The sequence below is a fragment of the Paroedura picta genome, chromosome 16, assembly GCF_049243985.1.
Source record: "Paroedura picta isolate Pp20150507F chromosome 16, Ppicta_v3.0, whole genome shotgun sequence".
NCBI classification, from domain to species: domain Eukaryota; kingdom Metazoa; phylum Chordata; class Lepidosauria; order Squamata; family Gekkonidae; genus Paroedura; species Paroedura picta.
Window position 1 is genome coordinate 29,301,764 of NC_135384.1, and position 114,949 is coordinate 29,416,712.

General features: G+C 53.1%; 5 protein-coding genes and 2 long non-coding RNA genes across 14 annotated transcripts; 3 read left to right on the top strand and 4 right to left on the bottom strand.

The window, feature by feature from the left end:
- Window positions 1-2,508: 2,508 nt before the first annotated feature.
- On the bottom strand, window positions 2,509-5,277 carry HEXIM1 (HEXIM P-TEFb complex subunit 1). Of its 2 annotated transcripts, none has more exons than XM_077313642.1 (2): window positions 5,117-5,277; window positions 2,509-4,201 (listed from the first exon to the last, which is right to left on the bottom strand). In XM_077313642.1, the coding sequence occupies exon 2, from the start codon at window positions 3,779-3,781 to the stop codon at window positions 2,705-2,707; it is 1,077 nt and encodes a 358-aa protein (XP_077169757.1). In that variant the 5' UTR covers window positions 3,782-4,201; window positions 5,117-5,277; the 3' UTR covers window positions 2,509-2,704. The 2 variants fall into 2 exon arrangements, with proteins under 2 accessions (XP_077169757.1, XP_077169756.1); XM_077313641.1 differs by lacking the exon at window positions 5,117-5,277 and adding an exon at window positions 4,740-4,857.
- Window positions 5,278-5,495: 218 nt separating this feature from the next.
- On the top strand, window positions 5,496-6,936 carry LOC143825570 (uncharacterized). Its single transcript, XR_013226963.1, has 2 exons — window positions 5,496-5,622; window positions 6,746-6,936. It is a non-coding gene; the product is annotated as an uncharacterized LOC143825570 (long non-coding RNA).
- ACBD4 (acyl-CoA binding domain containing 4) lies at window positions 6,847-22,623 on the bottom strand. 4 transcript variants are annotated; one of them, XR_013226962.1, is made up of 12 exons: window positions 22,519-22,623; window positions 20,168-20,258; window positions 19,575-19,698; window positions 19,144-19,228; window positions 18,302-18,422; window positions 17,883-17,939; window positions 14,206-14,306; window positions 13,896-14,028; window positions 11,832-12,019; window positions 10,109-10,159; window positions 7,624-9,410; window positions 6,847-7,529 (listed from the first exon to the last, which is right to left on the bottom strand). XR_013226962.1 is itself a non-coding variant. In XM_077313643.1 (11 exons), the coding sequence occupies exons 2-11, from the start codon at window positions 20,235-20,237 to the stop codon at window positions 9,300-9,302; spliced, it is 1,041 nt and encodes a 346-aa protein (XP_077169758.1). In that variant the 5' UTR covers window positions 20,238-20,258; window positions 22,519-22,623; the 3' UTR covers window positions 6,847-9,299. The 4 variants fall into 4 exon arrangements, 3 of the variants coding, with proteins under 3 accessions (XP_077169758.1, XP_077169760.1, XP_077169759.1); XM_077313643.1 differs by having other exon boundaries at window positions 6,847-9,410; XM_077313645.1 differs by lacking the exon at window positions 17,883-17,939 and having other exon boundaries at window positions 6,847-9,410.
- Window positions 22,624-25,673: 3,050 nt separating this feature from the next.
- PLCD3 (phospholipase C delta 3) lies at window positions 25,674-57,952 on the top strand. 2 transcript variants are annotated; one of them, XM_077315821.1, is made up of 16 exons: window positions 25,674-26,007; window positions 42,115-42,276; window positions 44,388-44,616; window positions 45,235-45,364; window positions 45,748-45,973; window positions 46,696-46,897; window positions 47,061-47,205; window positions 47,517-47,669; window positions 47,967-48,086; window positions 49,285-49,320; window positions 50,181-50,340; window positions 50,802-50,918; window positions 51,455-51,633; window positions 52,564-52,699; window positions 53,349-53,498; window positions 54,017-57,952. In XM_077315821.1, the coding sequence occupies exons 1-16, from the start codon at window positions 25,872-25,874 to the stop codon at window positions 54,109-54,111; spliced, it is 2,376 nt and encodes a 791-aa protein (XP_077171936.1). In that variant the 5' UTR covers window positions 25,674-25,871; the 3' UTR covers window positions 54,112-57,952. The 2 variants fall into 2 exon arrangements, with proteins under 2 accessions (XP_077171936.1, XP_077171937.1); XM_077315822.1 differs by lacking the exon at window positions 25,674-26,007 and adding an exon at window positions 34,313-34,465.
- Window positions 57,953-60,332: 2,380 nt separating this feature from the next.
- On the bottom strand, window positions 60,333-77,472 carry NMT1 (N-myristoyltransferase 1). The gene is made up of 12 exons (XM_077315823.1): window positions 77,295-77,472; window positions 70,115-70,226; window positions 69,253-69,418; window positions 68,379-68,497; window positions 67,224-67,315; window positions 65,912-66,028; window positions 64,968-65,138; window positions 64,082-64,190; window positions 63,046-63,216; window positions 61,666-61,833; window positions 61,366-61,503; window positions 60,333-60,731 (listed from the first exon to the last, which is right to left on the bottom strand). The coding sequence occupies exons 1-12, from the start codon at window positions 77,399-77,401 to the stop codon at window positions 60,711-60,713; spliced, it is 1,491 nt and encodes a 496-aa protein (XP_077171938.1). The 5' UTR covers window positions 77,402-77,472; the 3' UTR covers window positions 60,333-60,710.
- Window positions 77,473-77,512: 40 nt separating this feature from the next.
- On the top strand, window positions 77,513-82,232 carry DCAKD (dephospho-CoA kinase domain containing). Of its 3 annotated transcripts, none has more exons than XM_077315825.1 (5): window positions 77,513-77,647; window positions 79,436-79,553; window positions 79,977-80,180; window positions 80,910-80,997; window positions 81,450-82,232. In XM_077315825.1, the coding sequence occupies exons 2-5, from the start codon at window positions 79,442-79,444 to the stop codon at window positions 81,733-81,735; spliced, it is 690 nt and encodes a 229-aa protein (XP_077171940.1). In that variant the 5' UTR covers window positions 77,513-77,647; window positions 79,436-79,441; the 3' UTR covers window positions 81,736-82,232. The 3 variants fall into 3 exon arrangements, with proteins under 3 accessions (XP_077171940.1, XP_077171942.1, XP_077171941.1); XM_077315827.1 differs by lacking the exon at window positions 77,513-77,647 and adding an exon at window positions 78,028-78,178; XM_077315826.1 differs by lacking the exon at window positions 77,513-77,647 and adding an exon at window positions 79,062-79,084.
- A 24,261-nt stretch (window positions 82,233-106,493) lies between these two features.
- On the bottom strand, window positions 106,494-112,941 carry LOC143825770 (uncharacterized). The gene is made up of 2 exons (XR_013226984.1): window positions 112,895-112,941; window positions 106,494-107,393 (listed from the first exon to the last, which is right to left on the bottom strand). It is a non-coding gene; the product is annotated as an uncharacterized LOC143825770 (long non-coding RNA).
- Window positions 112,942-114,949: the final 2,008 nt, after the last annotated feature.

Below are 114,949 nucleotides of genomic sequence, written 5' to 3' on the forward strand. Positions count from 1 at the left end.
CACCGGTAGAAATGTCCTAGAATCCTCGCTCTCGGGGGGTCGAGGAACCAGCCTTGTGTCTCCTACTGGCTGATTTCCATGCCTGGGCATCAGGAGAGCCCTGCAGACTATCTTCCTCCTTTTCTCACTCCACGCAGAGCACCCCTCTCTGCTTTCGTTTTCAGAGCTAACCACAGCATGTTTTGGCCTCCGCCAGGGTGCTCTTGCTGGCCACGGCCTGCGCCAAAGGCTTGTCTGCCAGTCCTCTTCAAAGCTGTGGTTTGGAGTTGACAGTGGCTAGCCAAAGCACTGGCCCAGGCATAACACGGCCGTAGGGTAGAGAGGAGAGAAACCCACAAGCCAGGGGGAGGAAGGGGGCCCGAGCCCCCACTGATTTCCCAGCTAAGGGACCAGAGTGCAGGGGACGTCTCTTCCGCCTTCATGCCCTTCGACACCCAGAAGGTGGAGCAAAATTTGAGTCCAGGGGCACCTTTAAGACCGGCGAACATTTATTCAGGACACAGGGTTTCGTGTGCAAGGACTTTGCTTCAGGTATGTGACTAAGTGTGCATGCACATGAAAGCTTATACCTCAGGTAAAACTTTGCAGCTCTGGTCTCAGATTTTGTTCTGCTGTTTCAGACCAACGTGGCCACCCACCTGGATCTAGCATCACCAGGAGGCAGGTTCTTTTGCTTGATGGAGAGCTTGGCTTACCATTTTTAAAGGTAGCTCATAGCAAGCCCCTTCCCCTCCCCAAGTTATTCAAAATATGCTAAACGGGGGGGATCATTTTCTACCTGTAGGCTTCTTTATTTAGGAAAGGAGTGTTTGCAAAAAGGAGCCCAAGGGTGCCTCTTGAAACACAGACATTGAGAAAAACCAGCTGAGGGTGTCAGTCGTTATCAGGGGCTTTACTACTGGAATTCCTCTCTCAAATTAAGTGCACATTACAGTTGTCAGAATTCCCACCCACAACTCTCTAGGCATGTAGTTATCGTGAACAGAAAGCAAAGAGAGAGAGACCTGAACCCAGTACACAGGTTGCGTGGCCATGACCGTTTATGCACTGGAGGTTTCATGCTGGGTTACATGCTGGAATTTTAGTCGTGACAGGTGGCCCCACCTCTTCCTGCACTCACACAGGGGAGCATTTGGCCCAGTGCACCTCATCTGCCTCCTATTTTTGCTCCTGCACAAGAACTGGGGCAGTAAAGTGCCCAGTGCATAAACGGTCCATTAGAAGACATCCAAGCGATTCAGGTGGCTCGAGCAAGTAAGCCAAGTTACGCATGCACATGCAGATAAACTGCAACCATTCGCAACAGGGGTCATCCTAGCCTTATCTCTCAATAAAGCCCTTCCTATTATTGAATGTTAAGCAAAACCTGTCTTATCAGAGCACTGCCCCTGGGTTAAGATCCTGCTTCCAGTCTCTGGGGTTATCAGCACAGAAGAAGGAAACTTTCCCTCTCCAAAACCAGGCTTTGATATCCCAATCAAAAAGGAGGCAGCTACTGGGCAATGGGCCCCAGCCCATACATTTTTCATATCTTATGGGTAATTTCAGGATGTTATCATATAATGCAGGGGTAGTCAACCTGTGGTCCTCCAGATGTCCATGGACTACAAGTCCCATGAGCCCCTGCCAGCATTTGCTGGCAAGGGCTCATGGGAATTGTAGTCCATGAACATCTGGAGGACCACAGGTTGACTACCCCTGCTGTAAAGGATCGTGGCAGGCCATTTGCTGGCAGGGTCTCATGGGAATTGTAGTCCATGGACATCTGGAGGACCACAGGTTGACTACCCCAGATATAATGCACAGCCAATGCTTTACATGGGATAGAACTTTAGCTACATCTAACATCCTCTCCTTTGCCACGGATATCGGTCGAGAGAATCAAATGGCAACAGTGGCCTGCTCTGCAGGGCTGTTGTGAGAGCAAAGTCAGCAAAAGAGCAGCGTTTGCTTTCACGGGCGCATGCAGGAAATGTTTGCTAAGGCGCACGGTGAAATGATAGGGAGGCCACAAGCAGCAATAATAAGGGAGGGATTTTCCATATTAGGAGCCCAAAACAATGGAAGCGCATGACCCCTTTTGTTTCCCATTTAAAAAGGAAAAAGACAGAATTACTAAGATACCTGGAAAAATCATTCATAATACTCTCCGGCAGAAGAGAATATTTTGAATTATTTTTCGAGAAACCACACCAGAATCGTTGCACATCCTCAAATTTATTAGCACTCTCAGCAGGAATCTGAATATCGTTTCCAGAATGTGACTGATATTTTGACCAACCCCCCCCCCCTCCCACTCCCCTCCCCTCCCCAACCCCACCACCAATAGCCTCCGGTTTAGAAGAAACATAAAATGCAAGTTTGAACAAGTCAGACTGGCTGAAAACCCTTCCATGAACAACCAAACGGCCTCTTTAGGAAGTAAAAGCTGGGCCCTGCTTGAAAGACTCCCTGATTACACATCATTAAAAAAAAAAACACACACAAAAGCACACACTATGTTATAGCTAGATATTCCAAAAACAATACAAGGTTTTGATTTTATTCTGATTAAAGTCACCAAAAACAAACAAACAAAAAAAAAAGCGTCCATTTTTTTTATATATATGTACAGACCCGCAATCGGGATCTTGAATTCTCGTCTTGGGAAAGCCACCCCCCCACCCCCCCCTCCCCATAGACCTCCCCACATCCTTCTGGAGCCTCACTCTCCCACCTCGGAAAGGGGCTTCTCCTGCGGCCTGCCGAGTTCATTCTCTTTCAAGAGTTTCTGGTTCTCGGCTCTCAGCCGGTCCAGCTCTTCCTGCAGCTGCCGGACCCGGCCGTCCTCCGTCGAGTCCCCCCCCAATTTCTTGGTCTCCATCCGCAGCCGGTTGTTCTCCTCCTCCATCCTGGAGAGGCATTTCTCCAGCTCCAGGTACTCCTTGATCAGCTCTTGCTTGCTCATGTTCTGCAGGCTCTCCACGTGGTACCTCTCGTAGGTCTCCGAGAAGTCCTTCTGCAGGAACTCGCTGCCGTCCCCGCCCATCCCGTCGCTGCCGCCGTCCTCCTCCTCCACGAAGTCCTCCTCGCTGGTGTCGTCCGACTTGGTGGCCGCCCTCTTCGGGTAGAGGCCCGTCTTCAGGTCCGGCTCCTCCTGGTCGTGATCCTCCATCAGGAACTGGGTGGTGTTGTAGGGGGCCACCGGCTGCCCCTTGGCAAACATCTCGGCCCGCAGCCTGGAGGCCCGCTGGCTCTGCTTCTCGTCGAACTTCTTCTTCTCCTCCCAGCTCAGCTTGTAGTAAGGCTTCCAGTGCCTCTTCTTCTTGGAGGGACGCCTCCGGTGCTTCTTTTTGCCAAACTGCCGCTCCTCGTCCCCTCCGGGCTGGGGCCTGCACCTCTGGCCCCCCGGCCCACAATACCCTGGACACTGTGGGTTCTCCATGGGCTCTGGATGCCCACCGTCTCCTGCCTCCTGCGTCTCAGCAGCCATGTTATGGTTCTGGCTGCCGCATTCCAGGGCATCAGGGGTTTGGCCCCCCACGATTGGAGGAGAAACTGCTGCCCCTTCCCTATCTGGGCAACCATCCTCGCCCCTCCCTGGGCTGCCCCCCTGCTGCTGCGTGGGCTCACCTGGCTGCCACCTGCTGGCCAGGTGCTCTTCTCTCCGGAGCTGCTCCGGATTGCTTGGAGGGGACTCCGGAAACGGCCCCCCTCCGCCACCTGCATGCCTGCAAGGGGCAAAGGGGGCCGTCTTGCCATTGGGTTGCTGCCGGCTGGCAGAGAGGATGGCGTCAGCCATGGCCGACTCCTTTGGCAACTGCCTCTCTCGAAGAGCAGCGGGTGGCTGGCTGGCTGACTTCCGTCCAAGGGGACAGCTCCCTCGGCTCCTTCCTGGGGGCGGGGACCAGAGATCGCCTTTCACCTGGGGAGTCCTGCCACTGCCAGCCTCACCCAGTGCAAACCCGGGTGTCCGATGCCACCGGTCACTGGCCTTTGCTGGCAACCCCCGGGCAGTCCAGTCCTGGCTCTCTAGCTGCGGAACGAGGCCTCACGGTCACCTGTGCAGAGCATCATCGCAGAAGCCAGAAGGCGACAGCCGTCTCTCGGCCCCCAGCACCGGGCAGCATTGGAAGGACCGGCTCTTTTCGGTGGGGGGGGGTCTCCGCTCCTCCTCTTCCTCCTCTCCTCCGCTATGTCAGCAGCAGCCACGTTTGCACATCTGGAAATCCAAAGAGGGGATAAAAAGAACCGATGTTTGAGGCGGGCCACAAAGTCAAGGCAACGGCGGGTCTCTATGCCCCTCCCATCTCCTCCACCCCCCCCAAAAAAAAACCCCACTAAAGGAAGTTTGCAAAGGAAAAGGATGTGCCGTCTCAAGGAGGCTGAATGCAAGAGTGAAGTGGCGAGCATCTCCTGGGAAGCGGCATATAAATGTCATTAATTAATTAATTGTTAAAGTTGTCCTTGATCAGTACTGCGAGGGTTAATGCCCCGAGGAATCAGACCGAAGTTCGACAAGGAGGACGGGCAGGGGGTCGGGGAATTAAATCAATCTCCCCCGGATCGAGCCCCGAGCGTTTACACGGAGCAAGAAACTAGGTGCCAATCCCGCTGCAGGCACGAAGGGGTTAACGGCGCTGGCCCGGCCGGCCCTCGGGCGCGAAGGGGTTAACTGGTCCAGGCACGCCCAGCGCGCATGCCCCGCCCCCTCGCGAACCTGGCCCCGCCCCCTCCCTCCGCGCTCCTTCCCCCCTCACCGCAGCGCCGCCAGTGCTCGACTGCTGCTCCCCGCTCGCCACCGCGCCTTATATAAACGAGCCAGCCCCCACCTGCCACCGCGCAGGCGCCTCTCGTCCCCCTCGCCCCGAGGCTTCTCGGGACTTGTGGTCTCCTGCTCCGATCGATTGCCCGGCTCGCTCCCGACGAAGCGACTACAACTCCCAGAACCGCGCTCGGGACGCGCGTCTCAGCCAATCGCCTCTCGGACGGGGCGGGCGTTAAAACGAAGAGCCCCGCGATAGGCGCGCTAAACGAGTGAGGCGTGAATGGCTAGACCGGACGTCTTTCACCCGTCGCTTCACCAATGAGGGGAACGGAGCGGGAGGCGGCGGAGGAGGCGGGAACTGGAACGTACCATCTGTGGGCGCGGGAGAAAAACTCCGTCGGTGGCGGGCGACGCCACAGACCCCCATCCAGGGCACCGGGAGGCGAAGGCCCATCGCCGCCCGCGCTCTTCCTCCCCCGCGGCGCGGATCCTGGCGAGCGGAACGGCGCTCTCCCTGCGAGCCGAAAATGGTCGCGCCCGAAAGTAGTCCCGACGAGAGACGGCAGATTAAGCGCACATTTCCAGCGCGGCGGGCCCATTCAGGGCCGGCCTCCTCCACAGTGGGCCGCGGCCGTGGCGGCGGCGCGGGTGTCACCGGGCGGCGGAAGGGATCTGGCGGGCGGGGTGGGAAGGAAGCCCCTGGCGGCGGAAGGACACCGCCCCATGGCGGGGAGTGAGGCGACCGCGTCGGCCTCCTGGCGGCGACCGATCCGCGTGGAAGGCGTTGTAAACAAACCGAAGGCTGGAAGTAGTCCCGCCTTAAAGGGACCGCGTCCTCCCAGCCCGCCGCCCGCGCGGGGAAGGGGCAGAGCGGGGTGAGCCCGGCAAGGGGTGCAGGGGGAGGGGGCGGCATAAGGGGAGAGGGGCCCTTTGCAAGGGAGGAGGGGGCTGGTTAGCCGAGGGGTGGGAGAGGGGCTTTTTGCAAGCCAAAAGACACGTGCACACGCATGCACACGTGCACGCTTCCTGCTTTCCTGCTGCTCAAACCGGGGCCCAGCATTGCAGCCGAGCAGCAGGCCAGTGTAGCATTCGCCTGCGGAACTCCCCGCTGCAGGATGACAGGGGGAGGCGAGGCGCCCCTTTTTAGGACAGAGCAGCTTAGACGGGGGTGGGTGGGGGAGCAAAGGGGATGGGGGAAACCTGGGTATCCTCTTGGAATCCTGCAGGCCTGAAAAGGCTCAGCGAAAGACAAGGAGGGCTGCCCAAGGCACGTCCAGGAGAACCTCCATGTGCAGAGGCAGCAGGCTGCTGGAAGCCAACAGGGGTGCAGGTTGGGAAATTCCTGGAGATTTGGGGTGGGGGAGAGAGGATCAGGCAGGATTTGAGGCAGGGAGGGACTTCAGTGGGGTATGATGCAAAGGATTCCCCCCCCCCTCCAGCAGCCCTTTCCTCCAAGGGGACGGATCTCTTCACTCTGGAGATGAGCCATAATTCCTGGGGATCCCCAGGCCCCACCTGGAGGCTGGCAACCCTAAATGTCAGTGGCAGGGGGAAAGGCTGTGGCCTCGATGATGTGTTGGAGGACATGAGAACAGGACGCTGGACCAGGAGTCCGATGTTTAGCAGCAGGCGAAATTCTCCGTGCCCTTTGCACATGCAGAGAGACCCTCCTCCGAGGCCATCCCACACCTGGCAGTTGCTCAGAGGAAGGCTGAGTCTGCCTGGTAACAATTCCCCACTGGGATGCCCCGGCTGTTACAAGCGTCGGGCTATTCCCAGTGTGGCAACCGAGTGTTTATGGGGTGGCATTTTGTGTGCTTTCCCCAACTGTTGTTGCCCTCCATTTCTTCACCACCACCGGAGGGCTTTTAAAGCACCTCGAGCTGCTGTAGCGCTACAATGCTATAGCAACATAGCAACGGCCTTCCGCTGAGGTGCGAGAGGGCAGCTGAAGGGTGTTGGTTGGAGGTTTTGATTGATGCTTCTTTTTTTGCCCAGGTGTGCTCTGACCTGTTTTGACTGGCATCTTTCAGGAAGAGGCGGGGCCAAGGAGGTATGGGCAGGATTGGCACCAAACGGAAGAAAACCCAGAAAGTGGACAATTGTAAATACATATTTATTTCTGTTGTAATACTAATTGGTGTGTGTTTTTTCCCCCCTCAAGGATATTAAAGAAAAGCTAAAATCCATTCGGGTCATTTGAAATTTTTTTTTGAAATTTACAAAGGTACTAAAGGAATTAATTTGAGGTATGTCACATATGGGGGGGGATGTGTAAGATTTAAAAGAAAATGACGTTGATGGAATATGTACTTTTAGTGCTTGTTGTTTGGAACGTCACTGACAAAGAATTTAAAAGCGAGAATATGACATCCGGGACCTCACTTTGATGTTCCAATATAGTTTTGAGTTCGCCTTACATAAAAATAAAGAGAAAGGGAATATTCCGACTATTGGACTCTGTTGTACAGCAGATAGTTCGGACTTGTTTCTTCTTTCTTAGCTTCCAATTTATGGCCACCCCAGCAAGGGGCTCTCAAGGCCAGTGAAAAGCAGAGGGGGTTGGCCTTGGCCTTCCCTTGGGGGTCTCCCAGACAGCTAGAAACACCCCCCCCGCAAGCAATTATCCAAGTTGTGCAACAAGCATCCAAACCCAACTTTCCTTATTCGTATATAATCTAAGCACCACTTACTGGCGGCACTGTATTCAGTCTCTCAGTAGTAATGGGGGTGCCAGCTAACTTATGATGACCCTGTAAGTGGGGGAGGCCAATGTGTGGCTCTCCAGGTGTCATGGACTACAATGCCCATGAGCCCCTGCTGGCAGGGGCTCATGGGCATTGTAGTCCATGACACCTGGAGAGCCACACGTTGGCCTCCCCTGAGTTCTCAAGGCAAGAGACATGCAGGGGTGGCTGGTGTTGCTTGCCTCTGCCTCACAACCCCACACTTCCTTTAGGGTCTCCCATCCAAGTACCAGCCAGGATTGACCCTGCTCAGCTTCCACGGTCAGGCTTATCCAGGCCATCCTGAACAGGGGTGGGAGAATGCAGTGGACGAGACAAAGCAGTTTTATTTATTCATTGCAGGGGGTGGGGATGAGGGCTGAGGGCGGGCGGTCCTGCTGCATATTTTACGTGCTGGTAATGCAGGTGAGCTTGATTCCTTACAACTGCACAGCCCCTCCCATTTCACCTGGGCTGTTCCAAGGCAAAGCCTCAGCTAGGCCTCAGAGCCAGCGTGGTATAGTGGTTAAGCAGTGGTGGACTCTAATCTGGAGAGCTGGGTTTGATTCCTCACTCCTCCACATACAGCCTGCTGGGTGACTTTGCGCCAGTCCCAGTTCTCCTAGAGCCTGCTGGGTGACCTTGAGCCAGAAAGTTCTCTCAGAGCATGGTTTACCTTCAGCCATTCAGTGATGATTCTTGTGTTGTGGCTGCAGCAACTTTTTAAACAAAAAATCTATATGTAGTTCAGTAGTGGCTAGATATTTGGGGGGGGGGATTTGACAGTCTTAGTTCAGCAGTGGAAGGGGCTGCCTGAGGAGGTGGGGAGCTCCCCCTCACTGGCGGTCTTCAAGCAGCGGCTGGAGAGATCCTTCTGGATGCTTGAGGCTGATTCTGCATTGAGCAGGGGGTTGGGCTATGAGATTTGAGGCAATGATTCTGTGTTGAGGGAAGGAGGTCTCTGCCTTTGCTTCGCCCCCCTACCAGCGTGTAGCTGGTTATGAAAGGACAGCCAAGCGGCATACGAGGGCCGGACGGTGCCAGGGAGGGATTCTTTTTGCCACTTTCCCCAAGACCCCAGAAGCCTTCAAGGAACGAGTCGAGCTTAGGAGAAGGAAGAGAGGCGGCTGTTTTCTTTGTAAGCATCCTGCTGTCCCCCCCCCCCCCGAGGCAGGCTGGTAAAGATTTTAAGACCTTTTTTAAAAAATAAGGGGGGTCGCCACGATGCCACCAGTGACGGTAACACCCTCCCTTAAAAGCGCATGATTAAAGGCACACGTGGACGGAAATAACCTCACTCCACAACCGTAAGAATCCGCAAGGAGGACAGACGTGTGGCACAACTGGGCCTAGACCAACTCCAAGTTGGGTTGCCAGATTCCGCACCCACCCACCCACCCACCCACCCCTGTCACCGAGAAGAAACGGGGAACTGCTTCCGGATCAACTGCTGAGAAAATGAGGAGTAAGTTGAAGATGTGGGAAAAGCCCAAACCAAAGTGGTTTGCCCTGCAGTCTTGTGAGGGTGCTACATTTCTGGCAACGTACATCTGTCCAGAGATTGTCGAGAGAAGCCCTCATTGCACCCCGCGTAATACTGACGGAAGACGTTCCCTGCTTCCGTACCCCCAGCCAGATTTCGGGACGTCTCTCCCCGCCCTAAAATTGCAGTCGAAAAAGCCCGGCTGATGTCCTGGCGGGACGCTTCCAAGGTGACGCTTCCAAGCCGGCTGATCTTTGCTGCTGATGCTGTGGGCTTTTAATTGCAGCTCCCCACCCCCACCCCCCCCCCAAAAAAAGAAAAGAAACCAAGAGCAGGCGGCAGTTCACCTCTTCCAGCTCTGAAGACGCCAGAGAAGCCACTGGATGACGAGAGGCCAGACCAGCAGGAAGAAGAAGGTGGGAGGCGTCAGGTGTGCTGGCGGATGGGGCGGGTCCTGGGGGAGCAAGAGACGCAAGGAGTGTGGGGTCAGAAAACAGGCCCGGGCAGGAGGCGGGGGTGTCGGAAGGGGCGGCGGGGCTCCCCCTGCTGCGTCAGGCGCTGAGGACAGGCCGTCTCCGCAGCCGGAACACCTCACAGCTTGCTTGTTCTCTCAGTTTTCCTGCCAGGACTTTCTCCTTCAAGCTTCCCTGCCATCCGCAAAAAGCCCCACACTCGCCCGGGGAGAGGACACATTGGTCCCAGTCCGGGGTTGGCAAGCAGGGAAGGCGGAAGGGCTTTTTGGAAATGCTCAGAGGCACCCTTGTTTGTTTGGAGTTTGGATTGTTACTCCCCTCTCTTTGCGGGGCGGAAGTCTAGCCTTCAGCATCGGTTCCAAAGCTAAGCTGCGGGTTAAATTGCGAACGCTGCTGCGTCCTCTCCACCAGGCCCTGCAGCCGACCCCTCCTGCTGTCCAGGGCCCCGGTGGTCCCGATGTGGGGGCTCCCTCTGAAGGCCAGCCATTGCCTCCCACGTGAAAATGGCCTTGGACAAAGTTAGCCCCTCAGTCCCTCCGAGTCCGTCTCATCTGCTAAGACCAGCAGTGACTCCCCTGGGTGTCAGCCAGAGGCTTTCCTCGTCCCTTGCTGCCTGGTACTTCCCCCAAGACTTTCTGCCTGCCAAGCGGAGGCTCTGCCGGTCAGCTACAGCCCCTACCTTTTCCACCTGCAGTTCCCCGCTCCGGCCGTTCGCCTTGGACGACTGGCCCTGAAAGTCAGCACAAAAGCACTCTGACAAAAGTCTCTCGTGACTTCGCTGCTCTTTCCGTACGGGTGGCCAAAATGGGGGGGGGGAAGGGATGCCAGTCTCCCAGGGGCCCCCCACGGAGCTGGGCATGTCAGGCAATGGGACTTGTACCCTATTTGGGGAGGGTCCCCACAATACAGCTCTGTCTTCAGCTGCTTTTCATCCAATGTGGCCATTCCAATCTCTGCTCGGTGTGTTTCTGGGGCCACAACAGGAAGCAAACATTTAGAAAGGAATGTGAAGACTCCTTCCTAGGGCTGTTGTGTACCACGTGGCACAACTCCTTAGACTGGGCGTTGCTCTTGTGCCCAGCAGGGAACTGGAAGACAGTCAAACAGAGGGACCCCGTAGAGTTGAGCTGGGAGAAACCCAGGGGACACTCCACTCGGACCCAACCAGCCCTAGGTACAACTGGCCCGCACTGCAGGGGTTGTTTGGCTTCGCTTGCTCCTGGCTGCCGGCGGGCTTCCAAGGCCTTCCTTGGTATCTTTCAAGGGGTCAATCCCCTCTACTCTGTGGTTCCTTCTCAGGGGTTGTCCTCCCTTAAAATAGGGGCTTCCTGAGCCTTTCAGAAGCTGCAGGCACCTTTGGAGTTCTGACACGAGGGGGTGGGCACATCCCAAACCCGCCTGGCATCAAAACGGCCGCCACAGCAGGCAGAGCCAGCCAGGAGAGGGCCTCTGCAAACATTTGGTGAAGATTCTGCTGCCCAAGCAATGTTTTCAAAAATCCGCAGAGCCAATCACAACCCTTGTTGGGCATAAGGCCCACCCGGCCATATCCACCTTCTAAAAAAACTCCGTGGGCATCAGGAAAGGTGTTGGGAGATGCCCTGGCGCCCACGGGCACCGTGATGGGGAGGGACCCTTGCATTAAAAATAGTAAGTCTGATCGATGAACAGAAGGCCTTGTGACCAAGAAGAGATTTCAGCGTTTTGTGTTTGGTTGTAATGTTGCTCAGGTCTGCCTGTCTTACAGTCCTTTAAGCAAGACATCGGCTTTCCGTCTTTTCTCCCCCTTTTGCCAAATTCTGCCCCACCCCAGGGGTACGTGCCTGGCTGTGCCCAAGGCTGGCTCCCCTAGGGGTGTCCCCATGACTTTTAGACAAAGCACGTATGTATAATACAGAGTTTTAACTGCAGCAGATATGTAGGGGGCATGCCAAGTGGGGCTTTACTGAAGCAGTAAGAGGCACAATTTATAATATATGCAAACAGAAAGCAAGTGGAAGAAGAGCGGGCGTCTGGTTTGTGTTTCTGGTGTTACCCCACTTTCCACTACCCTAAGGCAGGGGTATTCAACCTGTGGTCTTCCGGATGTCCATGGACTACAATTCCCACGAGCCCCTGCCAGCAGACGCTGGCAGGGGCTCGTGGGAATTGTAGTCCATGGACATCCGGAGGACCACAGGTTGACTACCCCTGCCCTAAGGTCTCTGCCACCCGCCTTCCCCACAACAGACACCCGGAGAGGCAGGTGGAGCTGAGAGAGCCCTGGGAACTGTGACTAGCCCAAGGTCAGCCAGCTGGCGGCATGTGGAGGAGTTTGACAGCTGGCAAGTGATAAGCAAATGCAGAAAACAAAGGGAGCTCCGCCTCCCCCCTGCCCCCGGCCCCAGCCTTGAACGACATACTTGCGAAGCGGCCAAGGTCTCCAGGTAGCTGAGTCTTCTCCGCACTTCCTTCAGGTCTGCCTCCAAGGATCGGATGGTGCTGCGCATGTGCGCATCCACCTCCCGCCAGATGGAGGCTCTTGCCGCGGTCTCTTCTGTGGCTGTGCGGCTGCTGCCCAGGTCCTCCTCAGCAGGGTCGGTTTGCGGACCTACAAAACAGCACAGAGCCAGCACAGGGTGGCCGTTAAAGTGATGGACCAGGACCTGGGAAAGGCAGGTTCGAATCCCCAGTGGTGCCAAGGAACCTGGCTGCGTGACTGTGAGACAGCCTAGCCTAGCTCCCGGGGTGGCTGCAAAAACCTGCAAAAGGAAAATCCCAAGCCAGGTGCAAAGGCACTTAAAAACCCAGAACAACAATATAATTATTACAAAATATTGTAAACCAGTAAGTTCTCGTAAAAATAGGAAATGTAAACAAAATATTGAATAGGGATAGTCTAAAGGAAAAATTAAAGTCCCAAAATTCATAACAAGTTTCCAGTGCTAACGTATGTTTGACGCAACTTATAAGCTACAGCACAATATTTAGAAGCAGAAAAATTGTTTTTTATATGCCACTTTTCTCTACCTGAAGGAGTCTCAAAGGGGCTTCCAATCGCCTTCCTTTTCCTCTCCCCACAACAGACACCCTGTGAGGTGGGTGAGGCTGAGAGAGCCTTGATATTCCTGCTCCGTCAGAACAGTTTTATCAGCGCTGTGGCCAGCCCAAGGTCACCCAGCTGGCTGCATGTGGGGGAGCGAGGGATCAAACCTGGCTCGCCAGATTAGAAGCTACACCTAAGCACTACACCAAGCTACCTTGTTCAGAGAAATCAGTGATTCCCCCTAAGAGGAGCATTTCGATTTCTCCTTCCTCTGATGCTCCAGGAGACCAAAGCTAAAAGGGGGCAGTGCTCTTACTGTCATGTACCAAACAGAGCGGGCACCTAAAGGAAACATGTCCAAGGGCCTCTCACCCCTTGACCCACCTCTGCCTGTTCTCTTGGCCTTTGGAATCCTTTTGAATCAGCCCTCTATCATGGCAGACCACTGTGATTTCCTGATCTCAAAAGAAAGGTCCCTGAGGGGCAACGGGGTGGGGGGCAGTGGGAGAGCAGCTGAGAGACTGTGGGACACATGGATGGACGGGAGGCGAGAGGAACGGCCTGACGCTTCACCGGGTTCGTTATTCATTAACCTCTCCCAAGGCCAGGAAGTTCTGAACAGGTCAGAAGACGAGTCCAACAGAACAGGGCGTTCCTGCTGATAATGGCTGGCAGGGGGCAGAGAGAGGACAGACAGCCGTTCACCGACCGAGGGTGCCCTGCGGGTCCAGCCCAGCTCCGAGGGGGCCGGAACACCCTGCAGGCTGCCTCCAGCAGAGGCCCTACAGGCAGCCAAGGAGCCAGCAGAAACCAGCAAGAGTCCAGGAGCGCCTGAAACACTAACCCGACATGTGGCAGGGGAGGAGCTGGCATATGTTGCAGTTCCCGTCTCTGAAGGAATGAGCTTTGACTTGGGAAATCTCTTCCCCTGCCAGCCACGACTGTTGTTAGGGCTGAAGGCGCTGCTGGACTCTGGCTGTCTCCTCCTCCCTGGTACATTTATTTCCTTCGCTATGTTTTCCCCACGGAATGAGACACAAACAAAGGGGTTTTAACAGCCTTTCTCAACTTTTTCCCCACGGAGAAATCCCTCAAACGGTCTTCAGGCTTCACCCATTCAGGAAACCTTTCCAGGCCCGTCAAGAAACCCCAGAGTTTGACAAGACCCTGGCTGGGAAAGCCAGCCCGATCAACGGGGAAGGAGAGATCAAACATCAGGGCAGATCTGACTTTGGACAGAGCGTTGGCAACATGGCTCTAGCCTCCCATGCTTATTTCAGAAACCGACTGAATGAATGGCCCCTAGCCCAGCTTCTGCCTGTCAATGAAATGTGCCCTTCCCTGGCCAATCCAGCGTGCTGCATAGCCAAAGACCTGCCTCTCCCCCCACCAGGTCCTTTTTCGGAGACAAGGTTAATTCAGATCTGGGTTAGGAACCTACCGCTTCCGTGCAGCTCTTCTCCTCTGGCTGTGAGTGGCCCACGCATGGGAGGTTGATGCTCTCTGGTCTCTCCTGTTTGAATCTTGTGAGGACCGTTCACGGGGGAGCCTTCCTCGGCTGACAGTCTCCTGACCTGTGAGAGAAGAGAGGGTGCATAAACTTAGCCAGTACACGGAAACAGCTGCAAGGATTTTATATGCACTGAGGTGAAGGGAATGCCACCAGATCTTATGGACTGGTCAAACAAGATGGCTGAAGGGGAAGAGTTGGCTTTTGTAGAGAGCGGAACCCTTTGTCCCAACCCGATCACCTGATCCAGCTCCACGTGCTCCAGACTGTCGCAGAACACCTCACTCTCCGAATCGCTGGTTCCTTGCGGGCCCTTGACGCCTTCCTCCGCGGGGCCTGGTCCTGCAACAGAAGGCAAATCGGCTCAGAGGAGAGAGAAGGTGGAGAGGATTAGGACGGCTGCGTGGGCACCAACCACTGTATCGAGGGACACCTGGAAGCTCAAACTGCAGGCGTGCCCTCCTGCTTCGGGAGTCCCTACGTCTAATCCCGAATATTCGATCCACAATGCAAAGGAGGGCCAAGAAACCCAAGGCGTGTACAGTGATCTCTGAGTCCAACATGCATGCTGAAACGGAACGAAAGAGAAGTCCCTCACGCGATAACACTCCAGATCCTTCCCACGCGGTCATGGGCACGGCCTCCCGGAGTGGGCGCGGCAGGTGTGGCCCATCAGTCACGGATCACACATTTCGGCGTGGCTTTCTATAGGGGCATGAACCAAACCGAGAAGCAAAGTTGGTCACAGATTTCACCCTGTTCAGGGCTGCCGTCACGAACATCCATGAGCTTTTATAGCCGTTTGTGGTGGCTCATGATTTGAGCAGAAAACTGGGGTCTGCTCCCCTCCAAAGCCAGCAACCCAGCCAGGTGGCCTTTTCGTTTCGGGATTTCTTGTACAATCCCTTTAAACTGGGACTCCCCAAGAAAACCCGAAACAGCTGAGTGGGGAGGAGCAGGCCGTCTTCTGTCATTCTTTTATTTATTTATTTTGGCTTTCTGCAAACTCTGTTTTAAAGGACCGCAGTCCCTGTCAACAGGCTTTATTATTATTATTATTATTACTACTACTACTACTACTATTACTATTATTTAATTTATATCCCGTCTCCCCCCGGAGGCTCGAGGCGGGTCACATAAAAACCAATCCCCTAAAACAATAAAAGCTTTGCGGGGCGATGAACCATGAACCAGATTGATTTGCAAACAAAGATTGATTCAGGTTGTGGTTTGGCAGTGAACATTTTTCTGGTTCATGCACATCCCTACTTTCTGCAAGCCTGGCTTGCAATATCTTGGTGTCTTGATCCAGACTGAGCAAAACCCAAGAGGGGACCGTGGCTTAGTGGTAGAACTTCTGCTTGGCATGTAGACGATCCCCTCTGGCAAATGATCTCTCCCTGAGATCTGCTGCTGGATCACAGCAGACAAGACTGGCCTGGAGGGACCGAAGCCAGGATCTGATTCAGGATGAGGCAACTTCAAGTGTCCCAGAAGAGCCAAGAGCCAAACTGCATGGGCTTGGGAAGGATCACAGCAGTGTTGCAAGGATCTTGTGTTGCACTCAATTAAGCTTGTCCCTTGAGCCAGCAGACAAGCAGGGGAACCGGTTGGGATTAAAATTTATGCAGAGTTATCAAATGTGAGGAGGAAAGGAAGGGAGGAAAGAGTCAGTCAAAACCATCAAGGCGTCAGGGGGCTTCTGGTTAAGAAGAGGGGAATGCTGTAAATCAAAACGGGTTGCAAAACTGGCTTCCCCTCAGGAACCCCCTGGATAGCCCTGTCTGAGGCAAGCCCCATCCCCTCCCGCCTGGTCCTTCTACTGGAGATGCCTGGGATTGAACCGGGGACCTTCTGAACGCGAAGCAGAAGCTCTTCCTCTGAGCCTCCGTGGGGATGTTTTCTATTCTTTCGTGGCTGTAGGCCGCCCTCCGAGGGCACGCCTGGGTGACTGTTTCTGCCCTGCCTCCTTGACCCCGTTCCCCCAGATAAGCCTGCAGTGACCCTGACTTGGTAATGGTTGACTGGCCTAATCAGCTGGCACAACAGAAGCACAGCCTGGAAGGGGGAAAGGTTTGCCCTGCAAATCACTCAGAGACGCAGCAGGCAGCCTCCGGGTCCTTTTTAATCTCTCTCTCTCTTTGGGCACCTCAAGCAGCGTCACAGCAGGAGGGGGAATGCCGTTTTGTCCTCTGGACCGCACCGCAAGGGGGCTGTGGGCTGGGCCTGCTTGCCCCATTGAAAGCAAATCCGAGAATCACAGAGTTGGAAGGGACCCCCCCCCCCAGGGTCATGAATGGAATGGATCGCAAAGCGAAGGAAGCAAGCCCACTCCGCGGGAGCCAAGGACAACGGGGCAGCTCTCTGGCACGCCTGCCGGAACCGGCTAAGTGGGGCTGCCTGTGGGTCCGGCCCGTGGACAGGAGAGCTGCGCCGTGCGCTTGCTTGCGCTCTGTCATTTCGCCTCAAGCCGAGGGCAGGGAACAGAGACGCCGAAGAGCCACGCCCCTCCCAATATCTTATCGGGATCATTTGGCACGGCACCCACCACGAACTTTGCAGCATGATCAGCATGCCAAGGGAGGAAGGACTGAAGTGCAAGGGGGACGGGGGAGCAAGCAGGACTGGCAGGGGCAGGGCAAGGACTGGGGCACGCTTAGAAAGGGTTAAAGGGCAGGACACGGCAGTCCAGGCCTGAGGAAGCAGCTGCCCCACCTGGCACAGGGGGAAGAACTGGTTTTTATATCCTGGTTTTCTCTACCCAAAGGACTCTCAAAGTGGTTCACAATCTCCTTCCTTTCCTCTCCCCACAACAGGCACCTTGTGCAGTAGGTGAGGCTGAGAGAGCTCTGAGAGAACTGGGTTTGGCCCAAGGTCACCGAGTGGGTCTCATGTGTCTCAAGTGCCTTCCTTTCCTCCCAACAGACACCCTAGGAGGGAGGTGAGGCTGAGTGAGAGAAACTGCTCTGTGAGAACAGCTTGGCCAGGACTGTGACTAGCCCAAGGTCACCCAGCTGGCTGCATGTGGGGGAGCGGGGAATCATACCCAGATTAGAAGCTGTCACTCTTAACCATTACATCAAGCTTTCCATTTGCACCTGAACCCCAAGAAGAAGAAAGAGAGTAAAATCTCCTTCTTGAGAAATGATTCCAGGGTGCTCTGGTGGAAAACTTGGGTGCATTGAAATTCTGGAATGAAGCAGAGGGGGTGAGGCTACAGCGTGTTCTGCAGGCCATTCAACCTGCCGTTCTGCCCCTCCTCCCAGAGACAGCCAGGCACAAGCCCGGGTTGGCAGGGAAGCCACACAAACACAGCAGCTATTGAACCGCCAGCCTCGTCTTTGCTTCCAGCTTTCTCTCTTGACACTCCCTGTTTGGAGTGGGGAAAAGGAGCTGCCAAAATCTCAGACAAGTCCAAGTAGGTCAAGGCCTGGTGACTGTGGGTTTTCTGGGCTGTGCGGTCAGGGTCTGGTAATTTTAGTCCCTGGCGTTTCAGCAGTAACCATAGCTGGCACCTTCAGAGGTAGGACATGGCACGATGAGAATCTCTCTGTGCCAAAGTGTGGAGTGTATAAACAGTTGCTGGGTATTTTTGTTACTTCTCAATGTTTGTGTGTATAACACATCACATTTGTGTCTTATCTGAATGTCTCCCAGGGGCTGGACCAGAACTAAGAAGCTCCTTTCCTGTGTCTCATTAGGAAGCATTTTTCCTGTGAAAAACACTTCCCAATTGACTTGCTAATGAACAGGGGGAACGTTCCTCATGGACTTGCTAATGAACTCCACCCAGGCACAGGAAAGGAGCTTCGTAGTTCCAGTCCGTCCCCTGAGACACTCCCAGAGAAGACAGGAACGTGATACGTTACAGACACAACCCCCCCTACAAGAAATAAATAAAATGCGAGAGATTCCTACCTTGCCATGTCCCACCTCTGAAGATGCCAGCCTCAGTTAACGGTGAACTGTCAGGGACTAAATAAATAAAATGACCAGACCACATTGGCCACACAGCCCGGGAAACCCACAACAGCCAGGTCAAGATCGCTCCACTCCAAGCAAATACCTTCAGGAAGGCATTCGGGATGAGGCCAGCCTCAAATCATGGAGCAGGGGGGGTGTTTATGATTGATCGACCCCCGGCCTGGATAGCCCAGCCAAGCCCGATCTGATCAAACCTTGGAAGCTAAGCAGGGTCGATCCTGGCTGGGATTTGGATGGGAGACCTCCACGCATTTGGGGGGGCAGCGAGAAATCTGGTTGGGTCCAGCCCACGGTGCTCCCATACCTTGCTGGCCAAACCCTCCCTGGATTCCCTTCCCTGCCAAGAGGCATACCTGATTTCTTCTTGAAGAAGGACTCTGGGGGACGGGGCATGTCATCGATCAGCTCGTAGAGGGGTCTGAAGTAGTCAAACATGTCCTCCGACGCCTCCTCCAACGGCACAGTGTCAATGACCTGCCAGAAAACCCCAGAAGGGATTTCAGGGGGCACAAGGCCAAGCCAGGGGGGGCAAAGAAAGATCTGGGACTAGCGGATGTTGCAGCATTGTTGAAGCATGGAGGCACCGGGACGAGGGATGCCAGACTCCCCCCACCCCAGTTGGGGTGGGGGTCCCCCACTTTCAGGCTGCAACTCTCCCAATTAGCCACACACAAAGGGAAGAATGCCCCAAATTAACCTGACATGCCTACATAACCCAGAAGTACTGTAGGCATGTCAAGGAGAGATACTATGGTTTCTGGGTAGAAGCTACTTCTATGAGAATTTGCTCCTAGTTCTATGGGAAGGTGGGCAAACTTTTAACAAGTCTTTTCACCCCTAATTTTGGATCTCTCTACAATATTTCAGTTACATATCCTGTCACACTGGTATATTCAAGGAGGTAGGAACTCAAAAGTTGAGCTGAACAATAAAAATAATGTAAAACTTGTTAATTATTTATTATAGTGCACAGTTAAAAAAAGCCGTTGGGTTTTGTTCCTTAACATTCAAGGAGGTAGCCATGTTTCGGAGGGTGAACCATGGCTTGTGGGGTCCCTCTTGGCCACTTCTCCTTCTCCTCATGTGGACACCAATGAAGCAGGACTCTGCCTACCTGCAGCCCCTCTTCCAGTGTCTATGGCAACCCAGCCAGGCAGCCCCACAAACTTTAAAGAGGGTGAGGACCATTTCCTACCTTCTGGGCCGACTTCTTCATCTCCTGGATGTAGGCCACCATAGCTTCCTTTTTGGTCATCTTCCCAAGTCTCTTCCACGCGTCCCTGCCAAAACCCCAAATGACAGCAAACTGGAATATGCAAAATCTGTAGTGTGCATGATTCAGCAGCATAAAAAAGAGTGTCCTGCAGGGGGCGGTGGAGGAGATGTGAATTTAGCATAGTTAGAATAGGAACTTGCTGGAATTTTTTCAAAAACTCTCCTCTTGTGTCCTCATTGGCTCGTTGCAAGACTTCCTGCTCCTCTGAGCATGCTTCCTCCTTGCTTGCCTACAGAACCAATAGACAGGACTGACTGGAGGCAACAGTTAGAACAGTTAGTTAGGTCTCTCTTTGCTGGAGGCAAAGCTACCCCCAAGTGCTGCAAGAAGTCTGTACCGGCCCTCCTTACCATTTATACCTGCCGATGGGGTCCCAAAACCCAGGCCGAGAAATCTGGCACTGACCCACAGTCGCTTGCTTGTAGTAGCTGTAGAAACGGAGCATTTCCTCGTAGGACGGACGATACGCCCCGCCTGCATGGAGGGGAACAAGCAGTCAGCAACACAGTAAATGGGGGATTGGGGGGGAGGGATTGTTGGAAATTCCTAGCTGCCAACAGCAAAGGACTTTAAATGCCTGGCCGATTCTGCAGACGGACTTATTTCCAATCTTAGTAGAATTGGAGAGCCAGTTTTTTAATGCTTCTGTTCTAAAAAGCAAAAGTTGAGCCTGGAGAAGAGGAGATTGAGAGGAGACATGATGGCTCTCTTTAAGTATTTGCTGGCCTGCATGGCCCCTTCCCACTCTGGGATTCTAGGAGTCTAGTTCAGCAGTGGAAGGGGCTGCCTGAGGAGGTGGGGAGCTCCCCCTCACTGGCCGTCTTCAAGCTGCGCCTGGACAGATCCTCACCCTGGATGCTTCAGGCTGATCCTGCACTGAGCAGGGGGCTGGACTAGATGGCCCCTTCCAACTTCATGATTCTGTCCCAGTGTGGATTCTTACCATTTCTGGGGAGGCCTTGGATGACACGGACGGCTGCTTCAAACTGCTTCTGGTAATCCGGCTCCTCCATCCCCAGGGGTCCCCTTCAAGACTGGGAAGGGAAGGAAAACTGCTGTTGTGAAGGGCAGAATCCAGCAAGAGAATTCCAACTTTACATGAGATGCCGCTGGGGGGAAGGAGAGAGGCCGTCCAAAATGTTCTGCCAGCAGCTCCCTTTCCTCCCTAGAGCGCTTCCAGCTAGGCCAACACCCTGTCCCATGGATATGCTCTCTCTCGATCTCTCTTCATCCACTCCAAACTGGCAACACTGGTCTAGTTAAACTGGTTTTCAGTATAGATTCCAGTGGGTGCAGAACAGCAGAACAAAATGTGTGTCCATAATATCTGGTCCTTACATATTACTTGGAACAATCATGAAGATATCACAAAGGTCGATGTGATCCTATAACATAAATCCAGGAACCCCCCTGGCATCAGCTTCTGAAACAAACTAGATCTAAACATCTAGATGTGAGTTCATTTCCTCGCGATTATTCTTCCTGTATCCCTTAGAAGTTGTCTTCCAAGAGTTCACCAGAATCATGACGCCGTAACAGACCCCACACGACCGAATGGGATTTAAAATCTAAGGAAGATACGGGAAGAACCACTGGGGGGGAAGGTCAGCCAGGAAATGGGCTCGCGTCTAGATGTTGGTCACCATCCCTTGCAGAAGCTGTCTTGCAGGATCGCCTGGCTTGGCCCTCCCCAAATTTATGCTCTAGGATCACATGGGCCTTTGTGAAATCTTCGCAATCGTTCTAATTAATACAGAAGGGCCAGATGTGACTGTGCCCTTAGTATACAAACCCCGTAGGCGTTGTACACAGTGACAGTTTGTCTTTGGTTTCTTGACGCTGTGATCCAGGTTGGTTGGTTTGTTGTGCAAGTTAACGAGGCGCATGCTAATGACCCGCCTGGCCTGTGCTCCTAATGAGATGCAACCCTCTCTCCCAGCATTTATCGTATCCTCTGCCCCCAGCCCTCTGCTGCAAGGCACTTTTCTCACTGTTTGGGCCGGACTCTCAGGGGCAGAATAAAATACTCATGCTGTCGGCCCTTGTTAGAGAGAGAATGTATCCCAACAGACGCTTTCGGAGTCGGAGGTTGCTTGGTCAGCTGTAAGCATCCAGTGAGAGCCAGGGGTGTGTGTGTGTGTAAATGTTAAGAATGTTGGACTAGGATCAGCGAGACCCGGGTTCGAATCTCCATTCGGGCCATGGAAGCTGGCTGGTTGATCTCGGGCCAGTCGCATTCTCTTAGCCGAACCCACCTTACAGGGTTGTTGTGAGGGTAAAAGGGAGAAGGATGACTTCAGGGCCACTTCAAGACTCCCTTGGGGAGAAAGGCATGGTGCAAAGGCATTAAGGAATTAAATTAACAGGAGGCTATGCCCATCAGGCTCTTTCAGCGTCCCCTATGTGGAGGGAGTCGATTAGTAGCAAGATTAGTTTTGGACGGCCTTTCTCCATAATCCTTCCCTGCTTTTCTGTAGGGCACGTAAATTGACGGACACTTCAGTGCACCTCATGAAGCCAGAAACAAGCAGTTGCCCTGGAATCAACGTGGATCAAAGTCGGGATCCAGCAGCACCTTTAAAACCAACCAAGTGTCCTTCAACCAGGTCTATAAGCTCCCGTGTGCCTGTGAACTTCCCTATGGAGAGGTGTGCCTGCGCATGAAGGGAATCCCCAGAATGTAACTCTCTGGTGCCCCTGGACTCAGGCCTCCCTCTGCTCCTTCAGACCGCCCACCTGCACCTGCCTCCAGGCTATGAGCGCCCCGATTCCTCCTGACCCCTGTTTGATTCCGTGGGGCAGGTGAGGCTAAAGGAAAGGGGCTGAGCCAGAGGCGTCCACGGGGCAGGATCTGGACCCTGATCCGAGTCAGACGCTCTAATCGCTGCAGCGTCCTCTTCCACCAGCGCAACCCCGGGGGCCTGATCCTGGCTGCCCGGCTGCACACAGGGAGGGGGGGCTTCCCCTCCACACCTGCCGGGCGACCCCCAAGCCCCCTGCGTGCCGCCCCTCTTTGCACGCGCCGCGTCCCTTCCTCGCGGGCCCACTTGCCCGTGCCTGGACGGCCGGAGCGCTGCCAGCCTTCCCCGGGGCTCTCTCCCCTGCCAGCCTGTCGCCCGCCGAGCCTGCCAACCGGTGCGACCTTCGCCCCCCGCTCAGCGGTCCCTTCCTCGGTCTGGAGGCTCGGCCGGGGAGCCCACCGGCTCTGCACCAGGACCACCCGCGCAGGCGCCCCTTCCCCGCCGTGCACGAGCTCCTCTCCGGCTGCAGCTGCGCCGAAGCCCCCCGACTCACCCGCCGCCTCCAACGCCGCCGAGCTGTTCAGGGATCGCTCCCGGGGGCTGCTTCGCTTTTGACCTTCCTCGGCCAGCCCCGGCGGCCCCGGTCCGGGGAAGCGCGTCGCAGCCAATCGCCGGCCGGCTTCGGGCGCCCCGCCCCGCTCCTCGCCCAATCAACGCCCGCCGGCCAACTTTATTCAAATAAGCCCCGTTTGGGTTTCCAAAGCGTCAGCGGCGCTTCGGTCCGCGTTGGCTCGCCAGCGCCATCTTCAGGAGAAGGAGTGGAGTGCGGGGCGGTCGCTTTTAACAAGCTCCTCCTTCGGATCCACTTCTCCTTCCATCCGCCCTCTTTAGCTAATGCGGACAGGATGCCTCCCTATCGACGGAGGACCAGCTCACAGGTGTTGCCTGCCGGGTGTTCTGCCATCTATGCCAGGTGTGACACACCTTACCTGATGATGCCTAGAATCATAGAGTTGGAAGGGACCTCCTGGGTCATCTAGTCCAACCCCCTGCACTGTGCAGGACACTCACACCCCTCTCGCTCATCCACTGCCATCTGGCACCCCCTTGAGCCTTCACAGAATCAGCCTCTCCGTCAGAGGGCTCTCCAGCCTCTGTTTAAAAATCCCCAAAGATGGAGAGCCCACCACCTCCCGAGGAAGCCTGTTCCACTGAGGAAGACTGTCAGGAACTTCGTCCTGAGTGATCCCTGCAACAGTCACCTCTGGATTAGACTGGCTCAGAAACCTTCTGACAAGAGCCCCAGGTAGGGCACATGCAACACCTGCGCTCTCAGCTCCACTGACTCCAGATTGGGGACCGAATCAGCTTCAAGGTTTTGGTTCTGATATTCAAGCCCCTAAATCAGGGGTAGTCAAACTGCGGCCCTCCAGATGTCCATGGACTATAATTCCCATTCGCTGGCAGGGGGCTCTTGGGAATTGTAGTCCATGGACATCTGGAGGGCCGCAGTTTGACTACCCCTGCCCTAAATGGTCTGGGACCCCTGTCTCTTCGGGACTCCCTCCAGCCCCCTCCCCAAGATCTTTAAGCTCAGGCAGTTTATATCTGCTGAGGGTCCCCGGCTCCAGAGAGATAAAACCAGCCTTGACTAGGCCCAGGGCTTTTTTGGTTGTGGCCCCGACCTGGCGGAACGCTCTGCTTGAGGAGATCTGGGCCCTCCAGGCTCTCAAGGAATTCCGGAGGGGCTGCAGAAGGGAGCAGTTCCACCAGGCCTATGGTCGAGGCCAGGCAGGGTCACCAAGAAATGGTCCCCACTGGAAACGCCTCCTGGAAACATCCATGGATAGAAGCCCCTCCCTGTCCCCTCCATGGGGGGCCGATTAGTCCCCGCCTGGGATGTTAAATAGGAGGTGGTTATATTTAGACTGGCGTTTTATAGCTCTATTTATAGTTATACAGTTTTATTATTAGTGGCATGATTTTAAAATGTGGTAACCCCAAGCTGGCAGGGATGGGGCGGCATAGAAATAGGATATTTATGCATGCATGGAAGCATTCACACTATTTGCCACTCTTCAATATTTATTATTATTATATTTATATTTATATACCGCCCTTCCCGAAGGCTCAGAACTGTGAGAATAGAACTGTGAGAAATGAAATGTTTCATGCAATAAAAACTCTTCCCATAGGGAATTTTGAAGATGAAAAACAATTTCAGCCTGGGCTGTAGACAAATCTTCCCTAATAAATCTCTCAGGTCCCTTCTCAACCCTTGAATGAAACTCCGCATAACCTGTTTTGACCTCTAGATGGGGCTGTTCTCCTGGACTGGAAACTCCCTGTGCAAAAATATATATACACCTTATACATTCTTACTCCTAGAACTAAGTCCAGCAGCATATTTAAGACCAACAAAGTTTTATTCAAGATACAAGCTTTTGTGGGCATGCCCATTTCCCCAGATATCTGAAGACATGTGCTTGCACACGAAAGCTTCTGTCTTGACTTTGTTCCTGCTGCTTCAGACCAACAGGCCTTAAGTTTCGTGTGAGGAATGGTTTCCCTACATGGGCCGATTTTATTTTAGGGTCACTGAGGGGGTCACAGGTAGCCTACGAGGCATTGAGGGATGCCAGCCTCCAGGAGGGAGCTGGGGACCCCCTGGAATTACAGCTCGCTGCCAGGCAACAGAGATCAGTTCCCCTGGAGAAAAGGGATGCTCTGCGGGGCAGACTCTGCCACCCGGCGCCCTACCAAGGTCTCTGACCCCGCATCTCCAGGAGGTTCTTAACCTGGGTTTGGCATCCTTTTCCCGCCCCCTCCCATGCCGGTGGATGGGGGTGGGGTGGGGGGATGACAATCCTATAGGCAGAGATTGGTGTTATTCTGTTCATGACTACAATGTATGTATGTATGTATGTATGTATGTATGTATGTATGTATGTATGTATGTATGTATGGAACTATGTGGCCATCAGCTACTATGTGGGAGTGGCAGGATACAAATGGAATAAATGCATATAGGTAAAATAAAGGTATGCATGGATATTTAAAGCACACTCCAAGAGCCAGTTTGGTGTAGTGGTTAGGAGTGCGGACTTCTAACCTGGCATGCCAGGTTCGATTCTGCACTCCCCCACATGCAACCAGCTGAGTTGACCTTGGGCTCGCCATGGCACTGATAAAGCTGTACTGCCCAAGCAGTGATATCAGGGCTCTCTCAGCCTCACCCACCCCACAGGGTGTCTGTTGTGGGGAGAGGAAAGGGAAGGCGACTGTAAGCCGCTTTGAGCCTCCTTCGGGTAGGGAAAAGCGGCATATAAGAACCAACTCTTCTTCTTCTTCTTCTACATCAACTTCCTTTGACTTGCCCTTCCCGGCTCAATAATATCCTGGGAAGAAGCTCCCACCTGCATTCACACTGTCGCATTTAGATTCAGGTGTCCGTGCGGGGGGGGGGGGCAGGTTGATCTGAGTCAGTAGAGCAAACTCTCCCCCCAAGTTCAATCCTGGCTCGCAACCGCTGTGTGCATGCCCACTTCTTTGGGACCAGCAACTTCTGTGCCGGGTGGAAGATTTCGTGTGCTCCAGGGCGAGTCCGGACCGCCCCCGTTGGATGCCAGGCCTGCCCCCTCCTCCAGGTCCCCGCCTGGCCGCAGGGTTGCCACCCCCCCGGGGGGAGGGGGCGGCTGGAGCGCAGGCGCCAGGGCTGCGCTTCCCGGGAGAGGCGGGGGGAGTCGGCGGCCAGGAGCGCGCCCCGGTCCCTCCCCAAAGCGGGCTGGCCGCCTGGAGGGCGGGGACGACTTGGAGCGGCGGCTCGGGCCGGCCTGGCTGCAATCGGAGCGCCTCGCCAAGCAGCAGAGCCCGGCACAGGAGGGGCAGCCCGGCTCCGGCCCAGCCATGATTTGCGCCCGGGGCAAGAAGAAGAAGACGACCCGCCCGGAGAGCCCCCCGGCCCAACCGCCCCAGCAGTCCCGAGCGCAGGCGGGCGGGGGGCTGGCCAAGCTGTCGGCGCAGCGCACCTTCAAGAAGCTGGGTGAGTCCACGACCCCCCCCCCGCCCCCGCCTGGCCCGAGGGGGAAAGAGAGGGAGGGTCCCGGGGGGAGGGGGGAGCCCTGCGCAGGGACGCGCGAAGTTCCACTCGGGCTCCTCCAAGAGCCACGGACTTGCAGTGTGGCCCGGGGCGGCTTCCCCAGAGAGCGACATCGGAGTGCCAAGAGCCACGGGGCTGGCTCCTGGGGAGAGCGCGCGAAATCGGACTCCTGCAGGGGCGCCGCGAAGACCCACGGAGTGTTATTTTTGGGGGGGGGGTGGAAGCTGTCCTGTGGACGCCCCCTCCTGCAGGCACAGGCAACCCAGAGCTTATCCCTTGAACGAGGTCTTCAAGGCCCCCCTGGGCTCAAGCTGGCTCCTGGGCCTTCCGACCCCCGCGATGCCCCTCCCGGATCTGTGTTCGAGGGGACAGGTGCCGCTTCGGGACCTCTTGGGCTCCCCGGGATGGCCCTTCAGCCTGAGGCGCAAGCTCCGGTCCCGACGCCCTTTCAGAGGCTCGCAGGAGTTCTGTACCGGATTGAAATGCCAGCATCATTTCCCGGTGCTCTTAGTGAGCCGGGCTGAGCCCTCCGGACACCTGGTGCTCTGTTTGGAAAGGCTGCCGGAAAGCATAGAATTGGGAAGGAGGGCGGCTGAGTTTCCTCGCCTCGGCTCTTGGGCTGGTTTAGAATTGCTAAGTGGAAAGGGAGGAAAGGGGGTGGCCTTTTCTGGGCAGGACAGTCCAGCGTGGGAGATGGAGGTTCATTTGTGCAGCAAGAATTGGAAGTCTTCTGGGCAGAGGTGTAGTTTATCAGGCAGAGAGGCCAGGGACCTGCAGGGACTTGGGCAGATGCATTCAGGAGAGCCGCCGTGTCCAAAAGCGCTTGAGCAACCTTGGAGTCCAGGCGGCTGCCTTGGTGTGCACACTCACTTCATCAGATATTTCAGCAAGTGTGCTTGCATCCCAGCGCTTATACCTTAAATAAAACGTGGTTGGTCTTCCCAGTGCCCCTGGACTCAAGCCTTGTCTTGCTACTTCAGCCCAACGCAGCCACCTGCCTGATTCCCTCCCAAGCGTCTTCTTGTTTCTCTTTGAGCACGGTTCTTTGGGGAAGGCGCCGTAGCCCCAACGCAGCCGGGGCCTGTGGGGTGAAATGGGCCCGGTCCTTTCGAGGCGGGCTGCGACCCACAAGAACTGTGCGGAAGAGAGAGGAGGGGGCGAATGCTACAGCAACAAGATGGGAGTCTGCCAACACAACAATGCTAGAGGCAGGAAAAATCTCGCTTGCTGCATAACAACTTTCATCGGTTGCGGTCTGGGCAAAAGATATATATATTTTGCTAGTCACAAAAGGCTTACAGTTAACAATACTAATACAAAACTGGATTCCTAATATAATATTACAATATGTGAAGCAAAGTCGATTTCGTGTGAATCAAGAAATACAGGAGCACGTTCGGTTTTCTATAAAACAAAACTAGCAATTTACGTGAACTGCTCCTCGTGCTGGCAAAATCAAGAATGAGGCGAACCCTAAATTCTAGCACTTGTTACTTATAAGGTTTTGTGACTAGGAAAGTATGCTCAGGCCACGACTGGCGGCAGCTGCGTGGCAGAAACGACCGTCTTGTGCGTTGCTGCAAGCAGACGACGACTAAGAGAAAGACGGGGAAGCGAGTTTGTTTATTGCGTCTAAACTTGGCCCGTTTCAGACACAGTTTTCCTCTGCTGCGTCTGCCAGAGAGCCAGCCTGCGCGAGGCTTTCTTGAATGAGGGCCAAGAAAAATAAATCAGAAGAACTTCCTTCTTCCAGCGCCGGAAGCCCAGCGCAGGATAAGGGGGCGGAAGGGGCATCAAGCCAGGCGAGAATACGTGTCCGGACAATCAGAATAGGCAACCTCTCCGAAGGGAAGGGTGACAAGACGCAATTTCCAAAAGCCTTCCTGCTTCAAAACACATTTCATTTGATCGATCTGTTGAGAGAGAGAGCTTTGGCCCTAACAGTGCCTTGAAGATATATACCTCTTTCTTTTGTTGACTTATATATCTCCTCTGCTGTTAGAAACGACCACAGATAAAATATCCCTGTTCTGGTATTCACAATCAGTTTGCATATCATTGGGGTTTCCTGATACTTTCCCCCCGGGACTTGAAAGTTGGGTGCTAGCTCCTGGGACAGGTCCAAGACCTCAAAGCTGACAGAGTTGGGATGCCAACCTCCAGGTCAGACCCGGGGATCCCCCAGAATTACAGCTCCATTCCAGACTGCAGAGGCCAGTTCCCCTGGAGAAAATGAATGCTTGGGGGCCCCCCCAGGCTCCAACCTCAAATCTGCTGGAGTTTCCCAACCTGGATCCAGCAACTGTGCCCCCCATACCCCACCAGCGGCCAGGTGACCCTAGAAGAATGTGATAAAGAATGACTGGATCCTGGCAAGATCTTTGCATGCAGAGAAAAGTCTGTGTGTGTGTGTTTGGGGGGGGGATGACCCCAGCCAGCAAAGCCTTCACTGTGACAGCCCCCAGGTCCCAGAGCTCTCCCTGGTAAAGTGGACTGTGGCAGTCTTTTGACACCAGTTAGAAAAACATCTGTTCATCCACACACTAAGCTGACGTAGGGGGCCGGGAGGGGCTGTGTTTCCTCTGTGTAGCCACTGACACTGGTTTTCTGCCTTGACTGGTCTTTCGATTGCTTTCCTCATCATGAGCTGCCTTGAAGAGTTGCAGGGCCTGCTTGGCTAAGGCCCAGTCTGCAGCAGCAAGGCCAACAGGTGTAGGGTGGCCCTTTGGGTGAACTGCCCGCCACCCACTCCTGCTGTGTCCTGGGTCCCCTGTGGGGCCCAAATTTCTCCACCTGCTTTTTTAACATCCCCATCGGCTCCGCCTTACAGGAGGACAGCGTCTTGGGAAGTTTTCAAACTTCTTCACAAACAGTTGACAGCGTTCTATAAATGCGGCTGCTCTTACAAAGCCACGACCGCTTTGATTAATGACGCGAGGTGGACGGAAAGGAATATAAAATGCAGCAATTTCAAGCCCCCCCCCCCATGTCCTCATTCCACAGCCCTGGCTGCTTTCCCAGAGAGACTGGTCCTTACCGTGACCCCCTCCTCCCCGAATCCAATCAAGATGACAAGCAATCATTAACCGGTCCAGAAATCCCTTCCTGCGTTTTGGGGACTGGGATGAAATGGGAAGGAGGAGGGATTGTTGAGTATTTGGAGGACTGAGCCTTTTAATGCCGCTCGGATTAAAAGCAGCCTAGAACTGCGTTGGGGAGCCGACAAGCAGACAGAGCTGGCCCTAGTTGGGTAGGGCTTGAGCTGCCGTTCTCCCACAAGGGGCAACGTGTGGGGTATTCTTCCTAGTGTGGGTAGATTTCCCCTTGCAGACGCACCCACACACACTGTTTATTTTGATTTGCGTACCTGCGGCGTCCCTGGAGCAGCTTTCTTTCTGGGTGGTCCCAATGTGCAGCCCCGGCTAATCCGAAGGCCCTGATTGCGGACTTGGAGGCATTTGGGGGTTTCATCCAGTGGGAAATCTTCTCCCCCCCACCCCACTGTGAGCTGGCTGTTTCAGGGCTTGGTACGGTACACCCCATGGAACTAGGGTTGCCAGCCTCCAGATGGGGCCTGGAGATCTCCCACTATTCGTTTTGTCTCCAGACAATGAAAGATCAGTCCCTCTGGATAAGATGGCTGCTTTGGAAGGGGGGTAAGGTCTCTCCCCTCCACTGCCTCCCACCCCAAGACCCAAGCGCTGCACTCTTACAATTTGTTTTGCAGCCTGTTCATTCCACCAACAACTGAGGCGGGGGGGGGGGAAGTGTAGGGTGTGCTTTTTTTCACCAGCCCATGGATATTTCCCCGTCCTTGCATTATATTTCTCCAGACTTTCGCACCAATGCCCTTCCAATCATCTTGTTAAAACACGTTCACTGGAATTTGTGCAGCCCAAAGGCCTGTCGTGTCTCATGACTGCAAAATAAATGGGCCTCGGCAGAAATGAGAATGGCCGTTCTTTGAAGCCAGCAGTAGCAGCAGCAGAGGGATTCCAGCGTCTCTGAAGAACTGCAGGCACCCGAAAGCTGATACCATGGGTTAAACCTCCTTAGTCTTTAAAGAGAGGCAGCTTCATGTAGTGGATAGGAGTGTGGACTTCTAATCTGGCATGCTGGGTTCGATTCTGCACTCCCCCACATGCAGCCAGCTGGGTGACCTTGGGCTCACCACAACACTGATAAAATGCTCTGACCGGGCAGTGATATCAGCGCTCTCTCAGCCTCACCCACCCCACAGGGTGTCTGTTGTGGGGAGAGGAAAGGGAAGGCGACTGTAAGCCACTTTGAGACTCCTTCGGGCAGTGAAATGTACAGCATAAAGTCCAACACTTATTCTCCCCTCCTGGATCTGTCTTTAAAGGAATGAATGAGCTCGTGGCTGGAAAAACAGACTTGACGATATAATTCCGCTTGCAGGTCTGGCATATCCCAGGTGAGAGTCCCTGTTTTGCCAGGGGCAGAAATCCTCTCAAAATAGCCCCAGGCCTTCCAGAGATGGTGCGCGGGCTATAATTAAGCCAGATCAATGTGCACAGTCAACATGAGGACCGTCTGGGAACGGAGACGCTGTGCCCTGAGCGGGAAGAAAGTTGGATTCAGCCCCCTGCTTAGCCCGGAGGTCTCCTGGGCAAATCACTGACGCTCAGCCCTGCCAGCTGCTCGGACTCTGATGGAGGGGAGAGGCCAGAAGTCTCTCAAATGCGGGTTTCTTTCATTCATTTCTCTCCCTAGCGGGGAGACCCAAAGCAGCTCACCCCGTTGCTGCCTGCTTCTCCATTTTATCCTCCCAGCAGACCTGTGAGGTGAGGGCCAAGGTCACTCCGCAACTTCACCTCCCTGAGGGCTGTAGCATTTCTGGAATCGCTCCCTGGCGGGACCTGCAGGATCGATGACCTTTGCCTAATTTCAAGGCTGAGGGAAGTTTGCGTTCCTCCTCGTGTCCCAAGTTGGAGACGAGAAAGCAGTTTGGGCCGAGAGCAAAAAGCACGGTCCGGGCGATACGGTTGTTCCCGGAAGCCAATGCTCACCTCTTTTCTCTCCGCGCAACTGGCTCATGCTCATGGATGCGCAAACCTGTTGGACCAGCACGGACCGCGTGACAAGGTCACTGGGGGGACCAAGCCCCATTGAAGAATCTTCCCCACCTGGTTCTCTCTCTTCCAGAGTCATTCATGGTATCGTTGTTGTTGTGGCTGGGTGTGTGTGTGTGTTTTGGCCGGCTTGCCAGCCACACCCGCCTCTGGAACATGCCATGCCTTGGCCGGGTTCTTCATTGCACACAACGCACAAAAGGCTCCCTGCTAACTATTCAGCGCAACAGAGGGCTTGCCAGAGGGGAGTGGCACGGAGCATCATCTCCCTGGGACACCACCATGCATTTCTTTCAATGTCTTTCTTGCAATATTCTTTCATATCTTTCAATGCAGTTCTTTTCTATTCGCTTTATATCCTGATCCTTTCTCCCCAATGGGGGAACCCCCCCCACCCCAAAGCAGCTTATATCTGTTCTGTGTTCTCTTATCAACAACCCTGCAGGGTAGGAGGACAAAGTTCGAGTCCAGTGGCACTTTTATGACCAACAATGTTGATAATTCTGGGCTGGAGCATTCGTATGCCTGCACACAAAAACTTATACCCAGCGTTAACCTTTGCCATGTGCTGGCAGGCACGCATGGGCACTGTCATCTGTGAACATCTGGAGAGTCACAGTTTGGCCCCCTTGTGATCTAGACTGGCCCTTCGACCCTTCCACCACACTGGCTCTCTCCTGGGCGACTAGTGTGGTCAGAGGCCCAGCTGAAGCCGTCGTTTTTGACACGGAAGGCCCCAGCCCTGAGGGCACGGAATGCCAGAGACTCATTGATTCCCACATAAGGTTTGCCAGAGAGGCCCTGTCGCATCGCCCGTGACGGGTGGGTGGTCCTGGCTTGGTCTGCAGGAGGAGAGGACCCTTCTCAAATGGCCACCCCCTCCCTCGGGAAGCTCATCTTCCCACTTACCTCATGTTGGGAGCAGGTGGAGGTGGACTTTCCTGCCCCTCCAGGCAGTACGCCGCACGTGACGGGTGAGTTAACTGGTCTGGAGTTGCCTGTGTCCAGCGGCCTGAGTTAACGTGGTCATCCATAGAATAATCATGGAAGGGACCTCCAAGGTCATCTAGTCCAACCCCCTGCACAATGCAGGAAGCTCACAACTACCTACCCACCATCACAGTGATCCAAACTCCATGCCCAGAATCCACCCCCAGAAACCCTGGCCTGGGGGAAATTTGCCTTCTGACCCCAAGGTGGCACAGGGCATTTCCCTGGGGTCATAAGAGCCAAGCACTGACCCACCCACTCCCAATCTGCCTAAGGACACCGACCGTCTCAGTCACCGGTGGAGCTTGGAGCTGCACGCATTGGCCGGCCTGTTTGCCGCACTTCTAAGAACCAACTCTTATAAGAACCAACTCTTCTTCTTCTTCTTCTCTGGCAGCTGACATTTCAAGCAGGAACAAGATCCTCCCCAGGGGAACAGGGGCCACCCTGGACACCGACCGCGTTACCAACAGAACAGGCCTGAACTTGTCCGCTCTCCCGTGCTCTCAGCCGGGGACCGTGTTTTTCCCAGGGCAGTGAGTTGCTAACCCTCCTGGGAATACGCTGTCAGTCTGTCGTCAGGGACGCCGGAGGTGCGATACCTCTCACCTTGGACCTTCTTTTTGCCGAGAAACACACAGCGGGGTTTCCCAGGACCCAGGGGAGGGAGCGGAAATACTGACGGGGTGAGAATGTGGCCTGGCCTATGACAATCGAGATGAACACATTGCAGGACCAGAACCAGCTATAACAGATTGCAGAATTGTTTACGCCCCTGTTGAAAATGGAGGGTGGGGGGAATTCTGTACAACTGTGCGTATCTGTATACAGACTTCCAAGGAAGATTGGCAGGATCAGACTGCGTTAGGTCTGAGCTTGTTGGCATTCCTGCGTACTCACGGAGAGGCGTTACGGGTGATCAACAGATAAGATGCTCTTGTATGGTTCTTAAGCACTTTGGGCTGATAATAAGTGGTTTATAGTTTTCTAGATACAGTTTTATCCCTCACCTTTGCGGTTCTCTCCTGTTGTGTTAAGAACCTCTTGTGGCGCAGAGTGGTAAGGCAGCCGTCTAAAAGCTCTGCCCATGAGGCTGGGAGTTCGATCCCAGCAGCCGGCTCAAGGTTGACTCAGCCTTCCATCCTTCCGAGGTCGGTAAAATGAGTACCCAGCTTGCTGAGGGGTAAACGGTAATGACTGGGGAAGGCACTGGCAAACCACCCCGTATTGAGTCTGCCATGAAAACGGTAGAGGGCGTCACCTCAAGGGTCAGACACGACCTGGTGCTTGCACAGGGGATACCTTTACCTTACCTGTTGTGTCAGTCGGGTGCCGTGTTTTTCCCAGGGCAGGTAATTGCCAAACCTTCCTAGGAATACGTTGCCAGTCTGTTGCAAGAGACGCTTGAGACTCAAACAGGCAAGAACTGAATTGCGCAGGACATTTCTTTAGAACGGCTTCCGCAACGAGGGCTTTGTGAAGCCCTGGGGTTCCTTGAAGGTCCTGGAAGAGTTTCTCGAATAGGTGGGAGTCAATTACTCATTTCTTTGTGAAAAACTGGTATGCATTTATCGGGCGATAAGACCATGCGTGGAGGATCCCTCGTGGCCACCGTCTCTGCGTTTTGTGGGTCCTCAGAGTCACAGTTGCTACCGGGGATCTTACCGAGGGCCCTATTGAGATGTGAAAGCGGGGCATGCGAAGGCAGAAGGACATATTCTGAGATGGAAGTTTATGGATTAGAAAGAAGTGCTGGGAGCTACTGAGGAAAGTGGGGACCCTGAAAACGAGAGACAATCCAGACCTCGTTTTGGCTCTCATCATCTCCGAATCATGAGGAAGGACTGAACTTGTAGCCGGCCCCATCAGCCTTCCCCCCCCCCCCCCCGAAGGCTGGCCTCCCTAGCCTGGAGAGACCAGCGTTTGGGCTTTTGTACACAGTCCTTTCCAAGTCGTCTGGCCCTTGTAGATCTTTTTGAACGAATGGATCAGCCGTTCTCGCGCTCTTCGCTCTGCACAGCCAAAGGAAGGCAGTTAGATAATACAGGAATTGCAGAATCAGGAACTGGCCAGACCCGCAAAAGGCCTGCAAAGCCACCTGCGTGTTCATGCACAGGCTGGATTTGCTAACGTTGCACAATCCCGGCAAAAAATTTCTTGCAAAAACAGCACTCGGTCCTGGCACTGGGAGGAAGGCCGCGGACGGGATCGGGCCGCTTGAGCGGCCTCGCTGGGGGAATGAGCGCGGCTTCTCTCCGCCCCCCACCTGCCCGGGCAGCCCTGCCCCTAGATGGCCAGCATGTCAGCCGCCTTGCAAGGTGAGTGGCAGTCTGCCTGGGCTGGAGGAAGCATTAGGGGGCGGCTTGTGAGTTCAGAGCATTTGGGCATTTGTGTGTCTGTCCGTCCGTCCGTCCAGCTGGGTCCTGGCCTCCTGCCCCAAAGTGGGCACCCCCACTGCCCCACTGCATCTGGGGCTCTAGCCTCTTTGGGAAGGGATTCTGTCCGAAGGAAGAGCCGTCCTGGCTCAAAGTGCTTCCAGAGGGGCTGCTGTTGAAGGCGCACAGACCAAAATGTCCTTGGAGTGCTGCTGTGGATTTCTCCCGCAGTTTCCGTCTTGGGATCAGTGCAATAGGATTCTGGCGTGCCTTTGACGGTTCAGTCCTTGATCATGCCGAGTATCAGCTGCCGCGTCTGAGGCTGGCGGTCCTCCAGCCCCCAGGAAGGAAGGGGGACCCAGTGGCAGGGGAAGGGCGAGAGGGGCAGGCCGGGTCTCTTTTGGCTGCAGGTGGGAGGCCTGAGGGGCAAATTGGGGGGGTGGTTGGGGCATCCGACCGCAGCTCGACAATTAGTGCTTCTTGGCGTGGGTTTTGGCCCCCTGGAGCAACTGGGGCGGGAGACCGCCCTGCAGATTTCAAATCAACACAGGGAGTGAGGCAACCTACGAATTCTTCTCCTGCCGGGCGGGGCAGTTTGGAAAACGGGTTGCTGCTGTTTTCTGAGCTGGAAGGGAAGTGGCATTTTTGCTGTGAGCAAAGCGGGCTGGAAACGTTCTGAAAGGGGGGCCGTGGTCAGAGGCGAGCCTGTGCTCTGGCTGCCCCGGTATTTCTTCTCCCTGGCACGGATTCACGTGTTTTAATCGCGGCCTTTATCGAGAAAACAGCTCTCGTTCGACGTGGGTTTCTGATATTCCTTCTCTGGCCTCCGCCCCCACGCCATCCCTGAAAAGGATGAGGGCAGGCCAAGGTTTTCCCCTGTAATCTGAGAGTTTATTTACTTCCCTTTGGTTCAACGCAACTTCTCCGTACTTTGACGGCAGGGCACTGGGAAGGAACGTGGGTCTCTGCAACAGCTTGTCGGAAAATATTCCGGCTTGTGAGATTTGGAACATGATCGTAGTGGACAATCCGAAAACAAACCGAACGCACGATGCTATTTTGAACGCTAGCCTTTGTAGGAAGTGTTGACCTGGAACATGGGAGCCCCGGGTTCAAATCCCCAGCAGCAGAACCTTGTGGGTTACTCTAGGCCAGGGGTAGCCAAACTGCGGCCCTCCAGATGTCCATGGACTACAATTCCCATGAGCCCCTGCCAGAGAATGCTCTAGGCCCTTCAGACATTCTTAGCCAAGCCACCTCACAAGGTTGTTCTGCAGACGAAACGGAGATCAGAATGCCGAAAGCCACTTTGGACCTCCATTAGGGAGAAAGGCAGGAGTGACAGTGAAGCAGAAGAAGAAGACCTGGGTTTTATACCCTGCTTTTCACTTCCTGAGGGAATCCCAAAGCAGGTTACAAACCCCTTCCCTTCCTCTTCCTGCAACAGAAACCTGTGAGGTAGGTGAGGCTGAGAATGCTTCCGAGAGAACTTGGACCGTCCAAAGAATACCCGAGAATCAAACCCAGTTCTCCAGATCAGAGGATGCCGCTCTTAACCACGACCCCAATGGAAATGAATAAAATTCATTTTATGTTCCAGTCTGAGGGCCGCAGGTACAAGAAGTGGATGAGGGAACCTAGGCACTGTGGCGATGCACAGTCAGTACGTGCAAAACAGACGTGTACAAGCAATTCTGGTCCTGCAAAATGCTCCACTCTTTGTCGGCCCTGCTTCTTTCCCACTAAGCTGCTGGCAGCCCAGCCAGACTGCGAGCCTCTGGTAAAGGCCTGTTTCCTTTCTGGGGGCGGGGCCTTAACGGAGCCAGAGGTAAGTCCTGGGGCCTGCTTGGCATCATGGTGCCCTTCCACCTTTCAAGAGCCCCAAGGCTACCTTGAATTCCAGCCTCTAACGGGGCACACGCTTCTAACACACGACCGACCACGGCTGTGTGACCCCCCACTTCCCTCCGTCTCGCTAAATGAAATGACGAGGGTGTCACAAGGTGGGGCAGAATCTGCTTCTTTAGAAAAGTCTCTTGAGTGCAGAGGAGTTGGCCCGTCTCTGGTTTTCTTGATGTTTGGCATTTTAAGTGGCCTCGGGCGTAGGAAAGGCGGGGAGATGTCATTTCTAGGAAAAAGGAAAAAAGAAGGAAACCTGACCAGCCTTACGGAGGCTTCTGTGTTGATGTGCAGACTTGAAATCCTGGATCTAGAACCGTGCTGGGTCAGACCAGGGAGGGCCCATCTAGTCCACCTTCTGAGGAACAAGAAGCCAACCCCCCCCCCCCCCCCCGGTGTCCTCCTTGGTTCCTCTAAACCAGCCTTTGAAAGACCACTCAACTTTGTAGCTGGTGACTAATTTCCAAAGTTGCTGGTGGTGTGCAGTTCTGGAGCAATGAGATTTCCTCTTCCAGCGCTTCCCACGGAGGTCTGGGGAAGAAGTGAAAACATCCCTTGACATCCCTCTCTGGAAGTGGGACTTATCGGCCGTTGCAGCAGCCACAGGATCTGTCCCGCCCTTCCCAGCGCCCTGTGGGATTGACAGCTGGCTCAGGCGGGGCGGTTTTTGGGCTGGCTGGCACAGGTGAGCTCTTGCATTGCAGGGATGCCAAACATTCCTTCTGCCAAGAGACGGTTCCTTCCCTCGTTAACCCTGGAATGGCCTCAAGCCCCAAATAACAGAACCACAGCCAATGGGATACAACAACGGTGCGCCTGGGCCCCCTTCTTGCCCTTCAACCTTTTGAGGAATGACCTTGCCCTGACCCAATGCCCCAAAGCTGGCCACAGGTCGAACCTTGCCTTGCCGCTTGAGTTCCTGGACTTCTTGCGCTGAACTCTGAGAAGTCGAGCATTGTGGTTTTGGGAAGAGCAGGGGAGCCTCTTAAACAGCACGTAAGAGGCAACAAGCAACATTTTGCTGGCCTTAAAGGTGCCCTGAGACTCACGCTCTGTTCTGGGCTCACGAGGGGTCAGGTGTGGGCGTTCCATTAGAGGCTGGGATTCAAGGTAGCTTGAAAGGTGGGAGGGCGCCATGAGGTCATGCATGACCCAGGACTTACCCTGGGGGAAAGTTAGCCCCCCCCTGCCCCCCAGAAGGCCAATGCGCTTACGGAGAGGCTCGCAGAAGAAGGCCTTGGCTGGGCCGACGAAGAGCCGAGCGTCTCTCAGGACTAGACTCGCTTTTACGCTGAAGGGGCAGGAGAGTTATGTAAGGGCGATGGGGTTAAATATAGAATCCCGGGGAGACTCTTACGCCAAGCAGGCAGGTCTGGGAGTGTGTGTGTGTGTGTGTGTGTGTGTGTGTGTTGCAGAGTGACAGACGTACCTTCGCCTTTGCACAAGCCCGTCTGACTCGCTTTGTGGAGTGATTCAGAACCGTCACGGCCTCTGCCGGCTTGCTGGGATGCTTTTCTAGGCGGTTATAGGGCAGCTGCAGCAGCTATTGCCCCTGGAGCTGCAGGAAATGGAAGGAAAGGTGTCTCCCCCCCCTCCCTCCAGCAACGGCAGATCCAGAGCTGCCCTCTTTCCCAACAGTGAAGGGCACAGGAAACACAGCCGGAAGAAACGCAGCACTTTAGATCTTCTCTGGAAATTCCATCTGGTGCCTGGCAAGCCCCCCCCCCCCCAAAGCGTTCCAGCAGTTTCCCGGGTTCCCGGCCTGGTGCTGGGGGAGAGTTTCACCAGGACCACCACAAATCCAGCCTGAACTCCCTAGAAGTTTAAAAGTCTAAACTGAGGATATCGTGCTTCCATCACTCTATGAGAAGACCAGAGTCACCGGAAAAGAGAATCGTGCTAGGAAAAGCGGAAGGCAGGAGGAAAAGAGGAAAACCCAGGAAGAGATGGGCTGGCTCCATCTGGGAAGCCACAAGGACCACCCCCCACCCCCCCATTGCAGGAGCCGGGACGGGCTGTTACTGAGCACAGGATGTTTTGGAGGATGCTCGCTCATAGGCAAAGACAATAATGCTAGGAAAAGACAACCACACTAGCAGAAGCGGAAGGCAGCAGGTAAGGAGGAAGACCCAACAAGCCACCCCACGGCTGCCAATGCCCCCTTGACACTCTCAGAGGTAGCAGCTCTGAATTACAAACCTGCCCCACACCTCGAACTCGGTCCTTGGCCAATCCGCCTACACAACAGAGGCGGACTGAGGCAAGGACACTGTGCGTGTGTGTGTGTGTGGGGGGGACTTGTGGTGCAGACTCTGCCTGCTCTGAGCTGTGCAGAAAGTTCTCTCTGTACAGAAGGTTCCCCCCCCCCCTCCAAGGTTCTGCGCCTGGCCAAAGTCTTCCCGGCCTCCCATTAAACACTTCTGTGCAGCCCGCAGCTGACCCCTCCTGATCCTGGCACGTCCTCCTTGACCTTTTAAAGCCCAGCTGGCTGTAAACAAAAATGCTCACAGATGTTCCGGGCAGGAGGGAGACGCAGGGCGGTGAAGCACAGAGGGCGGGCGCAGGACGAAACGCTGGAGTCGGCCAAGTTCAGAACCGCCGCGGAGTTCTCTCGAAAGTATTTGTGCCGAGCCTTAGGGTGCTTCTTTCTAGCAAGAAAACATCAGCTCCGGGCCCTTGGCTGGTGGTCAGACGCAAGAAGGAACACAAAAGGAAAGCATGCTGTCCTTGGCTCCTCTTTTTCGGAGCATCTGGAAAACCGCAAACCCCACAGGCTGGCTGGTTGGGTCTGTCAGGCAGCGGGGGCCGGGGGAGCGGCATCCGAAGCCGGGGGCGTCCCTGAGGTTTGCACCAGCGCTGGCATGCCTCCCTCCTCCCTCTGCCCCGTGGCTTCTCAGGCTGTCTTTCAAATCCAGGAAACGGTTTTAGTTGCTGGCCCTCCGCTGCTGACTCACGGCTCCTCCGCGGCTGGGCCGGGCAAGCACCCAACCTGTGCCTGAGCCGCCAAAGGAAAAAGTGAGCCTCTGGGCTCCCCCGCCTGCACTTGAGGGTCTTTCCCCCCTGCTGGGGGCGAGGGAGAGGGACAGCGAGGGCTCAGGGACCCTCGGCTGACCCTTTGGCCCGTTCCCTCTGCACTTCGGGATGTTTGGAGATACCTTTCTGAAAAATTGGGAGTGGGCTGGTGGATGCAAGCTTGTCGCTGTTTGCTGTTTCACACGCTGGAGTGACCGAGCTCTGCCATTACTTCGTTGTAGGGCAATTAGCCTTTATGTATTTATTTAACTAGGGGCCTCTTGTGGCGCAGAGTGGTAAGGCAGCCGTCTGACAGCTTTGCCCATGAGGCTGGGAGTTCAATCCCAGCAGCCAGCTCAAGGTTGACTCAGCCTTCCATCCTTCCGAGGTGGGTAAAATGAGTACCCAGCTTGCTGGGGGGGTAAACGGTAATGACTGGGGAAGGCACTGGCAAACCACCCCGTATTGAGTCTGCCATGAAAACGCTGGAGGGCGTCACCCCAAGGGTCAGACATGACTCGGTGCTTGCACAGGAGGGGATACCTTTACCTTTACCTTATTTATTTAACTTCATTTATACCTGGTCTTACTCCCCACTGGGGACCCAGAACAGCTACTCCTGTTCTCCTTTATCCTCACTACAACCCTGCGAGGTGGGTTAGAATGAGAGAGAGGGAGGGAGGGAGGCACCTGGCAAGCTTCCTGTTAAATCCGTGGGCTCAGAGGTGGACACGGACCCTGGATTCAGCCCTGGGTGGCAGGGAAGGCTGGCAGGAACGGCCCCCGCAGGAGCACTTCACAGCCTGCCCAAAGAACTGGGTTTCCGAGCGGTGCTCCCCGGGCTTGGGTTTTAAGGCACGGGGGAGAGTGAAGTGCAGGAGGCTGTGAGAGGCGGTTTGGGACACGCTGAAGACTAGAAGCTCAGCAGGATGGAGAGACAGAAGTCTCCCAAGGCCGGCCAGGTGGCGCAATCCTGACACCCAATCGCCACCCAGAAAATCAGATTACAGGCTGCTTCCAAAAAGGGCTGAAGTCACCGCGATAAATATAACTGCAAATTTTGAAGGCGCACCGCACTGACGGAGCCGTTCTGGGCTGAGTGTACATCTGCACGGTGCCATTAGTCTGTGGTTTGGCTCCTCTGCACCTGCTGCCCACGTCTCTACATCTGCATAACAAAACATTTCGAAGCCCTTTCCTATTTGTCAAGGATCGTCACAGCAGGGTCTCTGGAACTTGTCCCTGTCTTTCTGCTCATCAACACAACCTTCCTTTCTGCATAAAACTTTTCAGGGGTTAATTTGAGCATTCGCACCCTCATTCCCGTCAGTCCCCCGGCTCAATTGCAATTTGTATTCTAATAGGGGTACCTGTTGTTTTTTCCTTCTCAAAAGTGTGACATCTAGGACAGAGCACTTCTGAGCATGCAGAGAGTGCCCTTTTGCTCTGACAAAATTGCTTAAAAAAAAAAAAAAGAAACAGGGTCAGCAAAGGGCAGAGCTTCTGCTAGGCGGGCAGAAGGTCCCGGGTTCAATCCCCGGCAGCAACTCCAGTCAAAAGGACCAGGCAGGAGGGGATGGGAAAGCCCTTGGCCTGAGACCCTGGCTCAGTGGCAGAGCCTCTGCTTGGCACGCAGGAGGTGCCCGGTTCAATCTCTGGCATCCCAACTTCAAAAGGTCCAGGCAGGTGGTGACAGGTGCTTTCCTGCAAGTGTCTGCGTTTTCCTGGACAGGCAGGAGTCCTGCATTATTAGCAAAGCAGACCAGCCCGTCTCATACCGACCACAGTGGGGCCATGCCTTTGTTTCCTGCTCTCGGAAGAGTGGGGCGAGGCCTCCCAGAGAAGGGCGGAAGCCGAAAAGGAAACACAAACTTCGGCACGGTCGCCCACGGTGACTAATCCAAAGTGCAAACGGCCACCCTTGATGTGGTCTTTTGTGACTGTCAGAGGGGATTAAGTCCTGGGCGGCTTTCCCGCCCCTTTGCTGGGCAGCCCGCCAGCCCGTCGGGGATTAATCTGTGGCATTTGTCCCGTGTCCTTTCTCTTTCGGGTGGCCCAGATAGCGGGCGCCGGCCTGCAGCCTTACGATGAAGCATGTTATTCATGCCAAAGCTTTCCCCAAGTTTCCTGCTGTCAACAGAGGCCAGAATCCCATGGTTTCTCGAGTTTCTTGGTTGCCCTCATGGGCGCTGCACAGATCTACGAAGGCCTGACGGGTGTTTGTGTCTGGTTTGGTGGACTGCAAACCGTGCAGGTTTATGCAGGATTCGAGAGCCACCAAACCAAATGCAAACTCCCTCTGGGCCTCCTGTGCCAGCTGCCCAGAGGATCCAAACATGTCTCCCTTGGTGGGGGTTTCTGACCTTGAAAGCTGAATGGATTCATTCGCGTGCCATTACAGAATCCAAGTGGAAATTCTGCAAAAGGGGTCTACAGTAATCTTAGTCTGGAGAGGGGGCAGCATATTTGCCGGGAATGGCATTTTAGGCATAGTGAGAGCCCCTGTGGTTCACGTTAGCATTTCAGGCGTTCCGGGTGATTTCACACGTTCCGCAGCATTGAAGAGAGGGCTCTCCAGAATGAAGCGCTGGTGGCCGGAATGTCTCCTTGCAATGTTCATTCAAGCTATGCGTGGACTGCGTGATGCTCAGATCTCACCCTTTACCCCCTTCCCCTTGCAGGCCTGACCGATGACGAAGACATCAAGGTGCTCCTGAAAGGGTCCCTTCTCTGGAAGATCAAGGGCCGCCAGCGGCAGAAGCAGCGGCTTCACCGCCTTCAGGACGACGGGATGACCATCTGGTTCGAGACCCGCTACAAAAGGGCTCACTCCAAACACGTCTGTAAGTCTCTCTGGAGAAACAAGCTTCTTCCGGTCCCGGTCCCCATTGGGGAGAAAGGCCGATAAATGCGATAAACAAGTCCACCCTTCCTAATGGGAGCACTCCTCAGAAATAGCCCCTCTGCCTCCCTTCCTCCCTAAGGGGCTTGGAAGATGGTAGGGGGGGGGGTCACAGTCTATCCCTTTGAGGCTCACTAAAGCTGGGGTGGGGGAGGGGATCGGTGCTGTTTGGATTCAGGTTTTCCTGATTTTACCAGTTCCTGATTTGGTTGACCAAGCTGACTTCGTTCAGTTCGGGCAAATCAAACCCAGCTCTCCCGATCAGAGCTGCCCCTCTTCACTGTCCCCAGCCCCGCCAGCTTGGCTTTTCTCGTCTGGGATTTAAGCGATTGGTCCCCAAACTGGCCTTATTGGCCAGCCCCCCTCTGCCAGTCCCTCGCCTCGGCCCCAAAGGCCACTTTGTTTGGGGTCAGCCAGGCGTGAAAGTTAGGAAGGGGAAAAGAAAAGGAACTTTCCCAAGCGGTTGAACTAAAATCTCTCATTGTGGTCGAACTAGGGCACCGTGCAAAGGTTTAAACGAGATGAAATCCCATAAAATCCGGCAGCATCTGGCAAGATGCCAGAAGAAGAGCGCTGGCGCTTGGTCAGTGGGTGCGGTATTTCGGAACGCGGGGGAGATGGGAGCGCCCACGGGCAGGGACTGCTTCTGAGAAGGGTTGCCAGCTTCCAGGCGGCACCTGGAGATCTTCCGGTATTAATATTGACATCCAGATGACCAAGATCAGTTCCCAGGTAGAGCACTGCTGATGTGGAGGGTGGAGCATCATGAGCTCCTGAAGTCCTTCCGGAGATCCCCCCTCCCCATTTCCAGGTGCTTCCCAATCCTAAGATGGCAACTGAAGCCTTGTTTCCCTTTGCTGGCACCGTAGCGTTCTATGACAAACCCTGGCCTTGCATAGCTGGCTCAGGCCCTATTGGACAGTGCCCATATCCTCCTAGATAACGAGACTCACAATCCTGCTCTTGCCGTCTGTCACGTCCTTCCTCCAAATTGCTCGGGATTGCACCCATGATCTCTCCTGTTTAGCCAATACGATGATGCTGTGAGGGGGGCAAGGCTGAAAAGTCCATGGTAGAGTAATATTTGAAACCCAAGTCTTAGGTTTTCAGCGGTGTGAGCAGGCAGGAGTAGATCTGTGCACCCGCCCTACACTCTTCGACCGGGCCTTTCTTGGTTTTGCTTTTTTGCTGCGTTCAACACCCAGCAGCGATGAGCCCACCCCTTTCTGCTGTCCAAAACCCAATGAAAGATCCTTTTCTGCTGCCCGACATGCGAACTACTCCTGCCCTACAGCTCCCCTTCCAAGGGCTGAACAAGCAAAGTGCTTCCACCGAGCGCAAACAAAGTCCTTCACGCGCTGGGGCCTTTGCAAATTCCTCCTCCACACCCTGTCCCAAAACAAGAGAGGTGTTGTTCACACTGCATTCTGGCCAAGGTAGGGCCAAGGAACCCCACAGATAAAAAATGTCCGGGGAAAACAAAGCCACGCCCTGCCCTGGGAGTCTTGAGTAAGACTCAACCTCAAGGGCTTAGAAGTTGATTTGGGGGTCACGGGAGGACGAGAACTTCCTCGTTCATGCAAGCCAGGCTGTGAGGCGTGGAGAGGGTGTGTAACAAAGCAGCAGTGACCCGGGAAAGCTCCAAGTTCAAGTCTTGCCCCTGGTGTGAGTTCATGGAGCAGAGTAAGCGACACCACCTGGCTAAAGTGAGGTACAGATTAATCGGAGGATGTCTGGGGGAGGGGCTATAACATGGCCAAGCCTCATAACGGGGGTCCCCTTTTCAGGCTCTTGCCCACCACAGTTCAGCTCTCATTGGAGTGTCTGTACAATTAGGAGCCGCACTGTAAGCAGAAGTTCAGCCGGTGCAGCTTGGGTTTGTGGTTTGTTGCAAGATGGATCCTCCTGTGTAATTTTGCATCCTCGAATGCCAAGTCTTAACACATCTGCTTTTCTTCGATTCTGGCTTTTAAAATTTCTCATTGGTTCTACTAGCCAAATCCTATCGTATTGTTCACTGAATTACTTATTTACTTGCCTCTTCTTTTGCAGTCTCCATCTTCCACATCGAAAGCGTGCGCGAAGGCTACCAGTCGGAGGGGCTGCGGAAGTACGGCGGTTCTTTCCCAGAGGCCCAGTGCTTCACGATCGTTTTCCGAGGCAAGCGGAAAAACCTGGACCTCGCGGCCCAGACGGTGGAGGAGGCTCAGCGCTGGGTGAGAGGCCTCACCAAACTCATGGCCAGAGCGGAAGCCATGAGCCAGCGGGAAAAGCTGGAGCAATATCCTTTCTCTCGAGGGCAGCGGAAGCGGTCCCGAGGAAGTGTGCGGAATTAGTGCCATGCGCCCATTTCCCTGACCCTCCCAGGGTAGTTGGGCTCAGTTGCATGCTGGGAGTTGCCAGTAGGCTTGTGCGCGCCTTGGCCGCTTCGGCAGCCAGTCAGATCCCAAAGTCAGGCAAGCCTAGTTGCCGGCGGAAACTTAGCTCAACAAATGTGTGCTTGGAGGATTGAAATTGGACCGGAAGGGTGCAGGGAGGGGGGCCAGGCCCTTCTCCTCTGTGCTACAGAGGGCTGCACAAGCAAGGGGGGGTGGGGAGCTGAGTGTGCCGGTGGGCTGTTTCCCCCAATGGGTGAAAAACAGGCCCCGGATCATCCTCGTCGCTCTCCTCAGCACCCTCTCCGTTTTGCCACTTAGCAGATTTGAACGGGCTTCCTTTTGGCCAGTGTCTGTGGTGGTCTGCCCCATTTGCCCGTTGAGGGCGCTTTGTGAGATTGTGCAATCCTTGCTCAGTCATGACAACCGTTGCTCACTATCTCACTCCCTGGAACGAAAGGTTTCCCTCGGGGGGGGCTGGCTGTTTCCCGGCCCCTTTGCTCTTTCCTTACATCGGCTTTGACTTGGATCCATGACATCCTGCAGCGTGCGGACAAGAACAAGGACAACAAGATGAGCTTCAAGGAGATCAAAAACATGCTGCGCATGATCAACATCGACATGAATGACATCTACGCCTACAAGCTCTTCAAGGTAAGCCCTTCCGTTCCGCCTGGAACGAAGCCACCACCTCGTCTCCATCGTTGGTCCTGCTTGGCTTCAGCTACATCCCTCCCGTTAAAGCTCGGGTGGATCTGGCGGAGAGAGCTCCGACTAGGAAAGCCAGCCTCCTGGAAATCCAGCTCATCTCCAGACCCCGGAGATCAGCTCCCCTGGAGACAAGGGCTCCTTTGGAAGCGATTGTCCCCTGTGGAGCACCGTCTTCACCTCAAACCCTCCACTGTTCACAGATGGCGGTCTGTCATTTAACTGAACCTGAAGCCCCCTCCTCCCAAAGAGAGGACCCCCCAACCCAGGGCAGCTGGAGTCTCCATCCAGGGCTCCTTCCTCCTTCCCTTCCTTCCTTCCTTCCCCAGGAGTGTGACAAGTCAAACAACGACCGACTGGAGGAGCACGAGATCGAGGAGTTCTGCACGCGTCTGATGGCGCGTCCCGAGCTGGAGGCCATCTTCCTCAGCTACTCGGGGGAGGACTGCGTGCTGTCTGCCGAGGAGCTGCGGGAGTTCCTACGCGACCAGGGCGAGGAGGCCAGCTTGCAGCGGGCAAGAGAGATCATCCAGTCGTACGAGCTGAACGAGAAAGGTACAGGCCGGCCGGCCCAGGCTGGGCAGGCATTCCAGATCAGACGCCGTCTGGCAGGCGGGTCTCACTGGTGGCACATGGAACATTAGTCCCGGGAGCGATGGAAACTCCGCTCTCCTTGCGGCTGCGGGATGCCTGGCTCAGCAGAGCCAACCATTTGGGGGTAGGAGAGTCAGCCGGCGAGGTTTTCCTAACTCCTGCTGTTTCCCCGAGTCCCCCGCGAACCCAAAGAGCTGTGAAATTATTTCAGAATTATTTCCTTCAGGCTTTAAAACCACAGGTCAGCAAATCCTCTCCCCCCTTTCATTTAAGAAGTCAATCAGAGGCTTCCAATGATTAACAAAATTCGTCGTTGGCTTTTCTGCAACCCAGACCTAAGTTGAGCCACCTCTGCAGTTCCCAACATCCTCCACAGTCGGAATCTGGGCTGTTTTCCAGTTCTGAGCCTGCTCAGATTCCCAGGTTGTTGGTCTTCAAGGTGCCCCAGGACTCAAACTTTGTTAGAGAGACGCTATAACTTTGCCTCGATGATGTGGGATTTGGGAGGGTGGGGGACCAACGGGCCATTGGTGCCGCCTCACTCGCTCACTCACCCAGGAGTGGTGCTCATGCGCTGGACTCTCTGAGCCCTCCTCCGGGGGCAGCTGCCCGGTGCTGCCCGGCAGAACAGAGGAGTCGGGGGACTCCCGGTTCCTTCCACTCACGATCGACCCGTCCCACAGCCAAGCTCCACAACCTCATGATGCTGGACGGATTCACGATGTACCTGCTCTCCTCCGCCGGGAGCATCCTCAACCAAGCCCACACGGGGATCTACCAAGACATGACGCAGCCCCTGTGCCACTACTTCATCTCCAGCTCCCACAACACCTACCTGACGGACAACCAGATAGGGGGAGCCAGCAGCACCGAGGCCTACATCCGGTACGGGGGGGGGGGGGGTCGCCACGCTGGCCTGAACGAGGTCCCACCCCAGGGGCACTTGGGCAGCTGCTTTCTTAGGGGGCCCCTGGTGAGCTGTAGGGCTGAGAGGGGCCCTTCCAGCCCCTGACTTTCCCTCCTGCCTCCCTCTCTCTCCCCCCGGCAGGGCCTTGATGAAAGGGTGCCGCTGCGTGGAGCTGGACTGCTGGGAGGGGTCCAACGGGGAGCCTGTCATCTACCACGGCCACACCCTCACCTCCAAGATCCTCTTCCGGGATGCCATCGAGAGCATTCGGGACTACGCTTTCAAGGTAGGCTGGAACGGGGCTCTCAAGGGCCCTCGTAGGCATTGGCAACCAACTGCAACGTTTCGCAAGGAGTTTCCAGCCAACGCTGGCAGGGGCTGATGGGAATTGTAGTCCATTGACATCTGGAGGGCCGCAGTTCGACTACCCTGATGTTTTATGAACAATAAAGCTGGATTCTTTTGTTCGGTTTCGACGCCCCGCCAGAGTCTTCTTCGCTTAGCTTCAGACCAATGTGGCTGCCCCCCAAATCTATTATCAGGAGCTGGCATCAGGGGACAGTCGCCGCCTGCCGACCTCCCCCTTGTGTCTTCCAGCACTCCCCCTACCCGCTGATCCTCTCGCTGGAAAACCACTGCGGATTGGAGCAGCAGTCCACCATGGCGCAGTACATGAAGACCATCTTGGGGGACATGCTGCTCACTCAGCCGCTGGACGGAGACTCGCCCAAGCAGCTCCCCTCCCCGGAGGTAAAGCCGCTTAGCCGCTCTTCCCCGCTGCTCTCCAAGAGCTATTGAGCATCGCGTTGTGCTAAGCGCTGTGCGGAATTTAGCTGCGGCAAGGGGGAATCTGGGAAGGGGGTGCACCTCGAGAAGGTGGCTTGCTCTGGGATTTTGAGGGCCCTCAAAGCAAGCCCACGAGTCCTCCCTGACCGTTTCGGGTGATCCGTGCGAAGATGTCAAGCTGGCACTCCTGACTCTCCTCCTGCGTTTCACGGATCCTTGAAATCCCGTTTTGCAGACTTTTCTTCTCCTCTGCCCCCGCAGCAGTTAAAGTGGAAGATCTTGGTGAAAGGGAAGAAGCTTCCAGAGGACAAGGGCGACTCCGAGAAAGGAAGTTTCACCTCCAGCCCTGAAGAGGAGACCGAGGAGGATGAAGACGAGAGGGTGAGAACAAACCTGACCCCAAGCAGAGAACCCTTCCTTGGCAGAGTGCTTTAACAGCGTTTCCAAAACGACTGAGCACAGTCAGGGCGGAATGTTTTTCCCCCTGAATCAAAACAGGAGACAACCCGGCTCACATAACAAAAACTGTTTTCCTTTAGAAAGAATAATTTGTGTCCCGTGAGCCTTTCGGCTCGGGCTGTTCCTCTTGGCTGGGAGCAAACACGGACAGATCAGTGGCTCATGCAGAGACGCTCCAAGCGGGTCCAGCAAGGGGGGTGTCTCTGAGCCAACTGAGCATACTAGTCAAGGACTAGACAGAACTGCTTGCCTGGCCTGGGAGGGTGACTGATTGGAAGGCGGCACGGCCAGAACCAGGAATCATGCTGAGACAGAGCGGGCAGCCTCCTCGGCAAATGAGCAGTGTGAGACCACGGACGCCTTTAGGCACTTAATCACCAGATTAGTTTTGCATGGGGGCAGCCTGCAGTTCTCTCTTGGGATTTGGGGTGAACGATTGAGACCAATCCAAAACTTGACATTTTCTAGGCTTCTGCTCCTTGCGGGTGAGAACAGCTGAGGGGGCTTTGCCTGGAGGGGGCTGGGGAGATTGGCTTCCCTCTCGAGAGATCAGCTTTTGCCAAACAAGCCGTTGCTTCGTTGCCAAGAACACTGTCGATTCAGCAATTTACTTCACTCAGGGACTACATGTGATCCCTGGATCAAAATCAAGACCGGGGGCCATGTTTGTTTTGGGGGGGGGGTCTGTCCTGCAAGGGCCGCTGTTCCGCTTCTGGACCCCCAGCCTGGGAAAGAGGCTAGAGTCCTCAGCCGGGACTTGAGAGAGCCAGGTTGAAATCCCTACACCCTTTGGCGACCTCACCGTCTCTCTCTCCCAGCCTGACCTACCTCACAGGGATGCTGTGTAGGTACAATTGGGGGGTGGGGAGCCATGTACACCACCCGGAGCTCCTTGCGAGGGGCATCAGAGAAAAAGGCGAGAGGATCTAAAGCCCCTAGAATTCTTTGGGGAAGCTTTAATGGTGAAACGGGTTTTATCTGTAACCCGCCACAAGACAGCTTGCTGAGAGCAGCGGGATAGAAATTTAATTATAAATAATAATAAAATACTGCAGAACAGAAACATCTCCAGGAAAACGCATCTCAGTCTTTTTGTCTTTCTCTCCTTTTGTCTTTCCAGTCCACAAACTCTCTGCAAGAGATCAAACCACTACAGGTGAGTGCCCCTCGCTTGGGTGTGCCAGGGAAGGAGGGAATATAATAGACAACTTTGTCCGCCTCCAAGTACTTTGGTCGCCCCAGTTAGAGACACGGATCCTCTCCTGCCTTACCTGGCTGGCGTCAGTTCAAGCCGAGGACCAGAGAGTGCCAGGCCCTTCCTGAGCTGGGAGCAAACCCAGTCCCTGGGAGATCCCCTGCTTTCTACTCCCCATGAAAAGTGGCAGGGAACAGAAAGCAGGGGTTTAAACCTGAAATAGCTCACTCACTTATATGAACTGCATTGGTTTGTGAAGCAGCGTACGGGATCATGGTTCAACCACAAATCACAAAAATGTCGTTTGTACTGCTCCGTGGTAAGGACGTCTGGGTGTCCTTTCCACCCTGAAAGCTGGTCTCGTCTGTCCAGTAACGGCAGAAAAAGCTCGCTAGCTCCTCTCCGTGGCAGGCGTGCGACAGTGCGGTCAGTCCCATGTGGAGCTGCACAGAAGCAATGAGGATGAACTGCAGGAACTTGGGTTAACGTCTCTCCTTGGCCATGTAGCTCATTGGGGGATGCCGGGCAAGTCACGCTCCACGAGCCTAGCCTACCTCGTAGGGTTGTGAGGATAAAACGGGGGAGAGCAGGGCCCGGCGTACTGTTCTGATTGGCTTGAAAGAGAGTAGGAAAATACTCCGGTGATAGAGTTAAGAGTGCTGCAGTGGTAGTCAGAAAGAAAAGCAAAGCGTTGGCTGCGGTCTAATTGACAACGGCTTCTGGGACTGGTCGCCTGGAGGCTGCCCCAGGTGAGCGGGTATCGACAGGCTTGCGTTTGCCAGGCCCCGGAAAAGGAGATCGTTAGCTCTCTGCCTCCACAGGCCAAGGATGCCACGCAGATTTCGCGGGAGCTCTCCGATGTGGTCGTCTACTGCCGGTCTGTCCCCTTCCAGAGCATGGCCCGGGCCGTGCATCACCAGCTGCCCACGGAAATGTGCTCATTCAGCGAGCGGAAAGCCAGGAAGCTGAGCAAGGAGTCAGGTACACCTGGCCTCTCGGAGGGACGGTCTCTTGCGGGCAGGTGTGTTCTCTGCGTGGCACTTGCTGGTCTTTAGACAGACTAAATTAAATGCAGAACGGAGGCTTGAAGGTGCCACTGGACTCTACATTTGTTCAGGTATATTTATAGTATATACCAGGGATGGCCAAACTGGCTCTCCAGGTGTCCATGGACTACAATTCCCATAAGCCCCTGCCAGCAAATCTGAGGCAGGGACCCCTGTGCCTAAGGGCCTTCGGCCGTGTCCTGTATTTATAAGATCTTGAGGGGGAAACCTCAACGCTGGGATTTTAACCTCAGGGCGAGGTGGACAGTAGGGCCCAGGTGTGCTCCCTTGCAGTGGGAGGCGATTTCAAGCAGGGAACTGGAATTGCCATCCCTGCCAGGGGAATTTCCTTTCCTCCCTGTTGGCGGGAAGCTGCCAACCTGCCCTCTCTTTCAGGAACCCTCCTGGTGCGCTACAACACCCAGCACCTCAGCCGGATCTACCCCCTGGGGCTCAAGATGAACTCCTCCAATTATAACCCGCAGGAAATGTGGAACTCTGGCTGCCAGCTAGGTAAGCGGGGGGGGGGGGGGACGGGACGCCCTTGAGACTTCAGGGGAGAGTCTTGAAGGATCAGACTGCAGGGGAGGAGGCAGCCCTCAGGACGCCCTGCAGACGACTCTTCTTTGGACGAAACCCCCAAGGAGTTTTCAGCCCCCTCGGCTTTATGGTAACGTCAGGCACCAGAGCCTGTCTCCGCAGAGGCAGGAAGCCGAGGCTGGCTCACCACTCACACCGGCGCCTCCATTCTTCTTCCCGTTCCGGTTTCTCTCCCCTCCTCCCGTGGGGAACTGGAAAGGACCCTTCTCCCAGCCTCCTCAGCCCCACAAAACCGGCTGCCTCAGCGCTGCAGGCAGAGTGGCAGAAGGTTTTGTCCTCTTCCTTTTGTTTCTGATGCGCCCTCTTGCTCGCGCATGGGAGCACCACCGGCGAGCGTGCTTCTTGAGAGTTTGACGGAGGCCTGACAGGCAGGGACGTTCGCAGGGCCTCCTCTCAGGTTTTCCGACTTTCTTGGGCAACCGTCTCCTCTTCCTGTGCGCTCTTTGCAGTGGCGCTGAATTTCCAGACGCCGGGGGCAGAGATGGACCTCAATGACGGGCGTTTCCTGGTGAACGGCCGCTGTGGCTACGTCCTGAAACCCGCCTGGCTACGCCACAGCCAGACCAACTTCGACCCCGAGTCCCCCCGGCGTGGGGCTGGCCAGCGCCCCACCGCCCTTACGATCAAGGTACGGCGAGTGGGGAATGTTTTTGGGTCCCTGCACATGTACAAGCGAAGCACATGGGTGAAGGTGGCAGAGCCCGCAGAGAGAGGGCCGGCTAGACCTGGCAAACCGCAAGCGAAGGTTTCTCGAAGCCTGAACGTTTCCGGGGTTTCTCAACGATGAGGAAGTCGAGGAAGGCTGTCTCAGGGTGTCTGCCGTGGGAAGAGGAAGGGAAAAGGGTTTCGTCAGCTGCTCTGAGGCTACCTTGGGTAAGAAAAAGCTGAGCATAGAGGCCAGGTCTGCTTCTAATTTGCTGCTCACCCTCGACATGGCTGAGAGCTGAGTGCCAGCGCGGTGTCGTGGCTAAGAACAGCAGCCTTGTAATTTGGAGAACTGGGTCTGATTTCCCACTCCTTCCCATGCAGCCAGCTGGGCGACCTTGGGACAGGCCCTGAGCTATCTCAGCCTCACCCACCTCAAAGGGTGGCAATTGTAAGCTGCTTTGAGACTCCTTTGGGTAGTAAAAAGCGCGGCACAAAAAAAAACAGCCCTCCTTTTCCTTTATGGATGGACTGCCCCCAGGTCATCCAGCTGGCTGCATACAGAGGAACGGGGAATCAAACCTGGTTCTCCAGGTTAGCATCCGCTGCTCTTAACCACCACATCGTGCTAGTTCTCAAGCCAAATGTCTCCTGTTCACGTCATTTGCACAGGAAGCAGAAATCCAGCATTTCTTGCTGCAGAATCGTACCCCTCCTTAGCCACGGAATACACACAGCCCAGGCCGACATTCATTTGGAATATGGGAGAGTAAAACGATTCGTAGAGACTTTCTTAGGAGGCAAGCTGCCTGTGAAGAGCTGCGGACCGTTCTCCCCGCCCCGGGGATTGGCGGGAGGGAGCCCAGGCCAGCCCCTCCCCTGCTCTGAAGTCTCCCGTCCCCACCTGCTCCAGGTGATCACAGCCCAGCAGCTCCCCAAGTTGAACGAGGAGAAGAACTCTTCCATCGTGGATCCCTTTGTGCGCATCGAGATCCACGGCGTTCCTGTGGACTGTTGCAAGAAGCAGACGGAGTATCGGCTGAACAACGGTAAGGGGTAGCTCTGGACGCCCAGGGAGGCTGGAAGCCATGCGGGATCAGGCCAGGGGCCCACCCAGTGCAGCCATCGGTCATCACAGAGGGGCCAGAACTCCAGAAGCCCTCCCATGGTTTCCCCCCCCCAAAGAAAGCCCTTTTCTCGAGTCAGGGGGAGCTACACCCCTTCTGGCCAATGCTGTGACAGTTCAGGGCCCTGCCTTGTTTCCGGATAGGATCAGTGGCGGTCGCTGGCTAAGCTCACTGCGTTGAGAACTTTTACACAAAAGATCGTAAAGCGTAGCCAAACAGGGTGAGCGTTCGGATCGAAATGGAAGGGGCAGGTCTTCTCCATTTCCCCACTTGGAGGGGGAGGCAGCGGTTTAAATGAGAAGCCATGCAGGGGGAGAAAGGGGGAAATATCTCCTGCCCCCAGGGCTCAAATAGATCTGGGCCCTTCCTAGCTGCTCCCGCCCCCCCCCCCCCACGCAGATGCATTTGAGCACACAGCTTCAAGGTGCCCCTGGACTCCTTTCAAGGGCCGGAGATGCATGAAGTCAAGGTGCTTAGCTGAGCTTCCCGAGAATCTAATTTTTTCCGTCCAAGCCCAGGGAAGACGTCCCCTCATTCCAGCCTCTGCCCCTGTGGTTTTTCTCCCCTGCAGGGTTTAATCCGTGCTGGAACGAAATGCTGACCTTCCACGTCCGGGTCCCAGAACTGGCCCTGGTGCGCTTCGTTGTGGAGGATTACGACACCACCTCCTCCAATGACTTCGTGGGACAATTCACTTTGCCGCTAACCAGCATCAAGGAAGGTGGGTGCCTCCATTTCCAGGTGGTGGCTGGGGGGGGGGGGCTCCACAGTGACAACCTCTCTCCCCCCCCCCCAGGCAAAGACAGGCATCAGCTCAACACCAAAAGCTAGAGTGATTTGTGCCACGGCCTCCTTCTCTGTCCTGTCTCTAGCGTTTGCAAAACCCCTTGCAGGATTTCATGCCGGTCACTGCACTGACCCAGTTGGAAAGCTGGTCTGTCCTACAGCAATGCCTGTAAGCAGGGGTGGCCAAAACTGTGGCTCTCCAGCAGGCAGGGGCTCATGGGAATTGTAGTCCATGGACATCTGGAGAGCCGCAGTTTGGCCACCCTTGCAGGTGGCTCAGGATGCAAACAGCAAGGCCAGTCCTGTCCTTTGGAACTTTTCGGTCTGAGCTGCGCCAGGCATTGGGGGGAGTTGGGGGGCTGGCAGCGTGTGGGCACTGCAGGGCCCGAAGGAGCTGCCTGCCTCCCCTCCCCAGCCTGATGGGACTGCCTTCCGCCTCTCCCTCCTGCCCAGGGTACCGCCACATCCACCTGCTCTCCAAAGACGGCACCTCCCTGTCTCCCGCCACGCTTTTTGTGCACGTGAAATGCAAGAAGTTGTCAAAATGAGTGAAGACGAGGCAACGGACATCCCGGCCGTGGTAGAAGGACAGCTGAGCAGCTGCGCTAGGAACTCGGGAGCCCTCCTCCCTCCTGCCAAGCCACGTGGGCTCCTGGGCCACGGAGGAGAAACGATGCGGGGAAGGCGTGGAAGTCAACCCTTGCTGGAAGGTCCTGGCTCCGTCTTGGCTCAGGGTCAGGGAGCTGAAGAAACCGGGGGTGCTGCAGAGTTTGAAAGCAGAAATCCTGTCCCTAACCTGGGGTGCTGGGTGTCATCTCGCCTCCTCCCCCAGGGTAGATTGGACTAGCCATCGGGGGTGGAGCTCCCAAGAGTCCCCCAACATCTGGCAAGTAGCAAGTTAGTGAAACGATTGAGTAAGCCGTCTTGCAGGAACCGGGGAATGGGACGGCCCAGAGAACGGCCAGCCTGGACTGTGGAGAGGGCACGGACCTTTGGGCAGGCGTGTCCTGCGTGGTTCGGCGTGTGCCGCTGCAGGCAGCCACGCTGGCCTGGCTTTTAGCTGAGATCACCAAGGGCAGGATGCCTCGGGGAGACGTGGGGGGGGGGGGAAGAAAACAGCATTTGTGCTTCTGCCTCACAAAGAGACCGCTTAAGAATCCCGTCGATGGACTGCGGTCCTGGCAGCAGGTGCTTTTAAAGCTTTTGCTAGTGCCGGGCAGAGGTATAGTACAGGCCAGTGACAGCCACGCATTTGATGTGAGCAGCCCTAGGTGACCCCCCCCCCACACACACAAACACAAATTCAACAGGTGATAGACCCTACCTGTGAGGCTGAGTTAGATTCAAGCCCAGGTTCGCCTATCCTGGCTTTCCAAGAGAGTGCCCTTGGTGTGGTGTTTGTGGTGCCCCCTAAGCTGAAGACGTGGGTTCTCTTCCCCTCCTCTCCTTCCCATGCAGCCAGCTTGGAGACCTTGGGCCAGGCATAGTTCTCTTAGAGCTGTCCTCACAGAGCAGTTCTCTCTGGGGTCTCTCAGCCCTGCCTTTCTCACAGGGTGGCTGCTGTGGGGAAAGGAAGGGAATGGTGGTTGTAAGCCACTTTTGGGTAGGGAGAAGTGGGGCATAAAAAGACAGCTCTTCTTTTTTGGGGAGCCTGACCTTCTGTCAAGAGAGACAGTAGAAAAAGACGCAGTGGAGCCATGCAGACTGTAATCGGCTTGATTAGATCAGAAGGGGCAGAAAACCAGCATCTGCCGTGAGCTGAAAACCTCATTTCCCTATTCCTTGCTTGGGACTTGTGAATTAACCGGAGTCCAGCAGTCTCCTGCTGGAATTCCCCTTGGCAAGGCCCCTGAACGAGGAACGCAGTGCGGAATCCCATCAGAAGCCCCGGGGGTGGAAGGCATCTCCCTGCAGCTTCAGGACTCCTCTGACGGAGAGCAAAAGCGCCTTGCCCGTTTCTACTTACGCCGTTTTGACTGTGGCCCCCCTCCCTCCCTCCCAAAAAAGACCTAATTGTGAAAAAGTACAAACTGAACCACTTTCTCCTGAAAAGCAGCACAATATCTAGAATTGTTTCAGGAAAAACACCCACTATAGCTGCATCACCGATTTAGTAGAAAGAAGCAGGAGTCCAGGGAAGTGGGGTGGGGTGGCCGTTAAGAGCAGCGGCCTCAACCTAAGAGCCAGGCTTGGTCCCCCGCTCCTCCTCCTCCGCAGCCAGCCAGCTGGGGGATCTTGGGCCAGTCCCAGGTCTCTTGCAGCTGTTCTCACAGAGCTCTCCCAGCCCCAGCTACCTCACAAGGTGTTGGTTGTGGGACAGGAAGGGAAGGCGGTTCGGAAGAGAGGTATAAAAACCAGCTTGACTATGAAGAATTGTGGCCGGGGATGATCTTTTGCGAGCCGCAGCTCTCTTCTCCCACTCCCACAAAGGCCCATCCCCTGCCCCCAATTTTGCCAGCCTCGAAGGGGCTGCTGGACTCCTACCCGTTCCTACTGCTACAGACGGACCCGCGACCCGCCTTGATCTGTCTCGCTGCTTTCGGTGCATTACACGCCCCGATGGGAGGGGGCAAAATCAGAGTCACCACAGAGGTCAAACAGACTCGCCAGCCTCCCTTTATAAAATTAGACTGTATTTTTAGCAGCTCTTCATTGCTGCTCCCGAAGGCAGTTTCATCATGCAAGGATAGCACTTCCTTCTGGGCGGAGAAGAGGCAGAGGCCTGTTTTGCCAGAGGAAGCTCCGTAGTTTGTGGCTTTGGGGCAGGGTCGAGCAGTTTGCTTCTGGAAGGCCGTCTGCGTTGGGGTCCCAGCCTCCGGGTTCAAACAGGGCTGCTTCCCCCCCTGGCGTACTGGAAAAGCTGTATTTTAAAACTCCTTAAACGCCTCCTCTTTCAATGTTTTGGCTGCTTGCTCACAAAACCTTTAACAAAACTCTGTTGGCCCGAAAAGTGCCCCGGGACTCAAACGCCATTCTGCAGACCGACACGGCCACCCAACCAAATCTGGCTGTCTAAAAACGCACTCAGGAAAGCATAAAGGAGCCATTTTGCTAAATTTTGCCCCCTCACCAGTTGGAACAACCCTCCTTCCCAGTCTGCTAAGTCCTAGCACAGCTTGGAAGGGGGGACCACCCCAAAACGCAGGGACAGGGGAGGGGGTCCTGCCATCTCACAGGGCCTGGGAGCCGGTGGTGAAAAGCAACACAAAAGAAGTTGGGAGCTGCCCTAAAAAGCACCGCCACAAATAGTGCTTCTGATATAACTTTTAAATATACATACATATATATATATATATATATATATATATGAATCATGCCGTGTCCGAAATAAGGATTTGCTTGTGAAATCTGAGCGCTTGTGGGGGCCACGCCTGGTGTTGCCATGGGGAAGAGCAAGCAAAAATGCTCAGCACTCCCCTTTATTTTCACGCCGAGGAGTTCAGCATTCAGGCTGCAGGACAACGGGCAGGCCCGGGGGTATCTCAGCGTACGAAATCTGCTTGCTTCCTGCAGACCCTGGAAATGCAGCTCTTGTCTCCCACCAGGCTCAAGAGAAGAGACAGGGAGGAAGGGGACGTGCGTGTCCTGTGACCAAGGCTTTTGCCCCCAGAAATGCCACGGTCAGAGCAAGGATCCCTAAGCATTCTGAGCCTCAGACCAACTTTGAAATTCTGACCCAGCACGGGTGGCGAACCGCAAAAGGGCTGTTTTGGGAGGTGGAGCCATGGCTCCCCCTCAGATGCAAACTGCCAGGCAAAATCTGTCTCCCACAGCCTCCGAAGAAGTACAGGCTTGTGCATGCCTCAGACTTAGCAAACAGCACACTTGGAGCTCTGCTTTTGGGGGGGGGGGGAGGCTGTCAAGCTGCAGCCGACTTATAGCGACCCTCGAGGGCAGGGATGGCCAAAGTGCCTGTCCCGATGTCCATGGACTCCAATTCCCATGAGCCCCTGCCACTGCGGGGTTTTCAGAACAAGCAATCCTCAAAGGCTCTTCAGGGTTTTCGCCTCCCACCCAAGCAGCAGATCCAGCAGGGATGGGTTTCAGAGGTTTGCGTGCTGGGAAGCCCTGAGGCCCCGTCCTTTCTGTAGAAACGTCTAGCGTTGGGCAAATCCCTTGCAGCTTTGAGCCCCATGCAGGTCGCGCCAATCCAACTGTGAAGGAAGCAGAGTTTCCAGCTCAAGCCTTGACACAGGCCCCAGGCACGGCAAGAGTTGCTTGCGGGGATAATTTCGGCCACCGATCCACCCTTCCGTTCTGATTTTACAAGGGGTAAGAACTGTGGAGCCCCCAGGCTGGCTTCTAGGATCTTGTTTTGTGACCTCGACAGGAAAGCATCCCGATATTTATAAATGTATTGAACAAGCTACAATAAAACTTTGATTTTGACACGCTTGCAAGCGCCACGGCAGGCCTGACGCCAGCAAGGGTCCACGGAAGGTGCAGAGCCAAGTTGCCACAGACCGTCGAAGGGGGGTCCAACTTCCACCCAAAGGTCTGCGAGCCGGGTTCGGAAAGGCACAATCTGTATTTCATAGTTAACGTTGTCGCGATGAACACACCAGCAGAAGTTCCTGATTTCGGGAGGAGCGTGACGGCAGTGAGGCACCAGAGCCTTCACTAGATTATTCTTTCAGACGCTGAATCTCCCCGGAATGCCCCAGTGGAATTTGATGTCCTTATGTTAGACACAGCCCATGCCCGGGGGAGAGCCAGTTTCCTTGCACAAACCCAGGCCTCCACGCTACAGCACTTCTAGCAGTCGCAAGGGGACTGGCGTGGTTCTTGTGGCCGAGAGATCGGAGGACTGTCTGGTAGCCAGCCAAGGGGCGTTGGGAGGTCGTTGCCCATGGCCAGCCTCCACCTCATGACCCCCGGTGTTCCTTGGGGGAACTGCCGCCCAAATCCTTGGAGGTCTCCCATCCAAATACTACTCAGGGTTGGCCCTGCTTGGCTTCTGAGGGCTGATGGGCCTGGACTATCCTGGCCAAGGATCTTACAGCAGAGGAAAGTCACAGAGGATCCAGCCCCTGGAGCTCAGAAGTCAATTTCTTGCAAGTGGCAGCCCCCGTCCATCTGGCCTTTCAAAAGGGATTTATCACAATACGTCTTGAGCTCCTACGCTATAACAGGGCCCCACGTAGCACCCACCAAGCGTTTACACGAGTTGGGAGGGGCTGCTAAAGATCCAAGCAGCGGGGCAGCTTAGAACTGCTTTTGGGCGGCACCAGTGTGTTTTCGTTCTCTCCCATCTCTTTGCACTGGCGTATTTCTCAAATCACCCCCTTCCTCCGTGTGTTTGGCTGACCGCCTGCCCTGCTTAGCTGGGACAGCCAGGCCTCTGACCAAAGCCAAAGGTCAAGAGGAAGCCGCCTAAATTTAGCACATCCGGGGGCAGCAGCAGGTCACCCCGCCTGACCCTCTTCTGCTACTGCTATGGCCTGAGAAAGGGAGGGGGGGTCAAGTGGAATATTGCCCATCATATTCTGCTTTGTACAATGAAGATGCATGCATGGTTCCCTCCAGATTAAATGACAGATTCGGCTCGAGCAAACCTACCTTCTGGCTTGATCATTATAGGACTTGATGACAAACAAGTCAAGTTCAATATGACTGGAACGACAGGCTCGCTCTCCCCCCCCCCCCCCCATCAGCTGCATGGCCTTCATGGCACCAGGGCTGGCATCTCTGGGGGTACACTTACATTTTCATCTACCTGGGGCGCTAGTACAATCATTTATATAGCCACAATTATTTCCAGGTTGCTAACGGAACAGAGCGACCACTGTCCTTTAAGGCTTTTGCTTGGCTTCAGAGAAAAGGAGAAACCCATTTGCGCTCCTTGTTCAGTTCAGACAAACTGGCTGCCGAATGCTGGCTGAATATTGCCCCCTGGGAACAAACCAAACCCAAAAGGGGGCAGCATTTCACAGAACTCGCCCCAACACTTATTTCCTGCCCCAACAGCTAACCGACACTCTGACAGCGCCAGGTTGCATTTCACACAGCATTCATCCGTCAGGGAGTTTGTGCAGGCCACGGACCACAAAGACCCGCGTTACGTAAAACCACACAGAAAGGGAGTACAGAACGGAGCTTTCAAGGCTAGACGATTCAAAGAGTCTGCAGAAGTGCCTGTTGGCGTTTATAAGGAGGCCGTAATTCTCCCAATCTGTTGCTGGAAAATCCCAAAGGAGGGGGAGGGGGATTGGAGGGGGTGAAGCTGGGGTTCAAAGGATTCATGGCCCCTCCCTCCCCCTCTCCAGCTCCAGCAAAGGTCTGCTCCCTCCGGGGAAACCAGGGCAGATGTGAATGGCTACTGTCGGCTGGCAATCTAAGCGCTGTCACAACAAATTAATCAGCGAAAGTCCGCAAGTGGTAAAAAGGGACCAGCTCTGCATGTCCCAGGAGGGCAAAACAAGGACTTGAGTCTTAGAGGACCTAGGCAGCAAATCCCACCCCCCCCCAGCAGCCTCTGAAACAGCCCTGAGCAAGAGAGCACAGAGGACTGGGTGGGAGGAGGCTTCTGCTCCACGCCCAGCACAGAAGGCGGAATCCCTCAGTCCAGGCCCTCTGCATCCTGCAGCCACACAAGCCTCCTGGGGTGTGGAAAAGCACCAGATCCAGCTGGCCGATAGAGCAGACCAGAAAGAAGTCTCATCATCCACTGTCCCACCCATCCCCGGCAAAAAAATCCAAAACACTGGGACACCCTCCTCTCCCCCCCCCCCTCCCCGCCTCCATTTCTGTTTCTGGCGAACACCAAACATTGTTGTAATGTTGTTATAATATAGAATATATATATATTTTATTATTATTCACCCGTTAACTCCAATATAGGTCAATCGTGAGCCAATTTCCAGCAGTTACATTCCCTTGATCGTATTTGTATGAAAATGTGATTAATCGGGGGTGCAGGGAGGGGGGGGGGAGGCCGAACTGCTGAGGCCGACGTGTCGGTGCGCTCCAAGGCCCACGAGACAATCACCAGAAGTGTCAGTGGATGCTCTGCGTGGCCAGGTCGGCAGGTGCCGTCTCCTCCACGGAAGGGTCTCACCTCGGTGGGAGCAGGATCCGCGAGGACCGATCCTTCCACCCTAGCCCGGCTCCTTAGTGGCTCTGCCCGCGCTTTCCCGGGGACGGCCGATTACTGCAGCACCAAGCCTACCTGGGGACAGCGGCCAGGAGAAAGGGAAGCGTTAGGATCTGCCCCGCCTCACCTCAGCCGGGGCGTCAGAGGCCTGGTTAGCCTGGGAGTCACTCCTGCCTTACGTTGCTCATTTGTACCCGGTGATGATCTGATTCTTCTCTCCCCAATAAAGCGCTTCCTTTTCCTAAATGATGCCTAATGATTGGGAGCAATTGGAGGTTCTCAGGGGGGTAACTTCGGGGGCTGATGCAGTGCAGGAAGTCAAGAAACCATTGGGCTCCTAGCATGGCTCAGGAGGGGCCCTGTCATGACTGTTTCAGGTATTGTTCTTATGTTACATGTAAACCGGAGGGCGGTGTTTGTGTGTGTGTGTGTGGACTGTATCTTGATTCCAAAACAAATAGCAAAAAGTTTATGCAATGTTTTTTCCCTCCAACTTATCCCTAAGGACTAGAAACCAGGCAAGCCCAAGCAAAGTTCCCAGGGGCTCCCCAGCAGTTGCCCGATGGGCCAGGAGAGGGCGCCTTCAATGCCTCCTTTTTCAGCCTTCCAAATCACATTGGCTTTTGAGCCTTCACGTGCGCAGTCCGAGGGGGCTCAAAACGCAACGGAAATTTGGGAGGCTGCAAAAACGCCCGTGCCCTTGACTTACCTTCTCAGGCCCCATGCTGGGACATTTCCAATTGTAAAGATAATACTGCAAGTTTCCATCTCCGATCCCGAATTTCAGCTTCTCCAAGAAGGTCTTGTTCTCCATGAGATCCAGTGCATTGAAAACATCGAAGCCCCTCTGCGTGGAGCCGGGGAGACAAAATGGAAACCTCCCTTAGGCACTGCGACCCACCTTTGCCCACGTCTGATATCAGGTTGTGGGGTGCTTTTTGTGTGTGTGTGTGGGGGGGGGAAGACTACTGGCCGAAAGTAAAGCCTCCCACCCAAGAGAGAAACTCACCAGCTTGGCCAATATGAGGGCATCGTTCATGAGGTCCAAGAGCGGAGTCTTCGTGTGGACGTTGTAAAAAGAGTAGGCGGCCTTCAAGCTCTTGTGGGTGGGGTGGTTCATGATGGTCGAGGGCAGGGTGTAGAAGCTCAGGAAGTCCGTCACCTCCCCGTGGGCGTTCTGGAGGACGAGACAATGGCAGGCACGGGAGAACCCAACCCCTGGTGCAAATCACACTGCGCTGGGCCTTTGGTCAGGGAAAAGCTGCTGGGATGGGGTAGTAACATCGCCCTGTTCGTGTTTAAGAGATGAGAAAGCTCTGCCGGGCCCACCTCTACCTGCGCTATGGGCCTCAGCCCCCTCCCACCAAAGGATGTCATGCCCCACACCCGAATCCCCAGCTTTCATCTTTAAAAAGTAAACCTCTAGCCCAGGGGTGGCCAAACTGTATCTCTCCAGGTGTCCGTAGACTACAGTTCCCATAAGCCAGGCCATACATGCAGCCTCTGGTAACCTTTCCTCACATTTGCTCATGGGGAGCGTGTGTGGCTACAGCTTAAGGGCAGAACAGCTGCCCAACGTGTGGAAGGTCCCCGGTTCAAGCCTCAGCAGCGGCTGCCTGTCTGCGTAGACAACAACATTGACTTTCAGTGATCAAGGGCCTGATTCAGTATTAGAAGAAGGAGGGGAGCTGGGTTTTTATTCCTCGCTTTCCACTACGCAAAGGAGTCCCAAAGTGGCTAACACCTTTCCCTTCCTCTCCCCACAACAGACACTCAGTGAGGCAGGTGGGGCTGAGAGAGCTCTGACAGAACAGCTCTACAAGAATCAGCGTTGAGGAAACTGGGACTGGCCCAAGGTCCTCCAGCTGCCTGCATGGGGAGGAGAAGGAGGAGTGGGGAAGCAAACCTGGTTCTCCAGATCACAGCTCTTACTAGTAAGCTATTATTTGGCAGTTCTGTGTGTTCATATATCCTGCCCTGAGTGATAACAACAGCAGCAGCTGCTGCATGCCTACAGAACTTCCCTGTCTCAAAAAGTACTTCACGTTCGCTCTCTCTGTCATCGTCACAGGGCTGTCAGGGCTGTGTACTCAAGACAGTAAATTTAAAAAAAAATCCCAATTTTTTAGTAACAAAATAACCAAGACAAAATGCGCTGCAATCTGAACAAAGTACGTAAACTGGGCACATCTGTGTGCGTGCATATTGCATACCATTTACTCTGCTAATTTAATTTGTGGTATGCAGTGCACAGGAAAGCTTCCGGGGATCCTTGAAGCCTGAAATTTATTTCAGGGGCTCCTCCACAGCCAAAAGGTTGGAACAGGCTGCTCCAGCGCCTGCTCCAGAGTTAATGGGCAGCGAAGAGAAAGGCAGACAAGAGGCTCACCTCAACCACGAATGTGTCGATGATGTTCGGCTGGGGCAGGAACCAGTGCTCCACCTCTTCCTGGTTCATGACCGGGGTCAAGTGGAACTGCTTCAGGTACTCTGCCAGGAGTTTGTGTACGGCAGGGATGTCTCTCTGCTCCATGCACCGCAGCCCTGGCGTCTTGGGCGTCTAGAGAAAGGCAGGGAGAAACAGAAGAGAACTGCTGAGGAAGGCTACTGGGGCAAGCTGTTTCCAGGAAGGAAGGCTTCCTCAAGCACCACGGAGCCAGTTTCACGGTGGAAGGGGCTCTTTCGGAGCAGTGGTTTTTCCAATCATCTGGTGAGCCCCTGCATTTCTTGGAAGAGTTATCAGTAGATCAGTACAGCTAGATAAGTGCTCTCCGAAGAAGGGCTTTGGAATTGGAAACTGTGCAATGGACTAGCACACAAGCTGTTTCCCTGTAGCAGAGGAACCAATTCTGGCCAAGAATTACTGCTCTAGTGGCAGTGAGCTGGTGCAGCATAGTGGGCTTAAGAGTGTTACGCTGGGATCTGGGAGACCGGGTTCAAATCCCTGAAGGTCACTAAGTGACTGTAGGCCGGTCACACACCCTCAACTGAACCAACCTTGCAGGGGTCTTGTGAGGACAAGACACAGGAGAGAACAACAAAATTAGTCATTCTAGGTCTCCAGTGGAGAGAATGGCCGGGTACGACGGATGTGCATGAACACACATCTTTGCTGCTACTGCACCAATTGGGATGTGGAGAGGGGAGAAACCAAGGACATTTTGGGGACAAGAAATGGAAGCTGCAGAATGACCCTCTAATGTGAGCAATGTAGATTCTCTGATATGACCGAGTCAGATTCTTTGGTTTGGCATGTGCCACGTTGTATATGGGAGAGGGACGATCTCCTGCGGGCACAGTCAGCTTCCAACAATCAAAACAGGTTGGGGTCTTCCCCGAGAACACCACGCTCCATTCCTGCTGGCAGGCGGGGAGATTCACAACCCCTCCCCACAAGGTTTTTACCCCTTGGCCCCAGCACAGACCTCGGGCAGCCGGTAAAGCTTCATGGTCCGCTGCATTGTCATGTTCCTGCTGAGGTGGGAAAACTTGACTTCGATGAGCTTGCGCGGGTTCAGGGACCGATGCCAGTAGCTGCCAAACGGACGGAAAACCTCCCGGTTAATGCATTCCATTCACCCCCTTGCACCTGGCTCCTCTCCCCAAAGCCTGACTTAGCCCCCATAAGCAAAGACTGAGCATGTCAGGATGACCCTTAGTGCACCCTCCGTGGGACGCCTGTGGATTTCTGAAACACACCTCGTTGGCCACTACAGAAAATGGGAGTCCTGACCTAGATGGTCCCACGGTGATAGCTTGCCTAGGGCACCAAAAATCCCTAGGGGGCAGCCCTGGGTGGGTCACCATGCCAAGTACATCTGGAACGATAGGTCACCGTATTGAAAAGGCAGGGGACCACAGCTCTCGAGCGCCCGAATGCACAGCTTGAGAAACTTCGGCTTCACCCCCATTTTACGTGGGCTCCAACTTCGTGGCCCGTTGCCCCAAAGAGGCACGCACCTCCCAATTCTACTTTTGCTCCCAACACCTCCCCCGATCAAGCGCCATAGATTTGCTTCCTGAGGGTTTTAGGGCCAGGCTGGTTCAGTCACAAGCATCCTCTCATTGGTGCAATGCTTGTCTTAATTGCCGTTTGATGGCTCCTTTCCCGTTTGCCTTTACTAATGCAGAGGCCAGGAATGACTCTCCACACTTACAGAGCGTGTTTCAAGGCCCGGGGGGGGGGGGGGGGGGAGCCCGGCAGTTCGGGCTGTGCAAATTCAACGTGACGAAAACCTCTCTGGGAAGTGAGGGAAAGAAGCCGCCGGAAAGGAGAGATAAAATCCAACCGGGATGCAATCCAGCCCTTACCGACAGGTCCCGACCGGTTTGGGAAGCACCACGCCAGCAGTGTACACGGCCTGGAAAATCCCCTCCAAGTGTACCCGCCGGGTGATCTCTCGGATCAGAACCGGTGCCACCCTCTTGGAACGCAGCTTCTTGTGCACGCAGAGGAAGTTTATCTCCACCATTTTCTTTTCCCTTTACAGGAAGAATAAATAAATTAATAAAAAACCACGAGGAAGACTCGTTTCTGCTCTCGGCAACATCACAGGGCCAGGCTAGGCCTTGAAGACACCCAGAATCAACCCCCCCCCCCACACACACACACACACAGCACCAAGTTCACCCCGTGACAATCACCTGCTCCCAACCCAATTTCCATTGATGAGTTCCTGGACCCAGCCAACAACCCAGCCCAGTTGGAGACTATTCACCGTGAAGGGCAAAAGGTGGAGGATGGCCAAGGAGGCCCACACACTACGAAGCCCCTTTCCCACTTTCCACTTCCACAACACACCGCCAATAACATTCAGAGACTGGACCACTCCAATTATGGTTTATTTTAATGTTAAAACTATTCAGTTTGAGGGGAGCTAACCAAATGGTGGTGGTAATAAACATACTGCTAATAATAATAATATTATAATAATAATTATGGAAATTCTGAATCCAGAGGGGAGGAGGAGACTTTTCCCTTGGTTCTGTAATACTTCCATGTGAGGATAAAACAGAGTAGAGGGTCAAGGCAAGGTGTAAATGAAGTAAATAAATCTCTTCTAAAGTGTAAACTTATTCCAGTGCTTTAAAACAGTAGAGTTTTGCATGCTAAGTTGCATTATCTGACCCATTCATGGAGTTTAAAAGAGCATGAGGATGCTGGCTCTTCTCCACCAGAGTCTGTTCACCAGGACAGCAAGTGGACTGGGGTCTCTGTAAAACCAGGCCGAGACAAAAAAACCGCAGTTACTTACACGTCGTATATGTGGACAGTAGCTGGAATGGCGCTGATGAAGCCAACCAGCTTCTTGCTCGAGATGACTCTCACCCCGCAGTGCCACTGGGGCAGCCAGCCTGGGGGACGCAACGCCCTGGAATGAAAGCGAGTCCTCGTGAGATGCCATCCCCCCACGCAGAGCCCCCGCAAGGCTTTGGGTATGAGCTGTACCCGAGCAGCTGCTTAACCAATCCAAACCTGCAAAGAGGCTGGGAACTGACACCGTTCGTCCACTCTGGTTTTGCAGAAGCCCAGACACGGCTGTTTGCATTTGTACTCCAGTGTGAAACCGTGTCAACATAGGACTCATCAAAAAATTTGATACCACCTCCCACACTCAACAACTATGACTAGGATTAAGCACCGTAAGAGTCCCAGAGAATGGGTCTCCCACACAGTGCTTGGGGGTGCCATGGCACCTCCCCCCAAAAAAAAACCCAACCCTTTTGTGGTGTATGTCAAATGCTTTTTGAAAACGGTCAAGGATTCTGATAGGCTGCACAGATTAAGATGTGTCCAGTTAAAGAGAGCTTCTGCCTGAAATACTGAAGAGCTATTGTTGGGAGATTGTTAGATAAATCCTCAGTCCCTGAGGATTGGTGGCCGTTGTGTCACTGGCTCAAGCTACCGTGGCAGCCGTTTTCGGATGGAGTGAACTGCCCTCCCTCAGAATTCCAGAACAGCCCACAGCCTCCTTGCATTCAAGAAACGGCCAACGACAGCTATGGTGAACGTTCTTTTTTCCCTCGTTACAACAGATTGAGGCGTAATTTTACCCAACCCTAATTCCTGCACTTTGTTGCCCCCTGATTCTGCTGCTCACATTTCTCCCTTTTCATCGCCTTATAACCTCTATTTAGTAAGGAACACATGCCTTTGACGAGGTGGGACCTGGTCCAGCAAGGCTTAGACTACAGCCATGTTTTATGATCATAAAGACAGATCTTATCATGTTATCTGTACTGTTTTTATTCCAGTTCCATGTAAACCGCCCTGAGCCTCAGGAGAGGTTAGTATAGGTAGGTAGGTAGGTAGGTAGGTAGGTAGGAAGGAAGGAAAGAAGGAAGGATAAGGAAGGAAGGAAGGAAGGAAGGAAGGAAGGAAGGAAGGAAGGAAGGAAGGAAGGAAGGAAGGAAGGAAGGAAGGAAGGAAGGAAGGAAGGAAGGAAGGAAGGAAGATAAAGATGCAGGTGTTACTTTGGTTCGCTACAGAATGAAAAACAATAAGATTGACACCAAAAAAAGGTGACAAAAGGAATGGAGACTGTTTCCGAGTTCCCCGTCGCTTACCACAAGAGAAACTCTGGTGAATAATCAAAGCGGAACATGTTGTCGTCATCTTCCACGTAGTTCTCGTTCAGCAAGGTGTACAGCTCTTTGAGCTAAAGAGACCAAAGGGAAGAGTAATCTGCTTATTGAGGGGAAGCGGCCGCTTAAGGCAACAGCATTATCCGACGAGGCACGAACGGCAAGGATTATCCCAGGGCTCCCGCGGAGAGATAAAACAGCAGGCTAGAATAGCGCTGGGCACAGAAACCTGGGAAAGGCCTGGGTTCGGGTCCTACCTGTGGTTTTCCAGCAAGCTGTTCTCACAGGTTTCCATTTCGGTTTTAGGTTTCAAAATCCTAAGCCTCAGACTTGTTGAGGAACAACACAATAATAATCGCAAACCAGCTCAGAGATTAAAAATCTGATACGATGGCTTTTTTAAATGAGAAAAACAAGATGGTAAGCTCAGGCAGCAGCAACTGGCCTCTCTTCTAAGAGGCGAGATCAACCAGGAGGATCTGACGGTGCTCCGAGGCCTCATGTCTAAATGAGCAACTTGGTTTAGCAGGTCTGTGAAAAGCGTGTGGAGAACAGGACTGGAAAAGCCACAGGCAACAGTAGGACCTGCCCGGCTCAAGCAAACAAGGCAAGCTGAACAACAATTAAAGGAGGAAGTTCTGCCCAACAAGCCAAAACAAACTCATTGGGACGTGGATCCAGACGGGTAGCCATGTTAGTGGCGGCAGAAAGAGTCCAGGAGCCCCTTCCACTACCAGGATCCATAGCTGGGGATGAGCTCATAGCCTGCTGCTAATTTTGTTAGCCTTGACGGTGTTCTGGGACTCCTGCTCGTTTTCAAGTGGAATTTAGAAGGTGCGAAGGAGAAGGGAGAGGAAGTTTGGTCCGATGAAGGAAGGTGAAGGACGCAGAGCCCAACAGCTTGGCTGTGGTGCGGGAGAAGGAGAGAAAACGAATGTGACCAGATAAGGTGGGCACCTATTAATGTTACGGGAAGGGCTAAAACACAGAGGATTGCAGCTCTGAGACCCAGACAGGAAATGACAACAGAACTCCACTTGACAATGGGGAACCCCAGGAGAACAGGAGGAGACTGGTTCAAATTGGGGGAGGGGGAGGGACTTCCAGGATGGTTACTGCTGCCTCATCCCTACTCACCACACCTCGATCCCCCAAGTCCAGGGCATCCCACATGAAGCCCTGAGGCAAGGTGTAGGGCTCCTGGCGGATGTGGTCCTTGTCTGGTTCGACGGGCCCGTGGGTATTCACTACTTCTCCTGGGGTGGGGAAAAAGAAAAGGGAGAGCCGGCTTCCTCCATGCACAACAAACAGTCCCCTGTGGGGACGCTCCGAGCCCTGCTCTCTGTGGCCAGTCTCCCAGGAGTCCGCAGCCTGAACAGGGATCGCGGTGCAGCAGCTGAGGACGACTCTGGGCCTTCAAGGTAGGTGCTTTGGATCTGGCACAGCCCCACTCTCCCCGCTCCTCTTAAGTTTCCCCAACACGTGTCCAGCCTCCTGACCACTTCCCTTCCAGTGTCTCATGTGCTTCTGGCCACAGCAGAGTAAGGCTGTGACTGCACTACCTCTCAGAAAGCCCACATCTCCTTCCTTCAAGGGCCTGGAAAGCCATATCCTCTAACCCCTCTCATGACACATGAGCAGCTTTTTAGGGGATGCACAAGCCAGGGGGGGAGGGGGGGCTGATGGGGGTGGGAAATGCTGCCAAGTTGCAGCTGGCTTATGGCAACCCTGTAGGCTTTTCAAACCAAGAAAGCGGGTTCCCACTGCCTGCCTCTCCTGCAGGCCCCTGATATTCCACACCCCAAATCAGCCTGGGCCGACTCGCCTTAGCGTCCAAGATCTGATGAGACCAGGCTAGCCAGCTCAGAGCAGAGGTTCTGATACACTCATCTTATCAGTCCACATTCACACCTTAATTGCTACTTTTAAAAAAAAACAGCTCTCTCTAGTCTCTCTCTCAATCCTGCTGGAAATAACAAAGAGAGGGGAAACAGATTCTTGACGCGCTTACCTAATTTGGGGACCGGCTGCGTGTCCCAGAACTGGTAGCTCCGCTTTGTGGCCTCTTCCATGGTCTTGGCAGGTCCATGTGTGACCGAGAAGAGTTCTATGGCCTTCTGAATCTCCTGGATCCTTTCTGCAGGCAACGAATTGACTTGCAAAGGCAACGAATTGACCTGAAAGGGGGACAAAATGGAAGGAAGGAGGAGGGGGGGGGGAATCAACAAGCTAGTAGGCACCAACGGCTCATCCCGCTCTAAAACCCTACGGCAGGGGTGACCGGGGTGCGCCTCTCTAGATGTCCATGGATCCCAATTCCCATGAGTCCTAGGCATGATACTGGCAGGGACTCATGGGAATTGTAGTCTATAGACATCTGGAGAGCCACAATCTGACTGAGAAAATATTATTCCTTGTAATTTCATCCTGTTTTATTTTAGATGATGATGATGACATTTGGTTTATAGCACCTTGTCAACCTTGTCCATGCCAGTGTGGAAAAATAAAGACAGCAGCATGCAAAGTCATCTACCCGACCACCTCTCTGCCTACATGGTGATCCTTGCCTTCAAATATTTACAACCTACTGTCCCCACCCATATTCAATGCTACCTGGAGGACAGCTAAGTGCCACATTTTTAACATTGCATTACGGATGAAGCAGCTCCCAAGAGGACATGAAAACGAACCCCCACGACCTGCGGTTCCTTTAACGGATCTACGAAACTGGGAGAGAGGGGACCCTAGTGCAATATCTGCTCCCCACCCAAGAGGAGGCAGCTTTCCCCCACCCTCCACAATTTAGCCTCAACTGAAGGGTCAATACATCCACCTGCCTGAAAGTATTTTCTCCCCCCCCCCTTTTTTCTAACCTTTGCTGACTGATCTTGGGCCAAATCAATCTGGTCCCCTTTTTCCTTCTTCCTCTTCTGTTTCTGCTTCTTCTTCTTCTTCCCCACGCCGTCATCTGTAGGGCTGGAGCCTCTGGAACAAAAGCAAGAGAGAAGGCAGACTTTTAAGGGCTGAAGGGGGCAAATAAGGCTTAGCCATGCTGTACGCGTGTGTGGGAGGAGGGAACATGTCTGGGGCCAAGGCTGGCTCCTCTGGAAGACGTTTTGCTACGTGTGTTAAGAGAAAACTCACTCGTGCTTGACAGTTTAGTCCTGAATGGGAAGAACTGGAATCATTAGTCTGGCATTCAGAGGGGATGAAAGGTATAAATTCAACAGGGATTTCACACAAGTACAGTATGGATTTCTTTTTTTAAAATGATCTGAAGAGAGGGAGGCGTGGTAGAATATTTATTAGTTCAGAGCATGTATATGGTGCCTTTCACTCAACACTGGCCCCTGACATCAGCAAGCTCCACGCAAGGGGACAAGGCAGAAGTCTCCTTCAACCTTGCAACCATTGCCCAAACTCTGGGAATAACCAACACAGAACTACTTCTCTGTCACTCGGTGGGAAATCGCCATGTATCGTGTCGGTGCTCTTCAATGGCTTCGGGTCACTTCTGATGGCTTGGCATCTCAGCGGAACACTGACTGCAGCCCAGCTGGGTGACCTGGGGCCAGTCCCAGTTCCCTCAGAGCTCTCTCAGACCCACCTACCTCACAGCGGAGGGAGAGGAAGGGTGGGTGATTGTAAGCCACTTGGAGGCTCCTCTGGGTTGTAAAAAGCGGAGTCCAAAAAGCAGCTCTTCTTCTCCCTGAGGTCTCTTATGCAGCTTTCCCCAGAGCCTGGCTTGAAGGCCCATTTTCTAGTCTTACACCCCCAAACTCCAGGCAGACCCCTATCTGGTTTGCCCACCAACGAAGATTTGGCAGCCACCCTGGCTCGCTTGTACGACTGCTGGCCTAGTCTTCACTTTATCCCTCCCCTAATGTTAAGCCCAGAGCAAAATCCACTGTTTTTTCACTGGTAGCGCCTCAGACCTCAACTCACACTCAGCCTGCCCAACCGAGCTGCCTTAAGTTTAGAGGCCTGCAAATCCTGCCTTGCAAATCTGCAGCTAATCTGGTATGAGAATTGCCACAAGTAATCCTTTCCGGAACCAGAGAGGCAGCAGAACACGCCTGGGCAAGAAATTAAACAATACAGAAGTTCTTCAATATGGCGTGGGTCACACTGCGGCAAAACTAGGCAGGGAGAACCAGAACGAATTCTGAAGCACAGGCCAACCAGAACCTGCACCGATCCATTAATAAACAGATTTGGTCTTATGTCACCAGCTCATTCGCGTGCAATGGCCAAAGATTTCCCTGTTCCTCTGTTCTACGTACACCACCTCGAGACGTCACGGTGAGGGGTGGTATATAAGCCAGCTACCCAGCTAGCTAAGCAGGCAAGCAAGAAGACGGGCAAGCAAGCTGTCTTAAGCAGGCTCAAGCTAATATCTATCTATCTATCTATCTATCTATCTATCTATCTATCTATCTATCTATCTATCTATCTATCTATCTATCTATCTATCTATCTATCTATCTATCTACCTATCTACCTACCTACCTACCATACCCTCCCCTTGTGGCTCAGGGCGGTTTACACATAACACGGGAAACAAAATCCCAGTCACCCATAAAGCTCAGTATCGGTAGAAAAAGCAAGGGTCCGGGAGCACCTTAAAGCCTAACAGAAATGTATGGGGGCAGAGGAGCTTTGGTGTGATATTCTGTTAGGCTTTAAGGTGCTACACCCGATTTTAGCCAAAAGGCCGAGGAGCCAAAATCCTGCAGGCTCAGAGATTCTGTGTGTGCCTGCAAAGAGAGGTAGAATCATTCGAGCACACATTTTTTTAAACTGTGATTTTATAGTAAGAATATCCGTAAAGAATCCTTTGACCCATTGCTGGAAGATTTCCCTGGTTGAACAAATAAAACCAGACTCGAAGATCTTTTGCCTGATAGAAACAATTATACATGCCGGGTGGCTGGATACTGTGCCCAGGTCTGCAGATTCAAAAGGAAAAAAATGTGGCATTTCCTAAGTCAAGGAAGATTGTATGAGGCAACTTACACCAGGATCAACAGGTGTTTTAAAGTTTTTATTAGTATGAGTTATCGTTGTACTTATTTCAATTGAATTATCCAAGCAGCCAACTGTCCATCCATGTCTTTGCATATATATACTTTGACTGAGACTGTCCTTGCATGGACAAGGTTTTCTTTCTCTGTCTTGTACTGAATTTAGTCAAAGGCCCAATAAATATATTTGATTGGACTTTAAGGTTCCACTGGACTCTTGCTCTTTTCTACTGCTACAGACAGATGAACATGGTCACCTGTCCGGAGCAAAGCTCAATCCGTGACCCTTGAGCCAGCTGCTGTTTCTCGGCCTAATCTACTTCACTAGGTTACTGCAAGGCTAGAATATCTGTTGGTGACATCCTCCCAAACAAATGCTGAGAAACAAATACAATTTAAACTCAAATGTTGTTTTTTTAAACATAAGGAAGAATGTTATGGATCCTGGAGGAATGCTGGGAGGGAGTACAAACCATCAAAACAAATAAAGCAAAGGCCAGATCAGGGCCTCCTTAAATGAAGCCTAAACAGAGAAAGGTGTTTTTGTTGCAGGATTCAGGCCTAACCACAAACTTGGTAGGAACCTGTTAGGGGCAACCCAGAGGCTCCACACATGGAAAGTAATGCCTTTTCAGCCGCTGCAGAGTAGGCTTCTTTGGCATGAACACTGCAGGTGGCTGGCATTGTGCCGTGCAAGGCCTCCAAACCTTTTGAGTCTGCAGGAATCTTGGGAATTTTGACACAGCCTGGTGGGGTCAGCCATAAAATGGCCATGACAAAATGGTGGCAGCGGGGGGTGGAGCCAGCCACATAATGATTACCACCGCTTAACTTCAGGAATACCACGGAGATCCTTGTTGTAGTGGTGGCAGCTGCTGCCAGCCAGAGAAGCATCGATGATACTGGTAGACATCCAGAGAGCCAGTTTGGACACCCCTGCTCTAAGGACTTGAACGAGACAATCCTCGCAGATCCTACTTAATTCTTACCCCACTTTCTAAAGAAGTTCTCTTCCCAAGTACTGAACATTTCAAAACACGCATTTGAGCACTGTGCTCAAATTCCCACAGCTTTGGTCTGTCTCTTTCTCTCTCTCTCTCTCTCTCTGGTGGGCACCATTATGCTGCACATCTAGATTTCATGAGCTACACTACTTCAAAAAATCAACATGAAACACCAATCAAAGAACTAAGTCGGTCTGTATTCAAATTGGGCAGGCTCATATAGCACACTCCCAAGTGTGGCAGCAGAACCAGAAAATCAGGTTGGTACCAGAGAGCAGGGAAAATCTCTGGAACAGGGAAAAGGGGAGGGGGGGAGAGAACTTTCCTGGAAAATCGTTTCTTTTTTAAAGGTCCTTTGTAGATCAACTGCCTTCAATTCCTCCAGCCCCTTTCTGTAGTATTTCTGAATAAAGGATAACTAAGGAGTTTCATAAGTGGGGCATTGTTTTGTAACTGCTTCACCATAGCCTCATGGAAGCTCTCCAAAAGCACAGCTTAGGCCTTTTGCAGGGTTCCAGATGAGCAATTACTTTAGTCAGCATTAGGCAAAAGTTCCTTATCTCAAAATCGTCAAGCCTTGCTCTTTCTTCCTGGACTAGTGATTGGAAGAGGGCAATTTTGAAACCAGCTGGTGTGTGTGTGTAATTTATGGCTATGTAAGGATAAGCGATTGATAAGAGTGACAAGGACTCTGAGGACTGGTAAACCAGTAACATCTAATGCTGGTGAGAACACTTAGAAGAGCCCCAAAGTAAATTGGGGGGGGGGGCACTGTGTTGGTTTGAAGGAGCAAAACAAAGTTGGAGTCCAGGGGCACATTTAAGGTCAGTAAAGTTTTATTCTGAGTGTAAGTTTTTTTAGTGCACTCTGTTGGTCTTAAAGGTGCCAGTGGACTCATATTTTGTTCTGCTGCTCAAAAATGTGGGTCAGAACGCCTCTGGAACAACAAGCCTCATGATGCAACCCCCCCCCCTCCCTCTTACATCACTATAGATCACACACACGCGGAGGGCTAAGCAAATGTGACTCCACAATAGTAGAAAACATGCACCAGCAATTCTGTAACCTGTCAAAAATTAGAAAAGCCTCTCAACAGATCAAGAAAAGCTGGCTCCAATGAGTGAGGGAGGGCTATCCCTTCCAATCAGGCATAATCAACATTTTGCGCTCTTCCCCGGAGTAGCAGGGGTCACCAGAACACAAACTGGAAAGCAGCTGGTGAAACGAAGTACTCCCAAATTAAATCTGAACCAATGCAATTTCTAAAAGCCATCAAGTGACCTGACAGGCTTGGTTCAGACACAAAAAGAAATCTGTTTATTTTAAGTATATGGTTATTCCGTAATACCGTGACTCGTTCACATTCAGTCATTCCTCAGTCCTGGTTGGCTTTCACTCTTGCCTACATTAACACAGCCAGTACCCCCAGCCTGCACTGGAGCAAAGACATTTCCAGTACATGAGCCAGGGTGTTCCCGCAGAACCACAGCTGACTGGGTAAGAAGCCAACCTCAACCCAGAGGTTTTAGGTCACGGCTCGAGGTAACCTAAGGAGCTGGTGGCATGACTTGCCTTCAGATGACCGGAAGACCCATAGTTCATTGAACCGGACATCTGAATTGAACTGGCTCTTCAGTTTTGAAGTCAGCAATATACCGCAAGTTCCTTTCTGAGAAGGCAACTGACTTCTGTAAGTTTATTATTATTTACAAAGGGGATGTGATGAATCACATCTGCAGAGAAGACCCCACAATTCACAACTAATATGCCGTGGAAGCCCCTAGGCACTGGGGGGGATTTATTATTTTCATTTTAAAATAATTAAGATCCCCCCCCCCCCGCTCATACGGACAGGTCAACCCGCCCCCTTCTGAAGCGGCCAATTATGAGGCTGGTGGGAACAGGAGGGGGCCTGACCATTCAAAACTATGACAGTTGAGGCTTCCCTCTTGGAGTCAACCTGTGTTGGCACCAGGGAGGGTTTTGTTTTAACGGGGCGGGGGAGGACAGAGGAGCCTGGCTTTTCTGAAGAAAATAATTATATTTCCAGAAAATATCTTTTAACTAGTAGCTGATCAAGCTCATTCTGGAAGGTTTCACCAGTCGGAGCACACTTTTGGTTGTTTTGGGTCAGAATAAACTATGTTATATATTATCTCTTCTATTTTGTTACCACTCATGGGATTTTCTATAAACCAGCCAGAGCTCTGGCAAGCCCCAGGGGTGGGTGGGCAGAGGGGCCTGGCTCGGCTTAATGCAGGCTGTGGCCCAACACTAGGCTAAGCCAGGCTCCTGGTGAGTAATGTGTAGTAATGTCACTGTGAATATATGTTTGTTACCTATGTTATGATTACTGTTTACATTGAGGCATTGTTAATGACGTGATTATTGAACCATGCTGGACTGTATTATGTAATTTACGTTCTCTGTAAACTGCCCTGAGCTGTAAGGGAGGGCGGTATATAAATCTGAATGAATGATAAAGTATCACATGCAACTTCTGAGGGACATGTCACTTCCTGGGGGAAGGGGGCGGTGGACTGGCCAGCTGACATAACTTCTGGTGTGCCTCTGCATTCTGAGAAAAAAATGCAGGTGTGCCTCCAGGGTCACAAGGTTGAAACAGGCAGCTGCAGAGACAGCTGGTCACATTTACAGACCATTTTCTTCCCACCTCACTCCCCCCCCCCCCAATTTACGATCAGGTAATAACCAAGGAAACGTTCTGCCGTTCCCATCAACAAGCCAAACTTACAGAAAATAATTTTTTCTAAGGGCATTGTGAAAACAAAGGCAGTATTCCATGTATCCCTCATGTTGTATGTAAACCGCCCTGAGCCATACGGAAGGGCGATATAGAAATCAAATAAATAAATAATTCCCAAACTGCACAGCTGGACTGAACTCCTAGAGGGAACAGCAGAAAAAGAGAGGTTTCTGTGAACTGGAAGGAGTCACATACAGAAAAGGCAGCTTGGTCTAGAGCTTCTCCTCCCGCTCAGCAGGCACAAGGCCTCGCACGGAAAAGAAGGCGGCAGCCATCTCTGGGGTGAAAAGTTCTCTGAAATGAGAAATTCTAATGTTTTAAAAGGTGCTCATTTTTACACCACCTCATGTGCTGAGTCAGGCCAGCACATGGACCCCCACCCCTTTTTATTTTACTCTTCCAGCAATGCTGCTGGATAAGTCATACAGAAAAAAAATGTTTGGGGCCAAAGTCACCTATTGCGTTTTTCCAAGAACAGGAATTTGAACTTGGGTCTCACCAAGGCCTAGTCCACTATTCCAATAACACCCTCCCCCTTTTGTGTGTGTGTGTGCATGCCAGAGCCACAAATATTAGAACAGTCCTCAACCTTTCTGGCCCGTGGGTATCTTCTGAATTTAGACACAGCACGGTGGGCAAAGCCACAAAACAAGCGGCCACCTAACATCTTCTGCAGCTCACCTTCGGGCAGACAGGGAAGATGCTGCTGGGGGGGGGGGGTGCAGCTGATGACAAAGCAATGGCTCTAATGCCAATGATACCTTCTGGGGCACCCATCAAGTGTTTTCCAAAAGGAGGTGGGGCCAGGCTTGATAGGTGCCACAAATCTTGTCCATCCCACCTTCACAACAACCTTGCGAGGTAGGCTAGACTAAAACTGAGCGGCTAAAGCCAGCTGACCCAGCATGCAGCCTTTCCAACCAGCCAGCCGCGCACCGCTTTCCGAAGAGTTGGTGCAAAAGGAGATTTGCAGCAGAGCGGCTAAGGCGGAAAAGGGGTCCCCTGAGCATGCGCAGAGCGAGCGCGATCCCCGTGCAGCCTGCCGTTGCCGGCAACGGGTCGGTCGCCAGCTGCCCCGCGTTCTGGACGGGCAGGGCGGGCGACCACTCAGAGAGCAGCACTCGGGCCCCTCGACCAATCACGGCAGAGGCAGGGGGGAAGGGGGCGGGAGGAACGCGCGCTTTCACTCAGCCGGACCAGGGCGGCTCCCCTCGGCCGGCGCCCGCGATGCCGCCCACCGGCCCGGGCTTCGGCTTACCCCCGGTTGTGGCTGTGCTCGTCCTCGTTCTCGCAGTCGCTGCACTGCTCGTGGACGCTCTCCTCCCCCGGCGGCTGCTTCACTGCTGTCTCACTGTCGTCCGCCATCTTGGCAACGGGAAAGCCTCGCCGGCTGCCGCGCGTGCGCAGTGCCGGACGCCCAGCGGCCGGGGAGGACGCTCGGACCGCGGTGAGCCCTGGGACGCGTAGTTTTCTTCCACGGTGACGGGAAGTCTGTGGCCGAACCAATAGGGAGAGGCGGGGGAGGAGCAGTTCCGGTAGAGAGAACGGACGAAATTGGCGGAGGCATGACGGGAGTTGAAGTTTCCGGTCCAGTAGACGACTTTTGACCAGGTAAATTGCAACCGTGGATGGGGAATTATACTTTTCGTAATTGCAGGACACAGTTTGAGTCCAGGGGCACCATGAAGGCTTATGTTTATCCCTCTATTTCCCTCCCAGGGGACTGGATCAGGGCGGTGTGCATCATCATCATATAATATAAATCATATGCACTTAAAACTGTTCATTAAAATTGGACGTTAAACTGTAATTAACTAAAAATTAGCTTGAGCAGGAGTTTAATGTAAGTATTTAAACTCAACACCGGTTTGCCTTCTGTTCTCCCAGACTAGAGTATGCTCGAGGGCGTCTTTTGGATAGGGAAGGGCCAGAATAAAACCTCTCTGGTTTTAAAGGTGTCCTGGACTCAAAGACTCCCTCCTCAATTGTGACCAAGTGAAGCAAGTTTGACTGTGCTCCAGAGCCAAGTTGGGAGTCCAAGGAGCACCTTTAGGAGCAACAAAATTTTATTCCAAGTGTAATCTTTTGGGCGTGCACACACTTCACCAGACCCAGTGAAATGGGAGCCACCAGTCCACATAGGTAGGTGGAGGCTGAGCAGTAAAATCAGCATACAGCAGAATGATGCTTACCAGATTCAGGTGCCATCCAGGAGGAGCAAACTAAGTTCATAAGTTTATCATTTGCCTGGGGAGGAGGGGGGACAATGAAGGGAATTGTTAAGTCCAAACTGGGGATTATTGGACAGCTGCGTCCTTAATTGTGGACTCACAAAAGAGTCTCCAAGCCACAAATTTGGCGAGCAGGGACTCCTGCAAGATCTCTCCCTGCCCCAAATGTGGGTAGTCCTAAAGGTGCTGCTGAGTTTGGCTCTTTCCTACCCACCCGTACTTTGCACATGGCTCTGTGGCCTTTAAGAGCCTCTTGTGACGCCAAGTGGTAAGGCAGCAGTCATGCAGTCTGAAAGCTCTGCCCATGAGGCTGGGAGTTCGATCCCAGCAGCCGGCTCAAGGCTGACTCAGCCTTCCATCCATCCAAGGTCGGTAAAATGAGGACCCAGCTTGCTGGGGAGTAAACGGTAACGACTGGGGAAGGCACTGGCAAACCACCCCGTATTGAGTCTGCCATGAAAACGCTGGAGGGCATCACCCCAAGGGTCAGATATGACTCGGTGCTTGCACAGGGGATACCTTTACCTGTGGCCTTTGCCGGACCATCCGGAAGTCTCCCGTTCCCCACTCGCTGCAGCCTGCCCTTTCTCCCCCAGGGCTTCAAATCCCAGAGCAGCTTCCGGATCTCAGCAGCAGCCATTGGGCAGGTTCGGCCCGCATGACCTCTTCTCTCCAATCGGAAGCGAGAGAACGTGGGCACGGGGGAAGCTCAAGGGAGGGCGGTGCGTGAGGCAGTGCAGGCGGGTGAGAAGGCGGCCCGGGGGGGGGGGGGTGTCTGATTCGGATTGCCGTGCGATCCTAAGCAGCCTTGGCCCTGGTTTGTATGGGGGGGTGGGGAGAGACCACCAAGGGAGTCCTGGGTTGCTACATGTGGGGATGTCAGCGTCCAGATGGGACCTGCGGAGTCCCTGGAATTCCGCCTAAAGAGATCAGTCCCCCTGGAGAAAAGTTCCAGCTCTTTAGCAATATTCCAGGGTGCACCACGTTGTTGGCCCTTCCTCTTTCTTCCTGGCTGTATTTATTATACTATTCAGGAAGAAAGAGGAGGACATGGGAATTTGGCCCAAACCATAATCCAAAAACAAAAGTTAAACATCATTTTAAAGTGGTGTGTGTCCTATACTTTTTCTGATCTTTAATGCATCTTTTCTGATTTTTTTCCGTCTAGGGAAAGATGTTTTTGGTGGGCCTGACAGGAGGGATTGCGTCTGGAAAGAGCACCGTGGCTGCAGTGTTGCGGGAGCTGGGCTGTGCTGTTGTCGATGCGGATGTCATTGCCCGACAAGGTGAGCCCTCTGTAAGCGGGGGGGGGGGGGTCGCTCTCTGCCAATGAGGACCAGTCTGCTCAGTTGAGGGCCAAGCAGTTCAAATTGCAAGAAAACAAATGACTCCATACCTGATTAACCCCCCCCCCCAAATATTTCCCCGATAGGAGATGGTCCTCAGCAAGGAATGTCCCACCATAGTAGTTGAGCCCCAATCAGGAGGAAGCTCTCAGCAAGGAAGGGCTAATAAAGAAGTCAGCTCTCTGCTACACACAAACCAGACCAGAAATGAGGGGGGGGGGGCAAACTGTGGCTCTCCAGAAGTCCATGGGCTACTATTTCCAGGAGCCCCCGCAAGCACGCGCTGGCAGCCAGAGAGCCACAGTTTGGCCACCCCTGCAATAAATAAGGGTGTTGATCTCTGGGTGCTTCTAATTCCCTTAGTGGTCCAGCCGGGCTTCCTGGCCCACCAGCGCATCGTGTGTGCTTTTGGTCCCGAAATCCTCATGGAGAGCGGCGAGATCAATCGCGAAGCCCTGGGCAGCATTGTTTTTTCCCAGCCTGAGAAACGCCAGCTGCTGAATTCCTTCACGCACCCCGAGATCCAGAAGGAGATGTTGAAACAAACCTTGAAGTACTTTGTGCTTGGTAAGCAGGTGGGGACGGGGAATAGGGCAGGCAGGTTTGTGCCGAAGCCTGTTTGGACAACTCAGCCTTGTCGACAATTGCAGGGCCCTGCCTGGTATTTCTCCCCTTGCAGGCTGGCTAGCAGCCAGTGGCCTTTTGTTGGCGTTTGTCCTTTGGCTGCTCCTGTCCTGAGGATTCTCCCGTTTTTGTCCCTGTCCTTTGTGTTTTTGGCTCCCTCGAGGTGTCTTTAAAGAGCACGCTCCGCAGGGTCTTTGGGAAGCATTGTGTAGAATGTCACACCTTCCGAACGGCTCAGCTGCCCCTCCCCTCGGCTCTTCCATAAAAGCTCCTTTCCAAACTCGATAAGGCAAAAGAATGCTTTTGGCAGCTGGGATTTCTGCAGCCCCTTTCTGTCCCTTCCCCTTCTGCGCTCCCGATAAACTCTTCACAAAAGCAAGCTGTCAGCCTCGTCTCCTCTCCCGCCTGATAGGATGGCCGGCTGCTTCGGAGGGTCTCCAAGGAAGCCCTGTTGAGGGGTGTGGGCAGGATAAAGGGGGGAGAGCTTCCTGGGGAGGTGTGGAGGCATCCGAGCCTCCAGCTTCGAAGCCCGTGGGCACAGGTAGATCCCTGGGCACCTGTTTGCGGCATGGCTGGGAGACTGCTACTTATGAAAGCTGCGGTAAAGACTGTAATACTGAAACATTTTTCCAAATGTCTGATAGAATCTCCCCCCCCCCCTTCTTTCTCTAGGCTACCGGTATGTGATCCTGGATATCCCCCTGCTCTTCGAAACCAACACGCTGACCAGGTTCATGAAGCACACGGTCCTCGTGTACTGGTAAGGGGGTGGCGAGGGGCTCCATAGTCTTCCTGTTGGGCCCTGCAGGGCCCCTGCCTGCTTGGGGGGGGCTGGGTTCGGAAGAGGATGCGAAGAATTTGCAGGGAGCCCGTTTGGTTCAAGCGTGGCGGCTTCTAATCTGGAGAGCCGGGTCTGACTCCCCGCTCCTCCACATGCAGCCAGCTGGGTGGCTGTGTGCGAGGTACAATCCTGTTAGTGCTGTCCTCATAGAGCAGTTCTGTCAGAGCTCTCCGCTCCCTCTCCCCCAACTCACAGGGTGTTGTGAGGAGAGGAAGAGGAGCTGCTTTCAGACTCCTTCGGTTCGTGAAAAGCAGGATGTAACAACCAACTCTCCCGTTTTATTCCCTGTGGCTCTAATGACTGTGGGCTACTGAGATGCTTTCTGACCTCCTTGCTGAGCCACATTCTTCTCCCCTCCCTCCCTCCCTTAGTGACCCCCCAACCCAGCTGTCTCGCCTGATGCGCAGGAACGGCCTGACCCAAGCAGAGGCGGAAGCCCGGATCGCCGCCCAGCTGCCCCTGGACCAGAAGGCCAAGATGGCCGGCCACATCATCGACAACTCAGGCAGCGAGGAGGCCACCAGGAGCCAGGTCCTGAAACTCCACTCCTTGCTGGAGGACTCCTTGGACTTCATTTGGGTGCGCCTCGTGGCCGCCACAGCCGTGGTGGGGCTCGGTGGCCTGGTGTATTTCCTCCTGCGGCACCTCGTGTCTTAATTTGCCAGGGGGGCGTGTTTTTGGAAATGTTGCAGACTGGAATCATCCGCTTAGGGAGAAGCTATAGAAACGCACGGCGTGCCGTGAGCACTGCATCCTGACCACTGAGGGCCACGGGCGTCCCTTGCCGTGCACGAGGTCTGCCCGTCCCCTCCTGGGGTCCTGCTTCGGCCACCTGAATCCCGGAAGGGTACGTCCATTGTCTTCTGTGCCACAGATGACTCACGAGGCCCCCAACTGGCCTGAGCTCAGCACAGACCGCTTGTGACCAATATGAAATCTCTGTGCACTGTGAGAATTGGGGGACGGGAAAGGGCTTTGCCACGCCCTGGAGGATTCCCTGTCCAGAGGAAAAGCCAAGCTTGCAAGTGTTAGCCTGCGTTTATTGTTCCACACAATGTAAAAATTTCTGCTTTTCGTGCTTTTGTGATCAGCCACACGATCCAGATGTTCACATGATACTTTTCTGATACAGTCTTTGCAAGTATGGCCCAGAACGCGTTGGTTCTTTTTGTCGTGGGTGCGCCTTGAATTCAGCCTGCTGATGTCAAGTGGGTTTATCCGGGTTTATCTGGGTACAGTCGTGTTTTTTTTTTCAACCTGCCTTCTCTCACAGTCCCTCTGGAGGGCCAGAAACAGGGCAGAGAGGCTGAGGCCTTCATAAGTACCTAAGATGAGCCCTGTGGGATCAGACCAGGGGTCCATCCAGTCCAGCCTCCCGTCTCACACAGGGGCCAGCCAGTCCCTCTGGAGGGCCAGCAACAGGGCAGAGTGGCCAATGCCTTCCTAACAACATCAGAAGTCCCCTGCTGGATCAGGCCAATAGTCCATGTAGTCCAGCCTCCTGTCTCACACAGGGGCCAACTACGGTGTGTAAAGGCTTCTCCCAGTGCTGCCTCCTGGCTCTGGGATTGAAAGGTTTAGTGCCTCTGAACATGGAGGTTCCCCTCAGCTGGCATGGCTAGAAGCCACTGATAGACTGATCCTCCACAAATCTATCTAATCCCCTTTTCATTTTCCTACTGGCGCTGTGATATTGCTGATGGCTTGTTAAAATGTATGTACTTTTATTTTCAAGGGTAGATGTACCTCCCCTTTTCCTGCAGTCTTTTTGCAGTTCTGTTTGTCCCCTGGTCTGTTCCTTCCCCACCCCACTTTTTCCATGGGCCTTGGGGGATCCCATTAGGAGCAGGCCCTGCCCCAGTCTGGCACCAGGGGGCGGTGCTCACCCAGTTTCCCCAGCACAGCGCCCGTGATTCCAACGTGGAGTTCTAGCCTTTCCGCTCTCTGGGGACTCCCTCGGAGATGTTCTCACAAAACGCTAGCCAATGTGCTCTTTCTTTAAAGAAAAAACCATCAAGTTTCCCATAAAAATCAAGTTAGAACAGAAACAGAATCTACAATCCAATCTAAGAAAAAGTCGCAGTGGTCTTGCAATTCCTCTGGTGGGCTCCTGTTCACCAGATAAGTTAGCTTTGCCATTATACTGCAGACTCCTCGAGCTTCTCCAGCCCTAAATCCAAAGCAGGCAGGTCTTGTTGCTTCCCAGTTCAAATGCAGTCTTCAGTAAGGTCAAAATTGGGCAGGTTCAGGTTTATTCACATCCCACATCCCACTTGGGGTGGCTCGCAGCAATGCACAATAAACTCAACTAAAATACATTCAAAACAAACAAAACATCAGGCTCTCCCGACTGACCTGGCAGAAAGGCCGGAAGCCCCTTGCTTGCAGACTGCTTGGACTGGTTTTCGGTGGACACATCAGCACAAATGCAGTGCAAACAAATGAACACTCACACACATACACAGATCTGTAAATAATAAATGTGGCACAATGTCGGTGTGGGCTGGACAGATTTGAGGCCTCGGAGGATGGATATGAGGGAAGGGAACTCACGCACATCCCCGCCACTCTGTTACACCTCTGCTCTGCCCAGCCATTTCCCCAAGGACGTTGTACTGATTAGCTCACACTTAGCAGGTGTCAAGAGCACTGATAAATTGGCCAGAGTCATCATTATGCCAATACAATAATAAATAAATACATTTATTGTTTTGCAAATAGACCATTGTACACGGTTTGGCCAAACCGAACGAGAATGCATACAGGTTTCTTCGACGAGTGTGTGCACATGCCTGTTGAATTAACAGTTCCCCACATCATGAGCCATGCGATGCTGACGAGGTCTTGTACTTTTGCAAATCCCGGCCTAGTGACAATCACGGCGCGCCTTTGGGTCACAGCCAAGTCATCGTGACCTCAACAAGGGGCGTTCAGAGGTGGCTCAGCCAGTGCTGCGTTCCGCACACAACCCCAGGCTTCCTTGGTGGTCTCTCATCCAAATATCAAGCAGAGCCTGCCGTGCTTCACTTCCAAGTTCAGACAAAACTGGATTTGGCTGGGCTGCCACGCTGCTGAATTCTGGCGTAGGATGGAGGTATGTGCAGGATAGGTGAAATGAGAAGTGGTGCGACACCAGGTTCTCCCCCAAAAACGCCGCAGGTACTAGACAGTTCCTGGGGTGTGGAAAGTTCTCAGTGAACATGTACCTGGCGCAGCACAGATGTCGTGGACGGTGGTAACCGCAGCATTGCGTTGCCCTAAAGGGGTTCCTTCCCAATTAGCGGGAGGGGCCTTTTCAACAACACACCCTGTGTTGCCCTATTAGCAAACCCCTTTTCTTGGCCGGGTGACATGAAGTACAATCCACCGATCGATGGCAGATTCTCTCATCAGTATGGGCATTACTTATAATGAGGCGATGCGTCCGCCTTCATCAATTATGGACAAGACTTTCCCTGTGGAGTAACCGGGGTCCTTTTCTAGTATGGGTATTGGGGTGGATTGGCGCCTGAAAAGGACCCCCCCCCCCACAACACTCTCTCTTCCTCCCTCCCTCCCCTCCCTTTCTCTCTCATTATGCATCTCAAGGACAAGTGCTTTGAAGTGTTTTGCCTCGGAAATTATATTTGCGTGCATTTGCATACCGGTTAACAACTCAACATCCAGGAGAGAGATGTGGCGATTCCCCCCCTAACCTTGATTTCTCCGTTCAAAGCTCAGCTTCAACAGCAAAAACGGTCAAGAAAACCTCCGCGCCTTCAGAAACGTGAAATTTCAGACGGGTTTCCGTTTGCAAAGTGCAGTTCCCCTCCCCATCCCGCCACAACCTCACAATGCACTCCTGGGAACCCCCCCCCCAAAAAAAAATACATTGGGGGGAATTGGTGGGCTGCAGGGGGAGGCAATCGGCAAAAATCCCTGGCCCTTCTGTCTGGGAAAATGCTCCCCTGGGTCCAGACGCATCTCAGGATCGGTTCTGTGTTTCTAATTATGTCGCAGCCCAGCCGAACAGCCAAACTCAAGTCTTTTATTCTTATTTCAACATCTGCTGCAGAGGTTCCCACCCAACATTCTCAAGCAGGAAGAAACCTTTTCAACAGCAGTCGTGACAAAATCCAGAGGAGGAGAATTGGTTCTTATATGCCGCTTTTCTCTGCCAGAAGGAGTCTCCAAGCAGCTTACAAGGTCACCCAGCTGGCTGCATGTGGAGGTGTGGGGAATCCAACCCGGCTCTCCAGATTAGAGCCGTGAAGAGGGCCTGTGGCTCAGTGGCAGGGATCTGCTTGGCCTGCAGAAGGCCCCAGGTTCAATCCCAGGCATCTCCCCCTAAGAAGGACTAAGTAGGAGGTGATATGAATGACCTCTGCCGGAGATCCATGGGGAGGGGCCATAGCTCAGTGGCAGAGCATCTGCTTGGCCTGCAGAAGGTGTGAGGTTCAATCCCAGGGCCTCTCCAGCTTAAAGGATGAGGCAGGAGGTGATGGGGAAGACCTTTCTCCACCTGGGACCCGGGAGAGCCCCTGTCAGTCCAAGTTGGGCCAAGGGGTTTGGTTCAGGAGAAGGTCACGTCTGGAAGGAGAACAATGTGATGGGACATTGATTGTAGTTCCTATGCAACGAGGGTTGGAATTTTGTGTGACATTCTAAGCACTTGCCCTAAATCAGGCCTGAGAAAAAGAATTGCAACACAGGAAAAACGGGAAGATGGCGGACTGCTTGGATGGGCGTGGCCACTCGGCTCAGCCTCCCCCAGGCCCTTGTTGGCTTTCCCACCAGCCTCTTCCCCCATAAGTGGAAGGCCTGGCCCCTCCCGGAACCTGCCCCCGGGCACTCTGGAATGCAGCTGGAAAGAATAGCTAGGGGGACTTTTAGATGCTGCCCCCTGCCGTAGGGCTTGGGGGGGGGCTGGGCGGGGGTCTCCGAGTCCAAGACGACCTTTCCTCGGCCGCCTCTTTTGGGCTGCCAAACATCTCGCGGGCGGCCCGGCATCTCGCTCAACCTCTCCCGATCGATCCGCTGTGTCTGGATCTCGGCCTCCAAGCGGTGGTCCCTCGCCTCCCCTCGCGGCCTGCCTCTCTCCTTAATTGAAGTGTGTTTGAGAACATCCTCCCAGCACAAGCCAAATATTTAGTTGCTGCAAATTGGCACTCTGGATCAATTACTTGCTGACTTGACAAGTGTCACTTTCTTCCCCTCGCTGCAGCTCCTCCCCCCGGGGAGGGGGGGGCTCACGAGGCAGCCTCTGACTCTAGATCCTGCGACTGGGGCGCCCCCCCCCCATACACACCCACCCACCCGTGCAGCCCAGGTCTTTGACTTCCTTTGCAAGCACGTTTTTCATCAGGGCCGGCAATCTATCACCCAGGCCAGGATGAGATTTTCAATGAAGAAAAGTTCTTCTTTCCACATTGCTTTTGTGTGGGCTGCTGTCTGCTGGGGACTTTGCTGCTCCCCCCCCCAGCAGCCTAAATTTGGGGGGGGGGAATAGTCCCTGGGTGTGGGCATTTATCACAGCAGTAATTCTGGGCCTGCTACGCAAGTGACTGCTTGGATATTTCCCTTGAAATGTGGCTTGGAGTCATTGTTGCTTTCCCCCCCCAGCTCTAAGATGGGAATCTCATGGAGATTTGGGGAGAACAATTTGGGGAGAAGAGAGACCTTGGTGGGGTCAACTGCCATTCCGAAAGTGGGGTATTAAAAAAAAAAAACAGCTCTTCTTCTAAAAAACAACCACCAGCCCTTGGTTGCTAGTGGCGTCTGGACCGTATCTTGGGGTTTCACCACTGATGACTTGAGCTGTTTTTAGTTCCTTTCTCCTGGTCCTCATGTCTGCCCCCAAGATTTCGGGTAGGCGGCTCTGCAGTTCCTTCCAGGAAAAGATCCAGGGAAATCTCCCAGCTGCAGAGCTGAGATTCTTCCAGTCCATTCACACCTACAAGTTAAAGAACTTCAAGCCAGAAGTTTGCTACATCAACCACCAAGTTCTGGCAAAAGCCGCTCCGAGACAGCTGTGATTCAGCTTGGGCGCAATCCGAGGCAGGAGAGAAGGAAGCGTTTAAGGCAGCAGGTGCAATCATTCTGTGAGCTGAAGTGCGATGCGGAAGATTGCGCTGAATCTCCAGAGGGAATCGATCCGGAGGAATCTAGGACAGCATCTTCGGACCACGCAGGTGTCCGCAACGTCCGCTCCGCCCCGCCACAGCAGGTTTGCTCTGCTGTGATGAAAACTTGCCCACCCGTTACTCCCCTTCAAAAGTGCCCGAAGGAGTCCGTTCCCCCCCTCTCACTTTGGTACTGTTGCTTGGCAACAAGCACCGGCTCCTGGTGGTGTTTTGGGATCCAAGATGGCCGACTCTTCCAGTCCTTTGGGGCCAAGAGTCTCTCCCTTGCTGCTGCGATGTCTCTTTTGCTCTGCAAGCCAGCCCAGGGATAATCTACCCCAGCTTTCCAGATCTGAGTAGCCATGCTGCAGGGTTGAAGGGTTTCTCCTCTGCCTTCCCTATCATCACACTGGAGATTCCCCACCTGGATGCGGCAGCCCTACTGCCCTCCTGCCGCTTGGCTGGCTCCCGGCCATCTACAACACTGGTGGGGCTTGGTTTCCCCTCGTCGTTGCTGGCCGGGAGTGGGTTGGACCCAGCCGGTGTTGGCTTGAGCCCAGGCAATAATCCGTAAAGCCTTCTTGGGGCCACGAAATGTTGTGAGGAAACTGCACGGCCAGCACAGTTGGTCATATCCTGGCTGGCAGGCCATCCTGGTCATGCTCAAACACAGGAAGGCAGAAAGCTGAACAGGGAGAAAGGAAGATGCAAATGGGGCTCCCAGGCAGCCTTAAGCCTGTTTGGGAAATCTAAAAAAGATGCACACAGTGACTTGTAGAGTCAAGAGGCAGGAGGGCTGGTGGTGGAGCATTTTAAATAGAATGCAGGCTTGGAGTTTTGAGTGGAAGGTATCCTATAAATTAAAGGATAATAATACTAATACTACTAATAATAATAAAGTGCCGGCCCTGCAGAAGGGGGAGAGAAATGCTCTCAGCAACAGGACCGAAATAGGAGGGGAGAGGAGAAATTGGCCAGAAGGGAGAAAGAATAGGGAGCAATGCTGAGGAAGACCTTTAAAGTGATGGAGAATCTTGTTCCAGTGGGCATGCATGCAGGTAAAGTGCCATCAACATGCAGCTGACTTATGGTGTTTGCAAGGCAAGTGATGAGAGAAGAGTGCTTGGACATTGCCTTCCTCTGCAGAGTCTTCCTTGGTGGGCTCCCATCCCAGTCCTGACCCAGTTTAGCTGGTGAGTCTGGACTAAACCCTGCCATTCCACACCCCCTTGTTACCAACCCACATCGCAAGGCCCTCTTTTGAAACTGAAAATAGGATTCTCAAAATCCGACCAGGCAGATTCCAGTTCCCTTTTAACCTCCCTTTTTTTCCAAGTACGCCATCCATCTTTGGTGGCCCTTTCCTCCCTCAGACGGCACTAAAGCCCGGACAACCTGGCCCAGAAGTGACCAGACAAAGAGGAGCTCAAGATCCACTCCATTTGCAGTCTCTATCGCAGCACTCCTGCTTCTCTTTGCCAAAATGAGCGACTGAGGCACTGTTTCGGGGGGGGGGGGAGCTGATGCCTGCCACTCAACCACAAGCTGTCCTCTGCTGGTTCCTGACAGTTCCATTAATCATACGGAGAAGTACTCTGCATCATTAGCGCTTGGAGATGCCTTCCCCAAAGCCGGTTCTGCCTCACGACTCAGGCCCCACGTCCCTCAAGAAATACAGCTGAACTGCTCTGACGGGGGAAATAATTTTCCTGATATCTAGCTGGCACTGTTCTACATGCAACTGAAACCCATTCCTGCAGGTCCTCTCCTCTGCTGCCAACAGGGACCTTTCCCTGCCCTCCTCCAAGTGCCAACGTTTCAGACCTTTCAAGAGAGCCCTCCTGTCCCCTCTCCACCTTCTGTTCTCCAGGCTGAACATCCCCAAGTCCCTCCGCCTTTCCTCCTTGGGCTTGGTCCTTAGGGCCCACATCATTCTCATCACTCCCCTCTGAATCCTCTCAGAGGACACTTTTGAAGCAAAGGTTCACCAAGGAAGGGCCTCAAGAGACCGTCCCTCCCACGGGTTCCCTTCCCATGGCTGAGTCACCAAAGTCCAAGATGAGGAACTGCAAAATTACACGTGACTCCAGAGATTAGAACAAGGGATGCCAACCTCTAGATGGAATTATAGTTCAAATAGAGGTTTTCTGGGAATGGCATCCGATTATCGGAAGGAGTATCCTCTGCCTTGGACAGATGGGTAGGGAAACGGGTTAAAGGCCCTATTTCAGAGGGTGGTGTTTCGGGGGTAATCTCTCCTCTCCTGAACAGTAAATAAAGTCAAAGTCCAGCGGCACCTTTAAGACCAACAAAGATTGATTCAAGGGGTGCAAGCACTCGAAAGCTCACGCCTTGAATAAATCTTTGTTGGTCTTAAAGGTGTTACTGGACTCTGACTTTATTCTGCTACTTCGGACCAACACGGTGACCCACTTGAATCTATCCATTCTAATGGGTGGGAGGACTTCTGGCCCCACAAGCGGACCTCCTAATGGGCCACTGGCCTTCTCTTAGGTTCTTATGTCGGGGGCAGTGCTTGGGGAGGGGGCACAGTGGGAAGGCTTCTGGGCCGGCTGGTGGGCCTCCTGGTGGCCCCTGGGTTTTGGCCACTATGTGACACAGAATGTTGACCTGGATGGGCCGTTGGCCAGACCCAACATGGCTTCTCTCGCGTTGTTAGGATCCCTCATGGGCCTGTCTCAACTCCTTGGAAGAAAGGCAAGGTGCAAATCTTGGGATGGGGGGTATTACTCTTACCTTACAAGTGTTGGAAGAACTAAGAAGTGAAATCCTGGCAGCTGGTCTAGGAACGGGAATCCTTTTGAGTCAGGCCAGGTTTGTTCACGAGAGAGCCGTCCAGCGAACCGAAGTATATTTCTTTCTGCAGCCGGGTCACTCAGAGCAGCAGGATCTTCCTTCCCTATCTGGCTGGGCCAGGCAGCCTCTCTTTCAGCAGCCTCATTTTTATGCTGCAATTAATTGAGTTCATTGCTTTCCATTGACGGGGGTGGGGGGTGGGGGGGCGGGGGCAGACAGTCGAGTGTCTCAATAAGCAGGAGTGATGGATGGGGTCCAACACAGACACATCCCTTCTCGGGCGCCGGACCCTGGTATTCAGCCTTGGAACATGGGGTACGAACGAAGCAATAAAAAGAGCACTTCAGGGCATGTCCAGAGCATCCTTCTTCCCCCATCCATCCCCAAAACATTTAGGGCTAGGGATGGGGCCCTTGGAGTCGTGCAGCCCCTAGACAGGGTCACCAACCTGCGGTTCTAACATCCTTTTAAAAGAAATTAATCCTCACGGTGCTGATCTTGGCCCATTCTGCTTAGAGTCAAGGTCCTTTGCCGGTCCTTGCCAATTAGCAGTTCCATCAGTGCTGAAGGGGGTAGGAAGAATTATTTCCAGGATCATCTTTAATCAAAGGATTGGGAAAACCAATACTTAATTAGATGGGAGACTTCTTGATTGATAGAAAATCACTCCTCCTCTGACAGCTAATGACCGGCTCTCACCCTCCCGGGTGGGTTTCGCAGCTAAAAGTTTGCCTTCGACTGAGTCCTTGTTCCAGCAGCCAGTTGGCATGGAAGGAATCAGTGGGGGGGGGGGCTAATTTTCAAGCCCAGCCAAGATGCCTGGGGTTCAAAGAGCCAAACTCCCCCCCCCAACTATCAGGACCCATTAAAGTTGCCCTTCTTCCCACCCCCCCTCTATTAGATTTTTATTGGGGGAAGGATATTGGGGGAAATACAGTGATTTGAGTTAGTTTTTTGTGCCATATCTCCTTTTTTGTTATTGTGTTTAGTTGGATCTGTGTTGTTTTATGTCTGGGGTTTTTAACGTTGTTCCCCTCTCTTCTTCATAGGCACTGATCCGGTTCTTCCCAGGCTAAGGACTATGGGTTGGACCATTGAAACGGCAGGAGTTGAGGGAGCAAACCCCCTGTCCAACTGCACCACACCACTGAGCTGGAACCCGATCCACGTGCAAATCCACGGGACTGGAAGGATTTCACAGTGACCAGGAGGCTCTTTCCCGCCCGGCCCTGCAGCCCTCCTTCTGGCTCAGCATCCCAGCTCTTACGGCCCCCTCTCCTGCAGGGCAGCATGCGCCTCCCTGCTGGCAGAACACAACCTGTGGCCTGCAGAGAAAAGCTTCGCTCCAGAGTCCTGCTAAGTATTCCTGCCTCCCCGGCTTAGCTTTGCCTAACCTAATGCAGCTCACATGAGCACCTGGTGATGGGCTGGAAATACACATCGATCGGCTGCAGTTTGCAGACAGCACTGATCAAGGGAGGGGTGCGTCTCTCTCTGTGTGTGCGCACACATGCACACACACACATCCTCCCAGGTGGCAGTTAGGAAAGGGGGGGGGAACACAGAGAAGTAGAGCACACACACACACAAACAGTGGCATTTTAAGAGGCTTTGGGGAAACATGGCTGCACTTTGAATAGAATGCCGAAACGTGAGGTCCAAGTCCCAAAGTGTGACCTCCTCTGGGGTCCGTGATTGAGGGAGGTGAGGACTGCGCTGTCTCCGTTCCCCAGGACAGCGCTTTTATCCGAAAGGCAGTGCTAGAGCTTGGGTCTCACCCACAGACTTTAATTGGTCTGCGACTCTGCTCCAGAGCGCTTAACAATTCCTTGTCAGGCAGAAGTCTCAGCATGGGATGGCAGAGACCAAGCCTTATCTGTTGAGCAGGGGTTTGCTTCGCCTTTTCTCGTGCCCAGCAAATGTTTTTAAGAATCGGACAGAAATCTGATTTCGGGGCCAGATTTCTGCCCAGCGAGGCTCCAGTTCGACTTGGAGCTTTAATCGCCTGTGGTGGCCAGCATAGCACACGGATCTTCATGGTATGATGGAAGCTAACCTGCAGCAGCCATTTTGGGGCTGGCTCCGCCTCCTGTGGCAGCCATTTTGTTGCTCCACCCACCATGCCGTGTCAGGATTCCAAAGCGGCCTCAAAAAGATGTGCGCAATTCTTGTGAAACGCACAAGAGTCCTGGATTCAAACCTTGTTCTACAGAAAGAGGGGTCATCCCAGGAAACAAAGAGGGTGGCGGAAAGGGACCTGTTTTCCAGCTGTCCATAATTTGGAGGGTTTCCCTGAGGAGGAATTCCAAACATTGTACCCCCTTCAGCATGTCCATGCTGCTGAGGGGCAATGCCCAGAAACGGTAGAGAAGATCAGAGGTCAGAAGTGTGACTTGGACGCGGAGCCCCAAATTACACAGAGCAAAGTGTTGCCTTCTTGACCCCAGTGGGCAGACTGGGCAGCTGCTGGGCAGCTGTGGTGCAGAGGGTCTCTCTGGGCCCCCAGGACCGGTACTGCCTTGCTGGTCACAAAAGGCATTCGTAAGAGCCCCCTGCGAAAAAACCGGGCCGCACCCTTGGGACTCTGCAGTGTTCAAGGAGTACAAGATCATGTTTTCATACATGCCCAGAAGCTCCTGACACAGCTAGATCTCCTTAGCAGCTTTGGAGAAGGAGACTGACACTTGATAAATGGACGTCTCCTATCAGCTCATTTGAATGGATCTTGTTATCCCTATAGGATAAATTGGATTTCTAAAAATCTCTCTGGCTGCTCTCTGCATTCTGGACTGTACTGCACGTGAGTTCAGGATTAGACCTCTGAGGAAGGCCCATTGGGCATTCGGTCTAGCACAATATGGGGCATGTTATGTTATTTCAGTGATTAGCCTATGGGCTATGTCTCTGTTTTTAATTTTTTAACTTTATAAGTGGCGCACAATAATTTGATTATTCGTAATTCGTGGACACCTAAGCTTCCCTCTGTGTTTTGACATTTCCAGCATTTTCCTCTGTAGTTCCCCCCCCCCCCCGTGCTTTATCAGTATCCTTTGGAGTTATATACCATGTAAAAAACATTTTATAGCACCTTCTCTTAGTGTCTGCCTGGCTGTAAATGTAATATCTTTCCCTCCTAATCATTACCATTATATATTGCATAGATATAGATATTATTATTCAATTTATTGCTTGCCACTCGAGGAAATGGCTTGTGGCTGGTTACAAATGTGTCCAATAAAAAACCCTAATAAAACCCATTAAAACAGACACTAAAACACAACAAAAGCAGCAGCAACAACAATATCAATTCTTTACAATTTTGTGTCCATTTGTTCATAGGTTTCTCTACTTGTTCTTCTGTTTCCAGTTGGAGAAAGGTCTCATCTGTCCCTTGGGGTAAGGGCTCTTTTGGTTTTAGAATTAGCTGTTCAAATTCTGTCCCATTTCGTAGAACTCCAGCTTCAGTGTTTCTGCTTTCACATGAGGCTCATTGATTGCAGCAACCCCTGAATCTTTCTACCCGTCCCGGATATGGTTCCATGACTTATCATCATGTTCTTATCATGGTAGGCCTCTGTTGGGACATGAGCAGAGCGTTTGCGGGCTCAAGCACGTAAGCCATATCCTCAAAAGTCCCTCTCGAATGATACAGCTTCTTTCTTGTGTGATGATCTTTCGAGTTGATCTCTGAACCTGTAAATAATCGTGCAGGCGTTCATTGAGATCTGCTGCTTCTGTCTGTCCTGTTCTTTCTCTTGGCTTTTTCCTCCAGCCCACAATCCAAGCCCCCTGCTTGGTGACGTAATTTAATATTTGGGACTGCTAACCCGCCTCTCTTTTTCTCATCTCGTAATATCTTTGTTATGTCTTGCCTGGTGTTTGTGCCTTTTAAAGCACATGGCTGCCAGAGGTGGGGAGCTGGTTCCTGTGTGTGGGGGGGAAGTTATATAAAGGCAGGGCGAGTGGGCTGCACTTCAGTTGCGTTCCATTCTTGTCCCTGTGTGGTTTAATAAAGAATTGTTATGGTTGAGAACGTCAGAGTGGCCTCCGTCCTTAATAGTTAACAATTCTATGGGGGTGCGACAGTGATGTTACTGCGACGAAATGTTCCGCTTTTATACCCATGTTGTATTATGATTGTTGAAGCTGCTGCATTGTTCATGACACTGTTACCAAACTACAGAGAACTGTATTATGCAATTCGTGTTCCTCATAAACAACCCTGAGCCATAAGGGAGGGTGGTATATAAATCTAGGTGGGTAGGTGGGTGGATGGATGGATGGATGGATGGATGGATGGATGGATGGATGGATGGATGGATGGATGGATGGATAGATAGATATTTTGGTGCTTATTCTTAGTTTCTTGACGATCCAGATAAATTGGTTTATCTTTCTTTGCCATTCTTTCAGTATCCTTTCTTCTACGTTCAAATGGGTAGCCATATTGGTCTGAAGCAGCACAATAAAACCAGAGTCCAGTAGCCCCTTTAAGACCAACAAAAATTTATTCAGGGCGTGAGCTTTCGAGTGCAAGCACCCTTCATCAGACTGTGGTCTTCTTACATGACAGGGAATATCAATTGTAAAATCAATTGTAACAGAAGTCGACTGTGTCTACTGTAATCAGTAGACTGTGTCACGACCAAATACAGCCAAAGATAATCGTTTGTCAAAACATTCAATCCCCTAGAATTCAGTGTACTTTACAAAAACACAGGGAGAAACCAAACTTCCTTTTATTATTGATCAAAGTTTCTCACCTCTCCATATGTTGCTTGCTCCATCTGTCTCCATACAACTGTGAGACATTCCTCCCAAGGAATTGCTGGTCACTTCCCCAGGCCAGGGAGACAAACTCAAAATGCCATTACAATGCCGTATCTTACAGTCACACAAGAACCTGGCGATGGGATGGAAATACACATCTTTTCTTCTACGTATATGGGTAACATTTGGAACAGAAAATTTAATTCTGGCAGCACATTTGTTTTACAGATATTCTTTCCGGCCACAAAATTTAAAATCCCCCCCATCGAGATAAATCTACTTGTTTCAATTTATTTATTGCTCATTTTATAGCCTGCCACTCGGAGACAAGCTGGCTTGTGGTGGGTAACATAGTAAAAATCCCCCATAAAAACAGTATGTAAAATTATCCCTCCCCAGTGGCAAAAACTAACCTCTCCCCTCACTGCTCGATGGACCTGAACCTCACTAGGACAGGGATGCCAGCCTCCAGGCTACACAGATCAATTCCCCGGGAGAAAACGCTTGCTTAGAAGGTGGGCTGCACTGCTTTATACCCCACTGAAGTCCTTCCTCTTCCCAACCCTCCATCTGCAGACTCCACGGCTAGAATCTCCAGGTTTTTCCCAACCCGGAGTTGGCAACCTTATACACTGCGGAGGTCTAACCGCTCTCCCCATCCCATCCTCCCCAGGCCTCGCCTGGACTTGGGAACTCTGACTGAACTTTGAGTCCCCCGGGATTTGCAGCTGATCGCCGGAAAAAAGCCCAAGATTCCCCGAGCCAAGTTTCGGGGCGATATTTGTCTTGCCTGCAGCTGGATAATTGATCATCTTCCCCTGATTATCTGGAGCTCAGAATCAATCTCTGCCTGACACCCCAGCCAATCTGTCACTCCTGTCGGGCTGCGTCCGTCCACGGGCTACGTTTTCTCCTCTGGCGTCAATTTGTCTCAAAGAACAAATTTGTTCTTTTCTCTTTATTTATGTTAGAAATGTCTAATCCGTGCCTCTTCCCACCTCTCCCTGCGCAGCCCCCCCAGCCCCAGGAGAAGCCAAGAGGCCCGTTTTGGAATGCAAACCTTTTCGGCGACAGGCACATGATTGCCAAAGACGCTCCGATCCCCAAAGGCGGCAGAATTATGGGTTGGCGCTGATTATTAGAAGACAGATGGGCCAGGTAAGCACCTTCCTCCCTTTCCTTGTGTGGGCGACTAAGAGGGGTCACTGCGCCAGAGTAGCCAAACTCGCCTGCAATGGTGTCTTCTGGCAGCTGAAACCGTCATGCCTTTCAGTGCCACGTGACAGGCTGAAATTCGTCAGGTGCAGCTCCCCCTAGAAAGACACCAAAGGAGGTCTACTATACTCTGATGCTTCCAGTCAGGACTCTTCCATACCAAAAGCAGGGCAGCTGACAACTTTAACTTAGGAAACTGAACCATCTTGTTAGCACAGGGGGGCAGCGTGCCACTCCCTGCGCTTGGTTAATATTTTAAAAAGAGCTAAAGAAGAGCAGGTTTTTATACCCCGCTTTTCCCTACCCAAAGGAGTCTCCAAGTGGCTTGCAATTGCTTTCCCTCTCCCCGCAACAGGCACCCTACGAAGTAGGCGGGGCTTAGAGAGCTCTGAGAGAACTGTCCTAAGAGAACTGTGACTAGCCCAAGATCACCAAGCTGGCTGCATCCAATCAAACCAATAATAATAATAATAATAATAATAATAATAATAATAATAATAATAATAATAATAATAATCCAGTCGTATGGAGGAGGAGGAGTGGGGAAACCAACCTGGCTGTCCCCCCTGCCCTGGCCAAGTAGTAAAATATTTGTGGCCACCCACTGCTGGCCAATTCCTGTTCTTTCCTATTGCTGCTTGGAAGAAGAAGAAGTTGTTTTTTATACCCTGCTTTTCACTGCCTGGAGGAGTCTCAAAGCACCTTACGAACACCTCTCCTTTACTCTCCCCATGACAGAAACCCTGTGAGGGAGGTGGGGCTGAGCAAGCTCTGACAGAACTGCTCTGTGAGAACAGCTCTAACAGGACTGTGACTGGCCCAAGGTCACCCAGCTGGCCGCATGGGGAGGAAAGGAGAATCAAACCTCACCAGATTAGAAGCCGCCCCTCTTAACCACAACACCACGCTGGCTCTCCAGCTATTTACTCCACAGGTGCCGGTTGGCACATAGTTTTCTCTGGCCCACGGTGGGGTGGCCTGGGCTGTGCATGTGAGTGGGTCTACCTTGCGTAGCGGTTTACGAAAGGCCCGGTGCCTTTCAGCCGCTTCCAGCTTCCTGCTTCCAGGAGAGGGAGGCCGCACTGCAAGAGGGAAAGATTAAATTATCGAAGAACTGGAGTCTTCTTTCTCTGCCTCATTAATTTCTCAGAAACTATTAGCTGTCAGTGGCCAGCGGACCTTACACTGAAATTACGAAGTCTGAATTGCTAATTTCTCCTAATCCATCAGCGGGCTGGTTTCACCAGCTAATATTAGCAGTGCCAGTTCCCCTGTGCCGGGGCCGGGGAAGCAACCGTTTCTCTGCCAGAACCAGAAATCAATCCGGCGGAGGTAAAACCCTCCACAGAAGTCCTGCTCAGGCGTCCGCGGGGGCACCGCAGGTAGCCGAAGGAAGCCCTGGTGGGCCAAGACTCCAAGCTGCACATGCGGCAGAGAGCTCAGGGGAAGGTGCCTGCAATAGACGGGAGGATGGGAGTTCCCCACTCCAGCTGTGTTTAAATTAAAACGACGGCAGAGAATGCAGGCGGGGGGGGGGAGCATCACTAAACACCGGTTTCGAGAGCAGCAGCAGGCCCAAAATATCCTCCCTTGACAAGAGGCACCAAGAGCTGCGGTTACCCGAGACAGGGCTTTGCGGGAAGAAGAGTTGTAAGTCAGGTCCTAAAGGGGAGGGGTGCCCTGGAGCTGGAGGACCATCTCACCACCCAGAACAAAGTCCAGGGGAACCGGAGGGACGGACCAGAACCAGTGGGATGAAATTAATTCAAAAGAAATTCCGTCTCAACATGCGGAAGAAGTCCCTGACAGTCAGAGCGGTTTCTCAGTGGAACAGGCTTCCTCGGGAGGTGGTGGGTTCTCCCATCTTTGGAAATTTTTAAACAGAGGCTGGAGAGCCATCTGACGGAGAGGCTGATTCTGTGAAGGCTCAAGGGGGTGGCAGGTGACAGTGGGTGAGCGATTGGGATGTGAGTGTCCTGCACAGTGCAGGGAGTTGGACTAGATGACCCAGGAGGCCCCTTCCAACTCTAGGATTCTATGATTCTAACCTGGAGGTGTTGCAGAGCACCAAGCCACGTGCTCTGAGTGCAGGGAAATGTATCGTTTTGGAGTGGAAAGAACTGCTTTTTCCAGGCAGGGCTGCCGACTAGATTTCCCAGGTCCTCGTGACATTCTGTCCCGGCATTTTAAAAATACCCAGGGCACTCTGCTGCACGGTGCTACAGCCCTCTGTGGCTGAATTTGTACCGATGACTCTCCTTCCATGGGTTTGATCCCACACTTATAAGGAGGTGAATCACAACGCCCCACAATTTCCTTTTTCAGTTCTCTTCAACGTTCACTTTGCCGGAGCTGGAAGTTAGTTGAGGGTGTTATTTCTGGAGGGGAAAACGCAGGGGGGAAGGAGCAGCAGCCTCGAGAATATTTCCCTGCTGCAAAAGTTGGAGGGATGGAGGGCATGCATCAGGTGGAGGCACACTAATGGGATGAGGGAATTTCTCCTCCTGGCTCAATGAGTGTAGGGATTCCAGCTCTGGGTTGGGAGAAGGCTGGGGAGAGGGGAGACTTCAGTGGGGCAGAAGGCTATTCAATTCACTTTCTACTTGGCCATTTTCTCCAGGGACAGTGATGTCCATTGCCTGGAGATGAGCTGCAATTCTGGGTGATACCCAGGTCCCACCCGGAGGCTGGCATCCCTAAATGAGGATCAGGGAAAAAGAGGGGTGCCTTTAAGCTACAGATAGAGTCACATGGTTGACCATATTGGTCTGAAGCAGGAGCTGGGTGACTTTGGGCCAGTCACAGTTCTCTCAGAGCTGTTCTCACAGTTCTGTCAGAGCTCACTGGGGGGGTCTGTTGCGGGAACAGGAAGCGAAAGGGTTTTGTAAGCCGCTTTGGTACTTCTTCGGGTAGTGAAAAGCGGGGTATAAAAACCAGCTCTTCTGAGAGAAATTTCTGAGTTGTCTAGAGCTTCTGATAGAGGTTCCTTGAAATTTGGATCTGGGAGGGCCGGGCGTCTCTCTGGATGGAGTCAAGAAGCAGCATCCATATCCTCGCTAGTCATTAGAAACAGCAGCAACCGCTGCCCCCCCCCTAAAAGCCAGGCCTCCCCTCCTCTCCTCTCTCTTGCTCTTTTAGCCAAACTCGTGTTGAGTTATTGACATTTTCCTCGGTGTGAGCCGGGTTCTTTCTCCCCTGCCTCCTCTCCCCACCAGACGCTGCCTTTTGTTGAGGCAGGTGAACGGAACACGCTCCCCGCAGCCCTCCGCCACGTCTGCCCTGCTGCGGTGCAGAAAAACCCACAGATAAAGCAGGCTGTGAAATGAGAGCAGCCCCCCCCCGAGAAATGAGAAAGGGGCAGGCTGCTCCCGATCACCCCTTCGTGGATGGTTCCAGAACCTTGGAGAGCGCTCTGAGGAGGGCCAAGGGGTCGTTTCTAAAAGGGATGGCCGAGGGCAGCCTTGAAGTCACAACTCACAACCTCTCCCCCAAAAGTCCTTTACCCAAAGCCCCACATCCCCCCCCCCGCCCCGCTTTTTCCAGGCTGGCTGTGGGTTGTCAGTAGCAACACAAAGGCAACTGTGGATTGCTTTAGCATGATCTCCTTTCTAAAGAATTTCCCCCAGCTCTGCTCCTTAACCTCTAAGCTGCTGTTCTCCTGAAGAAACGGGAAAGCCTTTTGTTGTTCTTGTTGGCAGAATCTCAACATGCAGAGAGGGCAAAGCACCAGGCTGCTTAAAGAACAAAAATAGTTTTTATTCAGGAGAGAAACAATTGCGTGCCAAGACGAGAGACCTAACTATCTAGCGAGATGTTGCCGGCAGACATTCTGTTGTTCAGCTGCTGTTCTGGAGGCAAGCAGGGAGGAAGTGGGCTCAAGAAGCAGGAAGTCTCCTGTGGAGTGAATCGGGACACTGAAGGAGATCAGCTGAAAATCGTCAGGAAGTTCCTGTCCCATCTATGCTAAATATACGTCTCCTCCGATGCCCCCTGCAGGGCACCCTTGATATTCTGCTCACTTATGCACATTGCAAATCCGGCATTACAACACCCCGGGATGTGGATGAAGTGACAGGAGACGTTTTCTTTGCTCCTGTTCTTGGGGGTGTGCTGTTCTCATCTAAGCAGCTAGAAAAAAGTCAGCCATCTCCATCCCTTAGTTTCAAGAACTGTGTCTCTGGTGTAGAGAACAAGTCAAGATTTCTCACAGTCCCCCAGCTGGAGGGAATGAGGGTCACTCTCACGTATATTCCAAAAGAATAGATGCAGAGTCCTTTGAATCACCTGTTGTGCTCTAGAAATGCTAATGACTCGGCCGCATCTCCTCCTGCAAAGTCCAGGGGCAACTCTGATGCGTCAGGAATTGCCAGAGAAAATGTTTTCTGGGCTGAGGGCCTGGCCACTCAGTCAACAGCGCCTCACACTCTGAAAATCCAAGTTGACAGGCAGCCCTTCTGTGCTTCCCGCATCACCCTCTCTCCTTGGCTCCTCTGTCGCCCTCTCCCCCCATCGCAAGAAAGTCAGTTTGTTTGCTTACGATGCTTGGGAGTTTGCTAACTAGGATTAGAAGCCCACAGGGATTAACTTTCACCTCCTTTCAAAGTTATCCCAAACATCCCTCGCCTGGCTCCATGGGCCACCTCATCCAGCATCTTCCTTCTCCTCGGGTACGTCCACGGAGCCCTTAGACCAGGGATCGCCCAACTGAGGCTCTCCCATGAGCCCCTGCTGGCACGGGCTCATGGGAATGGTAGTCCGCGGACATCTGGAGAGCCACAGTTTGCCCACCTCTGCTTCCGATCTTTTTGCACGTGGAATGTGAAGCTTCAGTCCGTGATGTAAAACCGATGTGGGACAGAATGTTCATCGGCATGACAAATGCCTCAGTCACACATTTCTGCTTTCGCACTGACAAGGACATGTCCGCTAGAGTCTTTAGTAGCAAAATGGACCCTGAGGCTGGTCATTTGTGCTGACAGCTTGATATTTCGTACCTGGACAAGACAGAAATCCAAATGTCAAAAAATGAATTATATGTTGTGATTTTAATCATTTACACCCTGGGCCAGTCACAGTTTTCTCAGAGCTCTCTCAGTCCCACCTACCTCACAGAGTGTTTGTTGTGGAGAGTATTCCCCTGCCCCTGCTCTTCACCTTCTTTCCCTTCCCCTCCCCACAACAGACACCCTGTGAGGTAGGTGGGGCTGAGAGAGCTCTGAGAGAACGTCTCTGCAAGAACAGCCTTAAGAGAGCTGTGACTGGCCCAAGGTCACCCAGCCGGCTGCATGTGGAGGAGGAGGGGGGATCGAACCAGTTCTCTAGATTAGAGGCCAGCACTTAACCCCATGCTAGCTCTCAAATAAAGGGACGTTTCCGCAGTGACACAAAGAGAGGAAATTAAAGTCAGGCCAACGGGCTGGGCAGAAAAAAGGGTTGGCCTCCCCTGGGGTGGGTGAAGGTATTTTGTCCCCCCAGGCAAGATGCATTGCCTGGGACCTCGGTCGCACTCTGCGTTTTGACCTGCTCTTTGGCCTCTGAGCCGAAGCCATCCCGCTTTTCTCCTGACTCCTAAGCCCCGACACAAACGAAGATCAGTGGGTTGGGGCAGGGACGCTGTTTTTCATGCCCTTCTCCGCGCTTCTAAGCCGGCCTCACCGCTTATCCAGCGGACCCCCATCTTACCCTGGTGGGCCGCAGTGCCCTTTGCAGCCTCCGTGGGAAGCAAGAGAAGCTCCAGTCTCTCCCCACCCCCCCTGCCTGCACAGCTTTCCTTGCCGTGAAATCTGCCGGTGTCCTTCGGATGAAAAGACATCGATCTGACCACCGCACTAACCCCTGTGCCCCCCCCCTGCCCAGCCCAGCTCCCTCTGTAATTATGCAAAGCAAATAACGGCCGCCCGGCTGCTCATTGATTTTGTGGGCGATGCTGTTTGCTTAACCTTTGGAGAGAAATGGCAGCTTCGGCGCATCCTGGAACCTCGGCTCTTCCCCCTGATAACGCTCATGCCGAGCCCATCTTCCAGAGGCACGCCTGCCCTTTCTTAGCCCAGAACAAAGTTGGAGTCCAGGGGCACCTTTAAGACCAACAAAGTGTTGTCCAAGGTAGAAGCTTCCGCCGGCACGCGGATGAGCACAAAAGCTTACGCCCCGACAGGTCCTTCTCCTGGATGCTTGAGGCTGATCCTGCATTGAGGAGGGGGAGGGACTACATAGCCTGTAAGGCCCCTTCCATTGCTGTGGTACTAAAACTTTGTTGGTCTTCAAGGTGCCCCTGGGATCAAACTTTGTCCTGCAGCTTCAGACCAACACGGCCACCCACTAGTGCAGGGGTAGTCAACCTGTGGTCCTCCAGATGTCCATGGACTACAATTCCCATGAGCCCCTGCCAGCATTCGCTGGCAGGGGCTCATGGGAATTGTAGTCCATGGACATCTGGAGGACCACAGGTTGACTACCCGGGCACCAGAGGGAAATCTGCAGTTCGTGGAAGAAAACGGAATATAAATGTTGTTTAGGAACGTCCCACTGGAAATGCCACTTACACCCAGTGAAATTGCCCTAGGAAAGGATCGGAGTCCAGGATTTCCCCAAACGAGCTAACCCTCGCCAGACAGACAGCCAGCCATCACCATTGGAAAAGTTTAAAGCAGAAGCACTTCTTTTTTTTGCTAAGTGCGAGCAAGCTCCGTTTTAAAGTTGGCTGTGCCAGCCCCACCCCACCCCACCCCCGTATCAGCAAAAGGAAAATGCCTGGTTCAAATGTCAAATCTCGTACGGGGCTGGATGTCTTGGGATTTGCCGGCAGTTGGTCAAAACGGGGAGCAGCTGACTCACTTAGCCCACAGCCTCTCAGTGGAGAATATTTTTAGGAGCTCATTAAAAGAGAAAGGAGACTGAATAATAAGAATAAAAACGAGACCATGGCGGGAGGAAGGGACGAAGCTGAAGCGCAGCGATTATTTTTCACTCCGGTGACAGCTCGCAGCTCTGCCGATGAGCCTGTCAGACACAGAAATTGCATGTCTCAGACTCATCCGGCCAAGATCTTATGCGCGCTTGCATGTGCGAAAGAGGGCAGGTGCGCATAGATGCGCAAAGGTGCAACCTGCTGCCAACCACAAACAAGAATTGCTTCCTCTCCAGTGACCAAAAGAAAACTTGAAGCCACAGCGAGGTGTAAAAACGGAGCAAAGCAAAAGCTTTCGCCAGCTGGGGCGTTGCAGGCTTCAAGGGAAGCCTGACTCAGATGACTGGCCAGGGTTGGAGGGAGAGTTTCAAAGCAAGATCAGTAGGTTACGGCCACTTTTGCCCACTCTCCTTCTCAAAATACAAAAAAACCCAAGTAAGGATGACAACCCTGGGTTCAAAGATTTGAGAGAGGAGTCTGGACAGGCAGAATTTTGGGAAGGGACTCCGTAGGATAGAAGGCCTTACAGTCCTCCTTCCAAAGCAGCCATGATAGAATCCCAGAGTGGGAAGGGGCCATGAAGGCCATCTAGTCTCACCCCCTGCTCAGTGCAGGGTCACCCTCAAACATCCAGGAGAAGGATCTGTCCAGCCGCTGCTTGAAGACCGTGGAGATGTGGAATAAATACAGGAGATGTGGCATAAATGTTTCCGGTAAGTAAACAATAAAACCAACCATCTCTGTAGTCTGGAGAACTGTGGTAATACAGGAAGAGCGTCAGACCCCCCTCCCCCCTGGAAGCTGGCAACCCCTAATATCCCCGCACAGGCCTGCCTCACAGACCCAGGAAGGACCTGGGAAAGCATCATAGAGTTTAGGCCTGGAGGACCCTGGTACTGTCGAGCAGAGTCAGCTCCGCATCTGATACGACCTTTGGGCTTTGTCTTTTTTTTCCGGGGTTATTTTAGATGCAGTGACATTTCAGTGTAACTAAGCAATATTCCTGATAATTAAGCCATGCTTTCGGTCGCTGGGCTGGCAAGAAAGCTCCCTTGCAAACAAACTGCCCAAAGCCTTGCAAAGGCAGATCCTTGCAGTCCCAGCTGAGCTCCTTGAAAGAGTCGGGGCAGGGAACTACCTACTGTCACCAGGAGGATCAAGTCTCCTGAGCCATCCCTGCCCCTCTGTGGGCTGAAGAGAGCCCACCAATGCCGTGGGAGTGTTTTGATTGAAGGGGAAACAAGAGGATGCAACCAACTTAGGAAAGAGGCCCTCAGCCTCCCTTCATCCAGTGGGCGGCCATGTTGGTTTGAAGCAGCAGAAGAAAAGGGGTTGGTTCTTAGATGCCGCTTTTCTCTACCCGAAGGCATCTCAAAGCAGCTTACAATCACCTTCCCTTTCCTCTCCCCACAACAGACACCCTGTGAGGGAGGTGAGGCTGAGAGAGCCCTGAGATTGCTCTGTCGGAACAGCACTATCAGGGCCGTGACTGGCCCAAGGTCCCCCAGCTGGCTGCGTGTGGAGGAGGAGGGAATCATTAGTCCAGGGGCACCTTTAAAACCAGCCAAGTGTAATGCGAGGCACAAGTTTCCATTACTAAATTTTGCACCTCGGCCATAAAGGTGCGCAGCACCCGTTCAAGTTAAGGAAGTGCTGCGGTTTCGTTCAGGTTTTAGATTGCGAACTGGAATAACGGAGTTAATCTATATGGACACCATTTGTTTGGGTTTAATTTGGGGCGAGGGGGGGGGTAGTGAAGGAAATACATAATCCACGCCTGATCTTGAAGGGAGGGGAAGACCCAAAGAAACGCAGGTACGCCTTGGAGCCCCGCAGTGCCTGTGGCCAGCTGCTTTGGAAGAAGAAAACCCATGGGTGAATCCTGTGTCCTTCCTTAATGCCTGTCTGTCAGACACAAAAGGCTTTGCCGCAGCCCAAGACAGTCACGCCGCTGAGAGCTGCCAGGCGACGTAGGAGAATAAGCAGGGAGCTAAACGCATGGGGCCAAGCTGCAGACGAGGATGCCCTGCAGCCGTCCCGTGTTCTGCTTTGGCTTGCAATTCTGGATCTGCCTTTGACGGCATAGCGTGGCCGTCCATCCTCTCTCCTCTCTCATCCTTTTAGCCAGTTTTATCCTGTGTCGGCCCTTCTTTCTCCCTCCCCATCTGGGCGGTGGTAGAGAGACGGCAGAATGGTGTGGTCTAATCTTCTCACGTCTCGGAAGGGAAAGCAGCGTTGGTTCTCGGCTGGAAGACTCAAGCACCCAATCAGGAGCCTGAGATCCTAGCTGGGGAATTGTAAGAACAGCCAATGGGGAACAAGGATTACTGCTGTCCTGGAACCAATGAAAAACCGGAGTTAACGGCCAATGAGAGGTCTCCGCTTAGGACCAATGAGGTTACTGGGCAGAGAGATCCTTTTGTTCCTTATGAGTTTATGAGTTGGGGCTTCTGGTGTGGTTTTCACAGTTCAGTTTGGCCTCTTGCAGCATTGTGCTGAGATCACACCCGGCTTTTACGGTCAGTTCCCGCATGGGTATGTGGTCCCCGATTGAGGGATTTTTCAGTTGCCAGGAAAAACACTACAAAGTGGTTCTTTATGGGGAGGAGGGATTTGCACACTTTCAAGAACGCAGGCTGGGGTGGGGGGGAGCCAAATTAGCATGTTTATTTAAGATCCGAGTCAAAAGGAGAGAGGATGAGTAATTCAAGGTCAATAAGGGTTGCTTGAGTTGAGATCTTTAGAAGCATTGAAATCCACAGGGGAAAAACCAAGGAGGGGAAGGGAGCCAGGTCTACCACTGCGAAGGCAGAGCAACCGAGGCAGACTGGCAGATTTAGGATTCCACAGAGTTAGTGTTTCCCCCCCCCCCTGCCCATGTTCACAAGGAACTTTGGAAGCCGGCAGAAACTGGGGCTTCTTTTCCAAAATGTGCACACTGTTTCTATGTTCTCATGGCTTTAGCAACAAACTGAGCGGTGGGACAGCAGAGGGGGGAAAGCTGTCACTTTTGCGTTCTCAGATTTGCACGACGCCGAGGAGTCAAAGAGTGCAAACTCTGAATCGTGCATTTGCTATTTCTCTGCGGACTTCCAACGTGTGGCGTGGAGTTCAGCTTTTAATGAGAGGCCCCCTCTGCGAGCGCTTGTGGGTGCGAGCCCAGCCGCGCATGCCTAGGAAGGCACATGGCAGTGCTCAGAGCAGCCCAATTAATTCTGATTAGCTCTACCACACCCCTTTGCTCTTGGGAGGGGAGGCACAGAGCAGTTATCCAATTCCCCACGCAACCCGAAGGCTTCCTCCGAAAACGAATTTCTTTCCTAAAAATGATAAGTTCTCTAGGCCGGCAAAGTGGAGCAAATGGGTCTTTTGAAATCCCTTTTTTTTTTTTAAACCCCTCTTGTTTAAGATAAATTAAATAAGAATAATTGTCTGCCTCTTCTAAAACAATTTTTTTGTGTGTGCGTGTGGGTCTTTATCTGCTGCCACAGTAAGTAAAACTGCAGGTCATAAACGGCTAATTGATTTCTGTACATGGATTAAATTTGAAGCACTTTACACGAGCAATGGGAGAAAAATAAGGAGGTCACAGGGGCTGCACGGCATTGCGAGAGAGACAAAGAAATTGATTTGAAAATCGATGCTTTGCGAAATGATTAAATGTTCCTCTTGCCAGAATGGACCTAAATGAGTCTCGGAGGTTCTTGCAGAGATGAATTAATTAGAGGACTCTACAGATGCCGGTGGGACGTCGTGTTCCCCGCTCCGACTTGTTCTTCTAGCCGACTGCATTGACAAGGAAGGGAGAGGCATGGGGGGAGAGGGGCCCGGAGGAGGCGGAGGGGAAGGGAAAATCCGATACGCAGCCGCCTGCGTCTGGCGAAGAAATGCGATGATCCTGCCCCCTTTTTTTGGAAACTGGTCCTCTGGTTCTGAATCCCTCTGTGGCCTTTTGCAACGCGGCAGGAGCTGGGCAATGCTTGTTTTTTGCAGCTGAGGTGGGAAACCATGGTGCCTGGAAGACCGAGGGGGATCAACCTCTCCTTTCACACCGTTGTGACGCTGGCCCACATCCAGTCCCAGACAGTTGCTAACGGTACAAATGTAACAGGGAAGGAGGGGAAACTTGACTGCAGAGGGAAGACGATGTTGAAATCACTGTCGCATGCATGATCAGCAGCTTATGAAGAATATCCTGGTGGGAGCATGAGAGAAGATTCGTAGTTAGCATATTTAGATCAGGAACTTCCAGGTGTCATTCAGATAATCTCCTCCTGCTCAATTGGAGACTTCCTGTTCCTTTGAGCTCACTTCCTCTCTGCGTTCCCTCCGCAACAGTTAGACGGTTAGATGGCTAGGACTCTCTCGCTTCGCTTTCTGTACAAAGCTTGCTTCCCTTCTTAATAAAGCTGTTTTATTCTTTCACGCATCTTGGTGCTTTGGTCCTCTATGCATATTCAGGGTCTGCCAACAGGGTTCTTCTGGGCTCAGCGTGAACGTCCAGGCTGCAAAAGAAGAGGGAGAGTTTTTGATAGGCCTTAAGAAGAAGAAACAGGAAATGGCATTTTCCTGCAACATTTAGCACAACAACCTACTTACTGAGGGCAATGACCTGATCTGGAAGGGAGAATGCAGAGCTACTTGCTGGAGATGGGGCTCTGGCATGCCATTAGAGACCCCTGCCATAGCGGCATGGACCCCCGTGAGAACAAAAGAGACCAGAACGGAACAAAATCTTGTTTTCATCATCGCAAGTTGTTCAGTCGGGGAATTGGTTTCATTTTGATATTAATCATATGGTAATTAAGAAACACCTCTTCATCATAATTGTAACTAATGACGGCGTCCAATGTTAACACAACAGGACAAAGGAGGTTTCGGCTTCTGGCTCGAATGTCCTCTGGCAGGCGAAGAAGCATCGATAACCGGGGGAGAAGGGGGGGGACTCACCAGACCTGCGACTTGGTTACCCAAAGATGCTTCCGTCCCTTCCGAATCCTCCCCGGTTTCTTTCCCCTCCTTTTCATCTCCTTTTATTGGAAAGAATCACATTTATTTGCCAAGTGTGAAGCCGAAACTGTCACATCTAATGAGGTATTTGGAGGAAGGCGTATGAGCAAGCAGTGTGGGTTGAGGGGGGGAGAGAGAGCGGGGTTCATAGATACGGAGCTGGGATCATCTAGGTTTTTAAAAAGGAGGTGGGGAAGTGAAGGAATTGGGCCCTGGGTTGCCCCAGACACCCACAGGCAGATGGCCTGTCTGGGGCAGAGGGTAGGGGTGCCAGCCTCCAGGTGGGGCCTGGGGATCAGTTTCCCTGGAGAGGGAGGGCTCTATCACATGACTCCCCATTGAAGCTCCCTCCCCAAACCCCACCCCCAAAGTCTCCAGGTTTTTCTCAACCTGAAACTGGCAACCACGGTCAAAGAGCCAACTTGGTGGTGTGGTTGGGAGCGTGGACTTCTAATCTGGCGAGCCGGGTTTGATTCCCCGCTCCTCCACATGCAGCCAGCCGGGTGACCTTGGGCTCACCACAACACTGATAAAAATGCTCTGACCGGGCAGTGATATCAGCGCTCTCTCAGCCTCCCCTCCCTCAAAGGGAGTCTGTTGTGGGGAGAGGAAAGGGAAGGCGACTGTAATCCGCTTTGAGACTCCTACAGGTAGAGAAAAGTGGCATAAAAGAACCAACTCTTCTTCTTCTTTTGTAGCCCCTCTTTCTGCCAACCATTATCCCCATTTTACAGACCGAAAGAGCCGTCTGAGGCCACCCGTTCGTGGCCGATGAGCAACCTCTGACCCAGGGCCCTCCTCCATCACCCTTCTGGCCCTGAGACCAGCAGGCCCTCGTTCCTGGCCAGACTTCTGCTCTCTTCGCACCCCCTGGACCCACATCCCGCAGCAGGAGGGGGGAGAAAGATGCAGGGGGTCTGCAGAGCCGGCGAGTAGCACCCAGCGCCGTTTCAGAAGGCCACATGTCCTCATGACGTTGTCACTCCGCAGACAGCCAGCGAGGCTGCTTGTGTCTTCATTTCATTCTGCAGCTTTGTTTCCCCGCCGGGCACCTGTCATTCCTTATCGATGGCCAATGATATGGCGGACAAAGGGACAGGCTGGACTGAGTCACTGCCAAAGGCTCCCTCCCGGCTTCCGAGCCGAGCCACGCTGTCTCCTCTCCCAGATGGGTCTGTGTTTCTCTTTCTGTTAACCGTTTAGCGGCCTCCTCCCACTCCACAAACTCCCGCTCTGCCTTGGCATTGCACCCTTCCCTGCTGCACCCTGGACGAGGGCTAAGCCCTCCGGAGAGGCTGGGACTGCAAGCCCGCCTGGGGAAAGATTCTCTTCCTTCTCCTCCAGGAAAAACCGACAGTGATGCTGGATAACTCTGGGAATCACCCAAAGCTTTCTCGAAGTGTTCCTAAGTCACTTTGGGATTTCTTCGATTGATTGATTGATTGATTGATTGATTGATTGATTGATTGATTGATTGATTGATTGAGTTCTATACCGCCATTCTCCAATGGTCTCGCGGCGGTTTCCAACAAGTAAGTACAATAAAACCCATAAAACATCCCGTAAAAACAATTACAAATTATCACAATTAGACAGCTGGCAAGTCAGTCCTAGAGGTGCCCTACCCCTCACTCCCCCCCCCTTCATTCAGCCCAAGGGTCAGCTCTCTTATAGTAGGAATGATCTAACCATCATGGAGGGGGGACCCACCAATGAAAACACCCAGATGCCTCCCGGGCCTCGACCATAAGCCTGGCGGAAGAGCTCCGTCTTGCAGGCCCTGCAGAAAGCTGGCAACTTCTAGTAGTGAAAAGCGAGGTCTTCCAAACCTGCTCTTCTTGGTTAAAGAGTGGTGAACTCTCACCTGGAGGGTGCCCCCCTGCCTCTCTTAGGTACCTGTGATTCTATCCTTGGGAGGTTGTCTCCCCCCCCTCCCCCACCAGTATATAAGTGGCTTCTAAACAGACAAATCGAGAATTTAGGTAGCTGGGTCATCTGATTCTTCTTCCGCCAAGGTGGAAATGGCATGCTTCCCAAATTATCACCATTTAAGGCCACCTCCCTGTTTTTCAGTGGATCTTGACGGAAGCGGGGGATGAACCGTTCAATCAACCTTGGCTATGGGTTATCCACCAGGTTTTCCAGCTGTGATTCAGGCATTGCTCTCAGATAGAAATTGGCCCAGAATTCATTGGAAGCTGGCGCGTGGGCTTGGCATTCAGATGAAAGCAAGAGACTCTCCCGTGGGAGGAGAGGGAATCTCTTTGAGAAAGACCCTTAGACGGGGCCACAAAATGTAATTGCTAAGGACAGACTCCAGTAGCTCGGATTTTGAGGACAGCAAATACGGACATCATAAAACCAACAGGGCAGTCTGTTCTGGATTTGGGTGGGTCGTGGACCTTATTGAGGGCACGGCCTGTGTGCTCACCAGCGTCCTGTGGAGCCCCCTTCTCTTGTGCTGTCTCGAGCTATGTAAAGTCTCATTACAGAAGTGCATTCATGCTTGCCTGGTTAAATTCTTTTCTCTCAGCTGTGATGGAAAACTGATTCGCAGGTACAGCCTATGTGGATAAATATTGTAACTGTGGATCTCGTCAGCTTGAGTCCTTAAGACATATTTTTTGGGAGTGTGATAAGTGTGTCCAACTTCAGAAAGAGAGATTAATTCTCCCTCTTCATGGGTTATGTGAGTTTATCATCTCAAAGAAAATTGTCCAGTTTTTCCTTGGAAATGAGCACCGGAAAAACCACCGTAGCAACTGCTAAACATTTGGCTGCAGTTATTAGTTGGAAGGGGCCCTACAGGCCATCTCGTCCAACCCCCTGATCAACCCAAAGCAGCCATGATAAAGATTAAAGAGAGCCAGTTTGGTGTAGTGGTTAGGAGTGCGGACTTCTAATCTGGCAAGCCGGGTTCAATTCTGCGCTCCCCCACATGCAGCCAGCTGGGTGACCTTGGGCTCCCCACAGAAAGGGAAGGCGACTGTAAGCTGCTTTGAACTTCCTTTGGGTAGAGAAAAGCGGCATCTAAGAACCAACTCTTCTTCTTCTTCAGTGATATCAGGGCTCTCTCAGCCTCACCCACCTTACAGGGTGTCTGTTGTGGGGAAAGGAAAGGGAAGGTGACTATAAGCTGCTTTGAGACTCCTTCAGGTAGAAAAAAGCAGCATATAAGAACCAACTCTTCTTCTTCTTCTTCTTCTTCTTCTTCTTCTTCTTCTTCTTCTACTTCTTCCATCCATCCATCCATCCATCCATCCATCCATCCATTAGGTGTAAACAGACCTCTGGGTGTCGGAACGGTTCCCAGCAAGATCTCTTTCTGCTGTGACTCCAACTCTCCCGTTCCTGTGACGTTGAGGGTAATGCTCTCTCAGGCTCTCTGCCTCTGACTGAGGGAGTTCTGCCCTGGGAAAGCTGCTGCCAGAATGAACCTGGCTAAAAGGTACCCCTGGATTTCTGTTTTGTTTTCGCCTCCTGCCTTTGGAAATGGTCAACATTGAAAGGGGACTGTTGACCTGCCTGCACCCAGCACTTTGCAGAGGGGAATGTGTCTGGCGTGACGGACTCAGCTGCCTCGTCGGAGCTGTTGCTCCAGGATATGAGCCTTTCCCTGCAGTTCTTGTCTGACTCTTCTCTCAGCCTGACAGTCCCTGCCGCAAAGAGTCAGCAGCCTGCTGCACCCTGGCTAAAGTTCACGCAGCACACGGTTGTCGTTTTACAAGGCAGTCTGTCTGCTGGAGGCAAAGGAGAAAAGAAACAAAATGGCCAGACAGAGGTTCTTGTTAGGCCATCCAGTTCTATGACACCCATAAGGAATTGTCGAAGGAGTGAGTTCATTAGCAAGTCCATTCGGAAGGGGCTTTCCTCGTGTCTGGGTGGCGTTCATTAGAAAGTCATGAACTCCGCCCACAGACAGGAAAAGTGCCAGTTCATCCCCTGGGAGACTTCCAAATATGAAATAAATGAGATGTGTTACACTGACATACCCTGAGAAGTGAATAAAATGCCCAGCAAGTGTTCAGACACTCCATATTTTGGCATGGAGAGAATCCCATTTTGCCATGTTCTAACTCTGATGAAACATCGGGGACTAAAATGACCAGATTGCATTGGTCACACAGCTCAGAAAACCCACAACAAACAGCCATGAGGATTAGAACTGCCAACCTCCAGTTGGTGCCGGGAGGTCTCAAGATCTTAGAACTGCATAACAACCTGCAATGATGCTCCGGAACCATGGGGACAGTTTTTCGGCAGACTCTTCATCTGTTGAACATCCCGCTGGTGGCTTTTTGCCAGGTTGCTTCACTGTTTTCCTTCCTAACAGTGCAGCCCAACTGGATTTCCTTGCTCTGGGCTCTCTGACAGTGCTTGGAGATCTCCTTGGATTACTACAGATGGTCAGCTAACATCATCTGGAGACAGCGGCTGCTTGGAGAGGTGCTCCCAAATACCTCTGGCTCGATGTCCTTGCTTCTTCCCATCCTGGAGGATCCGTCATGCTGTCCGCTTGGGGAAAGGTGAGCCGAAGAAGAAGAAGAAGAGCTGGCTCTTTTGCACCCTGCTGTTTGCCACCCAAAGAAATCTCAAAGCGGCTGACATTCGCCTTCCCTTCCTCTCCCCAGAACAGACACCCTGTGCGGTAGGTGGAGACCTGAGAGAACTGCTCTGCAAGAACAGCTCTGCGGCTGGCCCAAGGTCACCCAGCTGGCAGCACGAGGAGAAGGAGGAGGAGGAGGAGGAGAGAATCAAGCCCAGTTCTCTCTTAACCATGACGCCAAGCCTGGCAGGAGGTGCCAGGAGATGATTAATCCTTCGGAGGAAGCCATTCGACTTGAGGTGAAGCCAGAGGGCAAAGCCTTTTGCCGCTGCCCTGTCCTGAGACCCCCCTGTCTCCCCCAACCCCCCCCCCCAACTGGCACCTGCAGCCACCTGATTAAGCCTGGCTACCTGCCAATCGATACCCGTCTCCCTTTGGCCAGTCGGTTACCTTGCCAATTAAGCTTCTCTCTCCTCCAGGTGTCGGGCTGTGAAAAGGCCTGCCTGGGGGGGGGGGGGGGCACGGTGCTCTTCCCTCCTCCATACGAGGGAATCTTCAGGGTTTTCAGTCCTGGCTGGCTTTCTCTTGGTCTGGGCAGCTCGGTCTGCATCCAGTTTCACCCTTAGAGGCCAATAAGATTTCCTGGGGAGACCTTTTTGAGAGGCTGCGCTCCCTTTGCGATGGCTTTGACACACAAAAGCTGCTCCCCATTGAAGTTCCTTGGCCCCACGGTACTGCCAGAACCAAAGCCAGACCAGGATGGAGACCCTCCGAAAATGTCGGTCTGAAGCAGCCTATTTCAAGCTCTTGACAGCAGGGGAGCTCCCGAAATAGTTCTCAGGCTTCGAGGAGTGCCAGAACAGGGCCGGAAGTGATGTCAGCCGGCCATGTCTGGGGAGAGGAAGGAGATGGTTTGAGGCAGGTGTCCAGGCTCCGCCCCCTTCCCCAGGTGTGGTCACCACACAAGAACGCTACTTCCACTTGCTAAGTTCCGCAGGGCCTGTAAGATGGAGCTCTTCCCCTGCTTAGCTTCCAATCTGTAATAACCCCCATGAGGGGCCTCCGTGGCTTGCCACCGCCTTTATTAAATCCGTGGGCTCAGTAAGACACGGACACTCAGCTCCAACCACCAAACAGCTTTCCTGGAACCAGAAAATACTGAAGACAGATAACCAGAACTGGGGGACTTGTATACACACCCACGATACCCACCAAGATGCCTGGCTGGCCTCATGACTGAACCATGAGTCTGTCCAGTGACTGACTGCAAGTTGGGAGCCGGTGAGTTCCAGACATGGGTTTAGGATCTCAGTCTCTGTTCCTGAGATCAAGGTCTCCAAATGTCCGCAGGCACAACTGCCTCCCCTGCAGAGCCTTCCTTGGTGGTCTCCCTTCCAGCTACAGAACTTGCTAAGCTGTCAAGATCAGAGGAGATCCGGCTACACCAGGCGGCCTTTGCCCCCTGTTGGTCTTGTGAAATGCTCGCCTGTTGGCAACGTCACTATCCACGGAATTAATTAATGCAGCAAGTTGTGCTTTGAGAGCTGAGCTTCTCTTTGCTCCAGATTCTCCCAAGAGTGCAGCTGCTTGTTAGCCAGCTCTGTGGCCCGTCCGTCTGATGCTTCTCTGCTGGATATTCACGCTTCAGGGATCTAATTCCCCCTCCGTCGTGCTTGCAGGGAGAGGCTGCCCGGGGCTGGCCTCTTGCGGAACATGATCACGCCAATGGTCTTGCTAGATGATATCTTATATCAGAGACCCTGGAAGGGGAGGAGGAGGAGGAGGTGGTGGTGGTTCCTCTCACCTTGAAAGCCCTTGCTGGAGTGGCCATAAACTGGAAGCCAATTAGGATCAGTCTTTTGAAGGGAGCCCACCAAGGGCAGCTCTGCAGAGGAAGGCGATGGAAAAAAAACCTCCACCTCTCTTTCCTTGGAAGCCCCTTAAAAGTTCTAACTTGACAGCACTTAGTTATGCACCTAGGACACATGACAATGGCAGCTGCCCTCATTCATCCTTTGATAGCCTGCTCATTGCTTTCATCCCTTGTTGTCTGCCCCGTTGCAGGAGTCCGTATTGTACACACCTTGGAGCAGGGACCTGTATAAAAGGGTGGCTCATGGGAACTGTAGTCCGTGGACATGTGGAAAGTCACGGTTTGGCCACCCCTGTATTACTAAGTCAATTTATATGCTACTGGGAGTGGCGGCATGTAAATAAAATAAATAAATAGTGGTGACAAAGACGGTGAATTACAAGCCAATGGCAGCTACGGTCCATGCGCTTCCTAATACAACGTTACAAACTCTAGATTCGCTTCCATTATTTGTATAAACAAAACGTGTATTTCAAAAGGGTGGCGTGTCTGTTTAACAAGGAAGATTGTGTCTTTGAGCATAAATACAGGTCCACTGGTAGAGTATTAGACACGCCATCGGTAGTCGCTGTGTCTCGAAATCTTCTTCATCAGCAATAGTAAATTTCCAGGTGCAAAAACTGAGCTCTTCA

What these genes read in the sequence shown, in the direction of transcription:
- HEXIM1 (XM_077313642.1), bottom strand. Translation starts at nt 3,781, where the DNA reads ATGGCTGACGCCATCCTCTCTGCCAGCCGGCAGCAACCCAATGGCAAG.
- ACBD4 (XM_077313643.1), bottom strand. Translation starts at nt 20,237, where the DNA reads ATGGAGGAGCCGGATTACCAGAAGCAGTTTGAAGCAGCCGTCCGTGTC. An exon ending in AGCACGTGGAGCTGGATCAG is followed by an intron (nt 14,029 to 14,205) that starts GTGATCGGGTTG and finishes CTTCTCTCACAG; the next exon opens with GTCAGGAGACTGTCAGCCGA. An exon ending in AGAAGAGCTGCACGGAAGCG is followed by an intron (nt 12,020 to 13,895) that starts GTAGGTTCCTAA and finishes GCTGTTTTGTAG; the next exon opens with GTCCGCAAACCGACCCTGCT.
- PLCD3 (XM_077315821.1), top strand. Translation starts at nt 25,872, where the DNA reads ATGATTTGCGCCCGGGGCAAGAAGAAGAAGACGACCCGCCCGGAGAGC. An exon ending in AGCAGCTCCCCTCCCCGGAG is followed by an intron (nt 47,670 to 47,966) that starts GTAAAGCCGCTT and finishes CTGCCCCCGCAG; the next exon opens with CAGTTAAAGTGGAAGATCTT. An exon ending in CCACCGCCCTTACGATCAAG is followed by an intron (nt 51,634 to 52,563) that starts GTACGGCGAGTG and finishes CACCTGCTCCAG; the next exon opens with GTGATCACAGCCCAGCAGCT.
- NMT1 (XM_077315823.1), bottom strand. Translation starts at nt 77,401, where the DNA reads ATGGCGGACGACAGTGAGACAGCAGTGAAGCAGCCGCCGGGGGAGGAG. An exon ending in ACTTGGGGGATCGAGGTGTG is followed by an intron (nt 67,316 to 68,378) that starts GTGAGTAGGGAT and finishes TGGTCTCTTTAG; the next exon opens with CTCAAAGAGCTGTACACCTT. An exon ending in ACTGTCCACATATACGACGT is followed by an intron (nt 65,139 to 65,911) that starts GTAAGTAACTGC and finishes CTTCCTGTAAAG; the next exon opens with GGAAAAGAAAATGGTGGAGA.
- DCAKD (XM_077315825.1), top strand. Translation starts at nt 79,442, where the DNA reads ATGTTTTTGGTGGGCCTGACAGGAGGGATTGCGTCTGGAAAGAGCACC. An exon ending in GGATGTCATTGCCCGACAAG is followed by an intron (nt 79,554 to 79,976) that starts GTGAGCCCTCTG and finishes TAATTCCCTTAG; the next exon opens with TGGTCCAGCCGGGCTTCCTG. An exon ending in CACACGGTCCTCGTGTACTG is followed by an intron (nt 80,998 to 81,449) that starts GTAAGGGGGTGG and finishes TCCCTCCCTTAG; the next exon opens with TGACCCCCCAACCCAGCTGT.